Genomic DNA, 125,488 nt, shown 5'->3' on the forward strand with positions numbered 1-125,488 from the left:
GAAATTTCAAGCCTGCTTAACCCCTAAATATTAAGAAGGTAGACGTATGCAGAATTATATCAGGACCTTTTCTGAATGGTAATCAAACCTAGAATACGCCTGTAAGCATGGACAAACTAACAATTCAGCCGTTTTAGGCTTATAGAAGGACTTTATTGAGCCTGCAATATATACAGCCTGAGTAGAAAATTTCGCCAGAATTGGATAGTGATAGCCCTAATAAAAGTGTGGTACGTATGTGACTCACTGGATAGGTCGTGCAACGCATTGATACATCGGGATCGGTTCCATTAAAACTAATCTAATTTTAATAGAAATGATGAGTTTAACACTAATTAGGTCTTTATCAGAAAAATCAGATAAAATTTTTTTTTTCAACAGTCTTTGCATATTTTAGCCTCTTAACAGCTATGACTAACTACTACATCAAATACTAATTATTATTGATGTGAAAAAGCGACCTGTAAATATTTTTATTTTCTGCGACAGTGGGACTTGAACCTGGGACGTCGCGAACAACAGCCTATGCCTTTGCTTACTCTACAAATCTGCAATTCTTATAATCTTGGTTCCTTATAAGGCCCCTTTAGACTTCAAGGAATTTAGTACAAAGGACTATGAAGACGTCAAAGAGGTATAAAGATCTTTGTAGGTCTACGGGAGGACAGAAGATGTTTTAAGACGTAAAATAGGCTTTCGGAACAGAATAGGGCTTAACAGGTCTAGTATCACTTTTCTAGCTTTTAAGCAGACTTGAAATTTCGACTTGGGACGTTGTAGCCTTGAGTGTTCGAATACATTATTATATATTCAAGTATAAAATGTATACTTTGATTTTGCAGCATAATTTTTGTGCCCATTGCACGATAACTGGAAAAGAACAAGGTCACGGATGCTGAAGTGTAAAAATATGCGTTTTTGTTGATTCAGATAGTTATAAACTATATACAAATATTTATTTATAGATAAATTGACGTTGTTTCCTGTAAATGTAAATTACTTAAAGATTTTAAAACCTTACAGATATTAAAACATACCGAGTGGTAACAAATATTTTCCTTTTGGATACATAGTGTCTCTAGAGACTTACAAATTATTATCGCCTGCATTTTAAGTTTAGCAGCTTCCAAAATGTTTATTACATCATAAGATGCTTGCATAGTCTGATAAATTTCTATGCATTTTTTCACATTAGCTGCTTCCGGATTTGAAGTCATTAACATACTTATCAATTTGTTGAAGCTGTTCATCTCCTTTCGCTGATTTATTGAAAAGAAAAAAGTAAATTAATATTTTCTTAAATTGAAATAATCGACTTATACAAGATATACGTCAGCTATGTAGTTACAGAGGAATTTGTACGTAAGAATTCATTTATCTCAAAATTTAAAAGAAATATCAACTTTTTATAGTTACGATCCCTCAAAATACAAATAGCAAAAAGATTACAAAATATTTGCAGCAAAAAAATAATATCTCTTATAGTTTTAAAAATAAATGCATTTTTATGCTCACACTCCAATGCATCTTAGCAGAAACTTTACATACTATAGGTATAATATAATTAAAACTTACAATCCTTTTAAAATACACGTCATATAATCCTTTTATTTCACAATTCCCAACTTTTCTTCCGTTTATAGGACAGTTGGTTTCTTTCAAGAATTCACCTCCATGTATAAAATCCAAATAAACGTTTTCAGATTTTGAATCGTTGTCGCAGCATTCTTTCAATATGATAAAAATACGATCATCATAAAAAGCACATGCACAGCGGAGCCCCAATCTTCTTCCAGTTCTTTCCAACAACATACTGAATTTTAAGTTTCCTATATACAATACTTCTTCGTCATCATCAATTTTAGAGATAACCTCTGATTCCATTAGCATTGTAACACGCAATGCTTCTGCGATTTTTCTACCGTCGATGTAATTCCATTGGTTATCCTCAATGTCCTTCTCACGCCAAAAGTCTAATTTTTTTTGAGACACAAAAAATATCGGATGTTCGGGATACGTTTTATGCAAATTTATCATCGTATTCTTTACTAAACAGTCGATTATTGTTTTTGAAAAATTTATTGGAAAAAAAAATGTGAAACTGTTTGGCCATAGCCATTGGAGCGCCAGGATACTAAATTTGTCTAGATTTTGCATTTCTGAAGGAAGATCTAAGAGTTTCATCCATCTATTTGTCGTATAAATTTCGTCCATATGCTTTAAAATATACAATGTGTATCCCAAGTCCTTACGATAGAAAAGATTTCCATCTCCTCTAGGATTTTTCTGCCTGTGAACAACATATTTCAATATTTAAAAGAAAACTTTTAAGTTATATGGATTATTTACAAAAATGTGCAAACTTTGAAATAACATGCATTATCGTACAACCTAACACGTCACAGAAAACATAATTTTAAACATTTGGAATTTTCAACTCGATACATATACTAAAATACTTAGAATTTAGTTTTTAAACGAGTATGTATTAAAAGAAATATTCATTTTACAGCATACACAGTTCTCGACAATTCGTCGGCCAGTAAAATATCGCGATAGCGATGAAATTACAAAAAATTGTTTCGAACAAAATTTGTAAGATTTAAAATATTCTATTTATTGATTTTATCAGTTTTTCTATGAGAGGGGCATGCTGAATACTACATAAAGGTAACTTTAGTTTTTGAAATGCAGCCCCAGAATAATTGAGTACATATCTTATAATTTATCTCAAGCATTTTTTGAAACCTTTCATATTTTTTATTTAATAAATAATTTTCGAGATATTTTACCATTCTAAGAATTTTTTGGAACCTTTTTGTATATGGTTCATTTATTGCTCTTTACTGTAATATGTTAATCTTGTAGTCTTTTAATGAATCAAGAGACACAGTAGTGTCTCGACCGCAAGTACATTTAAAAGCAGAATAAGATCAACATATCTATACCGCCGTCGAAGCACTACTCTCTTATACAGCAAGGTTTTCAAACGAGTCTAATTAACTGATATATTTAGAATTAATTTAATACAGAATTTATCTTACCTTGCTCGACGAAGCAAAATATTAAGCATTCTCGTTCTAATGAGCTCGAAGATTAAAGGTGATACACCGTTATCAGTGACAATTAAATTGGTTAATTTATTATAAAAGTCATAGGTGAAAGGTGATAGATTCTCTTTAAAGCGAATCCCTTTATTACTAATTATTTCATTATAATAATTATCAATGAAATCTTCTAATTTCTTGAGAGATGTTAAGCTTTTCTTACACAACATTTCCCAACAAATAATTGTACCATCGCTGTCCACGTAATTCTCGTAAACTTCTTGCATCCAGGTCCACCTTTAAAAAAATATATACATTAAAATTATTCATAAGATTATTCATATTAAGAAATGTAGTTCAACAAATACATAAAATTTATTAAAATATTCTGGACTAAGTGTGATTGTGAGTTTTAACACGTTAACTGCCACGTATATTTCCAATAAAATCTCCTTCGAACCGCGATTTTCTTAACTAACTATTTTCGTTTCACATTTATAACAATTCACTAGTTTTATTACATCCTATAAAATAGCTTTTCAAATACTTACAAGGATTTTTCGCAAATAGTCAAATAAGCGTTACCCGAATATGGATGACGCGACAGAGTTAACGCATTAAACTAATATATTTACCGTTTCTTAAAAATTTACTTATTTAATCCCATTTCGCGACTGGGTAACTATACTTAAAATATTGTAAAATTTTGAAACTTACCTCTGGAAGAACTTTCGTCTCCAAACATTTTCCATGTTATTTATGTAGTACATTTTCTTGCACGTGACTGACAAATTAAATACATCAACAATCGAAATATCTTCATATTCTAATATTAAACCAATTATTTCACTGGGTAAGTCTGTTATGGACACGTTCTTTGACATTTTCAATAATTCGTTTAAATCTTTATCCTTATTCCATACAGTTCGAGGACGCGCACAATTGCTTATGAGACTGAAGAATAAAGCACAAACCTCTGGCTTACATGTAGCAGTGAAGTCAGTTTGGGACTTGGGGGCAGTTTCACTAAACGGAACTTAACCTTAGTACGGTCTTGAATGGAACCAATTGTTTTACTTTAACCTTCAATACAATTCTTAGCTGGGTCTTTGTCTTAAGTATTTTCAAAGCTAAAATTCGATCTTTGTTTGGTTTATTGAAACTAGCTTAGGTCTAAAAATCCCCCCCCCCCTCTCCCTTTGTCCGTCAAAGCTCATATAACTGTATAGTAGGGTGGCCATAAAAAAAGAAAATTTTTTCCGGTGCTTCTATTTTATTAAGAATTATGAAAAAATAGGAATCGAATTTTTTTAGATTTTTTTGAAACCGTTAAATGGTGCCGATATCGTTTTTAAAGTTAAAAATCCGATGTTCTTCCACTTTTTCGAGGTTAGATGTAAACCAAAATTCCAATAAGCTTTTAATTTGTCAAAAATTATGAAAAAAAGAGATCCTCGAATTTTTAGAATTTTTTGAAGCCGTTAAATTGTGCTAATATCGATTTTAAAATTAAAAATTTAGATTTATTGAAAACGATTTAACGAAATTATAAATTAATATTGTGCTTTGAAAAGTCCTTTAGTTAAATTACAAGAAAATGTAATAAAAAAAAACATTAATCCAGCATAATATTAATTTATAATTTTGTTAAATCGTTTTCAATAAATCTAAATTTTTAATTTTAAAAACGATATCGGCACCATTTAACGGCTTCAAAAAAATCTAAAAAAATTTGATTCCTATTTTTTTATTATTCTTAACAAAATAAAAGCACCGGAAAAAAATTTCTTTTTTTATGGCCACCCTACTGTACAGACTTGCAAGTCAAGGGTGGGGACAATTTAGAGCTTAGACCCAGACTAGTTTTACTGACTACACTCACCCTAATATGAATTCATCTAGTTATTTTAGTGACCTTGCATCTTGTATCTAATCATATAAACTGGTTAATGGAAAACTGACCTGATACTGATTTGGCGCTGACCCTCCCCCCCCCCCCCCCCCCCACCTTCTCCTATATCTGTAAATGATTTTATATAATATTTTCATTTAAAAATTTAGAAGACAAAATTGATTTGACATTAAGTGTAAATGTACATAATTTAATTCATTCAAATGCTACGGGTTGCAGTGAATCCATCATATTACATATGCTAACGAATTTCAAATGGAATGCGAAAGAGATGACCAGCGAGTAATAGACAATGAAACAAACCCCTGCGATCAATGCAAATATTGGTCATTAATTTTAGTTTATGGTTATATTTGAAAACAATTGAACAAGTAATCAAAATCCTAAACTTTATAAGGATTATATTATTTTTACAGATTATTTATTAATTATAATATTAATTGAAATATATGACTTAAAAGAAAACAAAATTTTACAGATTTTATGGTGCAAAAACATACAAAAGTAGACAGTCCCAGTTTGTCGGAAAAAGAAGGATTTAAAACAGTAGCAATTGCACTAGTAATTGTAAGGATTGGGATAGTTTCAGAAATAAAAGGGTAACATTCACATTAAATGATACTGGTAATATATCAGATGTATTGTAATATTTTTAAAGCTTATTGTATTGGTGTAGTCTGTTCAATGTGATAATAAATTTTAAATATATTATGTTTTCATTTAATGTATGTTTCAAAAATTCTCTTAATAAATTTATTATTTTGTAAGCTATAGGGTAGACTAGTGTAAGACAATGCAAAGGTGAAGAGCAAGTACTGCACTTAATAAAGATTGATCTTATAATTCAGTTAAAACAATTTTATTAATATTTTGAACTTTTATTGACAGAGTGACAGTCATAGTACAAAATATAAAAGACATTATTTTAATTGAATAAGCTTACTTTTTGCTAAGTGCAGTACTTGCTCTTATCATTTGCATTATCTTATGTTACAATAGTCTGCTCTATACCTTTAAAAAGAATGAATTTGTTAAGAACATTTTTGAGTACTTACATAACCACACTAAAATATAATTTGAGAATTATAAGGGGAAACTTATCAACGCCTCACTGCTCAATTAAACAGTATCTGGTCAACCTAAGCGTTACAAACCCGACAATTCTTGTGTTAAAATGACCGATTCATTCTTATTAATTCCTATAAATTCTTGTAGATGTTTATTAAGAACCTATCAGCCCTATCGGGTCCTATCGGACACTGAACTTTCTTGTTATATTGTTATATTCTGTGACCCTGTACTATTTTAAGATAGTACATGTTCTCTAAAAAGACATGTATGTTTTCCTCTAGAACGATGATACATATTATGGTCATATTATCAAGGCCATAATACCGCGTCATGTACGATTGGCCTACCTATCATCTGAAATACTGTATAAAGTTCGGTGATTGATGGGTCATAAAAGTAGAGTAACGATCCTGGCCCATAAGTCGTATGTTAAATAGGCCTAACCAACTTTGGCTTTCCGCGACTTCCGAATATTCAAGTTGAATTTTCGGAAGAAGTCGGATCATGAGTCTGATTGGTGGTACCAATAACCTAATCGGTTCTACCAATTAGATCGAGAGTTGTGATAAGTTGGGGGTAAAAGACCAACAGTTCGTTGCTTGCACCTTCCGAATTTTGCGACACCCGTACTCTAGTCCTGGAAGAAATCAGACGTGAATTGAAGACTCGTATCGTAGTAATAGACAAGTGTGGAAGCGACTCAGCTCTGCTCTACTCGGCTCTGTTCAACTCTGTTCTGCCCGACTCTGCTCTGCTCTGCTGTGTTCTGCCCTGCTCAACCCTGCTCCGCTTGGCTCTGCTCTATTCAGCTCTGCTCTGCTTTGCTCGGCTCGGCTCGGCTCGGCTCGGCTCGGCTCAACTCTGCTCGGCTCAGCTCTGCTCTGCTCTGCTTTGCTCTACCTCCGTCGAGGGATCAAGCCGCCTCCTTCAACTTCAGCGGAAAAGGTTAGCGGAAGTCCCAGCTCCTAGAAATCCTTTATAATACGAGTAAAATTCGGAAAAACGCGCTTAATCGCCTGGAGATTGTCAAAAATCACGAGTTACGAGTTAAACCTGCTCCCAAAATGCGTGAATTGGGAATTAGAGCCATAAATTGATAGTTGGAATCATAATCTATCGTCGAGGAAACTCTGAGATTCGCAATTAATTCGATGACCAAGTCACCTATGGATTTTCGGATATGGAATGTATATAGTTTTATATGTAACTTACGTTAAGTTCTTTTATCGATTACCGTGTATTCAATGCAGTACTAAATTCTTGTCGTTTCCGAAACTTTGGATATGCGCTTAGATTATAGTCGAGGGATCGAATTCGGTTGTAAAGAGTGATCGGGATATTCATTCAGGTTCGAATTTCAGTTCCGTTTAGTATAGTTCGTCGCGTTTAACCAGGGGTGCATCCCGAGGTCGAATTCTCCCCGAAAGGAGCTACCTCGTTCGATCACCTCGTGGGAGTACAGTTTTCTCGTTGGAAGGAACCCCGGAAGTGAATTCTCCCCGAAAGGAGCTACTCCGTTCGGTTCTCTTCGAGAAGGTATCGTTTCGTTTTGATGAAAGGTCGCAGGAGAAACACCTGCCTTGGGAAGGCCTTTCTTTGATTAGTTAGTAGTTTTAGTAGAGAAATTCGTTGGATTGATCCCGAGCGCTCCGAAACCCGTCTTCCATGCCATTCATCATTATAGTTTTACAGTATACGAATAACGATCTGTGTGCTATGAGATCTGGCATATATAGCGTTGTCTTTATGGAAATATAGAGAATCTATTATCGAATATAGTATGTAGTGATTTGACCCGAACTGCCAAATCCTTCCGCATTTTACGTTTCAGGGACTCACCCACTCTCCGCTTACGCAATCCTAACCCTATACTCACTGAGCTAGTTGGCATTATAGGTTGACGATTACCATATTTTGCGATCACTACAGTACAGTGGTTCTTTAGGGAACCTGACGCCCAACTTATGTTTTAGATTTTGGTCGAGTTATAGTTTACGAAGATCGAAGGGTCAGCCAACATTTTTGTAGTGTAGCAATTCTTATAAATAGAAATAATTGGAATGAATAGGCAACAGAATATTTTAGTAAATCTTATTGGATGTTATAAGGATTGAATGGAATATATTTATTAGTTTGTATAAGAATTTATAAGAGATTATAAATTCTTATAAAAAGAGTAGAATTTTCGTTACAAAAACCCCATTAAATCCAATAAGTTTTTGTATAAGTTTCTATTATTACTGTGCAAATGAAACTGTTCATGGTATTGAGTTTGATTTTGTGCCTGAGACAAATGTGCCTTTAATAGCTGATATGTCCTCAAATATTCTAACAAAACCATTGGATGTTTCAAAGATTGGTTTAATATTTGCTGGGGCACAGAAAAATATCGGTCCAGCTGGTATTACTTTAGTGATCGTGCGTAAAAACTTGTTAGGAAATCCAATGCCCATTTGTCCAACTGTTTTAGATTTTACTGTTTTGGCGAAGGATAATTCTTTGCACAATACTCCACCAACATTTCAAATATACGTCGCTGGGCTAATTTTTAAGTGGATTAAAGAAAATGGTGGCGTTGAAGAAATGGAAAAGCGTGCTATAGATAAGAGTCGAATGATCTATGACGTAATCGATCAGTCAGATGGATTTTATATATGCCCAGTTGAGGTGAAATCCCGAAGCAAAATGAATATACCGTTCCGGATAGAAAACAATGATAAAGTGTTGGAAAGAGAATTTCTCCTTAGTGCTACAAAACGTGGAATGCTGCAACTTAAGGGTCATAGATCCGTTGGCGGAATCCGTGCATCGTTATATAATGCCATTTTAAAAGAAGACGTAAAGGAATTAGCAAATTATATGAAATTATTTTTAAGTCTGCACATTAAAAATAAATAGAAACAATGGATAAAAATTTTTGAACATTTTTAATATTTATTTATTTTTTTATTAAAACTTGCGATATTCACCTGCTGTTAATTGTTTACCAAAATTAAATATTTGGCTTTATATGTAATTTATTACAAAATTGTTAATTGAGTATTTTATGATTAAACATATAAACTAGAAATCAGTGGTCAATACATTTTTTTTTATTTAACCTGGTATTATTCTAAATAATCCATGCACCCTTTTGCCTTTTGTATTTGTCATAGCCGGAAGTATGGAAAGTACTACGCAATGTCGAACAAAATGTAATCGAAATTACAGCTACGAAAACTTCTTAATTAATATTATTTAAAATGAAAAAAATAAAATTATAATTACGTACCATTTTTATGTAATTGTATTAAATTACATATAATTTAATTATGATCGCAATTTTATTCTCGCATTGTCAAATTATAATAATTAATAGGTATTGTAATAATTGAAATAGTAAATTACAATTTTTTCATTACTAATATTGCAGTATCAAAAGAAACCGAAGTATCTCGATGGTAGAAATATAAAAATTATAAAATACAGTCAAGACTACCAGTCTTGACCTATCTAGGCTGTCTAACATACTGGTACAGCAATTTTGAGTGCCATAACCTCGAAAAAATCTTTAATATATTTTATCTAATTATAAATTGTTATGATTTAACAGTAATTTAATTATTTGAATAAATTTTATTTCTGCTTTCTAATCGATCGTGAATATTAAAATCGGTTCACATATTCTTGTGGTTCACTTATATCATGCCCTCCTACCAAACACAAATGCCGGCTTATAAAGGACATATATTGGCCCAGCAATTCTAATATTGAGCCAATATTGCCCAATATTCGTTCTTTATGAATTCAAAAATTTATGTTTGCTGGGCTGTTTAACAATTTTCTCCAGTTCTCCACTGTTATCGTATTATCAATCTCTAGAATTCTCTAGAAATGGAATGGAAATTTCTCGTAGAGCCGTCTCCCCAATCTCTTTACTTTCAGTGCCGCCAATCTTATATAACAAATTTACTGCTAACAGGTGGTGAACTGCGGTGAACTGTCATCCCAATTTAAAGTGAGAGAACATATTTTTCTTTATTCAACTAATTACACCATGTACTGCGAAAAAGAACAAACCCTTTGTACAGTAATGACAGTCATGACAGTAGATACTGAAGTTGTGTTTTGTCATTTTCCGAGAAAAGCATTGGTCATCTTCCTGAATCATGTCAACATGTAAATTCCAGAGAAAGCAGTTTGCTTTTCTGTTATCTCAACAAATAGTGTCGCAAATAACCTGACAAAAAAAATGTGTCCGAATTTTTACATGCTCAAAAATATTGCACTTAAAGAGGTTTGTTAGGTTATAGGAAGAGCCATATCTGTCAAAATTTCATTGAAAAAAATGGAAAAGCATATGTATATGTGGAAAGGCTTAGATAAATTATCCTTTACTTTTGGAGACCAGCCAAATGGAATCATCTGTAAAATGACTACAGTGAAGGACCATATTTTTATAGTTACAACATCTAAAAATTTGTATCACGGGGAAGTGATCCTTCAGGAAAACATTTCCCCAATGGTTACTTTTAAGAGGGTTCAATTCGATGTGATTGATATGGCTTCAAATTCTGATTATCTATTTATTGTAAATACTCAAGGACATGTTTTGAAAGTAAATCCTCAGAATTTAAGCATTGTCGATACAATAATTCTTAAGGAAGAAGCTAGATGCTGCAGCCATGGATATTGGCAGGAAAATGATTTAGTTAAAGTAAAATCCATTGCAGTTAATGATATTTCTACATTGTTTGTAACTGATAATGGACAATTATGGGCCTGTGGAAATCAACCTCAAATTGAAATAAATAACACAGAACCTAAGAGAGTTCATTTTTTTGAAGGGAGGATAGTTTCTGAGATAGCATGTGGATCTAATTTTAATGTAGCAATAGTAAGAAAAATGGTTAAAGTTTTAAAGGATGATACAGATAGTGACAATGAATTAGAAGAAGAAGTTTTTGTTAATTCGTGTCCACAATGTCTGAACAATATCACCTTATGCTCTACCAATTCCATTAGTGCATCTTCTACAGCCAGCAAAGAGCATGACATTCCATCTCCTATAGAGAATAGTAAGATATTACAAACTTCAGACATCATAGAAAATTGTGACGAATCTTTGGACACTATTTTAGACTCTGAGAAAACAGAAAAAAAGAATGGTATTTTTATAAATACAGAAGCTGCAAAACAATTTTTAACTAGACAATTATCTTGGGTCTCTTCTTATGGCAATGTGAAAGAGGATATTCCGTTAGAAAATGTGGACAGGCCTGCTACTCTTATAAAACAAAATGTTTCTAATATGGCTAATTTGGTGTATGAAGGGGTGAAAAATGTTGGGGGCAAAGTAGTTACCCTATCTCGGCATATGAGTGGAAGCTCAGATATTAATGAAAATAAAGATAATAGCAATGGCCCAGTTATAGAGCAAGAAAGTGAAACTAAATTGACTAACACAAGTCTGGCATTAAGTTTAAGATATGAAGAATTTCCATGGTCTTCCAGTACAGAGTCTTCTGAGCACGAATTATCCCAGCAAGGATTAAGTGAAAGAATAAAAATCTTAACAAGAACTGGTTCCAACATACTATCAACTGAGCTTTGGACATGGGGGGACATACAATTTGGGCAATTGGGAACTGGAGATAAGATAAAAAGGAAAAAGCCATTTTTAGTAACAAAGCTAAACAATACTGGGATATGTAAAATTGCTTGTGGAATGTCTCACGCACTTGTCTTGACTCTAGATGGTAGGGTTTTTGCTTGGGGAAAAAATGATCAAAAGCAAGTAACATTAAATTCGGAAGAGGATCAAAGCTCACCAAAACTGTTTACTACAGAACTAACTATAAAAGAGAGAGCAAGAGATTTAGCAGCAGGCTCCGCTCATAGTTTAATAATGATGCACCATGGATTATATTTTTTAGGAAAATCTAAGTAAGTTAAAAAAATAGAGAGAAATAAAGTTATAATTTTAAATCAAGAAAGTTTTGAACAAAACATTAGTAAAAATATATCTCAGATTTCCATCTTCTTTTCAAGTATTTTTATTTTAATTTCAGTAAAGTTGGAGACATGTTTCAATTGGATATACAAACCAATGAAGACTGCAGCCCCAGACGAATTCTCAGTTCAGGAGAATATAGCTGCTGTCCCTTGATTAATCAGCCTGAAATAAATTTATCAGAAGATTTAATAAACAATCAAATGTTTTTAGAAGAAATGCTAGTCATATATCAAAACCTAATCAAGTCACTACAGAAGAAAACTGGAGATACTGAGGAATCAAATATTTATGATTCTTTATGCAAATATTTTACAGAGTTACTAAGCTTCACTGTGTTGAGTGTTCAGAGTTTATGGGATTATTTCAATCATATTGGCGAAGCATATGAAGTGATAATAGTTGCCAATGTTGAAGAATTCATAACAATCTACAAACACTATTTAAATGCAATATGTGATATTAAATCTTTGGGGGGCTTTACGTACATAGCAAAAATTATTGAAGTCCCACCAGTAGTAGTAAATTTATTTGTAAATATATTGAAAGCCAATGAATCAAAGAAAGTTAGCAATAATGAAATAATTATTAATGTCGCTCTACATCATCCCCTTATTAAATTAAGTACATACAAAAGTACCATACAAAATTTATTAAAAAATAATGGTAATAGAATGGGAATAGAAAGATTAAGAGAAGCTTTAAAAAAATGGGGTCAGATGTCTGACGAGCATGAAAAAAGACAAAAAGAGGCAGAAGTAACAAAAGCTTTTTGGGAGAGTGCTGGAAAATTAATTGAACCATTGAGATCTCCTGAAAGAAGATTAATTAGAGAATCTCGGACAAATCCACTATCAGTCTTGAATTCCGGAATATTTTATTCCCATTGGTTCATTCTGCTAACAGATGTTTTCATCCATGTTACAGGAGCCTCATATACAGTTCATCCTCTTCAAACATTATGGGTTGAACCGTTGTCAGATCCAGAAACTGTACAGAATGGGATTTCCATCATTGCACCTGAGGAAAATTTTATATTACATACTCCGACGCCAACAGAGAGAAATGAGTGGCTACATTCTTTACAGAATGCAATAAACAGCAGCTTGCAAAGGGTGAATGGTCACGTATCAAAGCTCATCCGCACTAGCTCATACACTTTCATCAAACACAGCGTTTTTAAGGATGCAAAGTACACTGGTCGATGGTCTCTTGGGAAACCTGAAGGATTTGGTAAACTGGAGTGGTCAGATGGACGAGTCTATCATGGACAATTCCGCAAAGGTGTCATTTGTGGAACGGGAAAAATGGATATGCCTGGACAAGGAGTTTACGAAGGTCAATGGAAGGACGGTCAGCAAAACGGATATGGAACTATGAAATATGCCAATGGAGACTTCTATGAAGGATCCTTTAAGGATGGATTACCACATGGACATGGTATAAAGAAAGAAGGCCGCTTTACAGCATCCGTTGCTTCTGTTTATATTGGAGAATGGTCAGCAGGAATGAAACAAGGCTATGGAATTATGGATGATATTATGACTGGTGAAAAATATCTTGGTTCCTGGAGCAATGGTATGAAACATGGATGTGGATTAATTGTTACCTTAGATGGTATTTATTATGAAGGAGTGTTTGTGCAAGATGTTCTTATGGTAAATTATTATTCCTTATCTTCAATTATTAATTTATATTCTTTATAATATACATGATTTCTCTATTTTAAACGTCAAATATCTGGATTACCTAGAGACTACAAAATAAGTTAGAGAAAAAGATCTTTACAAAATTTCTATTCTTTACCTTAGAGATAAACGCGCGCGTATAATGTAGTGAAATATATTCTTTTATTCACATGTGTGGAAGAACTTTTTTTAAAATGTTATCATATAGAACAATGGAAATACTAGTTCATGCATTAAAGACAATAATCTCAGTTAGAAATTGTTATACTAACACTGATAACTGCATCATATTTATAATTCAATTGTTAAATATTTTTCTTCAAATATCGGTTAAGGGGATGCATTGCGCGTCGAGAAAATACTTCCAAAAAATCTTCTACAATTTTAAAAATTTGAATATATTCATAGGGACCAAATAGGCTCGTATTAATCTGCTTAATTAAGGTAAAAGCTTATTTTTTGGATTAAAAAAAAAATTTTTTTTAAATCGGATATTAATAATAATATTTTATTTCCCATCAATAATTTCGAAAAGGGGAGCCTTTACGACGCTGCGTCAAATTTCAACAAGTAATTTAAGACCAACAAGAAGCAAATATTCCCATAAATGTAGAAGATTTTTTGGAAATACTATTGTAGCGCAACAAGGAAAAATTGGCAAATTTGCCATTTTTGCGCTACAATAGTATTTCCAAAAAATCTTCTACATTTATGAGAATATTTGCTTCTTCTTGGTCTCAAATTACTCGTTGAAATTTGACGCAGCGTCATAAAGGCTCCCATTTTCGAAATTATTGATAGTAAATAAAATATAATTATTAATATCCGATTTTTTTTTGTAATCCAAAAAATAAGCCTTTAGTCAATTAAGCAGATCAATACGAGCCAATTTGGTTCCTATGAAAATATTCAATTTTTTTAAATTATGGAAGATAATGTGGAAGTACTTTTTTGCTGATCCGTGCATCCCCTTAATCTTATGAAAAACTCGAATGGTCGGTACGCGACGTCTAAAAAAATCGTACAAGTTCTACGTTGCGAGAAAATCATTTTAAAGATAAAAGTAAAAAGTTAGACTAATGGGATGTAAAATAAAAAAAATGAAACGGCTTATTATACATATTTTTATGTAATAATTTAATTTAGTCTTGAATTCATATAGTAAGTAACAGTGGAAAACAGCTAATTTAAAAATATTTAAAAAATCTTAATATGACAATATCAGTTATAAGTTTAATGATAAAAACTGTTTAAAATAATTACACATTTTGTGAACTCATACAATCTGTTCTAGAAAGTACGCATTATTCTCTTTAGATATAATTAGAGAAATCACATTTTGTTTCTTTTTTGCGGTTATCTTCAAAATAGAACGAAAATCAACAAATTTCTAAACGACTTTTTGTCGTAGCTTCTCAATCTCATGAACGTTCCAAATGATTTAACTTTTAAAATTGGAGTACAATCGATACGAATATATGTAACTTTTGTGGTTTTTGTTTTTTGTTAAATTTTAGGGTCATGGAATAATGATTTTCGAGGATGGTACACATTATGAGGGTGAATTCAAATCTGCTGGAACCTTTAACGGTAAAGGTATTCTTACGTTTAGAAGTGGAGACAGACTAGAAGGAAATATGAATGGCAGTTGGAACGAGGGAGTGAAAGTAATAGCGACATTGCATATAAATAAGGTTAGCGGTACACAAGGAACCTCTAAACCAATATCTTTTGGAAAACTTTGTGTTGCCCCTGATCAAAAATGGAAAGCTATTTTTAGACAGTGCTATCAACAGCTTGGAGTTTCTGAATCATTTGCAAAAGGTGGAAATGGAAAATCTTGTGACACTCAAAAAGCTTGGCAAAATGTAGCTACAATATTAACGAAATCTCATCAGAGATCATTACAACGAAAAAAGTTATCTTTAAACGCCTCAAACAGTAAGAATAAAGATGAAAATATTGATCAACTGGATAAGATTCCTTGTATAGGAAAAGAAAAGCTTACCGTAAGTTCTTATGGTGTAATTAGTAAGTATCTAGTTAAAGCTTTTGAGAGCTCTTGTCATCCTCTTGGAGCTCTCTTGACTGAAGTTACTACAGTGTATACAGCAACTTATGGTGGAGTGAGAGTACATCCTTTATTGTTAAGTCACGCCGTCTTAGAATTGCACAGCATTACAACGAGAATCTATGAAATTATTACAATATTTTTCCCAGTATTACCTCCAGCAGGCAAAGAACATATTTTAGAATCTAACGGTGACGAGGAAGGGTTCGTATTTGATTAATATTATTTACAATTAAATATTGCAATTCTTTATGTGTAGTGTGTCTGATACTCTGACTCCTATAATAGAAAATTATATCGGTTAATGAATAAATTATTTTTAGGCAAGTTGTAAATGCTGAAGCAATTCTTTATCCAATTTTACTGCCCAGAGTCCATTCAGCTCTTTTTGTACTTTATGCTTTGCATAATAAAAAAGAGGATGATGCCTATTGGGAAAGGCTGATTAAATGGAATAAACAACCTGATATAACATTGATGGCTTTCTTAGAAGTTGATCAGTGAGTTTAATAGTTAAGTTTATCTCCCTATTAACGGGAATCCGTATATCGTCATTACAGAGCAAAAACTATTTCGCATGCAGTATCCTCATTTGTTGATGAATTTGCATTTTTTTGGACTTTTTAGAAGTGTAAGAACATTGTCTAGAGAAGTATGTTGGGCGATTTTCAATTTATTTGTTGTTTCAATAATATTAATATATTTATTTAAATAATTTTTTCTTTTTTCATTTTTTGTTAATTTTCCCACTGTACTTCAGTAGATAATCTTCTGGCATTTCAAAAAACATGAAATAGCATTACAATCCGTCAACAAATGAGGACGCTGCATTTCGAAATGGTTTTTGACTTATAATGTCGGTATACGGATTACCGTTAAGAAACAACAATTTCATATTTATAGCATTTTTGTTATTAGGAAGTTTTGGAGGAATACCAACATAATAGAGCTTTCAGAAAATTCATTATCATATCAAAATGAATCACATTTTAGTGAAGCAATAGAGACGTTACAACAACTGAAAACTACATTTTCACCTTTAGAAAAATTACAAGTTGTCAAAAATACATTTGAAAAAATGACTCAAGTAAATATATTTATGAAAAAGCTTCATATTTTTAATTATTATTTTGCTATAGAAATTTTTTTGTAGGCAGTACAAAAACAACTAGGTCCTAATTATTTGTGGACAATGGATGAATTATTTCCAGTGTTTAGTTTTATAGTAGTCAGGGCAAGTGTGCTTCAGTTAGGAAGTGAAATTCATTTCATTGAAGATTTCATGAAGTCTAATCTCCAGAATGGAGAATTGGGAATTATGTTTACTACTCTTAAGGTAAAGTATAATAACAAAAATTAACAAATGTTCAAGAAGGTATCGTTAAGAAAATGTAAACAATATTTGCAGGCATGCTACTACCAAATTCTACAGGAAAAAATGAACATGGGCGATTGAAGAGCTATTTAAAATTTTATAGGTATTTAGATATTTAAATGAATATAATTAAAAGCATACTTGATGAATATATAAAAAATTGTCTTGTTAAAAGTCAGTCGCGGAATTTAAATTTAAAAACATTCAATACTCAATATTTTTTAAACTAGTGAAAAATAGGTAAAAAGTTTACTTTATTGTAAATTGGAAAATAATTGTAATATACTATAGCTAATTTAAGCATATCAATTAAACAAAATATTTTTCATGTCTATACATACACAAATGTCGTGGTCAGGCTGGAAACTCTTGACTGAAATGTCGTTTCTGAATAAAAAGTTTTTTTTTTGAATGGAGAAAATTCTACCAGGACATTCGGGGATGACTAATTACGCCCTCCAAGCCAGTTCTAAGTCACAGACCTACGAGCTAACTCAACAAATACTCCACTTTTCGAATATTGTTGGACTTACTGCATTGCTTGGCAATGACATAAATCGAGCCGAGACTCGTCAGTTTAAGCCAATAAAAGGAGATCCCGTCGATATCTTTCTTAACGCTGATGCATTGCCTAAATGTAATAACCAATCTTCATCATGGCGATTATCAGCCAGAAAACTATTCACGGTCTTTCAAGCAGTGCCTTACCTTCTATAAACATCATTGTCATTTTACCGATATCTCATATTCCAATTTAGACAAAGCAGGGAAAATTAGTGCCATGCTTCTCAGTCACTATGACCGGGGTAAAGTAACGTGCGAACGAAGGAAAAGAGCTGGTCAAACAACACTGGATTTATACATATAACAATGTGACGCGTCAAAAGTTGTTGTGTTAATATATATCGGTATGGTACAATACCCCATATTCGTATATATACAAGAATAAAATAACGACTTTTGACGTGTTGCGTCACGTTGCATCGTTATGTGTATATCTATCTAGCCGCCTGTAAACGTCCATACACTACTGGTAAATAATGAAAAGTTAAATCTGAGTGGAGAGACGGATAATATAAGATGGAAAGGTGCTGCCGATATCTAACTTTATATAGGACACTCATGATACAAGGTTAGGCAGAATTCCCTACGCCGTATAAAGGTCCAAATTTTCAGGTCACTGCACGTAGGGTCACAGGGGGACAGTAAGTTTTAATTGCTACTGAAGAGTGTTTTGAAGAACGTATGTTTGTCCCCGGTATGTCCAACTAATAATCCTGTTCAGCATGAGTGTCCGCTCTTTTGTGTAATACGTTGATCACAAGAATCACCAAGCTATTCAACAGATCATGACCACTGTTGAGTAGAATACCCTTTTAATTTTTGTTCTTATAATCTTTATTTAAAAATTATTATTGGTAGACATTTCTGAAATCCTAGTCTTCTTATTGGCAAAATTCAGTAGGGTTGTTCGGTGGGTGGGATGAATCGGGCCATTCTAAACAAAACATGCAAACCCCGATTTTCCTTTTATTAAAGTCTTGTATTGATTGATATTTATTATCAAGCTCATCAGATTTCTAAAACCCTCCTAACAACAGACATGACTACAAATATCCAGTTTTGTAGCAAACGTTTTATAAAAGTTAATTTAAAGTCAACAATTGACTATAAAGTGGAACATTTATAGTCCTGTGTCTTGTTAGGGAAGTCCATAGGAATAAAATCGAGGTTTATTCATTTTGTTTGGCACAGCTAAGCCGATTCATTAGTCACGTAATCGAAAAAATTAATCCTACATATCAAACTACTCTACTGCACTCTGCCAATAAGAAGATAGGGGTTTCACAAACTTCGACCACTAATAGTTTTTTAGTAAAATATATAGGAATAGTATACTTATTGTATTAACATGGAAGGAAGTTGACAATTGCTTACATATGTGAAACTGAATAGCCCAAACCAAGCGAGGGATACGTTTCATACGAATGCAATTATCAACTATTTTATCCTATGTAATACATAATACTTTTTACTACATATATACAATACAGAAAGTGGCTTCCACCACAATTAATTATCAAAGCAAAAAGTGTTTTTTAGTCAGTCTTGTAGTTGCACATGCGTGTCTAGTTTTCTTTAATCTCTTCCCAAGGAAGCAGGAGATTTTTCTTCCAAGAAAGGAAAGTGAAGCAAAATTCGAGTGCATATATGCAACTGAAACGACATAAAGGCAGCCATTAATTTCTGTCCTGGTAAAGAAAACTGGAAAGAGTGACTTTCCGCGCACGTGTGATAAGAATAATTTTTGTATTAGTTTTTACTCAGAATTGACCTTTCTGTCAAGGATTTCCGGCTTGACCGTGGCTTTTGATATACCCCGTATAAAATTATTGCTATTGTTAATATTTATAAATGTATATAACTTTAAATAGAAACTTTATTTGTTTATATCTGCAGTGTTTAATCAGTGTAATATATATGTAAAAGAATATTTACAAAGTGCACATTTAAAACAATATTATCAATGTTAAAGAAAGTGTACCTGATGGAACTTTTTCATTTAAATATTGCAATAAGCTGAAATGTGCAATAAGAATTGTAAGTAAAGGAAAAGGTTTAAAATAATAAACGAAGTTTATTTCCTTTTGTTTAACGTAATTTATTATCCCACAAAAAACAATCTTCGCTTATAAAAAAAATGACGTCGAGTACATAAATCGTTTAGCGTAATTAACATGGTAAAATAAAATATTCCCATTAAAAAAAAAAAGTGAAATCCAAATGTTAGGCAAGTATTTATTTTCTGTGGCAAAAGTTAAAACTTCGAGACAAAAAATAGTAACACAAATAAGTTATTTCCGGGGGCCCGTAATGTTTATACGTAAGTTGCTACTCAATACAAGAATTAATTCTCCTAATTCCAAAATGTGTGGCTATTTAATGCCTTTGCATAGAATGGGCCCCCGGCAAGTAACTTGTTTCTGTTGCTATTTTTTTCCTGGAAGTTTTAAATTTTGCCACAGAAAATAAATACTTGCCTAATATTTGGATTTCACTTTTTTTTAATGGGAATACTTTATTTTATTATATTAATTACGCTAAACGATTTATGTACTTGCCGACTTTTTTTATAGGTGAAGCTTGTTTTTTGTGGGATAATATATTTCATAGAGTCATGCAAGCTCTCACACAGCACAATAATTCTAAAGGTATTCGTAGGGTACGCGGGAATACTCTTCTACGAATTTTAAGAAAAGTGTATTTATAAAATAATCGACGAATATTTATTTTCGAATATTCTTTTTCAAATGTTCGGTTATTTTCTATAAATATCTTTTTTCTAATATTCGTAAAAAAACGTTTTTAGCATATTCAGTAATGAATATTTAGTTGATATATATGTTGTTGTTGGATTTTTAAATATTCAAGAACACACTTTTTTGGATTATCACGATAGAACCCTGTTACGATATTTGTTAAAGACTATTCAATACATAAACGTTAAAATAGACTATTAGAATATTGAAGAGTGAGCTTTTCCGAACATTCACGAAATAACATATTATATTAGATGAATATATGAATTAGGTCTTCTAATTTAATTTTGTCGCCTTCAATTATTTCGAATACAATTAGACTTTTGAAACTATGTGTCAAATAAATTTTTTTTAGATTTCAAGGGGGAAAAATGATTATTATTCATTAAATGCTTATTAATGCGAGGAAAATATTTCAAGCAGGCTTATTTATACAAAAAAGTAAAATTATATAGTAAGCCTATTCACATTTAATTGAAATAAAATACTTATTTTTGTTAAAAGAAAGTTGCATGTCTGGACGAGTGGGTTAAAGGAGCAACTGTTAAACGACGGATACTGATTATCACCCGTTTGAACCCCACCAAGAATAGAAATTTAACGCGAGAATTAGTTTTTCACTTACAATTAGATTAGAATTGCTGAGTACTTATTGAGAAAAAAGTAATTGAAGAAATTTAATTCTACATGTCCCAGTCAACAATCAATGTACATGTGTTTTTTTAATTTTTTCTATTAAAATTTTTTTATGTAGAATATTCATAGAGTACCGCTGGACATTTAGAGAATATCCATAGATATCTGTAAAGTATCCAAAGAATGTTCCAAATAATATTCATAGAATATAAAAACCTGTGTACTTTTGAGTATGAGAAAATATTCAATAGAGTATTGAATATGTGCTTAAGCAAATTCCGTTGAATATTCGTGTAGTACTATCTGGGAAAATATCGAGGTGTTTTGTAATTCCATGTTTGGCATCTAGGTTTTTATTCTGCTAGTCCACTATAGCCTTCCCTTGATTATTGGTCAGTAGCAAAGCTGCCCACTTCTGCCTACTAATAAGTTTCAATTAAAAACTAAGAAAGCCAGGAAAAATTTTCATTAAAACTTTCTTCTGTAAGGGTGAGTCCGACCAAAAACGGTAAGGTAAAATTTTACCATGTAGGATTGCCAATTTGCTGTGAATTAGCCAATCAGCATACGTATTTTCGAAAAGTTGGCAGTGCTGCATGATATAATTTTTTTATCTTACAGGTTTCGGCGCGCGGACTCAACCCTTACTATAGGTCTGTTCTTTTTCGCTGTTTGCTGCACTAGTGCAATAAGTTAGAGTGGAGAAAACATATGTTTGTCTTATTTCAACTAATTGCATTAGTTCGATAGTGCAGCGAAAAGGAACAAACGGTATATTGGTAATAATAGACCAAGCTGAAAAGTGTTCGAAAGTTTGGAGCTGATGAACGAAAGGAACAGTGGATTAAATTAAAGGAAATGTGATGACTAAACACTAGTGAGTTGTTTTTGCGTTAATTTAAATGGTGGGCAGAATATATTTTTAACGGCCAGTTTTTCTACCTATTGGTAAAATTTGTTTGCTTGATACAAATTACCTACTGTAGTAAATTCTATTCAATTTCAAGCTTTACCAAACAGATAAATTTACCAAAATGTTTGCCAATGGATGAAAAATCTGGCTCTTATTGATAAATATTTTGATAAACTTATCCGTTTGGTAAAGCTTGAAATTGAATAGAATTTACTATAGTTGGTAATTTATATTAAGCAAACAAATTTTATCAATAGGTAGAAAAACTGTTCGTTAAAAATATATACTACATACTATTTAAATCAACGCAAAAAGAATTCGCTAGTGTCTAGTCATCATCAGTCATCACATTTCTTTAATTTATGTTTCTTTCGCCAATCACCAGCTCCAAACTTTCGAACACTTTCCGGATTGGTCAATCATTGCCAACAGTAAAAAAAATAAGTTAAACTAGCATTACTGAAAATTTTTGAATTGATTTAGAAATCTAGGGAATTTTTATCTTTCCACTGTCCGTCAGTTGGATCACTACAGCTTGGTCAATCCAAATCCAAATCGGACTACTGATTGCAAACTGATGTAAACGCTCTGTAAATGGAAAACCCCTCTTAAAACGTCGTAAGCTGAATTTAATTTATGAATTCTGGCCTAATTGGAGAAAAAGTATACCTACATATAGGGTTTATTCGTTTTCGCTACATTTAGCACGTTTTCTCATTCCAACTTATTGCTCTTGTATATAGTAGGGCAGCGCTAAAAAAATAGACCTATGAACAGTTTTCCTGAAAAGTATAGAAAGTTATAAACAACAACAATGTTTATTATCTTCGTTTTTCCCAAAATTATCTAAAAAATTTTAGTACCGGTTGACGATCATAGAGGCGCCATTTGTAAAACTAACTGGGAGCTGGGCTGGGACTTGGGGTTGGGAGCCACATTTAGGCCGCCGTCAGCAATCTCTCCTTTCATCTCTGTTATGAATTTTTAATTACAGAAGAATCTTCGATTATTCTTTAAAATTTAACTAGCTAGATTACCATGTCGGAGATTCGTCTATACGACTCGACGATCTGTCGATTATGCGCCGAGGACAATGGGAACGGTGAATTATTGTATAGTGGTGAGAGCGAAGATCCTGATTTAGGCTCCATGATCAATCGTTACTTACCATTGAAGGTACACAATTAAATTTGTAAAAAATTTGTTCTACTCTCTCTTGTACATATCCAGCTATAACTTGTTTTCCTACACTCCGCATTACGGGAGCTCTACTGATTATTGTTGTTTCACTATTTACTACACAAATCAAATTCTTAGCTTAATTGTCTCTTTTTAAATATTTTTCCAAAATTGTCTTTTTTATTTTGTTAATTTTAGTATTTTACTAAAAACAAATTAAGTGCTACAATTTTCTTAAATATTGGTGAATTTCTTTAATTTGTAATTTAATGTTCCATTAGGTACGTGATGATGGAAAATTACCAAGAACTATTTGTCCTGGGTGTAATATCCAGTTGGAAGCTACTGTTCAGTTCTTTGAACTACTTGTTGATGGCCAAAAGAAAATTCGGGAAATGTGGAAGCAGCAGATGGAACAACAGCGTAAAAGTTTTAAAGAACAAATGAGAGCTGAAAAAGGAAGTTCTGAATTTATGACTGAAACTAGAGAACTAGATAATCTAGTTCATAACAGTGAAGATGATCAAATTGAACAGCAAATCATTATTAGAAGTAAAAGAACAATGCTTTTAACAAATTATTTATTAATGATTAATATTAATTAACTCTGTATTTTAGTAATGCCTGATGGCTCCATGTATGCAGCTGAGCATGAGATGAGTTTGCAAATGGAAGGATTGGAGAAGCCTAGGAGAAAACGGGGAAGACCACCTAAAGTCCATTCGGAAACAGATTCAAAAGTAATTAAAACTTGATTACGAACATACTACAAAAGCAGAAAATATTAAGTCAGTTTTATTATAGATAATAGGAAAGGAAGATAGTAATGAAACTGTGAGTCAAGGAGAAGACGACAAGCAAGATGATGATGAAGAACTGGATGGAGATGGCAGACGACGTAGGAAAAGAAAGGTGCCAAAAAGGTAAAGTATTACTTGAGTGTATCAGAGAAAACTAAGATCACAGGATCGCAATTTCTTTTTTAGATTTATGGAAGCAGTACAGGGTAAAGAATTAGAAAGGATTTTTAAAGAAGAGGGAGTAATAGATGAAGAGGATGACGAATTAAATAATACAGAAGATACAGAAGAACATATTAATGTTTCTACTCCAGATGGTCAAGAAGGTAATGGTATGATAAAAAGAATGCTTCAAATCGTAAAATAATTATTTTAAATGATGTGTAGAAGTAATTGGCCATTTGGAAACAGAGGAAGGAAAGGATTTAGGTGAGCTTGTAATAGTAAATAAAGGAAGAGGACGAGGCAGGCCAAAGCTGCGTCGTCGAAAAACCAAGTTTACTTGTCAGTTATGTGGAAGAGGATTTCTTCAACGAAATCGATACATCATTCACAAGTAAGTATTATCATTAAATTTAGATAAACTATTTAATGAATAAATTTTACTTAACAGGAGTTTTCATAAAGGAGTGAAATATGAATGTACAGAGTGCAAGAAGCTTTTCTCGAACAAAGAGAATTTTGCACTGCACCAGAAAACGACTCAACACACAGGTACCAGCATAGTAGAAATTACTGAAAAGTTAAAAGAGAATGAAAATATTCAAGAAACATTGAACGAAATAAATGGAACTATTCCTAAAATTGATGAAAACCTTGAGGAAATTTTAATCGTTTCATCAATGTCAGAAGAGATCCAGGATAATCCACAGAGTAATGTTATAAACAATGAGAATTCTGACATAACAACTGATGTAAATAAAACCTTTACATGCGACTTATGCGCTAAACAGTTCCCGGCAAAAGAAATCTTAGATCTTCACATAAAGAATGTTCATGAAGCAGAAAAGCCTTTTACTTGTAATATCTGTAACCGAAGCTTTGCCCTTGAAACTAATTTAAAGGGCCACTTATTGAAACACGAGGTAAAAAGTAATTAGTAATATTTATATAATTTCAGAAATTTAATTTTAATATTTTATTTAATGTTCAGGGTATAAAGTCTGAAAAGGGATTTCCATGTGATATTTGTGGGAAAGTCTTAAATCATCCAAGCTCTGTTGTATATCATAAAGAAGCTGATCATAATAATGGGAGAAGGTTTGTTTGCAATAAATGTGGAAAAAGTTTTAAACATAAACAACTTCTTCAACGCCATCAATTGGTTCATTCTGATGATAGGCCATATGTGTGCAAATCTTGCAATGCAAGTTTCAAGACTAAAGCTAATTTGATTAATCATCAGTCTACTCATACTGGGGAAAAAAAATACTTTTGTGAAATCTGTGGTCAACAATTTGCTCATAAAACAAGTCTTACGCTCCACTACAGGTGATTATTGTTAATTGTTTTGTTTTGATTAATTTTAATTCAATAAACTAATTTTTATTTTGTTACTTATACTAGGTGGCATACAGGGCATAAACCATATACATGTGATGTCTGCCACAAGAGCTTCTCTCAAAATGGAAATCTTCAGGAACACATGAGAATTCATACAGGGGAGAAGCCATACTCTTGTGATTATTGTGGTAGAAAATTCACAACTTCATCACAATTCAAGTTACATGTAAAACGCCATACTGGGGAACGTCCTTGGAAATGTGAATTTTGTGCAAAATGTTTTTTACATAAAGACACCTGGAAATGTCATGTTCGTAGACACAAAGGTGAAAGGCCATTCCAATGTGCCCACTGTAATCGTGGATTTACAGAGCAGTGGGCATTAAAAAAACACCTTAGATTACATACTGGTAATAATTAGCTTCTGGTTCTAGCCTAATGGTAAATGGAGCCTGATTATTAATTTACTTTGTTTTTAACAGGTGAGAAGCCATATTCTTGTGATGTATGTGGTAAAGCATTTGCTGATTGTTCAAACCTTACAAAGCACAAAAAAGTACATAGGGAAAACAAAGTTTTGTCTGTGGGCGATGCATCAGATAACTCAGTTATCGGAGAAGTTTGGCAAATATTGCCAGGGTCTCAGGATGCTGATGAAAATTCTCTGGGAGATCAGATGACTCATATGATTACTACTGATGAAACCTCTGGTGATGGAATTCAACAAATTATATATGTTTCTTATCAAGACCCGGATGATCCTAATCAATCCAGAACTTTACATTTTGGTATAATTTTGCTAATTATAATTAATTATATTACTTTTATTAAGGTTTAATTATTTAATTTACAAATTTAGTCGACGCAAGTATGATGAGACAAAAAGCAGATATCCCAACTACCAGATCATCTTTGACAGAATTAAACGTGGAGTCGGGTACGATTATTTCAGATCAAGTGGAAAATGAAACTCATGAAAATTCTGAAGGACGGATGAATGTAGAATTAGCGGAATCAGACCTGCAGCTTCAGGTTTACGTGAATCATTATTTTCCTCTAAAATGCTTCATTTAACATTAATCTCTTGACTTTATGCGGTAAATAATCGTATTAATTTATATAGATTACTGATGAGGATGGTAATCCAATTCCACTCTCGATTCAAGATGCTCGACAGTTATTATCGGATGGGCAATTTGTCAGTCAATTAAATGAAGGACAGGCGATTAGAGTTCATTCCGGCGTTTTGAGCCATCAGTTGGCCGAATCATTGAATGTTCACGTGGAAAATGTTGCCAAAGCTGAGTCTCAAGAAGATGGCAAAGATAATGGAAACATATCAAATGTACAGACTGATGCAGAAGCTATCGTTAAAGCATTGGAGGTAATTAAAATTTACTATTTAATTATTTAACAGTTCCTAAATAAACCTTTGAATTTTATACAAAATGAATAATAATTAATGCTTAAGGATGAAGAAACTGATGCGACCACAGTAGCAACAATCAATCAAATTGAAGGTCAACCTGAAATGGTCGATAGTGAGCAAACAATTGAATTTACCACTCAAGATGGACAGAAAGTTCGACTCGTCACTTCCTATCATGTAGACCCTTTGCACCTTACTTCCGAGTACCTGACTATTGTTTGAAAAGTAAAAACAAACTTAAACATCAATGTCCTCAAGAATACTAGATTAAAATAAGTAGTGTATATAATGTTTAATATTATTCTGTAAAGCAAAGAATATATATACAGCACATTTCCTATTATTTAAGCGCAATAACATAAGATCAATTATTTATTCAGCAGCAGAACATTTGTATCATTGTTATATAATCGATTTATCCATTATTCTCACACTTAAGTATTTTATAAATAAAATATTGCATATGAAATTTAGTGCAAGCTATAAAAGTCTTTTCATCGTTTGGCACTTAAACAAAAAAGAATCTGTTCATAATACTTATTGTATAATGTTGAAAAGAGGTACACATAAAATTGTTTATACTGTATAATTAACATATATAATGAAGTAACAATAAGTTTACGTAAGGATATTTAATTAAGCTTTCATAATATCATTTTTACTGTTTGGCTGCATTGACCAATCTTAATGTAGGAAGCTTTGAACTTCCTTTTATAATTAAACCTCTTTCACTGTACATACCAGTCCAGTAATATAGTTCATATATACTAATTAATGTCAAACAGTATAATGATAACACTATTTCTTGTGAATAGAAAAATTATTTGTAAATAAAGAATGTCTTAAATATAATATAAAACGATTCTCTTATATATATTTTTCTTAGATAGCAGAAGAGTACATTTAGCAAAACACTGCAAAAATTAAGTTTAGTTTACATTGAAAAGATAGAACAAATGAATTGTCATTTGAAAAAACAGCAAAATGTGTCAGGTGCCTTCTGCTTACAATCAAATAAATATTGATTCACATAGCATTTTTGAAAAACTTTTATGTCCGGCACACTTTACTAGATGCTGATAACATAAAATTCTGTGTATAATCATACTCAATAGTTGGAATTACAGATTGCACAAATTTTAAAAAGATAATTAAATACATATGTACTCCTAATTCCCGTCCATCTTCCATTACAGTTTCTATGATTTTTTTCATTACCTCTGCATGCCTAAATATCATAAACATTTGATGATATAAACAATAGAAGAATACATTTCAATTCATAAAAACAAGAATATGTTTATGTACCTGCATGGATGCACCGATGCCATGGGGGGCCCAGGAATATGGGGATGAAGCTCCATGGTTACAGTTTTTTTTGCATGATCCTGACTTACATCCTCATACATCTCTTCAACTGTAAGTGGTTTCTGATTCTAAAAATGTAATAAAAAAAAAAATCATTTAAGGCCATTTTTCATTACTGTTGAATAAAAAATATTAAAATACCTCATCATATCCAGAAAGCCATAATCTTGGCGTTTGATAATACTTATCATATGTAATATATAAATCATATGTGCGAGTTCTAATTATCTCCCCTTCAGAAAAAGCTTCATTTTTCTCTCTTTGTGATTTTTTAGTAGGTTCAGCAGTGTACTTTAAATTTTTAATTAATACATTTTCAACTTTACTTAGATAAAATAAGTTTAATTACCTTATCTTGTTCATCTAACATTCCACTAACTTCAAAAGCTTCCATATCTGCAGCTTCTTCATCATCCTCATCATTATCATCTATATCACCTAAAGATTGAGAAGGAATTGTTTCATCCAAAGTCATTTCTGATACTCTATCGTCTATTCCTCCAAAACTAGTATCATAGTGATGAGTATCTACCCAGCCACCCTCAGAATCATCTTCTTCTATTATACATTCTTGCTCTTTACTATATTCAATCTAAACAAAACAAATTAATTCAGTTCCAAACAGAAGATTAATCAAACAACATTAAGAATCATAAAATTTGTATCTTCTCACTGCACTGCTATGCTAGTGTACACTAGTTGAATAAGTCAGAATGAGAAAAAATTAATTGAAAAAATATTTGTTCTATTTTAACAAATTGCACCAGTTAAGCAACACAGCAAGGAAAAACTGACTTTTATTTACCTGTTTACATCTACGTGTGCAAGGAACATTACGTGTCAGTAAAAACTGTTTATTCTTAGGTAAGTAAGGTTTTGCTCTGTCTTCGTCTCCTGTGGCCCATTGCCAAGTAGGACAGTGATGAACCAGATGATCACCAGCAGCTACAAACTCCTCAGGAGTTAGTACTCCAGTTTCCTTAAATTTACTCTCCTTTTATAGTAAACAAAATTGGTATAGTTAATTATTCTAACAATTAAATTTTTTAAATTGTTTTCATAAATATTAATGAGCTTACTTTGAGAACTGGGGTTAGGTATTCGGCGACACCAAGTGCTGTGCCTTTTACGGAATTAATAACACTTTGCATTCTAAAGCAGTTTACTCGAGTAAAAAATAACAGCACCTGGTAAATTTTTAACGTTTCAAATTAATTTGATGCTCATAACGTTTTAACCGAAGAAAAATTGCTTTGATACATTGCAATTAGGAGAATAAAATTTATTTTCAGTATTTCTAATTTCCCACTATCGATCTGCACCAATTCGAAAGGTTAGCTTTTTATTCTTTCAGCTTGATTAGGTTTATACGGTTCAAGACAGACAGCCAAAATCAGGAGGTGGACAAGACACTGGACACCACTGGACCAGTCAGTCACTGAACACTGCTGAACACTGGACAGAAGTGACAGAACCAGACAGAACTGACAGAAGTAATAAACCAGGGAGTTGGTTGGATAGGTGGACTTGCCGTGTTTCTTTTTTGCGGATTGGATCGGATTGGATTGGCATCTAGTCACAGTCACGCAACTTACAAAAAAAATAACTAGATTCCCTATAATCCAGTATGTCTTCATCTCTGGTCTAGGGTTGTGTGAAGAATTTTTTTCCGTAAGTTGCAAATCTGCGACAAGCCACAAGACTAATCTGCCTATGATCCGGATCGGATCTATCTCTGAGGTCCGAATTTACTCCGTATGTATGACTCCGTATTGCTCCGTATTGTCCGTACATACATATCTTACCATTGCATTAGTGTTCGAGGAAAAGATAAGCTTTCGAAAATAATGAAAGATGTTTAACTGTGTTGTAAAACATTGCCAAATTAATATGTCTCAGTTATCTATGAGCCATCTGATTTAAGAAATTAGAAATATGTTAGATAATATAAATGGAATTAAAATGTGATTTTATTATTTGTCAAAATGAATATAGTTCATATTAATTGGAAAAATGTAATATTTATTGTTTTAACTCTACTACTAAATACTGTTCCAGAAGCTTATATGAATTATGGTTAGTAAGATTTGTTGAGTTCTTGTTATTCCTTATTTGTATTACTTTTTTATCAAATAACATTAATATTTTATTTCAGACACAATGGCTAGCTATGCTTTAAAGGAATTAAATGCCAATTTTACACCTACTTATAGCAGTAAGAAAGTAAGTTTTTGTAACAAAACTACATTGTATAATTCCATTGGAATTTTTTTCTTTTTATTTTTATTTTTAGGAAGAAGCTACAGGAGTATGTAAAAGTGGAGGACTTTGTACTGAGTTAAGTGGAGAATGTCTTAAATGCAATTTAAATACTAATTGTGTGTATGGAGCTGTATATATGGCAAATTGTTCAGTTGTGGATTACGTCAGTTGCATAGTGAGTTAATCTGCTGGAATGATGATTTTAGTATAACAAAAGCAGTTAAATTTCTGAATTTTTTGTTAGGGTGAACAAAATTTTCAAAAAAAGTATATATGCAGATACTGTTATCAAACAGAGCCCTGGGAGCATCAGTGTTACCAAAAAAACTCATGTAGTTCAGTGGCTTCGCCTCAGCAATATTACAGAACGAATTGTACTGTTAGTAGCAATATTTTATGCCTTGGGAGAAGAAAATTTATGAAAAATTTACGCTGTAATTGGACAATAGGTTATCGCTGGTCAACTGCCCTTATCTTGAGTATTACTCTCGGAGGTTTTGGAGCTGACAGGTAAAATTTTAAAATTACAATTATAAATATAATAGCATATATTAATATTTCTCATAATGTAATATATCTGTTATAGATTTTATTTGGGCCACTGGCAGGAAGGAATTGGGAAACTTTTTAGTTTTGGAGGTCTTGGAGTTTGGACCTTGATAGATGTCATTTTAATATCTATGAGATATTTAGGTCCAGCAGATGGCTCGTTATATATTTAATTAATATAGGTCTTTAGATTCAAGATGATAATTTCCTAGTGTTCTAAGAAGTGATAACTTGACTATATATATATATATATATATATATTTTTATTAGTTAATAAATCTTATGAGAACTATACATCATTAGTGTGACTAGTATAATTATTTTTTATTAACTAAGATTTCAACCTCTGCAGCAAATTTGGTACAAATGGCATCATTATAACCAGAAATCTAGACATATTTATGTCATTTGGACCAATTTTGCTAACAGGGTAATATTAATATGCATCTAAAGCAAGATTTATTTATTTTTAATATCAGCAATATTTTCCAATTAAAGAAGCTTATATGTTTGTAAATATTTATTTACAAATCAATAGAGAAAAATGTAACATACTTTATCAATGAATACTTACAACTACTTACAAGTTCTATAAAATCCATGAGTTCACCAGCTACTGCTTAATAGATAAGACTGAATAAATTGTCAAACTAAACTAACAACAAATGGTACTTACATTAATAAAATAATATAGCTGAAATCAAAATAGGGAGCAAAACCTTTAGATTATTGATTAAAAAGATCTTTTCAAAGTTGAAATCAGATATTAGAATTCCTAAGGTAAAAATTTCTTACAATAATTTTCACAGACGTTTTTAAATAGAAATTATTTAAAATATTGTGGTCGAAATTAAAATTTTAAAAACCAAGTTTGAATTTAACGAGTCAGTATTTTCAATTCATAATAGTATTTAAGTAATAACGTATAATGAGAATCTACAGTTGTGAGTTGGGTGCAGTTTATGTCAGACGATTGGAAGTAGGAATCAGAGGGGTGCAGGGGTATCTAGGGAATTTGTCCGTAGCTGTCAAATAATTTGACAGCTACGGACAAACTCCCTAGATATCCCTTCACCCCTCTGATTCCTAATTGCAATCGCCTGACGCATGATTATATTAGGCGAAATAAGCGAACTATTAAAGTACCGAGTACTTTCAAATCTATACCGAAGTGGACGATATTTTCATTACAAGTATATATATATATATATATATATCAATTAATATAATGGTATTCGACTATTTAATTGAATTTGCAATCCTCATCCGGTTAAACTCAAGTTGCAAGTTGCCAGTGTTGCCACCGTAAGTTGCCGCACGGCGCACGCGTAATTTTTAAATCTTTGCAGTTTGCGTAGTTCGTGCCTCATGATACTCCCCAACCAATCATTCGACAGTAATATTCACCAATCACTACATATATTTTCAGGGGGTTGGGTCACTAGTCACTACTGGTACTGATCACTACTCACTTGGGTTCATTTTTTTTTTTGGCTGCACTGTGACTGGTGTAGTAAGTTAGTGAGAATAGGAATACATAGATGAATATGCCTGTCTTATTTTAACTAATACCAGACCAGCTCGGTAGCGCAGTGCAGTGCAGTGGAGCGAGAAAAGGAAAGAATCAAACCCTGCGATTTAACACTACTTTACCTTTTGATAAGAGTGGTTTTGTAATTTGTTTGTATAGTTTTAGTTTATAGCACAGCATAAAAATCAGAATGTCAAGCTCAACATTTCGAAAAATAGATGTAGATCAATATAGTGAAAACAACTTTAAAGAAGAAGATGTCGATAGCGGAGTAAGCGGAACTACCGGTCCAGATGAAAATGAAGTCTTGTCCCTACTTAGCCAATATCCTTAACTATTAATTTTCTCTTTTGCCAGCAAACTTTATGCTTCTTGTAGATTAATTTCAAAATAATCATTTCCTTAACAATATTATAAGGGCAAAAGTTATGAAGCTTTAATAAATGTCCTTCGAGCAGCACCCCTTGGCTGTAAGAATCAAATAATCAAGGTATATTTTTTTAATGTCTTATGTGTACATATGTTATCTTTATTAAAAGATTATAAATAAAATTGATTTTACAGGACAATGCAAGAAATCTAACTCAAAAAGTACTATTGAGTATAAAATCAAATCAAATGGATGACTGTTTAACACAGTTATCTAATGAACAGAGGGACTTGTTAGATGTTTTAATGAAGTATATATACAGAGGATTTGAAATACCCACGGAAGGAAGTAGTAGCCATTTACTGCTATGGCATGAAAAAGTTTATAATATTGGAGGTGCTGGGTGTATAGTACGTGCATTTTCAGATAGTAAACGTGCCTGATCACCTCTCATCAATAATCATCTTTTAATATTAATTTATACCAGTATAAATGCTAACACAATTTTTGTCCTCTTAATAAAATAAATATATTGCTAACAGATAATTATTTAAATATAAGTAATCATTCTCAACAGTTTAATTTAAAAACACATTTAACTCTATTATATGGCAAGGTATAAACTGTCAGCATGAATTAAAGTCAAATATTTTATTAAAAGTTATATGAAATATGAGATAGTAAATTAAATAACATAATTTATATAATGTATTTTCTAATAGGTGTAACAGTTAGCTGTCAAATTTGCAGAAAAAAATAGTACAATTCTTTATAAAATTGCATATATATATTTCTTAAATAATATTAAGAACAAAGTTCATGATTATTGCTAATAATTTACTCGCATTTATCTTTCACTGTTAGCATTATCATGTTTGTTTGATGAATCAAATACAACGCACTTATAAATACTGAATTGGCCCTGAAACAAAATTTTCAGTTTTTCAGTACACACATTCTTAAATACATATACCTAAGTGAAATTGTTATTCATAGAATATAAATAGTACTCACTGTCCTTCTTTGAAATATTCTTTCAAAGTATTACTGAATCTCTTGCTATATTTGACAAATTCTCTTTTTCGCTGATCCAAAGTTTGTTTCCCCAAAGGGCCCGGTATAAATGTGGTAACTTCATTCACAGCATCCAATAACTTTTTTATTGCACTTGCTATCTCCCTATGTAGTAAAACAAAAATATTAGAACATTTTCAAGGTTGCAAGGGATAATCAAATTTTGACTATTAGTTTACTTGATTGTTTCTAAGAAAGTTTTACGATCTGTGATTTCATCTGGAATTCTGCTCAAAATTCTTTTTAAGCAAATGGATTTACGATTTAACTCCTGAAAAGCATCCTCTGAACGTGCTGAGCGATACTCAATAACTATAAAATCAAAACAAAAAATAAATATACTTTTTCAGTCACATAATTTATCAGGTTTTACCATCATAGTCTGATGCAGCTCCTTGTAAACGTAATACACTTTCATTCATATCAATATTAAGTTCTGCCCGTCGTATAATACCTAGAATGAAATCATGTGTAATGCCTGGACATGTATTTTCTGCCTTCGACAATGCTGCTCTTAAAGCTTGTGCTGCCATAACATTTTGCCTTTCCAGCTGTATACAATACAAAAATAAATGATTTAAAATGATTTGATTATTACACCCTATTATCTCCAATTATCTAATGAGCTTGTACTTTTGTGAAAATTGGCCTTAATATGACTGGAAATACCAGCGATGTAACTGGAGTCTCATCACCCATTGTCATCCTTAAAAGCCTTATATATGCCTTATTATATGTATGTATATATATATATATATATATATAGAGAAAGAAAAAGATATACACAGATATTTTATAAATGAAAGCTATAAGAAATTGAGAAACCAGCTAGATCCTACTTTTTTCTTCAACGTGATCTACTTTGATGTATTATGTAGCACGCAAATTAATCCAAATTGATTCCTTTACAACTTGATAAGCATGCACGAGTTGATTTTTCTTTTTAACGCTCTTAGCGTTATTGATATTGATAAGTGCACAACGTATTTAATACAATCCATCGACGACTCGGATGGTAACACTAAATTTTCTCAAATACGTTTAAACCGTAAGTCCTCTAAACAACTCTAAGCTACACTTGAGAAACACGACTCATATTAGAATTTTACAAAAAGGGAGAGCTGCAAATCCGCAAAAGTGGATATTATTTCTAAATAAGGTAAGTTAGAGAGGGGAAAGGGATACTGTTGGCAAGTTCACCATTTTGAATCATACCAAGGCTGCATTCCTATTTGATATTTTCAATCCAACTAAAGCAAAGAAGAGGAATGTTCCTGGCGTGTTCACAAACGGCTCTTTCCAATTCTTGATTAAAATCGATTTTTTTTTTCCTAATTGCATCACTGTGACTGGATGGAAGGTGGACTGACTGGTGGAGTGGAACCAGTGGAACTGAGTGGAACCGGTAAGCACGTGGTAAGCAAGCACCCGTTAGCATTTAGGCCCGGTTCACAGGTCTCACTAGACTCGGATCCATCTAGAGTTTTTTCGAAAGTTGCAGCTCTGAAACTGGGTCTAACTCTAACCCGCATCAGATCACTGAACGTAAGCATCCTCAATTAAATTAATTATGCTATATTATATTTAACATAAAATATATCATACGAAATACTCTACATGTATACATATGTCACAGTGGGAAATTGAATCGTGTGTGCTTTTAACTATATAGTGTAGTATATCATTTTCCATGTTAAATTACAGAGTGAAACTAGCCGAACCACACACGATTCAATTTCCCACTGATTCCGGCCACGGTCTCTATGGTCTCTATAGACGGAAGTCAGAATCGCTCTTTTCGTTACTGCAAGCGACAACTATCGGTAGTTAGGGCCGGTGTAACAATCCAATTCAGGCAAGTCTCATGTACACTGACATTCATCGAATCTGCTCGTGAAGAATGGCCTACTAGATTTGTAACTAGCTGGACAGCTTCAGGTCTCTAGTTCTCACCAAAGCGTAAAACGTCACGGTGACGTCAGATGACGTCACGATGACGTATAGGAGTCGTGGTGGGGAGAATAAGGAGAATCTGGTAAATTGCATATACTCGAGTGTAGCGGTTGATCGTCTTACTTTTGTCAAAAGTATATCATCTCGGGATAAAATGGTATAGTAAGAATTTTCTTCTTTCTCTGTCTAATAGCATAAGAGTGAGAGAGAAAGACATATGATACCCCATGTGCCCATTGATTCTGCTCGAGCACGTTTTTGGTATAGTGATAGGAATTTTGGTATACTGATAGAAGCGGTAATAATATAGTAATCAAACGACAGATCAATAAAAAGAAGAGGGCATATTCCAATGAGTGAAGTGTCAAAATGTGCAACTTAACCTCTGTAATTTGTATTAATTTATTAAAATAACTTGTAAGTGATGAACTTTTAATAAAATCATATTAAGTGTTATAAATTTGTATAAAAAATATGTATTTTAGTTTTAACCTATTATTGTGTAACATATGGTGTATAAAAATAACTGAAAATATATATTTTAAATTAAATTTATGTTGTTGATATTTTGTCAAGAATAACACATCATTAACTTTTATATTAATAATAAGGAGCTATATTCTTGAGTCGTAAAGTCCATTGGAGCTTGCAAGTCAACTATGGATCCCAAGCTTACAGCAATAAGATTCTACGAATAAAGAAGATGCAATTCATTATTAAAATAGATAATCGTTAACTCAGATTTTTTTGCAGAAACCTAATATCAATAGTGACAAGCTTTCGTATCTATTTCCAATTGATGATGCTGGAAGAGAACCTCTGAGAGCTCCTGACAGCTCAACTGCCACAGGTCCAAGAAACAGCTATTTACGTAAATCTGTCCAGTGTCATGCAATACATTATCCAGAAGCCATTCTGCTATTATCCAGCTAATGTTTCTACGCAATATAATTAATTTCTTATTAATTTTCAAATATACTAAATATGTAAAGAAGAAAAAGCCAATATATTAAAATCCATTTACTTACACTACATCTCATTACGTAACCATGAGTGAATATTGTTGAATGGTGACAGAACAGTTTATAGTTGCAGAATCAGAATACATTCCTGTTGTGGGTAATGTTGCTGGGTCCTTTTGTTCTTTCGCAGTATCCAAAAGCAGCAAATTTGCAATGATTTTACAATTATAGCCTATATTCGAAGAAAACTTTAATACTTAAACTTAAATTGAAGAATATTCAAATGATTAATAGTAACTCCTTACGGATTAAGATATCTTGCATTATTTTCAATTTCTGCTACCAGTGCATATAGGCAAATTCAGTGGTAAATTGTTATTCTCATCACTTAGAGCTTGTTAATCCTGTAAGTTACGTAGCACTTTAAAGTGGGCAAACAAATCCTTACGCTGCATTATATTAGTCTTCTCTTCCTTCGCTAACTTTTGAAAATTCATATATTACTGTTATCCACGAGTATATTTACCCAGTGGCTGAAAAATATTAGAAAGAGTATGAAAATTCATTCTTAAAAGTAAGCATAAATTATTTCCATATTCATAAAGTTATACATACCTATTCTATTATTTAGCTGGATGTTAGCTGCCACGAAGACATCCATATGCAATGTGCCTGCCCTCCTTCCTTTTTATTCCAGTGTATTATCCTAATAGTTTGCTGCAGGACAGTCTTAAGTCAGAAATAGATTGAAGTGTGATAATTCGGTTCTACTTTCTCTTTACCCTGGCCTACCATGAGGAGATACTCTTTTTTATCTTGATTTTTCATAACGTAAATGATAAATAATTATTCCTGAAATAAAAACGTGCACACACACATATATATATATATATATATTATTGTCTTTTCAGATTATATACTGTATTTTTTATCTTATATAATTTATTTTTTTTTTCTTTTTTTCAGTACTCCGAAAATTGATTTACGTTAAATAATATTGGTGGCCCTGAAAAGGGCCGATTTTTGGATCCAACACGTGGCAGAGCACATTCCTTTTTTATACCATGCAATCCGATCCATCTAAAAAAATACCCATTCGAAACCAACAACAGTAAAGCTCATTCAATAATCCGTCCAGTAGCCATTCCGCTCGATCACTTGATTAAGTCGATTAGGTATCGAGTTAGTCAAGTTAGCTAAGAACTCTGGGTCAGACCTAAGGCCTTCCCAGATATTCTTCGCTTGATCGAGAATCGCTGCCCTCGTCCTCGCGCCTGGCTCTATCCATCGTCTGGACATCAATGCCCAGACGTTCTCAATTAAATTGAGATCCGGTGATCGAGCGGGCCAATCCACCACTTCCAACTCCGGGTGTCGCGCAAACCACGCTCGCGTTTCGCGTGAGGTATGGATCGCTGAATTGTCCTGCACAAATCGGATCACCGGTACTTCATCCGCGGGATATACATTACGCACGCTTGGGAGAAAAATTTCTTCCAAGATGCGAATGTATTCCCGGGAATTCATACGTGGAGAAATCTCCACAAGATCACCGATATGTTCACCGGAAATCCAGCCCCATACGCCACACGATACGCGTCCAGACCGATGAGTCTGGAAGACGTGGTTTGGCTGCAACCGGGTATCGTTCGGGCGCCACACGTGCAAGGCCTGAGCCTGAGAGGGCAACGATATGAAAACCTTTTCATCGGTCCATATCGTAGCCTTCCAATCTGCACGGCTCCGCGAAAGATTCGCGAGGGCATAGCCAACTCTCTGCTCACGGTGAGCAGGAGTTAATGGGATTTTACGCGCTGGACGACGGCAGTGAATACCTGCAGAGTGTAAACGCCGCAGGCCGGTGGTCACTGAAGCTGGATAATCTATCTCCTCCACTATGTCGCTGACACTAGCGAAGGGATCTTCTTCGATCCTGCTCAGCAGCTGCTGGTCATCGATCTCCGAAGTCCTTTTCTGCCCTCTGTTCTCCGCTCTCCGGTCACGCAGTGCGTGGTCTCCGCCTTCGCGGTACCGACGTATCCAGCGCCTGACGGTGGTCTCGTGTGCCCCGCAGAGTACAGCGATCTCACTCGCGCTTTTCCCGCACTCAAAATAGCCAATGGCTCTTCCTCTGGTAGCCTCACTATGCTGTGACATCGTCGACGTATCCAATAGATATGAATGTTATAACAAATTAACGTTATTATCGATACTTCTAATTCAATAATCGAGGCATTATTCACTTTTATCTATAATAACGTTAATTTGTTATAACATTCATATCTATTGGATACGTCGACGATGTCACAGCATAGTGAGGCTACCAGAGGAAGAGCCATTGGCTATTTTGAGTGCGGGAAAAGCGCGAGTGAGATCGCTGTACTCTGCGGGGCACACGAAACCACCGTCAGGCGCTGGATACGTCGGTACCGCGAAGGCGGAGACCACGCACTGCGTGACCGGAGAGCGGAGAACAGAGGGCAGAAAAGGACTTCGGAGATCGATGACCAGCAGCTGCTGAGCAGGATCGAAGAAGATCCCTTCGCTAGTGTCAGCGACATAGTGGAGGAGATAGATTATCCAGCTTCAGTGACCACCGGCCTGCGGCGTTTACACTCTGCAGGTATTCACTGCCGTCGTCCAGCGCGTAAAATCCCATTAACTCCTGCTCACCGTGAGCAGAGAGTTGGCTATGCCCTCGCGAATCTTTCGCGGAGCCGTGCAGATTGGAAGGCTACGATATGGACCGATGAAAAGGTTTTCATATCGTTGCCCTCTCAGGCTCAGGCCTTGCACGTGTGGCGCCCGAACGATACCCGGTTGCAGCCAAACCACGTCTTCCAGACTCATCGGTCTGGACGCGTATCGTGTGGCGTATGGGGCTGGATTTCCGGTGAACATATCGGTGATCTTGTGGAGATTTCTCCACGTATGAATTCCCGGGAATACATTCGCATCTTGGAAGAAATTTTTCTCCCAAGCGTGCGTAATGTATATCCCGCGGATGAAGTACCGGTGATCCGATTTGTGCAGGACAATTCAGCGATCCATACCTCACGCGAAACGCGAGCGTGGTTTGCGCGACACCCGGAGTTGGAAGTGGTGGATTGGCCCGCTCGATCACCGGATCTCAATTTAATTGAGAACGTCTGGGCATTGATGTCCAGACGATGGATAGAGCCAGGCGCGAGGACGAGGGCAGCGATTCTCGATCAAGCGAAGAATATCTGGGAAGGCCTTAGGTCTGACCCAGAGTTCTTAGCTAACTTGACTAACTCGATACCTAATCGACTTAATCAAGTGATCGAGCGGAATGGCTACTGGACGGATTATTGAATGAGCTTTACTGTTGTTGGTTTCGAATGGGTATTTTTTTAGATGGATCGGATTGCATGGTATAAAAAAGGAATGTGCTCTGCCACGTGTTGGATCCAAAAATCGGCCCTTTTCAGGGCCACCAATATTATTTAACGTAAATCAATTTTCGGAGTACTGAAAAAAAGAAAAAAAAAATAAATTATATAAGATAAAAAATACAGTATATAATCTGAAAAGACAATAATATATATATATATATATATGTGTGTGTGCACGTTTTTATTTCAGGAATAATTATTTATCATTTACGTTATGAAAAATCAAGATAAAAAAGAGTATCTCCTCATGGTAGGCCAGGGTAAAGAGAAAGTAGAACCGAATTATCACACTTCAATCTATTTCTGACTTAAGACTGTCCTGCAGCAAACTATTAGGATAATACACTGGAATAAAAAGGAAGGAGGGCAGGCACATTGCATATGGATGTCTTCGTGGCAGCTAACATCCAGCTAAATAATAGAATAGGTATGTATAACTTTATGAATATGGAAATAATTTATGCTTACTTTTAAGAATGAATTTTCATACTCTTTCTAATATTTTTCAGCCACTGGGTAAATATACTCGTGGATAACAGTAATATATGAATTTTCAAAAGTTAGCGAAGGAAGAGAAGACTAATATAATGCAGCGTAAGGATTTGTTTGCCCACTTTAAAGTGCTACGTAACTTACAGGATTAACAAGCTCTAAGTGATGAGAATAACAATTTACCACTGAATTTGCCTATATGCACTGGTAGCAGAAATTGAAAATAATGCAAGATATCTTAATCCGTAAGGAGTTACTATTAATCATTTGAATATTCTTCAATTTAAGTTTAAGTATTAAAGTTTTCTTCGAATATAGGCTATAATTGTAAAATCATTGCAAATTTGCTGCTTTTGGATACTGCGAAAGAACAAAAGGACCCAGCAACATTACCCACAACAGGAATGTATTCTGATTCTGCAACTATAAACTGTTCTGTCACCATTCAACAATATTCACTCATGGTTACGTAATGAGATGTAGTGTAAGTAAATGGATTTTAATATATTGGCTTTTTCTTCTTTACATATTTAGTATATTTGAAAATTAATAAGAAATTAATTATATTGCGTAGAAACATTAGCTGGATAATAGCAGAATGGCTTCTGGATAATGTATTGCATGACACTGGACAGATTTACGTAAATAGCTGTTTCTTGGACCTGTGGCAGTTGAGCTGTCAGGAGCTCTCAGAGGTTCTCTTCCAGCATCATCAATTGGAAATAGATACGAAAGCTTGTCACTATTGATATTAGGTTTCTGCAAAAAAATCTGAGTTAACGATTATCTATTTTAATAATGAATTGCATCTTCTTTATTCGTAGAATCTTATTGCTGTAAGCTTGGGATCCATAGTTGACTTGCAAGCTCCAATGGACTTTACGACTCAAGAATATAGCTCCTTATTATTAATATAAAAGTTAATGATGTGTTATTCTTGACAAAATATCAACAACATAAATTTAATTTAAAATATATATTTTCAGTTATTTTTATACACCATATGTTACACAATAATAGGTTAAAACTAAAATACATATTTTTTATACAAATTTATAACACTTAATATGATTTTATTAAAAGTTCATCACTTACAAGTTATTTTAATAAATTAATACAAATTACAGAGGTTAAGTTGCACATTTTGACACTTCACTCATTGGAATATGCCCTCTTCTTTTTATTGATCTGTCGTTTGATTACTATATTATTACCGCTTCTATCAGTATACCAAAATTCCTATCACTATACCAAAAACGTGCTCGAGCAGAATCAATGGGCACATGGGGTATCATATGTCTTTCTCTCTCACTCTTATGCTATTAGACAGAGAAAGAAGAAAATTCTTACTATACCATTTTATCCCGAGATGATATACTTTTGACAAAAGTAAGACGATCAACCGCTACACTCGAGTATATGCAATTTACCAGATTCTCCTTATTCTCCCCACCACGACTCCTATACGTCATCGTGACGTCATCTGACGTCACCGTGACGTTTTACGCTTTGGTGAGAACTAGAGACCTGAAGCTGTCCAGCTAGTTACAAATCTAGTAGGCCATTCTTCACGAGCAGATTCGATGAATGTCAGTGTACAACCAAGCGAACAAAAATCTGAGCACGTCAATTTGGGTTGGCAGCAGTGATTATAAGGTCTAATGACGTCATTTTTCATAGAATCAGATTTTTGTAAAATGGATAGTACATGAAAATTTTGACAAGTCTAATTACCCACATATTTATGTTATAAATATTAGTGTAAATGAAAGAATGTGTTAATGTGTTATTATGATTCAATGTGTATTTCTGAATCGCTACTAAACGTATTGTAACTAATTGATAAAGAAATGTATTATTTAAATTAAATAAACTGTAAAGCTATACATATATATATATATATATATATATATATATTAATTAAAATAAAAATATTAACAGTATTTGATTGGACAAATGTTTTTTATTCAGTTTTTATTCAAATAAAAAGGTACTGATAATCTTACAAATAACAACGATAAATATTGAAATAATTTCATTTTTTTTTCACGCCGTAACTCTAAACTCTGAAAAGAATACAGCTTGCTTTATTAAATGATTTTTGTTTAAACTTTTATCCTAAGATTTGAATTAATTATACCTCATTTCCTTCAATTGCTTTAGTTTTTCCTCTGCTATTTCTATTTTTTTATTATAATATATAATTTTTTTTTGTTCTAACTCAATTTTCTTATCGATTAGCAATTTATACTGCGATCCAATATTTTTATCAGTAGTATTGTCGCTCTCTCTCTCTTCAGCTAATGCAGCTGCACTGTTCTGCATCACAGCTTGTAATGATGGATTTATATTATTTTTTAAAATTTTCGTGCCCTGGTTGTGGGTCCAAGTGGCAATTTCATCTGTTTCTAACAGGGCCTATAATTTAAGAGAGGTATAGATTCCTATTAATGCAATTTTGCTATTACGTAAAGGTATAAATAAAAAGAACCTACATCGAAAATTGGTTGAGGATCGTCTATGTTCTCCTCATCTTCCGTTATAATTTCTTCTACCGTCTTAGCTATTCTCCCGTCTAGCACTACTGTAGATGAGATTGAGGGAAAAGAGTCACAGTCTCTACTGTGGATAATGCCTTCTGCAGTTTTTCCTAGTAAAGCGCATACTTTTTCCAAAAAACTGTCTTCGACAGGGGCTTTAGATTTTCCACCTCCTAAACGTTATTAATTAAGTTTAATCTTTCGTTTTTTTTTTTTATTAAAACCTGGTGTTTACTTAAATATATATATTTATAGTATATTACCTGTTTTATAAAGTTCACTTCTTCTAGCCCCTTTGTATTTCTTAGCCCTCGCTTTTATATTTTTCCACGTATTTTTATGTACCAAGTTATCCCATTTTCCACCAATTTTTTCAGCAACCTCAATTTTAATTTTTCTCCATGCTTTTTCTTTATCCAAGAGTGATACGCCATTGGTCTTTTTATTTTCGATAATATTGAAATATTTTTCAATTATTGATAAAAAGATATCCCTATTTTCAATATCTTTGTCCATGGTTAATCGTGCAATACAGCGAAGGCAGAAGAGGTTGTCTTTTGAACTTGACAAATGATACAAGAATTCTTTTGCACATTTAGCATGCCTAACTTCGCATTCCTTTGAGATAATTATCCATAATCATCAGAGAAGTTGATAAATAGAAATTATATATGGCCGAGGAGCAACATATTCAACGTAGACCAAGGCGAAAACGTGTTAATATACGAAATAATGGTCTATTATATTTTAATGATGAAGAATTTCGTATACGTTTTCGGTTGAATAAAGTACAGTTTAAAGAAGTGTTGTTGCAAATCGAGGCAAAAATAATCCAAAGAGACAGGTGCTTCAGATGAGTTTTTATAATTAAATATTATTCATACATAAAAATAGGTAGTCGATTTATAGATTAATATAATATTAAGTATATCTATATTTATTATATATTTTCAGAAATAACGCTGTCCCACCCGTAATACAACTGCTAGCTGCGATGCGATATTACGCGACAGGTTCTTTTTTAATTATGATTGCTGATTTCTCCGGAATTAGCAAAAAAATGGCACAAATTATTATTCATCGTGTATCATCAGAGATAGCAAATTTATTTCAGAGATACATAAGACTACCCCGAACCGAATTTGGAATGCTGAAAACTGTCAAAAATAATTTTTTAGTTTCTGGAATGATTCGGGTAATCGGAGCAATTGATTGCGTGCATGTACGCATAAAATCAAATGGTAAATTATTTCTGCCATATTTAATTTTTAAACCGAATAAATTATTTCAGATTTGCTTCACAAAGCTTTCTTATAAATAATAATCATTTAATTAAAAATTATTTCAGATTTATTTATTCAATTTATTTTTAGGAGGAGAGGATGCTGAAATATGGCGTAATAGAAAATGATTTTTTAGCATTAATGTACAATGTTTAGTGAACAGTGACTTACAGATAATGGATATCGTTGCCAGGTGGCCGGGGTCAACCCACGATTCTACTATTTTTGATCATAGTCGATTGAAGCAACGCTTCGATGACATGGAGTTAAATAATGGAATTATCTTGGCCGACCGCGGCTACCGTAATCACCGGTATTTGTTAACTCCACTGGCTAACCCGACAACACCGGCAGAAATACTATATAATGAGGCACACATTAGAACACGTTGTATGGTAAGTATTAACTAATAAATGTAACAAAAATTTTATTTTTCCGTTTGAAAATGGTATGCGTTTTAGGTAGAGAGGTGCTTTGGAGTATGGGGTCGCTTGTTTCCAGTGCTTACCATCGGTTCGCGCTTTAGAAAGCCTCAAAGCACCATAAATGTTATAATTGCGACTGCCGTTTTATACAATATTATTCGTCGTGATAGCAAACCGGCTGATAAAGGTAACATGCAAAATTACCTAAATATCGATCAGATTTATGCGGATCCAACTGAAAATGACCGTCAATACTTAATTGACAATTATTTTTCTAGGTAAAGTATACATTATTATAAATTATAGTCAATCTTACAAGTTTAATAATGTATCTCATTATTACAAATTAATATAAGACATTCAAATGTGTTTCATGTAAATATTGTAAATAGAATTTAAATTTTGCCGTCGACAGCCAACTACAAATTAAGAACTGGCAACGCGGGCATAAAGGCTGCGTTCAACAACTAGTCCAGCGGGTCCAATGGCTTAGTACTTCTTTACTTTTTGTTAATGTCATTGGAAACCCATATTCACCAGCATTGTAAAGAATAGTGCAAGAAAGGTAAATCTTTAAAAGGATTAACTGATTCCAAACATTGCTGTTGGAATTGGCGGTAAGACAAATAAATTAAAAATTCTATAATTTCTGAATGATTAAGGTCTAAACTTTTTCAGGTATATGATAAGTGATAGAAGGTATCCATGCACAAAAGCTAAAATCAAACAGAGATAGGCTGATTGAAGCTCTTACCCATAGGCAAAATATCAATGCTGAGCTGGAGAATGTTTTTAATGAGAATATTAAAGTGACCTGGTATCAGAAGAATTGTCTGTCTTTTAGTGTTCTCTGTGAAAGGGCAGTTATTAAAATCTGAAGCGACTTATATTAAAATCGATTTTTGGTTTCTAAATGCCAAACTTTTATAAATGAAATTATGTTTTGAATGATGCAATATTTATTGCTATTATTGTAAGATTATCAGTACCTTTTTATTTCACTAAAAATTGAATAAAAAAATTTGTCCAATCAAATACTGTTAATATTTTTATTTTAATTAATATATATATATATATGTATAGCTTTACAGTTTATTTAATTTAAATAATACATTTCTTTATCAATTAGTTCCAATACGTTTAGTAGCGATTCAGAAATACACATTGAATCATAATAACACATTAACACATTCTTTCATTTACACTAATATTTATAACATAAATATGTGGATAATTAGACTTGTCAAAATTTTCATGTACAATCCATTTTACAAAAATCTGATTCTATGAAAAATGACGTCATTAGACCTTATAATCACTGCTGCCAACCCAAATTGACGTGCTCAGATTTTTGTTCGCTTGGTTGTACATGAGACTTGCCTGAATTGGATTGTTACACCGGCCCTTAGCGATACCGACAATCATCGCTGGGAAGTGGGAAGTGGGAAGTTACAGAATGCCAGCATGATCCCAGCATTCCCAGCACTGAGACACTGTAGTTCATATAACTACACACTACACAGCCAGACTAAAATTTTGATATTTCACATAAATAAGTTGCTAAAGCTAGTCTATCACCCAAAAGGTTATCGTACTGGATATCCAAAATAATCTAAATACTCTTTAACACCTCATTAGCACTCTATTTCATAACACATTAAACCTAATTGGAAGATCATTCAAAGAGGCTAAAGGTGAAATCTATTCTAGGGATATAGAAAGAAAAGAAATTGTTGTTTATCTCTCTTACTTCTGTAGTGATAATTATTGTACACATATGAAATTAAATTAATTGATTGTCGACAATATATTTAATTGTTTTTACGTTTAATAATGACTAGGTTTGGAGAGAAAGGAACGGTGAGAAATTTTGAATTATCTGTTTTTTCTTTATAAAAACTATGAAGATTTTAGTTCTTTTATAATGTTTCATTCAGTGTTGATTGTTTTATTTTTTATTTATTTAAGCTCTATTTTTGTTACCTATACTTTCTGTAGTTTTCATAATAATTAAAAAAGTGTAGGTAGTGAAAACTGAATTTTAATATAATTTAATATTGATTAACCCAGGATATCCTATTAATTAGATGTTTGGAGCAGAAGCTTTCTCTCTCTCTCTCATCTTCTAGTAATTAATTCCTCTATATCGATATTAACAAAAAATGCAGTGTAAGATGGATGATTTACCTGATGAGCTATTGGAGTATATTTTAAGTTTAATACCACCATACAAGGCTCTTGAAGATTGTAAGCTTGTGTCCAAAAGATGGTGTAGAGCTACAAGAAGTATGTATATAGTCGTAATTATTAATATAAGCTGGTTTACTTTTTCTTAACTTAAGGATTCTTTTAGCTGTACTTTTCATCATTTTTATGGTATCACCTATTGTAAAAAATAAGGATTAATTTACAGAAATTAACAGAAAGTGTAGCTAAAAGAAATATAGTTTTAATCATCAACATTTATTAGTCTTTGTTTTTAATTTTTGTAATTAATAACAGATGTTATTGAGCACAATCAGGCTCATTTCCAAAAGTCAATTGCATTTGGTACACTGTTTTGGAATTCATGTTCACATACTGACTGGGTACCAACAATCAGTAAAAGACATTCACATTCTGCTTGTACTTATAAAAATTCAATGTATGTATTTGGTGGATGTACAGCTACATGTACAACTTTCAATGATTTATGGAGACTAGATTTGGATAGTAGAACATGGGTTAGATTAATTACAATGGGAAGTTATCCATCTCCAAAAGCATGTGCAACTATGTTAAGATATAAAAAAAAACTTATATTATTTGGCGGCTGGTCTCATCCTTCTCCATATCCATTACATCAAGTAATGCAATTTTCCTAAGATATATCTAACTTTTTTGAGTCTATCAGATAAAATAACCCAGATTATAGTTATAGCTTTATTTATCTTCATAACCATACAAAATATTAATTTTTTATATAAGACTTCTTTGAAGTATATGATTTTCAATTTATATTCAAGAAGGATGTACAGAAAATATTGATATTTCTTCTAGGGTACAAAAATAAACAACTTTACATCTATGGTCTGGATGGTTTTATCTGGCAGACCCTGTATATTATATATATTAAATTCTATTTCAATTTTCAGCAATGGAAATTATTTAATGAAGTTCACGTCTATTCTATTGAGACTAGTAAATGGACATCTATCAATACTTTAGAGACGCCACCACCTATCTCTGCACATTCAGCATCTGTTCATGGAAATATTATGGTAGTATTTGGAGGTATCTGCAACGGCTATAGGTAACAAGAAATACTATATAATTGCAATTTATTAATTATATTAGCATAGAAAAATATTTCTAACCAGAGAATGCAAATACACATTTGTTATATATTTTTGTTCATTGAGCATAAATTTGGTCTCAAAATTAACACCATCCCTTATAATATTTTAGGAAATCGCAGAAAGTAAAATCTGTAAATCAACAAATATATACTGAATTTTTGTTTACTTTTCTAACCTGTTTTTTCTTTGAAAGACTTGCGAAGCTGGTTTCTAACTCTTTCAAAACTAATTTGAGTAATTACAGAAAAAAGCAAGGTAACAGTTTCACTATAATGTAAGAGAAATAGAAAAATATACCAAAGTAGGTGGGATGTTAATATGAAGACAGACCTTTTGTAGAAGTATTGAAATGTTTAAAAATTCGTTTTGCTCATCTTTCAAAGAAAAAAAATGTTTCAAATATCAAAACAAGTTTAGTATATTTTTGTTGATTTATAAAATTGTTTTTTATGGTTTCCACAAAGGTTTAAGGTGACTTCACTAATCTAGCACTAGATTTGTGTTCAACAGATCAAAATACAAAAAAATGTGAATTTGTATTTCCAGCAACTTTTTTTTTATGTCCTGGTGTTATCCTTCACACAATGAAAATTGTATGTTATAAATTAGTTTTGAAGTGGTCAACGACGTCTGGTGCTTAAATTTAAGCACATATTGCTGGCACAAACAAGCTACTTCAAACGTTAAGCCCCACCCGCGCTATGGCCAGTCTCAAATACCACTCGGAGATAAATATTTATTAATCTTAGGTAAGCTCTACTTTTATTGAAAGATAGACGAATCGAAAGCGATTTTCAAAAATATATTTTAATTAGGAGGCTGGACCGGACCGAATGTTCCCATGAATGATGCGTGGCTTTTAAATATGGAAGGTCCCATTTGGATTTGGAAAGAAGTAAATATGAAACGTACAGAAAGCGCACCAACGCGTGTTTGGGGCAATCAAGCCTGCAAAGTATATATAAACAAATATATTTTTTTCTTCATTAAAATACTATTACCAAAATTTTAATGATTATTTTTAAAAACATTTAATTTATAAAATGTAACAAATCTTTAGGTAGGAAATTATATTATTGTATTAAGCAAAAATAAAAGACAAGCAAAATCAAATGATATGAGCATATCTCTGTCAAAAGTTATCTGTCAAAGAACTTCATCATCTCTCAGGAATAATTCTAGAGAAAGGTATTTATCCTTCATTTAGAAAGAAAGAGATGGATAAAACAAAAGGTGTTATTAATGGATTCATTTTCACAGGCATAAATACGTTGAAACTGAAAAAGATGAAAATGTGAATGGTAGGCATGGGACTTTACCAAGGTTACCGCCAAAAGAAAAAGATATGCTTTCACAGAATGGCCTGTCTGCAATGAAGACTATTCCATTGGCAAATGATAATAATTTCTCGATGGCTGCTTTTCGAGAAGAGCGAACTCAGACTAGCGGAGCAACCGCCAATAGACAGCGACAGTTGGAGTCCCTTCGTAAAATGGAAGAGAAGATTCAAAAGCGGAAGCATTTATCGAGAACAGTGAAACAATCTGAAAATACTCTGTCCATATTTGTGCTAGACATTAGTAAAATGCTGTACGAAGAATGTAGCGCCACTTGGATTCCCCTCAAATGTAATAAACAAACAGGACCCGACGAAAGAGTATTGTACTCACTCGTTGTCGGTAGAGGGGAATTGATAGTTTTCGGTGGCATTCGAAAGGAACAAGCTACAATTCAGGGTCAGCCCGATATTGATGACTCAGAAGTGTACAATGATCTACATTTTATTACTCCACCACGATATGTTATTTAGATTAAAAACTAAACGAGTTTGCTTTTACAATGCGTATATCAATTACTGTAAATGCAATGACTAAGGAGAAAAGATGTTATTATTATAGTTCTGTTGACGTAAAATTATTAAGTGATCCATAATATATAATTGCGTGTCATTTTTAGATTATACAATTATATAATAAGAATTAATCTCATAATTATACAGTTATGAAGATAGTTCTTTAATTAGATATCTGTTGTACTAATTTTAGTCATGTTTTAGATACAAAAAAAACAAATAATCCTGATATTTCAAATAATAGTTCAAACACAATAATGTAAAGAAGAAATAGTTCACTTTTTTATTTGCTTTGAACGTCATTTTATTGCCTGTATTTTTTTAATTTCTTTTTCAACTTAATGTTTCTTTTAAAAAAATTGTATTTATTATTCTATTTTATTTTTTATAAACCATTTTGACCATTAAATTATATTCAACAAATTCATCAATTCGATTTTAAAAAATAGTGATTAACGTGCTTCCAAATCTGATTTCAGAAAAAGATGATTTATTATATAAAGAAAAGTAATGTTATTTTTGCTTCTGTAGATAATTAAAAAATCAATTAGAAAAATTTGTAGAATATATTTTAACGGTTAAGAAGTTTCTGACAAAAAAAAATGAATGAAAATGAAAAAATTTTTGAAAAAAATTAAGCTACAAATATGAAAGTGAAATATATTTTTTATATTGTTTAAACTATTATTTGGTACTTTAGCTTTATTTATTCAATTATGAAGTAGAATTTTGTTGATTTCATATTTAAAATATTTTTGACTGTAGTACAGAAGGTATCTAGTTGGAAAACTACCAAGTCTGTTAAAATTAACTATTGCTTCAATTGGAATCATTGTTTCAGTGATTGCTGAAATTAAGAATAAAAACTCTTGTCAATGTAAATGATTTTTATTTGATAATTTAAAATATATTTATATACAAATTTAATTAAAAAATGTTAATTATTTGTAATATTACTCATCATCGTCCTCGTTGTCTTTCTTTAAACTTCCGAATACTTGAAGAGGAATACTCTGTTTGACGATGGGAATATCTAAAAAGCAAAAAAGAATTTTATGAAAGGAAAGGTAAATTTAATGGATAAACAGGAAAAGAATAAATGATTTTAGAGTGAAATTGCTGACCTTCCTCCATCTCCACCTCGTTCTCTTCATCATTATCATCCTCATTCATGTCTATATCAATTTCATCTGGGTTATTAACACGGGACTCAGCTTTGCCGTCTTTCTCTGTTGTACCACGTACAAATACAGTCTCCCGTTCCCTCAAGTCAGAAGTACGTAAATTATTTGCCGATGTTGCTCTGCTTTCTAATAAGCGCATTGCATCGATTGGTACGTCGTCTGACTGCTGGCTTGATGAGGCATTGTTTAACATTTGTGCCGACATCATATTAACCTGAGTATTATACATTGCTTGAACGCTGCGCTTAATCCTTAACATTTCACGCATCGTGTCTTCATTTCCATGTCTGACTTCAAACTCTTTCCATACTTGCCAAAAAGTAGATGTAACCTAGCAGAATAAAAACTTGATAAATTTGTTTATATTTTATTTATTAATGAATAAGAGGGTGGTGGGAGAGGGATATAAATTTTATGTATGCTTACCCTGGGGTCACATATTTGACTACAGTGTGCATAAATAAGCCTTGCTCTATCAATCTCGCCTAGTTTAGTTTCCATTTCAGCAAATCTCAGACACATCTCTCTAGTATTTTCATCGTTAAGTACTTCGATTGCTTTCTCATAGATTTGCCTGGTTTTTGGCACTCCGTAAATATCCGCTGCTTTCTTTATATATATGTTGAACATGTCAAATTTTTCTTCAGGAAGAATAGCGTTTATCGCACGCTCGTAAACTGACATAGCGTGTCTCGCTAAGCCATGCTCCTCCTCCAATTTTGCGTATAACAAATATAGCGGCTTTGCAAATTTTTGAGGACAGTGCTCTAAACATTGCTCAAATAAATCTCGCGTACGCTCTAGCTTAGTACCTCCATATCTTTTTAAAAATTTTGTGAGATACGTATTCCAGATATCATAGACGTTTGGCCATTTGAACAATGCTATTCCCTTCTCGTAAGCCCTAAATGCCTCTTCAAAATAATTGTTCTCTTCAAGGAATAGACCATAATTAATTATAATCTGCGGTGTGGCTATCTTCAGATCGATGATTTTATCATAGACTGCTTTGCAGGTCTTGAACGTTCCAAAACTTTCCTCGAGGTCGGCATACATCGACCACACTTTCAATGATTTATATAAACGCATCTGTACAGTTTCTGACTCGTCATGGTATGCAACTTTACGCAAAGGCATTGCAGACGCTCTATGCATCAACTTTAAAGCCTCTTTACAATTACCGTGTCGAATTTCCATCTCAGCCCATTCGCACCAGACTGAAGCCAAATCATCAACTTTCGTGTACGGAACATGGGTGGCTTTTTCAAATACAACTCGCGCATCAGCAATTTGACCGTTCTCTTCGTAAAATTTACCAAATGCTACCCAGAGGGTGTGCAATTTTCCAACTGCAAGTTGTGGCTGCACAGTTTGAACTGCTTCTGTATAAGTATTGATAATCTCATGAGGTCTACCTTCATACAGCATAACCCTTTTGTGCCATTCTTGAACATTATGTGGATTTTGCCGAAGTAAAACTGAGTTCAATAATAATAGTCTCCTTTCCATAAGGTTCTCAAAACGAGCCAATCTGAGCTCCAGATCTATATCATCATCTTCCGTTGGATTGATTGAAGCTTCTTCCATCCGTTTGCTTAAACTTAGCTCTTCAAATTGTGCATAAGCATCAAATACCTGAGTAAAATCACGGACAGTAGTCACTGTCTGAATTGCTTCCTCATATATATCCCGTGCTCGTTCAAAGAGACCACTACGAACATAATAATCTGCTAAGGAATTCCATAATGGGCCCAACTGATCAGTATATCTCCTTAAGCCACCCCTGATTATTGCATCAACGTTCAATGATTTAATTTTTGAAGGATTCTTTGAAATTAGGTCACACAATTCATTCCACAATTGATGGTTGGATTTGCCATGTTTTGAAACAAAGTCATCTTGATTAACTATTTGTGCCAGTTTAAGAGCAGCTTCATCAAGTCTTTCTATGGATATCAGATATTCTAAATATTCTTCTGTATCCTCAGGTGCTAATTTTAGATATCTTCTAAAAACTCTTATGGCAGTTTCATAAACATTGTGTTTTTTCAAAAATTCTATGTAAAGTGGCCAAAGCCTATGATGTTGCGTTATAGGCAAAGCTCTAAGGGATCTATCAAATACTTGACGAGTTCTTGTAATATAACATTGTTTTGTCATTAAACTACAATAATCCATCCAAATTCTTGGCATTTTATGCATAAATACTAGTGCTCGCTCAAAAGCATTATTCACATCTTCGTAAAGAGGATCATCGATACGTCTCATTTTTAACTGGCTCACACGCTGAAGTAAATAATTGTACCACAACTTGTAACTATAAAAATTCATACATTAGTTTTTATAAAACTTAATCTTATATGATAGAAATATCTTACCTGCCAGGTAATTCCTTTAAAGCTCGCTCATAAACGATATTTAAATTATTGCTATTTACATTTTTCAAATGATCAATGTATCGTTGCCAGTGCTTGACAGAATATTGATTTCTTAATATTTCCTCCTCATAAGGAAGATCCTCTTCATTTAGGGTTGTCATCTGTCTTCTTTTCCCCGGACACTAACCTCTTTTATTAACCTTACGGAAACGTCCGGGGGGATTTTTAAATTTATCTAGGATTTTCAAATCGTTCGAAAAAGTTATTTTTTTCTAATTGGTTATTACCTGTAAAAGAGTGATCAATAAATATTATTGGAAATCGAAGATATGTCGTGGTGGCAGTCCGTGACTGGTTTTATGCACGACTCTCGCAAAAATGTAATGCAATGTAATGACTGACTAGGGTGCGTTCCGTTTCATGCATGATGCGCAAAGCCAACAAATAGAGCATTCCATTATTCTTCATGCGCACATGCTGCACGCATGGACTAACCTCCGTTCACGGTGACAGGCTGTGAATATAATATATATAATTTTTGATATATTACGTTCTGCATTTAAGATGGCTACTGACGTATTTCCGCTGGCAGTATACTACTTTGTGCTGTCTGCATTCCTTTAGGGTGAGTCCGACCAAAACCTGTAAGGTAAAATTTTACCATGTAGGATTGCCAATTTTTCGAAAATACGTATGCTGATTGGCTAATTCACAGCAAATTGGCAATCCTACATTGTAAAATTTTACCTTACAGGATTTGGTCGGACTCACCCTATTCACTTACTATAGAGCGTAGTATACTATTCAAGATGGCGGACTTGGCAACCTTCTCGAACAGCGAACTTGTCTCGAAAAGAGTTTTATGGATATAATTTGAAATTAACTCAACAGAGGGCAGTAGTAGTGAGATATTGGTGGAGTTGCGTTACTAGTTATGTACATACATATGTATATTATATTTACGGCCTGTCACCGTGAACGACGTGAACGAAGACAAATGTTAGTATACTGAAAAATAAAGTATAATAAAGAAATAAGGAGTAAGTGACAGCTGAGGTACTTATGGTATAAGTGAATAAATAAAATCAAAACCATTTTCCTAAATTGGGTATTAATTTTTATAAAATGCTGAAATGTAGCCATTAATTAATTAGATTTGGTAATAAATACAAAAAATTCGTTCTGATTATAACAAATGAGTTGAGGTAAATAAAGTCAATGTTTTTATATTAATCTATTAAAAAATGCATTTTTTTTATTTATTATTGAGTCCAATAAGTTAATCGTTATTAATAAAAACAATTCCTTGTAATGACAAAAAAATAAAAAAATGTTAAACTTCACCAAGACTCGTAGCCGAGCCCACCGCATACCAAACGAAAACTTTACCGCCTGCGCTACAGCGCTCGCTTGCTACACCAAGAGCAAAACAGCCTTTTAAAGACTGACTACAATTCTTTCATGAACTCGTCATAAACGATCAAGAATTAGCTGTCATAATAAATACATTTATCTACACAGCATTATTGCACTCAATTTATTATGTTTTTAATTTGAAGCATACATTTTGCATGAAGATATGATAATTTAAGGATAACCATTCAGTACTCTAAATACATTAAGCTATACATATGCTCAACTATCATAAATTATTCCATTACACGCGTAACAAATATTATAATATTACTTAATTAATTTATATGACAATGGAGCATATGAATAGCTTAATGTATTTAGAGTACTGAATGGTTATCCTTAAACTATCGTATCTGCATGCAAAATGTATGCTTCAAATTAAAAACATAATAAATTTAGTGCAATAATGCTGTGTAGATAAATGTATTTATTGTTACAGCTAATTCTTTATCATTTATGACGAGTTAATGAAAGAATTGTAGTCAGTCTTTAAAAGCCTGTTTTTCTCTTGGTACAGCAAGTGAGCGCTGTAGCGCAGGCGGTAAGGTTGCCGTTTCTCATGCGGTGAGCTCGGGTTCGAGTCTTGGTGAGGTTTAAAATTTTTTCAATTTTTTTTTAATAACCATTAACTTATAAGACTCAATAATAAATAAAAGATGCATTTGTTAACAGATTAAAATAAATACATTGAGTTTATTATAACTAAACTCATTATTTGTTATAATAAGAACGCATTTTTTGTATTTATTACCAAATCTAATTATAATTAATAGCTGCATATGAGCATTTTATAAAAATTAAAAACTAATTTAGGAAAAGTATTTTTATTTGCTTTGAGTTTTTGGGTAAACGCAGCTTCACTTCACACGGATGACACGTAGAAATGTCATGGTTAGCGGTAGTCGCTCTTCTTCAAAAGCCAAAGTTGCCTGAAGTCCAAATCACACCTATGCTGACTTGGCACAGCTGTTTGTATCGCTTCCCTTCAACTTTTCTATATTGCTGCGGGCTAGCGCTTATCTTCATTTTTGTTGCTAAAAGCTTGATTCTGGCATCACTGCCATGTGGAACTATTAGTTTGCTAATAAAAGCAAAGGCTTAATTTTAATAGATTGCAACATGTAGTAATTAATATAGACACAATTGTAAAAAGAAAAAAAATTTATTTTACATTTATTAATTTTAAATAAAATCCCACAAAGTACTGTAAAATATCTTACATGTTATATTATATATCTAATCTGTCGGCTTCTTTATTTATTATTGTATTTACCCAATCTGTTGACATTTTTATTTTAACATTCATCTCAATTAACACAGTTTGATCCACAAGGATGACACTGTAACCACATTATGGTGAATCTATTCCTTTTATTTTAATGTTCAATCCACGTAGCTCCGTCCTCAGCAGTGATACAGTAAACATACATTACTACAATCTAATCTGAAACAAAATCCCACAAAGTACTATAAAACATCTTACATGTTATGTTATATATCTAATCTGTCAGTTTCTTTATTTATTATTATATTTACCCAATTTGTTGACTCGTTTATTTTAATATTCATCTCAATTAACACAGATTGATCCTCAGCGATGACACAGTAACCACATTATGTTTAGTTTATTCCTTAATTTTAATTTTGAAAATCCGCACTGCTCCATCCTAAGCACAGTGACATGGTAAACACATTACTGTAATTTAATCTGAAATAAAATCCCACAAAGTACAACAAAATATATTGTCGGAGACAGCGCAGAATGTCGGCCCAGAACCTGTGGATTAAGACTGGCAGGTTTGTCCAATAATAAGACTGTCAATTGCTAGTTAGCAAAGAGAAAAATTTATTCAATAAATAAATAAATTACAATATTTACAAAGTTAAGTAACCGTACGAACTATACTTAAACTTATCGGAATCCTAGGGAATTTGTTCCTATCAAAATTCTAGGGAATTTCTTCCCAAGAAGTTTCCTCAGAACCCAAGACAAGAAAAATCCCTAGGATGGAGCGCGGACTATTCAAACTCCCGGACTGGACAATTTCCCTGGGATATTCCCCAGTAAAATCCCCAGCCACGGGAGAAAGCAGAGGTGGAGAAGTGGTTTTTAGGAAGGGGAAGTACCCTTACCCCTCAGCCTCCTTCTCCACCAGCTAATGGCTCCGAGCCACCCCAGCCCCTAGGATGAGTTTACCCCGTCCCACTACCCGACTCTTGCGAGAGCCCTGGATTTGAGGGTAGGAACACTGGGTCTGAGTGAGCCCTCGGAGGCAATGTGGCAAGGGAAGGAGAGGGTGGATTTCTCCCGGGCAGTCCCCGGAGAAATCTCCCTTAAGGGTGAGAAGACTGCCGCAGAGGGGAAGTCCCCTCTAGGAAGGCGGTGGGTGGTGGGTGATACATACCAAGTAGTCGATCCAAAGAGTTCGCCGGTGAGGGCGCTCGTGCTTGGCCTGTGGAGGCGCTGGTGCCGTGGAGGCGTCAAAATGTTGCCAGAAGGCGGTTGATTGCCCGATTAAGGCAACAAAAGTAGAGGCGAGCGGTGCTTGGCTGCTGCTGTTGCTGCTGCGAAGCGGGATTTGGCTGCGAGGCAGTACTGGTAACTCGTGGGAAATCCCTCTCCCCACCACGTCGACCAAGCTGGTACGCACACATGCATCCGTCATGCGTGAGAGATCTTTGCACCCCTAGCGGAGAAAACCGAACTATTAGGTGTCCATTTGCACTCCTAGCGGAGAAAAGCGAACTACTGGCTACCCACACTACCATTTGGCATATCTGTGTTTCGGCTATCTTCGCTGGACGTCGATTCACTTCGGGTGTAAGCGAGAGCGGTATAGTTTCATCGCTCCTCTCTTTCTAATTCTTACATCTCGGCTACTCGGAATCTCTCTCAACTTTCGTTTAAAATCCTTTTCGCTCATCTGTTCCGCTAGAGTAGGATAGCGCGAGTTTTGCTCTCTCTCTTTCTCTCTCTCTCTCTTATCTCTCCCAATGCGTTGCGTATCTGTCAGCTGATTAAAATTCTCTCAATATAAACATAAGGTTTTAATATAACATTGTACTACATTTATTATTATGATAGTATGCAAGACATATGTTCCTCTCGAAAGGAGAAGGAGTATTTGTCGAGAAATCAATATTGTAATTTACTTGCAGTAAAAAGCAAGTGAATAACTTTCACAAATTTTTATGAAAATTAATGTATTCTTTGCAATAACCTAATTATCGTTTTAGCAATATGTATTATAGTATTTCTCATAAATTATGTATAATTTAAGATTTCATGAGACTTCGAGCAAAATAAACAACCTGCTGTCATTTACAACACATATATATTATTTCAATTTGTAATTATTTTCTCGTTTTAATACTAAAGAGCTATATATTGTTGGAATGATCGATTATTACAACAAAATTTCAAGCACTCTGAAACATGTAAAACACTTTGTAATTCCAAATTACCATCTACATGCTTAATTTAAATAAATATGTTTTTCAGCATTATCCATGTTTCATGTATCAATAATCCTTGTGTCCTCCTGTCAATATATCCTTCATTTGCGTTCACCTATTTGAAAATAATTTAATCTTATATTACTTACATTGGCATTAGATGATTTATTTGTTTTACCTATTGATTTTAAGGGTAAACGACTTTAAGACAACGATAAAGATAGATTATTATTAATTTCTACGGAAATTGCATGGCACACATCTACTCAAATCTACTGCAATCTTAATACATTTGAATAAACTACATTAAGCTATTCTGAATGGGCCATTCCACGTCAAAACAGACAGATTTCGGAGTACAACACCGATTTTTTTCTTAAAAATATGTGTTAATATATAAGAAAATACAAGACTTTTGGCGCTAGTTTGAGTCAAAAATCTTTTTTCGTTTCGGAGATACGAGCTGTCAAAGTTTGCAGTTTTACCGTTTTTGGTAAAAACACGTAATCTTTGAAAATTTATATCTCCTAAACGAATAAAGATAGAAGACTCTGGCTGGAACGAGTGTACTCAGAAAGAATCATACTTTATTAGAAAAATATAAAAAAAGACAGTTTGTTTTAATTGGTTAAAACTATTAACAATTAAAATAAACATTTGAATTAACAAATGTGTTGTCATGCTCTGACAATTATAAAAAATATCAGGAATGTTCCTTGGAATGTCCTCTACAAAGAAAAAAATTAAAACGCGTATACTCTCTTGGTGTTCATAGTAAAAAAAAATATTTTATCACGACGCGCACGGCCAGAAGCGTCGTTCGAGCGGCGTAAACCGGTGAAGCGCATGCGTAACTGAGCGCGACTAGTCTCTACATGTCGGAATCCATCAATCTATGAATAATGCGAGTTAATAACATGTTTTAATTGTTTGTTTATGTTTTTATAACTATTATAAATTAACAATATATTTATTATTATTCTGCTTTATAAGCAGTCGTTATTTATTTACAAAATAATTAGCAATAAGACATTTGAACATGACATTGAATATACAAATTATATAATAATTTATATTTACATATTTTATTAAATTATGGCAGAAGAAAATATTATTAATATGAAATTTCTGTACTGAAAATATTTAACAAACTTTAACAATTGTATAATTATCTGATTGAGGAAAAGCTTTAGTTTGTAATTGTGTCTTTGAATCTATCGTTAAAAATGCACGATAATTTCTAGTTCCTTTAACTATTTTTACTTTTCAAAAAAATCTCGTTTAAATTATTTTAATGCTTATTAAAACACTTCGTACGAGATTTTTTTGAAAAGTGAAAATAGTTAAAGGAACTTGAAATTATCGTGCATTTTTAACGATAGATTCAAAGACACAATTACAAACTAAAGCTTTTCCTCAATCAGATAATTATACAATTGTTAAAGTTTGTTAAATATTTTCAGTACAGAAATTTCATATTAATAATATTTTCTTCTGCCATAATTTAATAAAATATGTAAATATAAATTATTATATAATTTGTATATTCAATGTCATGTTCAAATGTCTTATTGCTAATTATTTTGTAAATAAATAACGACTGCTTATAAAGCAGAATAATAATAAATATATTGTTAATTTATAATCGTTATAAAAACATAAACAAACAATTAAAACATGTTATTAACTCGCATTATTCATAGATTCAGAATAGCTTAATGTAGTTTATTCAAATGTAATAAGATTGCAGTAGATTTGAGTAGATGTGTGCCATGCAATTTCCGTAGAAATTAATAATAATCTATCTTTATCGTTGTCTTAAAGTCGTTTACCCTTAAAATCAATAGGTAAAACAAATAAATCATCTAATGCCAATGTAAGTAATATAAGATTAAATTATTTTCAAATAGGTGAACGCAAATGAAGGATATATTGACAGGAGGACACAAGGATTATTGATACATGAAACATGGATAATGCTGAAAAACATATTTATTTAAATTAAGCATATAGATGGTAATTTGGAATTACAAGATTTTTTACATGTTTCAGTGTTCGAAATTTTGTTGTAATAATCGATCATTCCAACAATGTATAGCTGTTTAATATTAAAAAGAGAAAATAATTACAAATTGAAATAATATAAATGTGTTGTAAATGACAGCAGGTTGTTTATTTTGCTCGAAGTCTCATGAAATCTTAAATTATACATAATTTATGAGAAATACTATAATACATATTGCTAAAACGATAAGTAGGTTATTGCAAAGCATACATTAATTTTCATAAAAATTTATGAAAGATATTCACCTGCTTTTTACTGCAAGTAAATTACAATATTGATTTCTCGACAAATACTCCTTCTCCTTTCGAGAGGAACATATGTCTTGCATACTGTCGATAATAATAAATGTAGTATAATGTTATTAAAACCGTATGTTTATATTGACAAAATTTTAATCCGCTGACAGATACGCAACGCATTGGGATTTGGGAGAAATAGGAGAGAGAGAGAAAGAGAGCGAGACTAATACTCCCTATCATTGTCTAGCGGAATAGATGAGTGAAATGGATTTTAAACGAGTGTCGAGAGAGACATTTGCATTTGGCTCACTTCGGGAGCGAAAAGGAGCGCGACGTTGATTCTCGGACCTCTCAGTCTATATAAAATGTTGCGTTTACCCAACTATTCGAAGCAAATGGAAATCCTTTTCCTAAATAACTTCTTAATTGTTATAAAATGTTTATATGTAGCCATTAAATTATTAGATTTGGTAATAAATACAAAAATGCGTTCTTCTAATAACAAATAATGAGTTGAGGTAAAATAAACTCAATGTTTTTGTATTAATCTGGTAACAAATGCATATTTATATTTATCACTGAGTCTAATTAGTTAATGGTTATTAAAAAAAAATTCGTTGTAAAGAAAAAAAATGAAAAAATATTACCCTCTGCCAAGAGTCGAACCCGAGCCCGCCGCATGACAAATGGCAACCTTACCGTCTGCGCTACAGAGCTCATTTGTTGGACCAAAAGCAAAACAGCCTTTTAAAGAGTGACTACAATTCTTTCTTTAACTCGCCATAAACAATCAAGAATTAGCTGCAATAATTAATACATTTATTTACACACTATCATTGCACTAAATTTATTATGTTTTTAATTTGAAGCATACATTTTGCATGAAAATACGATAGCTTAAGGGTAGATATGCAGTACTTTAAATAGAAACCTCTATTCGTATGCTCCACTGTCATATATTATTCGATTATACGAAACATATTTTATTATATTACTTAATTAATTTATAATAATGGGGCATATGAATATTTTTCTATTTAAAGCACTGCTTGGATACCTTTAAACTATCGTATCTTCATGCAAAATGTATGTTTCAAATTAAAAACATAATAAATTTAGTGCAATGATAGTGTGTAAATAAATGTATTAATTATTGCAGCTAATTCTTGATTGTTTATGGCGAGTTAAAGAAAGAATTGTAGTCACTCTTTAAAAGGCTGTTTTGCTTTTGGTCCAACAAATGAGCTCTGTAGCGCAGACGGTAAGGTTGCCGTTTGTCACGCGGCGGGCTCGGGTTCGACTCTTGGCAGAGGGTAATATTTTTTCATTTTTTTTCTTTACAACGCGTTTTTTTTTTTAATAACCATTAACTAATTAGACTCACTAATAAATATAAAAATGCATTTGTTACCAGATTAATACAAAAACATTGAGTTTATTTTACCTCAACTCATTATTTGTTATTAGAAGAACGCATTTTTGTATTTATTACCAAATCTAATAATTTAATGGCTACATATAAACATTTTATAACAATTAAGAAGTTATTTAGGAAAAGGATTTCCATTTGCTTCGAATTATTGGGTAAACGCAGCATTTTATATAGACTGAGAGGTCCGAGAATCAACGTCGCGCTCCTTTTCGCTCCCGAATCCTACCGAAACTTGTCGAAAGAAGCCGATAGCCTTACGGTCAGTCGAAAGAGAATCCGAGTAGCCAAGAAGTATGAAATAAGAATTAGAAAGAGAGGAGCGATGAAACTATACCGTTCTCGCTTGCACCCGAAGTGAATCGACGTCCAGCGAAGGTAGCCGAAACACAGATATGCCAAATGGCAGTGTGGGTAGCCAGTAGTTCGCTTTTCTCCGCTAGGGGTGCAAAGATCTCTCTCAGGCATGACGGATGCATGTGTGCGTGTCAGCTTGATCGACGTGGTGGGGAGAGGGATTTCCCACGAGTTACCAGCACTGCTTCGAGGGTCTTTACCAAGGACCCATCTAAGTAATTACGCGGCACTAAACTTGCCAGCGAGAGAGCTGCTGAAGGCGCTGGCCATCTAGCGGCCAAGCGCGCAAGTAGTGCCGCTGCCGCGACGTGCCAGGGTCAGTAGACGCGCAAGCGCGCCGCGGCGAAAGAGTGAAAGAGACAGAGTGAACAGCCTAGACGGTGGCTGTCTATCTGTCGACTCTGCGTGCAAAAGAGATAGAGAATAAAACAGAAGTCAATTTATTCTTCTGCTTTCCCTGATCTCGAACAAACTCCCTCCGTTGACGCAGTGGCGTCAAGGAAAGGAAAATAAGCGTAATTCCATTTAACAGTTTATTTACAGAAGTAGAAAAAATATAATACAGATAGGGACGAGACAACTATTTACAAAGTTTTATGTGGAGCTTCGCCGAATGAAGCTCCAACGACGGAGACCACCGCAGGGTGATCTTGCCTTGTGGGGCCCAGGCCTTCCAGCGGCGGTTCTTAAGGGCCGACTGAAGGGGCACTGCGATCTCTTGCCCGAATGCACGGACCGTTATTTGTTGCGCATTGCGCTCGAGCTCCCTTGCCCTGGAATCGTCCAGGATTTTCCCATCCCAGTTCACCGAGGCAATGCACTTCTGGGAGGCTATGACGGGCCTCCACTGCCGGGAATTAGCCCGTGGTTTTGGTAGTGGCGGTGGTGGTTCTTGGGCCGTCTCATCCTTCTTTTCCTCCTGGGGGGCTTGGCAGAGGCTAAGCAACCCCCGTAAATCCATCTCCTCTAGGGGAGCATGGAGCTCGAGGACATCGTCCTCTTCGTCCTCGTAGCCGACCCCAAGTAAGTGGGCCCACGGATTGTCCGCCATGATTACGGGTGCTGCAACAAAGAGCAGATGATGAGTGCAAAGACTCAGTAAGTAACTTTGGAGTGGTTTAAGACATGGCGGAAATCAGAAGTGTTCCAAAAGATTATAACAGGAAACAGGGCGACCTGAAGAGTCCCAGGACGCCTAAGAAAGGAGGTGGTAACCTGAAGAGCCCCAGGAAACCAGGTTTGAAGACTGGTGGGTGCAGTAGATTGAGATGGATTGTGCTAAGGCGACGGATTAGATTGTTTCTCAAAATGCAAAAGCGTATGATGTGCCTTGGAACATTTTTTACACCGAGAATTACTTCGGCAAGGCGATATCGAATGTCCAGGTCTCAAGCAATTGATACAAAGTGAGTTGTTCTGAGCTGCTTTATACCTGGCTTGAGGGTTCAAAGCAATAAAACTATTGCATTGATAGAAAGGATGATCCGCGTCACAATAAAAGCATTTTGTTTTGTCAACAGTTGCGTTGTGTGACTTCAACGACTTAGGACAAGAAGTTTTATCAGTGTTTTGTTTACCACCTTTGTATTTGATACTAATAGATTCGAGCATATTAATCTGCTCGGTGATAAAATCTAAAAACTGAGTGAAAGTAGGGTAATTCAATAAACGTCTTATTTCCTTCTCCCACTCCACACTAATAACTTGATCTAGCTTGTTTGTGAGTATGTGGACCAGTATGGCACTCCAACCATCAACTGGATATCCTAATTTCCTCAACGAGTCAAGCGCAACAATAGTTGTATCGCGCAGTGTTTCCATGGACATGAGATTGTCGGAATAAACTTTCGGAATGAGCGTTAGTTTGCCAAGAAGGTTGGACGTAATAATTCGTTCATTTGTGTACCTAACTATCAACGCATTCCATGCTGTTAAGTAACTATCGTTAGTGGCGGCTAAGGATCGAATTACTGAGCTAGCTTCTCCTTAAAGACATGTCTTTAAATAATGAAATTTTTGGACACCTGGTAATGTCGAATTATCGTGAATCATTGATTTGAAGGAGTCATAGAATGTTGACCACTCAGAATAATCACCACTAAACTTGGGTAAATCTAACTTAGAAAGTTTCAATGAGGGAGCATGGGTCTGCCTAGCAGTGGTAGGAGCGACTTGCCCACCGCTTAAAAGCTCGATTTGTTCTAAAATGTATTCTTCTGCAGTCAAATACGCCGTTATGGTTCGCTCATAAGTATTCTGCGTCGTATAGTTAAGCTGTTGCAAATCTTTCTCCGACAAATAATTGGTAATCATTACATGATTCGAATGTATTTTCGTGAGAGTTTCCATCGCACTAGCCAGACGACCATTTAAATAAGAAACGGTAAAATTACCTACACCACGCTTTTTGGTATTGACTAGTAGCCGATCTAATTCTGTACGATAAAGGTCAACGTGACCCGCGCACATGAGTATTTCCTTCTGCGTTACCATTTTGCCACCAGAGACACCCTCCCAGCTACTTCGAAGAATCACCAATCAAAAATCAACTCAATCGAATATGTACCGGTTATATCCGGCTCGAAGGACCAGAAATTTGTTGGAAAGTTGATCGGATGATATCTTCTAATAATTATAGGATAAGAGAACTCTAGGAGACAAAATAACGCTGATAATAACTGGTAGAAAAGCTGTTTATTTTACTCTGATCAATACAGAATATGAATATGTACATGTGATAAAGATCGCTCACTGAGTATAGAGCAAGAACCACCCACAATGACACCTAAAAGCTAGGCAATCCCAACCTTGGCCAAAACCCCAGGTCCCAGGATAGGATAATTCGCACCTGAGATTCCCAGGCAACGAAGTTAGAGCAGGAAAGAATGGCGTTCTCCTGGAGACCAAGATGACGACAATGGAGGAGGAGTGCGAGCTAGGAGTTCTAGTGGTGTCGCAGAGAAGGAAGGAATGGCTAAGCTGCTAATTTTCCAAAGAATTTTCAGAGTCTAGAGTCTAGACCGATTTAAACGAGCCGCGCTTATCACGAAACTCTTGGGCATTTATATGTACAATGACCGGCAGAAATGGCGTCCCTTGATGCGTTTAGGAACCGCGTTTTAGGATCCATCACTGTATACTCTATTCTGCTAGGCGGAGATAAAGGAATGGAATGCAATAACTATAGTAGTTCGTCTATCTCGCTCTAAATGCGTGAGTGCGAGAGAGAGAGAGAGAGAGAGAGAGAGAGCTTTATACGGCACAGCAGGGCAAGTCAGGCGTCCCAAGGCTTATTTCTATCTGTGCCATTGCCTATGGCTATCTCTCTCGTCCGGTAAGAATCATTCGTCCGTCCTTGTTTAGGTCAGTTCTACGCCAATGGATACTCTCTAAAGAAGATTTTCTCAGGCGACACCATTGAAAACTGCGATTACAGCGGGGATTTTAAAATAATGTGCACCTGTCACTGTTAAACGTCAGTATGAAAAATTATTGTCGCTTACAGCGTTTGGTGCAATTAACATTATAAGTCTGGATTATTATGTGATATTCTGTAATGCACATATACATATGTTAATTTACTTTTAATTTTTTAAACCAATAAGTTATTGTCATTATAGAAGAAACTCATTTTTAAATATAAGAATATAATGGTTTCCACTTATGTAACTTTTCTTGTAAATATAACATAATTTAATTTAATAAAATTCACTCATTTATTAATCAGACTAAGAAGAGTTATTTCTTTTAAATTTTGACATGTATAGAATAATATCCTAAACTCACACTTAACTAATTATTATTATGGAAATATTTTTATAATCGTTACACATTGATAATAATATATCAGAATATCCTTCAATTTAAAATATCATTTACATTGAAGAAATCTTGATCAATGGTCATCAAGAGTTCGTGGCTCAGTGGCTAGGTCGCTTGCCTCGAAGATTAGTTCAAGCGCTTTTGTCGGTGATTCGAGTCCCGCGAGAGATATTTTTTTTTTCGTTTTAAAAGCATTACTACCTTTCCTTTTTGTTAATTCTTTGGAAGCATTGCTACTGATTCCAAATATATTTTTGCAAACCTTAAAATATACAATTTTATACTTATGCTTTTTTTGTAATCTAATCCATATGAGCAGGAGACTCCCACATTTGGTCGATTTGGCTAACCAAGAAATTGTTTGACACAAATTCGTTTATTTAACCTAAACTATACGATATATTTGTCTATTGTTTCTGTATACGCGAAAATAGTCTTCAATCGAAATTGAAGTGTAGCTGAATGGGCTAAATGTCGGACAGCTGTACGTGAGAGTGAGATCAATTCCAGGTTCGAGTCCTACCGCGGACAAAATTTTTCATGCACTAAAATTTATTAATAAATGTAAGTGGATGATTATAATGGGTAATATATGAAAATAAATAAACAAATTATTGTTCTTTTGCATTTTAAAATAATAGTAGCGCAAAATAGGCTCGCGAAGTATTGAGTTTTAATAAATACCCGATGATACTGTCTGCAAGATATCGCGAAGGTTTCGCAAAACTGATTGCGGCCCTCAAAATTTTGATGCGGGTAGTACGGTCTGAATCCATTGCAAAAACTACTTTAAGTTTTTCTAATAATTGATTACTATTCTTGCTGCTTTTTATTTATCGAGCATTTCATGTTTCATTGTACATGCTTCCTATATAAAATATGAACATTAACATATTTACTGTATATCCATATAGCACTGAAAATTATGTACAAAATGTGTCTATTTGAGCGTTAGGGTTTAATCTAACAAGGTCTCTGTAGGCAAATTGTATACTTTCTGCCAGCTTGATTCCATAGGCAGGTCTTGTGATTCGTTGCTTAAGCCGGCTTTGTTAGCTGGGATGTAGAAGTCTCGAAATTTCTAAATTTGTGATAAAATCGATATGGCGGCAAATATGGCCAAACTTTTTCTTTATTTTCATAATCGTGAACTACAAATAAAAATTCTACTAGTTTTTGTGAATTTTGGAAATCAAGATTTTATTTTAAATATGTAGATGTATATAATGAATGCATAAAAAAAATTATACCTGTAACAACCTAGATAATAATATACTTACTTTGATATTAAACAAAATTAAATAATACGGATAAAAAAGATAATTTTAATTAATTTTTAAATAAAATAATTTACAAGATGTCCTGTTTTTAACAACAATTTCAAATATTTGTTTAAATTACGTATTATAAGAAATTATTGAAATAATAACTGTTGAATTTTAAAGGAAAACCAAGTTTCTACCATTAGCCTGATCTGGAAAGGTCATTTGAGGACTATGTGTTAAGAGGTAGTATTGAGCTCTTTAAATGTTAACTCTTATATTTCAATGCATATTCTTATATCTTATCTCGAAAGCTTTTAAAATGACCATATAAATTTATTATTTTATATAAACATTAACGAGATATTTAAATTTAATATTAGAAGTACGTAAGTAAATACGCGCGATAATGTGTATAGTGGTCGCGCGAGCAGCACTTCGACATAGCACACACAAATATATATGCAATTTCTGATCAAAATATATAGCGAATGTCTGACGAATGATAAATTTACATTTGTCAAGCTATTGAGATAAATTGTAAGAATTATAAGGATATGTAATAAAATATAGGGATCTCATCACTTTTAAAACTCTAGATGTCGTTCATATACACTTTAAAGGACTTTTCAAGGTTAGACCGATGCTAGAATCTTATATTCCCTTTTCAATTAAGCACAGATTTTTTAAACATATTATTTTTATGAAACATAATTTCTAGAAAATGTTTCAAATTATCACTTATAGCAGGATACCCTATAGAATTAAATCAATTAGAAGACAAAAAATGGAAAAACTGCTGATTATTATCTCAGTTATAATTCTATGTACAAAAATGTATTCACGGAGCTTACATATTTCTTGAATGCTTTTGAATATATTTTATTATTTAATGTTTAAAATCATTTAAAAATGATTGAATAAAAATTTTACCTCATGAAGAATAATTATTGTAAAACTTGTATATGTCTGATTATCTTCTTAAGATTTTCTATACAGTTTTTTATTTAATTCATGTTTACTGACCTTGCAGAACATCGAATACCATAAGTCATGAAAATTGGTAGAATTTAATATTTATATAGTTAATGTTTTTGAAAAAATCGGAAAAACTTTGTTATATTTGCTTTTAAATGATTCCGTCACACTTAAAAAAAAATCGGGACGTTTATGCTATTTTTAACTATTATCTCTAGTTACTCGATTTGTGCCTTTTTTGGATTTACTTAGATTAGTATTCTACACGAAAACTTCGTTTTGAAAAAAAAATAAAAGAACAAGATTTCAAAATTGATCAAATTGTTATTTATATCTTTGTAAAGAATTTTTTGTCATAATACTAATTAATACCATTGAAAAATGCATTTTTCTAACTAAGAGTCGGTAGTTTAAAAAATTGTATCACATTTCTACTCGATAAGCGTAAGCATCAAACCTATAGGTTTCGAATACTCTGATTTGACAATTAATGCGTTAATGCTGGTTAGTCTAGACAGCCTTTGAAAACGTTCGAAATACCTAGCAAAAGTTTGGCTCTAAGAATTGTATAAAATGTTTGTCATTTCTAAAAAATTACTACAATAATCTTCAAAAAATTTAAGAATTTGTATAGTAACAAATAATGAATAAATTATAATATTAACTTAGTTACTGTTTAATAGTATTCAAAAATCTTCTGATTCATAAAAAAATTTTATTCACACCTTTCATTGTTCAAGAATGAATAAAATTACAATTTTTATCGTAGACTCTTTTTACGAAGAATATGTAAATTTGTATATATTACATTCATGTTCTTTTATGAACAATGTTATCAAAAATTACAAAAAAATAGCAGATTCATTTACTAGAAAAAAATAGTCAATTGAATTTTCAACAATTTATAATTGTCTCTCAATGTCCTAGCATGTCTTCAAGTACCATGACCTATATATATAAAAATTTGTAATCAAAGTTTCGTATTGTACATTCAATTTAATTTCAATCTTATCAAATTATAAAAGATAAAAGGAAAAGAATCATTGTTCACGAATTAATCAAATTACAATTTTTATCATAGACTATTTTTACGAAGAATGTGTAAATATCGTATACATTACATTCACATTTTTTTATGAACAGTGTCATAAAAAATTACAAAAAAAATAGCAGTTTATTTCATAGAAAAAGATAGCCAGTTGAGTTTTCAATCATTTGTGATCGTTTTTGAATGTGTTAGCATGTCCTAAAGTGCCATGACCTATATAGAAAAACCCGTAATCAAAGTTTCGTATTGTACATTCGATTTAATTTCAATCTCCTCAAATTATGAAGGAATAAAGGAGAAGAAACGACGAAAAAGCTAGCTACGCGGAGAACGCGGAAGAGAAGCCGTGTTCGGAGGAGTGGTTAACGTAGAGAAATATCAAGTTATATGGCTTAGTGTGAGGTGGGGAGAATCAATGTGAGAATCTTGAAGAAGGAGGACGACTCTGAAGGAGAACGAAAGAGGTGGAGGTATTTGGTATAAAAAGGTCGCCCCATCGGGCTTTGACTGTTTTACACTCTCGCTGAGCATTTTGGTGGATCTAGGTGAATTGATACGCACGTTCTTGAACAGTTAGCGTTGATTAAATTTCCCTCCAACTCAGTTTTCTCTTCTGCTGTGTTATTTACCACCGTATATAAAGGTGTGTGACCTAGACTTATAAAGCAAGAATTTTGTTTTATCAGGTGAGCGTTCAAAGTTTGTGTTGATAATTAAGTTTAATATTAAATAATAATCAACTATTCATTATTTAATTACATCATCCTTGATTCAAATAATTTAACAGTTTTATTAGTTTAAAATCCAAATTGGATAATTAGTATATTTTTGGTAGAAGAATAATTATCTCTCCATGTAGCGTTTTCAAAATTAAATGAAGCTTAATAAAATAAATTTAAAAAATTAAATAATAAAGATTTTAAATTCTTATACAGTTATAACATTACAATAATTTATCAAATACTTAAGAAAATATATATTTATTATTCTTACTTGTTATTTTAAAAGTTTGAATAATTTAAAGTTTATTTAATCAAACCTATGGCATCTGTATGTAAAGTGCACATACTTTTAGCAACAAAAAATAAGAAAATTTGTCGCGTTTTTAACACCTTGTTGACCGGCATTTGTACAACGTATATGCTTGAAAAGACGAGTTAACTCGTAATCGGTCAGCAAAATATATTATTAGATATTTATCAGTCTTTTTACATTGGTTATACCATAATGTATCTTTTACAAGAAATTTTATTCTATATTTAGCTTCACAATCGCACATCACCGAGTGCTTGCGACAATATCTATTCACACTTCTATAGCTTGAAATATTATTATACCCTTCAACGATAAAACGACACACATTAATTAAATTATTACCGAAGACAATTTTTTCCTACTATCTTAATTTATTAATTACTAAACTTTATAGTAAAACAATTATATAAAAATTAGTTAAATCAATACTTATACCGGGCTGATTGGTATGCAATGTATACTACGTGGACCGTTGTAAATAACAGATATAGTTATTTTACCGTTATACTTTCTACCGCGTCTTGTTAATAAGATGCTATATGGGTTCTTTTACTTCCTATACAATGTATCACAGTAACACTGAGACAAATGATAATGGGAGCAATTTTAAGATACTTTTAATGATAAACGTGTGGTTGGAAATGTTAAACCAAAAAGTAAATAGTTTTGTAATAGTTGTTAAATTTAATCAGATTTAATTTCAATATACAGGGTGTTCTATTTTAATGTTTTATTTTGCATAACTTATTTGTTGTTTGTTATAGAAATAAACATATCGAATATTAGTTATTTGACCTTTGGGGAGAAATAAAATTGTATCACAGGTTTGACCTTAAAGAGTCATTTAAAGACTGTATGAAGGTCAACCTGAGATTTTTTTAAATGGTACAGCCTATTTATTTTAACATTTTCTTATAGTTTATTCCAAGACCCTTTCTGGAAAACAATATTGATTTATTTTTTCACCTAGTCGTTCGCCAGATATTTCGATTGGGAGTTGCATATAGGTATAGGTTTGACTGAAGTAGCGTGTGTGACCGTTACGCACATATACGTATACAATCTTTATGCACGTATACCTTCAAGTCGAAATATCTCGTGGACAACTGTGTGAAAAGATAATTTAATGTAATATTTTGGAAAGCTCTTAAAAGATCAGCTACAGGAATATATAATTTTATTATAAAGATTCACATTTGATAGCTCAAGTTGACCTTGATATACAGGATCCGCCAGATAAAGTGGATCAGGGCAAAAAGCGTCTAAAATCGCGATGGTGACAATTGGCATATGTTTGGTTGATAATAAATAGGGAGGCGAATAATGATTCGCTGCTTCCCTCTGTCACTCTCGGAATTCTATTTTATTTGCTGAATTCATTTACCCTCAATGAAATTGTGAACTGGAAGTGAGAGAGAAACAGGATATATTTCTTTCCCTCTTTCTCTTTACACACAAGAATGTAAAGACACGTTCAATCATTAACTGATATTTTAGTCGATATAAGTAAAGATGAACCTGTATGTGTATGTGTGTATGGGAGAGAAAGAGATAAATGCGCTGCTTCTTTCTCACTCTGATTTCACCAACTCTTCGATTGAGAATTGAATTTAGCTTATTCAAAAGAGTAATAGGAGTGATAGAGAGAAGCAACGAGTCACTTGTTTATCTCTCTGTCTATGGTCAATCAATTATACGCCAATTATCCGCCATCGTAATGTTAGACGCATTTTGCTTTGATCTATTTTATCAGATAGTCCCTGTATATATAGCCCTCGAGTGACTCTTCGTGATTAAACCAACGATACCACGTTATGTCTCTCTCGAAGTCAAAAAAATATTGCTGGATATCTTTCCTTCTACAGTAAATAATACAACAATTATTTTCGGCTGGATATGAAAATAGAATACTTTGTATATGTCAAGTTTGTTTTTTGTGTCATTTCAAATAATATCAAACCAATTAATAAAAGAAATAAATGCAACATTTAAAATTTTGCCATATAAAAAATTCCATCTGTTTTAATTTGTTTAAAATTCAAATTTAAAATGTTTGACCTTGTATTTTTTTATAAGAATTGTTCACAATTATGTCTTATATAGTTTGTCTTAGTGTCTCTCTGAGGTCACTGTACGTACAGGGTATATATTCTAACTTGGAGACACTAAAATATCACCAAATCTGATGGTATTTGACAAAAATGTTTCAGACCTAACTTATTCGACTGGGAGGGGAATATAAGATTGTATCGTTGATTTGACCTTGAGGGTACTGTCGTCTAGTGGGAATAGTTTCGTTGAGTAAACGGTGCCGTAAATTAATATTAGGTCCTTTTAACGGTAAAAATCGTAGAAATGTCCTACTTTCGTATGTAAGTATTTATCAACCAAATTTTACACTTTCATTAAACCATTCAAATTAAGATACGCGAGGTATCTATACGATAAATATATACGTATATAAAGACACATGAACATTCGATACATTTCTTTCTTTTTTATAACAACTTTCGTCATCCTAATTTCAAAATAAGTTTTAACAAATTTATTCTTAATTATCCTTTAACCAGCACTTTTATGTAAAGGTTTCTGTTGAATATTAACATAACTTTTTTAATCAGAAGTTTAACTATTTGTCAGACCATTTACAAGTAATAAATCAACATTGCTCAAGATGTAGTAATGATTTTATGTATAATGGGTGCACACATTAATTTTCTATTGCATAATTTGATTATAAATGTTGATATATAAAATAAAGATGTGAGTAATTTATATTTCAAGATAATTTATTTTATCTATTGCGGATCATTAATACTAAAGATACCATGTGGCGATCAAATGACGCTTTTTAAATGTAAACACTTTTATAAAAAATCCTTGATTAGTATACTTATTTTATGATAAATATGCACATATGATTGGGACAGTGAAAGGATTAATTAATTAACTCTAACAATTTATAAACGTTTCTGTAGAAAATAATGTCTTTATTTTAAAATTATATTTAAATAATAAACAAAACTTGAAATAACTCATAAATGACTGGATGGAATTGCAAGTTTAAATGTGTTTTTTGAAAAACTCTTAGGAGAAGCTATAAGAATATGCTATTAGAAATAGAAGATAGTATTATAAAAAATATTTTGACCTTCGTATTTCCTTTTTATGATTTTTCAAGATCAAGTAAATACTATCATAGTATATAGTATAGGAAAATAAAGAAAGAAACTATTTATTTGATCGAAAAAGCTTCGTTTATGAAATAATTTAAAAGATGAATAGGATTTTATAAACATTCTTATATTAATTTTCAAACCGTAAATAATATATAATAAAAAAAATTGTTCTAAAATTTTCTTATATAGATCATTGCTTTTTATTTGTATAAGATTACAAATAAAGACAATCTGAAGTTATCCTAAACCATTTGTTATATAACTCTTTTTGTTTAACCCATTAACGCCCAAAACGGCAAGAATCAAAGGTTTACTTTGCGATCAGATTTAAAGTGCTAAATCTTGTTGCACATATCGCAAAATACCTTTACTTATGTTTTCGAGGTCGCTCTATAAGATGGTATAATTTAAATTATGATTTGGTTGCGTGAAAAAAAGATATAGTGACTTTTTCCTCAAAAAGTGCTAAAAATTTTGCGACAAAAATTTTTAAAGTTAAATTTTCTACTAAAATTTGATGTTCCTCTTCATTAAAAATGGGCACAAGTTGGCACAAACATTCCAACGTTTCAAAATATCGTCCGTAGGAAATGAAAAATTCTTGATGGTCGAAGCAAAATGACGGCAAACACGATTTTTTTTTACAAAATTTCACAAGCTTTTTTCTCATCAATTACGAACTTTATTGAAAATTTCCCAAGGATAAAAATGTCTTAGAATTAACTGAAGAATATTCTAAAATTTTTTCAAATTTTTTATAAACAATTTTTTAAATTTCAGTCTCGTAATATTAGGAAAACTAAAAAATTGTTTATAAAAAATTTGAAAAAAATTTAGAATATTCTTCAGTTAATTCTAAGACATTTCTATTCTTGGGAAATTTTCAATAAAGTTCGTAATTGATGAGAAAAAAGCTTGTGAAATTTTGTAACAAAAAATCGTGTTTGCCGCCATTTTGCTTCGACCATCAATAATTTTTCATTTCCTACGGACGATATTTTGAAACTTTGGAATGTTTGTGCCAACTTGTGCCCATTTTTAATGAAGAGGAACATCAAATTTTAGTAGAAAATTTAACTTTTAAAATTTTTGTCGCAAAATTTTTCGCACTTTTTGAGGAAAAAGTCACTATATCTTTTTTTCACGCAACCAAATCATAATTTAAATTATACCATCTTATAGAGCGACCTCGAAAACATAAGTAAAGGTATTTTGCGATATGTGCAACAAGATTTAGCACTTTAAATCTGATCGCAAAGTAAACCTTTGATTCTTGCCGTTTTGGGCGTTAATGGGTTAATGAAGTACATTTACGTCTATTCAACTGTATATGGTTGATTTTACTCAATCCTATAATAAAAGTTGTTGTAATTTAATTAAATTATTATATTAATCCAGGAATATTAAATAATACAATTAGAAACTACATTTTTTCAACGTCGCTTATTGTATTATATACATTTTCTGCTATACATATTTATCGACTTTATTCAAGGCTAATCCATTTTCTTACAATTCCTTTGCTTAGTGGGGTTAATGTTATTTCGTTATTATTAATTATTAAACATTAAGCACTTTAGAATGTTTGTAGAAGGATCAAGTAATAACAAATTCTTTTTTTTATTCAAATACCATTTTCTGTATAAATATACTTCAATTATTCGAAAATCTACTTTTTTGCTCATTTAATTGTTAAAGGAATACATTAATCTTTAGCCTGTCATTACTTTTTCCATGTATATTTTAAATTATAATCTACGACTACATTTTAATTATTAACAATACATTTATGATGAAAAGTTGTAACCAACGTCTCATACCACTTAAGTGGCGCCCAGCAGTCAGAAGGTTAACACTAAACGTACCGAGGATTTTTTATACTTGCGCGTTTACATTTAAAAAGGATTATTTGACCACCAAATGCTAGCTTTAGTGTTAAACTACACAAATTTTAACTGTAAATTATCTTCTACGATGTTAGGAATATCAACTTTATTCTGGACTGAATTTACGGCTTATTAACTGTTCTTAAAGATGCTAAAGGACTCCATTTTTTTAATTAATAACAATTATATAGTACATTGTGTAAAATATTAAGAAATTTAAAAAAAGGGCCTTTTTGCAGCTACAGGACTATTAAATTCAACTGGTAATTTCACACAAAAACAGAGATAATATTCCTAAAATTTGAGAAGCTTATTGGTAAAGACTAATTCAGTTAGAGGAGTACAACTGTCTTCGTCGCATGGAAGTTTGTCATGTGTTAGTCAAAACAGAGGTATTAGTTCTCTCACTAAAGTAGGGGCATCCACTATCTCTTTGCTGCTCCAGACTATCAGCACACTAACATACAGTAATCTGGGCTACTCTGACATCCTCATTCATGTGGGGCAGTCAACTGCAATTCTTATAAATGAAAGAATAGTTGTTTTTTCGACGCTCTGACATTTTATCACAATATAACAGGAATCGTGTTTAAGTGACATTTAATTGTTTTATTAGGATCTTACATATAGAGGATAAGAAACATTAAGACAATTTTACACATGTACAAAATCATTGCTTATGATAAAGTACAAGTGTGTCATGGATAAGCTTGGTTGCTAATATTCCTGCATGTAGTATAATCCAGTAAAAATTTACTTCTAATTCAAACATGCAAAATTTAATATGCTTCAATAAAAAATTTTTGCAAGTTTCTGTTGGAAATTGGTTTTTAATGAAAATGGTGTAAACTTTGAGAAAATGTTGATTAAAACCTGTTGATGAAAAATTACCACTGGAATGATTTTACAAAATATAGTTTGTTTCGGAAGCATAAACACAAGGTCAGAAAACCCCTCTAAAATCAACATCAAATATTGAATATTCATTTATTTTTAACCGCTAAATCCAGGTGGACGATTAATTTATATAAAAAATTTAAATGGAAAAGTAGTAAGCTCGTAGAATTTCATTTCCAACTAAAAAAATTTAGATTGACAATTTTTTAAAAATTATGCTGATTTAAATCATTTTCTATATAGTAAAACATGTATCTACCATATTTTGGTTAATTTTTTAAATTAAATTTTATAGCCATATCTAAAATATCAATTATAAAGTGAAAAATTCACAATTGAAAGACTTTTACCAGCTCTTATTGAGCCGCTGTGCCACGTGTTACAATAATTATGTTATTACGTTTACAATAGTTAATTGAAACATTAGAAAAAAATGCAGGGGTCAGATTTTATATAATTGATTAAATTAAATATTATGTCGATGGAAGGATTGGTTTAGTTTTTATAAATCCTAAAAAAAAATGGTCTTTGCGAAGGGGACCGCCTTTGAAAATTGTTTATTTTGTGATTTGTAAGTATATATATATATATAGAGACATTGGTAATTGATATGTCATTTACCAACAAAAGTCTATGAAGTTTAGTAAGCAAAATGAGTAGAGTTTGGATAATATAACTTTTCCTAACTTTTTTATTCATTTCAAAATATAAATGGCCCAAGATAACCATATGCATCCCCTAGCTGTAAGATATCCCTGGGGATCGTGCACATTTATTTTCGAAAAATCGTGAAAGCTTAACTAATTCCTTGATTTAAATAATTTTTTTTTTCAATTTATTCTATTGGAATAAACAAAACTGCTATATTTTCCCCCAATTTTCACATTGAGTATTATGGTAATATCAATATAGAATTAGAGTAATATGATATATTTGCTAGCAACATGTTTTTACGTGTATTGTCTACACACTGTAAAAGTACACATATGTAGCTCTATGAATATATATAGGCAAGAACAGTTAGAAGACGTACAATTATATTTGCAGACATTGCACGAAAATTGTACTTTTGTGAAAAAGACAATCCTTCTATAAAATTCTTTAATCAGTGGATATTTCATTAGTCTGTTTAAATATTGTATATTTTTTGTTTTACTTTTAATAAACCAATTCTAAATTTAGTTTTGCGATAATTTTGTAACAATATGGATTTTTGGGTATGATATTTGACATGCAACAACTTAGTATATTTTTGGTATAAAATATTACTGTTTTTTGCAAACATAATTCTTTTTGACATGTTTTTGTTAAAGTGCTGGATAAAATATGATAACAAATTTGTTTTATCGTATTCAATGGTATTTTTGAAACCCAAAAGTGCCAATTTCAATCATAAAATCATAGAATGTTATAAGAATACACAGTCTATTTGATCTTGAGAAGTGAATGTTGGATCCTCATTTAAAATAATAGGATTTCTATCAGATTCATTTAAAATATTTCAGTCTTTGTCAACAATTATAACAAGGGTGACTGATTTAAATCTATTTTACTCACAGTATGAGAGGCGAAAACTGAAACTGTATCAGTAATAAAAAATCATTAAAATTTGTAAATGGTCTTTGGAAATCGAAAATAACATTTTGTAACTAAAAATATTATTAGTAAACTGACATTCTTGTGTAAAAATGAAATAGCGTTTAATTCCTCCTAAAAATCTCAGAGTTTGTACGTGGCAATTAAAACGTTTGTTATCGTTGCCTATACCTTTTCATATTCATTATATCTTCATCCCTTGCATTAGTTGGAGCTGTAAAAAGTACATAAAGTGTAAAAAGTGTAGATAAAAAGAACACTAATAATTACTATGTATATTTACACGTCATTTTAACAATCATACCCTGCTTTTTTCAAACAATTATTTCTGTACAGTTGGAAAATCTTTTACTGAATACGTGTGTAAAATACTTCAAAAGCTAAATTTTTTTATAGCAATTGAACACTATTATATCTTTATAAGTTTAAGTTTTTTTTGTACCACGAACTACGAAAAAAACTATAAAATTGAAGTGGAATTCATACATACGTCATGAGATTCTGCTTTTAGTCTTTACTTTTTTTTCGTAGTTCGTGGTGCCAACAAAAAACTTTTAACTATTTAATAGTATTTAAATTACTGTAAAAATAATTTAACTTCCGAAGCCTTTTGCACACATTTACAGTACAAGACTTTCCAATCGTAAGAAGGTAAGCTGCTTGAAAAAAGTGGGTTATCAGTGTCAAAGTGACGTGAAAGTAGTGACTATAAAACCACCTAAGAATTCAGAGATCTTTAGGAGGAACTAAAATACTGCTTCGCTTCTCATATAAGAGTGTTACTCCCCTGTAGTAAAGTTTTAGCCAACATTATTGATGTACGTGATAATGTCAGTTACTAATTTGAGACGTTAGCACGCTATATACATAATGAAAATGATAATGTTACTGTTAGTGGTATGAAAAGACGTGAATTGTACTCGACTCAAGCATAGCTTTGTTCAAGTTGACTCGAATCACTTTAGCTTCACTTGAGTTGAGTAGCTGGACTTACTTCAAATTCCAGTCGAATCAGAATCGGGTAAACGTCGGGCTACTCGAAGCTTGCAAATGTCGAAATACGATGGCTAAAGGAAGTGAATTTTAATTTTTTCTCTTTTTTCTAGTCTCAGGACGCGTGTTCTTCTTTACTCATTATATTCGTCGCACGATTTGTTCTGATTTTAACCATCGTCTTAAAACCGGTATTCGCAAGTTTCGATTCTTCCCATACTCACTCCAGCTGAGTTTGACTCAAACCTCGTTCGAACTCCAAGTAAAGAGATTTCAGTTTCTCGAGTCACGTCGCTGAGTACCTCTTGATGTATAATTATAAATTTCAATAACAGTACTGTGAAAAGGGATAATGTTTAACTAATCAATGTTACGTTGAAACATTATATGAAGAAATAATAATGTTATTTTGAAGTGTAACGTTATATTTTTCAATACTCGTAGCATAAGTATAATGAAGGTATATATATATAAATCAATATAATTCTCACACACATGGTCAGATAATAAAAGCAAATTATAATATTTTTATGAATAATAATGCTATAATTTCCGAAAATCTTTGTATATTTTGAATATAGAGTAAAGATGAAAAAGTAGAAAAGCTTTGTACTAAATTTATAAAAACTGATCCAGGTGTTCAAATATTTTGAATTATTTAAAAAACTTGAGATATTTTTAATACCTACATTGACACTGAAAAGTTTAGTGTTCAGCATCTTAGCTTTTCCTTTATTTTACCATGTCAGTTGGTGAAAATTTTGTAGAAGCTACCAACAACAATAGTAACATAACGTGTGTATAAAACAGAACATTCGTACTATACTTGTATTAGCATGCAAATGAACCACTGAATCTGTGCATAGAATTTTGTCACTCAACTATAGCGTTAGATTTACGATTCAAAAATATTTACAATTTAGATTAAAGAATAAAGTGTCCTTCCTCTATAATTTTCTTATTACCGAAACTACTCGGCAAACCACACCTTCTGTTTGCATCTTGCTCATTACCGATATTCACCTATATAGTTCATCCCCTTAACCACCAAAAGTAAACACTTCCCTTTCCACAGAATCAAGAGACGCGATTAGGTCTGGACGGCAAGTACATATACACTGCCGCTCAAAAGTCTGAATAAACTACAGTGAAAATCGACCCATCTTTCAACTTTTATAACCTTCTTCCAAAAAATGGTATAGAAGTTTACCATGTTTCAATCAAAAGGATATTTAAAGGTCTTTCGATTGGTGTATGATAAAATTAATTTAAGGCTTTGTTTACATATTAAATCAGTAATAACTTGAAGATAAACAATTTAAATATTTGTCCATTTTGCAATTGCGCTCAGTATAGAAGGGAAAAATCATATTAATATTTAATGTACAAGATTTTGAAGATTTTTTCAATGGCTTTCGAATGAATCTAGGAAGAAATTGATATCTTTATTATTAAAAAAGTTATGGCGGTTTTAATAAACATTTGTCAATTTCCACTACTTTCATATAACTTAGAAATCAATAATTTTACACAAAAACTCCTAAAGGAAAAATTTGATATTTGGGCGAGAAATTATTATTACTCACTTTGATTATAAAATTTTTTGGAATAAAGATGAAAAACTTGAAAAATGGGCCGGTTAACACTTTACTGTATTTAAACTTTTGAACATTAGTGTATATTAAAAGCATCATAATTTTTTTAATAATAATGATATCCATTTCTTCCTAGATTCATTCGAAAGCTATTGAAAAAATCTTCAAAACCCTTGTATATTAAATATTAATATGATTTTTCCCTTCTATTTTGAGGACAATTGCAAAATGGACAAATATTTGAATTGTTTATCTTTAAGTTATTACTGATTTAATATGTAAACAAAGCCTTAAATTAATTTTATCATACACCAATCGAAAGACCTTTAAATATCCTTTTAATTGAAACATGGTAAACTTCTATACCATTTTTTGGAAGAAAGTTATAAAAGTTGAAAGATGGTTCGATTTTCACTGTAGTGTATTCAAAACTTTTGAGCAGCAGTGTATATGTATATACATACCATTGAGACGCCACTTTCTCTTTTACATTAAATTCGACCGCCTTAACCTCAAAATAAATTTCGATTCATTTTATTTAAAGAATTATAGATTGGCATGATTTTGATAGATATTTCAATAATAATTTTATTTTTCTCGTAACAGTAATATACTTTGTAACAAGTGCAGAAGATGGGATCTCTTATACGTGGTAATTTATAAGGCTCGAGTAACCGGCGATGCCGGTACAGAGCATTCCATTAATTCGTTTGGATTTAGACGAAGCTACTGATTTTGTTAGATGTATGACGTATTGTAAGCTAGATTGGTGTTTAGCTTGACCTGACTTTAATCTATGGTAACAATAAGAAGTGGAATCATATTATTATCAATGTATGTTACACCAAATTACTGATGTTCAGACTTCTTACATCTTCATTAGGCACAACCTAACCCTATAAACTATAGATTTAAAAGGCATATAGGAGAGGGGTAAACGTTAACAATCCCACACAACACAAAGTGATTTCAACTTACCTTTTACTCGTCCTTTAGTCAATTCGATGACTAAAAGATTTCTATAAAATGACTTTTAGTCAAGTGTACTGTATGGATACCGATATTACAACTTCAAGAAAGTGTTATTACTTTGTATCACACCAATCATCAGTCTATCCTACTATACGTAATGCACCTATCGAAATCAGTAGTCTGCCTAAATCGGAATTAATTAATCAGCAGCTCTGTACGAATGCTTTATATTATCAAGCGAGTGTAAGAATTCTCGACACGACTAACAAACAGCAGTTTTCTTCATTGATATTTATGCAGAAAACTATAATTTTTCATATACTATTACAAAAAATGATATTGTATTATATTCCAAATATTATATACAGCCTAAGGTCGTATTTATTTATGTCTTTCGAAGTTAAGCAAGTCTCAAAATAGATAGTATATATCACGTAAACTATATAGATTTCTTGGGTTTCTTAATTCCAAGAGGTGTTTATAAAAACGGCCATTTATAGGCAAACATAAGTTAGTTGTTCTCTGTATAAGTCAGAAAATAGAAATAGCGTCAAGGATTTTCATTCAAAATTCTTTAAGATAGACCTAGTCATTCAAAATATTAGCTATACTTATTACTGAAATTAGTCAGGTGTACTCTTGACCCTCTCCTCTTTCTTCATTTATTCATATTCACACTGATAACTTTACGGGAAAGGGGAATCACACAAAAAACAAGCTACGCCTGTAAAAAAAAGCGGCAAGTACATACAATCATTATAAAAATAGTATCATAGTGAAAAATTGTTTATTATATTATTTCTCTACTAAAATATGTAATTAATATTAAGCCTTTATATGCAAACTTGGGTCTTTTGTTGTTAAAGTAAAACGAGCAAATTACTACTATTCTACTCAGTTATTACATTTGTTTTATGAAAACTATATGGCAAACTAAATTATTAAATAATTTTATGATTGATATACATTGAAGAAGTTTTGAAATAATAGCATGAAACTTTTCTGATTGTTTTTATTTTATTAACAGGCTGAAAAATGGAAGTGCATGAATGACTCAGATTTACAGACGAAGGGTTAAAATAATTCTTCTACGGAACATATACTAGAATTACGAAATTTCTTAATTAAAGAACGAAGGCATATGAATATTATAGGATAATATTTTTCATCTTAACAAAAAATATTAATGCATTAATTCAAAACAAATAAAATCAGAATAGAGTAGGAATTTACCTTCGATTCTTAACGGGATCCCTCACGCCTACTTTATCGACAGTCCAAGTCAATAAACAATTAGTTTAATAAAATTCACATGCGAAGCAAATTGAACAATCGTGCGTTTGTAGGACAATGTGTCAGTCCTAACGAGTCAAACGAACTTAAAATCACTCAAATTAGTTGAAAAATAACGCGGTACCATTGTGCCGCGTTCTTGAAGAGAGGTTACTTTTGGCTATTTCCCCTTCAAGAACGCGGGACAGTGGTACAGCGTTATTCTTCATTCGATTTGAATTTTTTTAAGCTCGATTGACTCGTTAGAATTGACACCTTGTCATAAAGAAGCCCGTTTTTGCAATTTGCCTCGCATTTGACTTTTATTAAACAAATTGTTTATTCACTCGTACTGTCGGTAAACAATTAGTTTAATAAAATTCAAATGCGAGGCAAATTGAACAATCGTGCCCTTGTAGGACAATGTGCCAGTCCTAACGAGTCAAACGAACTTAAAATCACTCAAATTAGTTGAAAAATAACGCGGTACCATTGTGCCGCGTTCTTGAAGAGAGGTTACTTTTGGTCATTTCCACTTCAAAAACGCGGGACAATGATACAGCGTTATTCTTCATCCGATTTGAGTGTTTTTAAGTTCGTTTGACTCGTTAGGACTGGCACATTGTCCTACAAACGCACGATTGTTCAATTTGCTTCGCATTTGAATTTTATTAAACTAATTGTTTGTTGACTTGTACTGTCGGTAAAGCACGCGCGAGGGATCCCGTTAAACTCAAAGAGGTTCTCACAAAATTGAAATTATTGAAATAAACATCTGAAAACAAAAAGTGTAGAATTATTTATAAATACATATTATTTAAATCATAATATATAACATTTATTTTTAAAAATAGAAAGAAAAAGTTAATTTTATCTCCAAAAACGAAACTTTGAATCAAAAACTACTTATCCAGACTTTGCATTTTACAAAAATATTATATCACTACGATATTTAATAAAATTGCCATACGTCGTTAATTATAAAATTCTTAGTTGCTTGCAATTTCATGAAGTATAGGCCCGAGAAGTGGCTGTTTGATTCAAAATATCGTTTTTAAGGATAAAATTGACATTATCTTTCTATTTGTAAAAATAAATGTTTGTGAATATAATTTAAATAATATATTTTTATAAAGATATTACACTTTTGTTTATAAATGTTTATTCAAATTATTTCAATTTTGTGAGTTTCTCTTTGAGTTTAAGAATTATAGGTAATAAATGCCTACTCTATTCTAATTTTATATATGTTTTGAGCTAATGCATTAATATCTTCTGCTAGGATGAAAAATATTTGTCTAAAATACTGATAATCCCTTCGTTTTTTAATTAGAAAATTTTGTGACTCTAGTACATGTTTCATAGAAGAATCACTTTAATGGTAATCGCATATATTAGTAGAGAAATAATCAAATAAATTATCTTTCACTAGGATATTATTTTTACAATGATTTTTATTAACTTGCTGCCTATTTTTACAGGCGAAGCTTATTTTTTGTAAAATAATTTCTACAGTAAAATAGTAGTTTACTGATAAATAGCATTACTACTAAGGAAAGACAAGTACTTTCTCTTCTCGTTACCAGCAAATTTTTCGGGAGCAACTTGTACAGATAATAATTATAATATTATTTCGATCGGCGGATTCCTATAGTAATCATAATCCACCTCTTATTAGCTGCTTCCTAGATCCCTGTAGCTAACGTAAATAGTAGATAGGGCAAAGAAAAAATGTAAACACTGGCTATGAAGTTTCTCCAGACAATGTTTAAAATTTAGATTTAACTGAATTTCTAGCTTAACTCTGTTTACAAGTTCTATTGTGATTGTACAAGGACAAGAATCACTTACTCCTTTACAATCCAATCGCAGCCAATTTCTAATAGATTATTTAAAACTAGAAATTAATATCTAGCAAATAATTAAATAATCCAATTCCAGGAAAAAGGTTGCTAATACCTTACAAACAGAGAACATTCTGAATATATTTACAAAACAAGAAATAGAATTTATAAGGGAGGGAAAAAAAGAATGAAAAAATCAATTTTAATTCAAATTCTAAAAAGACAAAAATTCCGCTTATAGGTCCGACTGGCATTAAACAATAATAGAAGCTTCTTACTCCTCAAAAATCTACTCTTCGCTAACCTTATCAATTCCGGAAATCACTTTAAAAAAATTGAATAATGAAACATTTTTCGAAGGCGATTAACACCTCGCCAAAATGGCCGCAAAGTGACTCGCCAATCGAAAAAAAAAAAGAAAGTAGTAGCACTATATTACATCCCGCTGAAAAACGACAAGCATTGATAAATATTTTCTGCGTACGCAAAGTTAACCCGAATTCTCTATAGTGGCTCCCGAAATTCTACCGGAAATTGGGGAAAATAAGACAATCGTGTGCTTCCCCACAAGCCGGGGTTCTCACGTTACCTTGAGTCTATCGTTGAAAGTCGAAGTTGCTATGGCTCAGGAATCAAAGGATGCATCCACTGGCTCACTGGAGATCGAACACCACACGAAAAAGGGGCAAACCACTACTGATAAGGGGGACCAGGTCGCGATGATAGGTATCTTATACCTATACAATATACGGTGACTTTTCTCGCAGTTGATCCGCACACTTCCACAGTCCCTGGCAAAAGAAAGATTCTCGCGAAAAATTTCGGCACACGCGTTCCGGAATCGATTAGCGCGCAATCAATTAGCGCACAATCGATCTAGGATCGCCTAGCACGTGCTGCTGCGAGCGACCTAATCACTTAATTAGACCAGTAGGTCACCCGACAGTAACCTAATTACCGACCGTGTATCTACTATGCCTTTTAAAAATCTTGTGTGGCAGCTGATAGATAATCCTGTCATAATATATGTTTCATTGTCATATATTTGAACTCACATTTTTAAAAGTTTAATGATTTTAGATTTTTATTCAAAAAACGAATAAACTTTACGAGGAACAATAAAATCGTTTAATGAGTAGAATTAGTGGTTATTATGAAACAAAGCAAATAACACTAAGTCTAGAATTAGCGTTTAAAGAGTGGAGCAGGAAATTATAGACAAATTTTCAATGGAAAAATTAGTAGGTATAACTCTACTCTGAAGATTTAGCGGGCTCTGCTGGACCATTTAATTTCTTCAATAATTTCTTAATACCACAAAAAATAAGCTGCGACTATACAAAGAAGTGGCAAATACATAAGTCGTCTAGCGTAAATAATATAGTAAAATAAAATATTCTAATTAAAAAAATAGTGAAATCCAAATGTTAGACAAATATATATTTTGACCGTGGCAAAAGTTAAAATATCGAGAAAAAATAATAGTAGCACAAAATAGTTATATGCCCAGCCTGTTGTGTGCAATGTTATTAAAAAACCAAATTTTTAAATTACGAGAAGCAAGTTTGTATTGTAAGATAATAACTTAGGTATGAACATTATGGGTCCGGCAAGTAACTTTTTTGTGCTACTATTTTTTGTTTTCGATATTTTAACCTTTACCCCCCCCCCCCCCCCCCCCCATGGTCAAAATATATGCTTGTCTGATATTTGGATTTCACTACTTTTTCTAATTGGAATATTTTATTTTACTATATTATTTATACGCTAGACGATTTATGCACTTGTCGCCTCTATTTACAGGCGAAGCTTGTTTTTTGTTGGATTTCATAACGTTTTGTAAGAATATAATACTTAAAAAAAAAAGTATTATTGTTTTAATTACTGTGGAATATAAGAGAGTTTTCCAAACTTCCTATCAATTCAAAGAGCAATACTTATCTAATCAAACTACTGATTTAATAATTTGGCTTCTTAATATGCATTTAGAAATATATTTAGTATTATTCTGTGTATATGAAAAATTAATGAAATTCGCAAAGCCTCATTTTTAAAATTTTAAGTGTTACTATTATAAATGTTTTAATATATTGTATAATAATTAATTATGTAAACGTATAATCAACAAACAGGGCTCGTATTTATTTCTGACCAAACGTAAATGAAAAAAGAGATATTTGTAATATAATACTAATATAGAGATAACAGGATGTGTGTGTGTGTGTGTGAGATCTCTGGATTGCATAAACCGTTTTCGACGTTCATGGTCTCAAATGAAAGTTTTTTCAAAACCATTTTAAGAAAAGATATGACAATAGATTATTCATGAAGATAAATCGGTTTATAAAGTTGAACAACCAAATACTGTATATGTTACACGGTAACGCTCGGCGGTATATGTACTTGGAACCGATACACACGTCCTACCGTGTTTGTTGATAAACGTCTCTGTATGAATCTGTAGTGGTGGGATTATCACACACACACACACACAGACACATATATATTTATATATTATTTTATCTCCTTTTACACATTTATTATGTGAACTTGTCATTCAGTGAATGAGATTATTATAGAACTATTTCAAACTTGCAATATGCTTTTACAACTCATTTTTATGAATATAGCTTAATTATTTTTAACGTAATAATGCGTAAGTGTTCACGAAAGGTTTATTTTGTTGCAAAAACTATTTTAAAACAACTACCCCGTATTATTTCCTTATGAAATCGAAATTAATGATACAATTTAAATGCTTTAAATAGACGATTTAAAAAACAAATAAGTGGGAAGAAAATAAGATATTGAACGATAAAAAAAATAAATACCTAACAATTAAAAAAAATCCTAGATAACCAAAAAACTAAATTTTTCTTTAATTAAGTTTTCATCCATTTTTCAATTTATAGGGCTGAAACTACACATGCGAAAGCAGTCATATAATGATATTTATATGTATGTAAAACTGCGATGTTTCTCGACTTTCACTTTTTGCATAATTGTAACATAAATTTATCATTGTGTTTTTCTTCAGCGGGTCTATAAGTCTGGAGGGGAAACCATAAGTTTAAATTTTAATTTTAAAGAAAAATCTGAGTAATCAATGTCGCACAATACCATAAGTGTATTCACATTTTCCAAACAAATGTTAAAATTTATTTTGATGAATGCACTTGTTAATATCGCTGAAAATTGTGGATGTTTATATACACATTCCAGTGTTAGAGGACGAGAAAATAGCTGAGGTGTAAGAACTATCGTTCTCTTCTAATTTATGTGGATTTTTCACATAGTTTAAAATATTTTATCGAAAAATTGGAATATTCGTTATGTAGCATACAACGTCAATCACCCAAATCTGTTTTTAACATTAAAATCGGACGTATCGTTACGTATAAAAGCTAGCCACAAAAAAGCTCAGCAAGCAACATAAATTACGTTTTTGACCAAACTAATAGCCGAACAATGTTAAGTTTTATCGCACTGTGCGCACATAAAATGCTCCTGAATTACTACTTGTTCACGAAATTGCAGCTATTTAAGTTAATGGTATAGCTATCCGCGACTAGATTCCTATTATAGTAGTTAAACATGTTTTAGATATCAATAGAAAATATCCTGCTTTATAATTGAATAAACAATTTTGAAAAACTAAATAATAGTTCAAAGATAATATAACAAAAAAATATTATTTTTGTATTTGTTTTAGATGCTATTTTTTTATCTGTACTTTTCATTTAGTTTTATGTTTCAAGAAATTATGTTGATTGTTAGAATATACACGACAAATTTACCAATTTGATTTTTTAAAATAGTGATTAATATGATTTCATCTTTCTTGTATTTAAATAAAGATGGTGAATTTTATGGGAATAATGATTTTATTTTTGTTTCTATAGATAAATTAGAAAATTGATTCTATGAAGTTATGAAGTATATTTTTAAAGTTAAAATAACTTATCAAAAAAGGAAATTGAATGGAACAAAAAATATTAAGAATAATTAAAGGTGAAAATGTGAGTAGAAAAATGTAGGTAATAAAATGCATCTAAAGAAAATATGAAAAAAAAAATCTTTTTTGACACTGCTTTTCAATTATTGTTTTCTATTTCAACATTGTTTATTCAGTTAGAAAACAAGATTTTCTTTTATTTACATTTGAAATATATTTGACTAATGCAGTAGATAAATGGAGAACTATACTTAAAAGCGGCTATATATATATATATATTATGTAATATAAAACCAAAATATACTGAGTATTCAGGTTTTCCACGATTTTCTCCATATTATTTATCCAATCAAATTTTTCAACGCCTTATTTTCTATATATATTTATTATTTACAAATCACTATGTAGAGTAATTAAATTTCTTCTTTACTTTAAATGTTATAAATAAACAACTATGAAAAACGCATTTTTTTTCTATACAAAATATTAATAATTAATCAATAGACAATATTTCCGAGTGAAAAACAATACATTTCATGTACGTGTTTTCCTTTGTATGATTGTACAGCCGGTTTGCTGACAGATAGTATTTACGTCACGGTGAAATACTCTGTTGCTTAACCTAAATGATTATATGCAACTACCATTAGAAGGTTGACACGATCAATCACAGGAGAAGTCTGCTTGGTTATTTATATAGTTATGGTTCAGTTGGACCTTCCTATTTAGTTAAACATATGGGATATATTTTAAAAGTAAACAAGCAGCTGAGTATCTTGAAAACTATGTGTTTTATGAGAAAAAAAGACACTAATATTCGTTTTTAGTACTTTAAAAAAACTATCGAATAGCTGTATTAGTTTGAGTTTGAAAAATATACTGAAGGACATCTACTGAATCTTTCAAATAGAGCCCTATATTTTGTGTAGTCCACACACAGCACAGTTGGAGCTATCTTGCTTGCCAACGTCCCTTTTTGCGTACACTCATAACATATCTTCAAAAATTTGAATTATTTATTCGATGAAAAAATAGATTTTTCATCGAATAAATCCGAGGCTTTAACGAGCTTTGCAAAAAACTCAAGAAACCCTTCATATTCTTTTTATCGTAATTCCCTACGAACAAATCGATATTATCTGGAAAAGCTTAACGCATAAAACACTAAATCGATATCGAAATTTATAAAATTCAGTATTTTTTACTTGTTATATATTTTTTAGAAAAAATATCTACTCAATTCGGTTATAACTATTCCAACTAAAAATCGTGTCAAGTTCATATGTTGATTATCACACTGTATGTGACGTGTGATAAAATGAAAGCAAGTGTATTGTGGAATATAATAAATTGTATGTGATAGTGCAACAATTTGGCCAGTTTATCCTAAGAAGAGGAGCAACATAAAATAGGATTGCAAAGTGCATAAAAACTATAGTGTATTGTTTATATCGAAGGTTCTCTACTATACAGATTGATGTAAAATGATTCTCCATATATTATAAGTAGCATTTAAATATCCATAAAATTTGTGTTCTTTTATGGAGACTGTTAAAAGAAGGTAATATGTTTCACAAGTAACTATTTAATTAATAGCAGTTTTATTTGCAATAAAAAATTTAAATTATGTTACGTAGAAAGAGAGCTTTTCCACATGTATAATATAATTTAAATTTAATATTATGTACAAGCTGTAACTGTTTTTTTATGGTTATCTAAAACACGCTACAAAATATTAATACATTTTATGTTAATTTAATTAATTGGATTTTGTATAGAAATACATAATAAAGATATGTCCTTATTTTATATTTAGAATATCCCTATGTTTACTTCTCTGTTTTCTGCTAAAGAAAAAAAAATGTATGGTAATTTGAATCATTTATTTCTTGCATCTTTTTTCACATAGTACCGTTATTATGATTCTCTAAAATTCTTAATAGATACGTTAAGATTTAAATATTTCGCAATAAAGATTTCCTTTTCTTTCGTAAGATATCTTCATTGTATATTCATATTCTCAAATATATATACATCTATATACGGTTTCTCACAGTATACTAGTTGGTGAGTAGTCCTACAATAGAAATACATCATTCTCAATCATTAAGTTGTTAATTATATGATAATAAGCAGTACATGATAATTTGGTATAAAAGGTAACATAACCGTTAACGTCATAATTATTGAACCGGTCCCACCTTATAATTATATCAAAAAGTAATAAGCATCATTTTAAACAGAGTTGATGCTTTTACTTTTTGCAGTGAAAAATCAATCTGCATATGCATTTGTCAGTACTGATGACGATTATTGCACGTGTCATATTTTTATGTCTCAATGTGCAGCTTAAGACTTCTAACATTTTACATATTTGTGTTTTTCTCTTAAAATATAAACTTTATTGCAACCTGCTATGTTAATTTTAGTTCCAGTCTCCCTTACATAACATATATTTGTTATTTTTTAGAAGATAAATTATACAAATTCTTTACAAATATATATAAATGCACACAAAACGTTTTTGCTCAGTCGTATTGTGAGTTGTCAACTTGCTACTCTTAAGGCTAGTTTTCCTATTTATTACAAAAGTTTTATGTTAAGTAAAAATTTTAAACTATAGTAAATTCTATTGCATTTATTCACGCTCTAATATTACTGTTATAATATTTTTTTGGTTATGATGTAGACGGAGAATAAGTATTAGTTTTGTGAGTGCACTGTGCTAGCTGGGAAAATATTTATAGTGAGTATTGTGACGAAATATAGGTCTGAAAATGTTCAAATTAACAGATAAATTATGATACATAAAAAGAAAAAATACGTAGGGCAAAGTAAGTTAAACAGAGAAAAAAAATAAAAACCAGAAAAATTAATAATTTTTTATGAAGGATTAGTCATGGGTGCATATCAAATTAACAAAATTATTATTTAGTTCGATGTAGTAATTACAAGAGATTATTTATTGCCCATATCTGTCGATCATATTAGGCTTAATACTAATAGTTTTCCTAGTCCATCTAAATAAATTTGAAAGAAAACCTTGATACTAATCATACATATTTGTTGAAATGTGTGAAACGATGCTCCACATTTTCCGTACATATATCCTGTTACGTAACACACAGTTCTATTTAAATCTTTATTTATATTTAAAATTATTTGCTTTAGATAAAATTGAAAAATAAATGTTTAATCTGGATGATCTCAGGAATTTTACCTTCCAGGGAACTGCGAGGTTAACTATACATTTTGTAGTTCTTTGTTTGAAAAAAAACTTACAGCTTAATTTATTACTAGGCGTGCTACTATACTTGATCACCCAAAATATAACATTTATAACGTATTTAAAAAGTGTGACCATTACACCTCTTTACAAAAATATATTTAATTTGTTTACATCTTTTTTTTTCTAAAAAACTATTAAAATTTTAATTTTTTTTTAAGGAAATATATTTAGATAATTATTTTTTAAATAATACTATTTTTTATTCATTTTCTTTAATTTTATGTTATCCACAAATTCTACTCTTTTACATAAGCTTTTTTTGACAATATATTCAGACACTACATAAAAATATTTGACGTATATTGAGTGTTAACAAGCTTAATATATACTGTAACTACTTTCCCATTAGAGTATTATTAAATAAGATAACATCTATAAGTATCAATATATTTATAAAGAATAATTTGATAACTTTACTTTTTTTTCTTTTTATATTTTTTCAGAAACATGAAAGTGATAATAGCGTTAATGCTTTTTAGCGCTTTAGTTGTCGGATCATTGAGTGTTCCGGTATCTAACCAAATTACCGATAAGGATGCTAGCAACACAATCGTAAAATCATCCGCGAGACAAGCCCCTAACGCTCCTGCGGTACCTGTAAGCTCCAGTGACGATGATGATGACGACGATGACGATGATTTAGACATCGATATCGCGGGGGATGAAGATGAAGACGATGATGAAGAAGAAGATGATGATGAAGATGATTACTTTGAACGTTTCATTGAAGACATTTTAGGAGGTAAGTTTATTTGAGTCTATATCTAGAGGCTATGAAACTTTCTTTTTTAAATACTGTCTTAGGAATTAATTAGAGAATTATGAACTGCTGTTTCTTTGAAATGTAAAAATTGAACATGGCAATATGACGTGAAAAAAAAGATTTTTTAATTTATTTTTTACTGTTATTAAACTTATTGAATATCCATATACATATAATTAGATGAAACTACAATAACAATGAAAGAATGCAATCCGTTGAAATGGTAAAACTGTCAAGTTGCTTCAATTCAATAATTTCTAAAATGCAAAAGTTTAAAATTAGGATTTTATTAACATACATCTTTGGTAGAAGCAAGGCCATGTCTATAAAATTCTAGAAATACTATAATGAAGGTTAGATCAGTTATGACCATCACTCTCACAGGGTTTGTTTTCATTCAATAGTGCATAAAAATTAGAATACTGAAACCGTATTTTTATATGATGCATCTTTGGAATATTAGCATTTGTGGAAACCTGAGGTAATAAACTGAATAAGCCAGAGAAAAAACGATTTTTTAGCAATTGAAATATAATATATACTAGAAAAAGTAGTTTACAACTGGTTAATAAGTCGTAACAAAATTAATAACAGCAGTTACTAGTAGGGATTTACAAGGAATAACTTATTTACAGAAACTTAGAGAAAACAAAGTCTGCTACACCCTTAGTCTCCCAAATATTTACAGTTTCATAAGGAATAAATTTTAGTGCTCAAAACGATATCACCTTTATCACAATTTGGTCACACTTTATCAAATGATTCCATAAAGTATACAATGCTGTAATTCATTCAGACATATTTTTATTATTCCATTTACTGTACTGAATAGTTTGGATTTAATTAACTTAAATGTATTACAAACCACATTCGTTCATAACAGCAAAGTACATAGATCCTAACTGAAAAATAGGAAATTTAATATTAATTCCTCTAGAACTGGACAGCCAATCTTTTAGCCAGTAGAGAAAATCTTATTAACAGATATTTATTGGGTCAACATAAATAACATCTTTACTTACATTAGACAAATCAAGGGGTGAAACAAAACAATAGCTCTAGGTGCTTTACCTGCAAATAATATGGTAGCGTCACGATAACGTGATTAAAAAGATAACTGCTCAACAGTAACTATTTTTATGTCACAATTTATGTAACTCTGATAAAAAAAAACTTTTCCAAACTAATGTTTTTCAGTTCTTCAATTAAATAGAATTTAGTTTAATAATATATCAAGCTTAGAATTAAGCTTACAAATGTAATGTAGAATAAAATCAGTTTACACAATCCTAAGATATAGGATTTTGTATTTTTAAATAATTTTTTTCTCGGTATTGTAATGTAATTTTATATTATTACTTTTCCCCCAACAGAAAAGGATATATAATTTCAATTTATTGTTATTACTAAAATAAATATTAATTTATTATAACTAAATAAGAGAAATTATCTGTTTATATATATCTGATTTTATTTCAATTTTTTTTATTTAAATATTATATATTTTACTTTGACTAAAAATTTGTTTATTACAACAATGCATTATATTTGGATTTTTGCAGTAAAATCAAATTACTTGCTTCCTATTGTTTTGCATAAATTTTTTACGACCAATCGCATTAAGATAATCATCATGCGTCACCTAAAATCTAGATACAGGCCCAACAAATCGATGTTTATCATTTAGCCGGATTTACTTAAACGTACTATGAACATATCTGTCTTTAAGAAAGCTAACCACTGCAGGTTAGCAGGTTAGCTGCCGCCTGCGGGAGAAAAAGTTGTTCCACTTTTTCGTTGGAATGTGCTTTGTGTCTGTGCATAAATGCAGTCCGTAATACGCTTAAATAAGTGAATTAAAGCAGAATTTAATCAGTAAACAAGACTCTGCTAATAGAGTATTTTTTTAATACTTTCATACTTTTTAATAATAATTTTGATATACATTCCTCATTGATTCGAGTAGCAACAGAGCAGATGAAATAAGGTGCATATATCTTTTAAGTGTATAATACAAAAAATGTATTAAGACGATACAGTTTATATGAAAAATATAAAAGATATCTATATGGATGGTCTAGGAATAATCATACAACAGTTAAAAGTTACGAAAAATGTTTAAAGAAGAATTATATTCTGCTTTTGACAGAGAATAAAAGGTCCTTAAAAGTAATTTAACAAAATATCTTTCCAAATTATCAAGCAGGTCATCATGTTTTTTTTTTAATTACTAGCCCCGACCCCCTTTTTTGTTACATATTTTTTAACTGATCTTGAAAACATTCAGAAATCCTCTTTTCTTATTTTCGTTTTAGGCAGACATTTAGGTTTTTTAATTTGAAATTGAAGGTTTAATTAAAGTGTAGTGTGCGTTTTTGCGTTGGTTACGATTATTACACACACATAGTCTTTTACCAATGTAAACTTTCAAAGACAATTATTTATATTAAACATTTGGATGACACCAAAAATATTAAAATATGATTATTGAAATATTTGGATATAAATTGCAAAAAGATGTGTTACAAAACTTAAAATGCAATTTAACAAAAATTATGTTGACCTTGATAACTCTGACTGATAATAATTTTTCAAATTATATTTAAATACCTATACAGTATATTCTCTAATGTTTTATAGAAATATAACGTTTATATTATTATTATTATTAACAACTTTTTCAAATAAAACTTGGCCAATTCCACAAAGAGGAATATGGTTTCATTAATTTGACTTTGAAATGTCATTTGAAGGTTATATTGAGGCAAATTTTACTTTTTTAATGGAATATCTTATATATTTTTACACAATTTTCCAGTTGACCCAAAGAGATTTTCAAAATTTTCTTTAATTTTTCATTTTATCCAATCGTTTACTAGAAATTTCAATATGAAGTAGTTGTAGGTGATAGACTATTCAAGTGTACGTGTAGCTGTCAAGTACACTAATTTAGTCATAGCAAAAAATACTTGCAATTTAAAACTGAAACATCTCTTAAATGACTGAATAAAACGAATACATAAAACAACAGAAATTTTGACAGCTCTCGAAATCAGTTACAAGAATATACAATAAAAAAATCTAGTATTTTATTTAACACCTGGTCTGCCGTGTTAAATTCCTTACAATGTAATCCATGTGAACTTGTATATGTGTGTGTACGTACCGGTCACTGGTGACCTCCATGAAAGTCAACCTGTTAAGACACTCAAAGTGACATTTATATAACCTCCAAATGACGATTCAAGGTCAAACAAATAATATACTTTTATGTTCTTCCCGAAGCCAAACATGTTTTATCCGAAAGAATTTTTATTGTTGATAGTAGTTGAACGTTATTTCAGTAACAGTTAGCTTCAACATCTACTTTATAGGATCCGCTAGATAAAATAACCTAGGTTATGAATATAAAATTCCGTTTTATAACCATAACTTATATTAATCTTTATATAAGACCTTTTTGAAGCATATTTTAATTTTCTCTCGGAAAAGGTGTTATAGAAAAAGATGGTATTTGTTGTAGTTATGAAGTTAAACAGAATTTGTTATCCATGGTCTATTTCATCTTGTCTCGTGGGCCCGAGAGAGACTCTATTAATTAAACCATTTTGATTATCAATTTTTCGAAGCAAAATCAATGCAAGCTAATGTGTATAAGAATTGTGTGCCCTTAAATATTTTGAAAATTAAACGATTAAAAAAAATATTTTAAACAAAAATTTTAGGGTACACATTGGTTTGTCTACTGGCCTAATAAATTTGACCTTGAAAGGTCAATTGAAGGTTATATGAAATTTATGAATGGAATATACTTTATATGATTATACATTCAGCATATAACTTGTTTTGAGTTTTCCAAATTCACTTTTCACAGTTTCATTTCATCCAGTCGTTTACTAAAGGACTCGTTTTGAAATTGTACTTAGATATTACTTTTGTTGAATTACTGTACGTAACCGCTGCACTGACCCATCCCTATAATCTCAGCTATACATATATATTTTCAAAATGATATATCTTGTTAAGAACCGAATGGAATGAAAAAATTAAAAAGTAAATTATATAAACGCTCTTGAGAGAATTGAGATCAGCTACAATAATATAAAATTATATGCAAAGTATTCCATGAATTCCATTGAATAAAATCACATTAACCTTCCTGTAATTTTCAATTGATTTTTCAAGGTCATATTTTTTAGGTCGATAGCTGACTTATTTAAACCTTACAATTTGTGCCTGATATAGTTATTTTTAAAACGCTTATTTACCAAAAAAAAGGGGGGTCCCCTCTTTTTCATAAGCTTTATATATAAGATTTGTTTAACAGATGAATAATGTAGTGGAATTTTTTAACTAGTGCTTTTTCATAGAATATTTCATAATACTTTAAAAATAATTTTTCACTATTTTAATTCGACTTGTTTTCTCAATATAATACATTCAAGGAAATTATTTAACGATGCACAAATCATTATTAATTATCGATATGTATAGAATATCCATGTCTAATCGCCTCCGGAAATTACATGGAAAAGTTAACAAAATACAAGAAAAATATTATAAATAAAAGTTTTTTGACTTTAAAGGAAGGTATGAAAAGGTATTATTTGTTTGACCTTGAAACGCACTACAAAGAAATATTAATATCACTTTGATTTCTTTTTAATGGAACTACTTATTTTCTATTGTATTATTCTGTAGCGTATGTCAAAAAATTTGAAAAAACTTGTTATTATATTTCATTTCATTCAATCGGTTACAAAATATTTTGATTTGATATTATAGGTTTGATGAAAGTAGTGTGTGTGATCATAATACATGCAAACATATAGTAGTACAGCTACGTATAGAGTTTCAAATCGAAGTAATTCGTATACGATTGGATGAAGGGAAAGAAAAGATAAGAAAGCTTCGAAAACTTTTCAGATAAACTATAAGAATTTGCAGTAACAAAAATAGAGGGTTCCATCTAATAATTTTAGAGTTTTTTAATTTCAATTTTTTTATTTTTTAATGTTTTACAAAATTAAATCAATAATATTATTTTGTGTTTCCCTTGAAGTTAAATAATTTTTGTCTGAAATATTTTTTGTATTTTGTTTACACTTGAAATAATTTTCTATTGTGGTTAACACGTTGACTATAACAGAGGTCAGAAGAGACTAGCAAGTTCATATATACATCACGTTGTAAGAAATTCAGCGTGGTAACTAATGTGTTAAACTGTAACACAAAATATATCAAGTATTCTTTCGTAACATACTATAAAAACTTCTAGAATAAAATATAAAAATACTAAGTATTTAGTAGAAATCCCAATTTTAGCTATGACTGCAACTAGACTACGCGAGAAATAAGTTAGGATTTCCTACAGGTCATATAGTAGCCTTTATTTCTTCAATTACAATGGCTAAATCATTAAAATTTTTCGGTTTTTCGAATTAATATGGCCTTTATCACATCGTGATATTTCAATATGATTTAAATTAGGTAGATAAAGGTCAGTCTAAAACTCAAGTTTTTCTTTAGGCTAAAAATGCCTTAGGTCTATTGATTTTACGTTTAAGATCATTATCACTTTAGGGTATAGACTTTAACATTTCAATTTCTGTCATATGGAAGAAAAACTGTGCTAAGCATGTCAACGTAAATATATGCTGGTCCATCATATCCTGTATTCCATGAATTGGACCTGTTCCTGACCGGTTATTGCCCCATCCCTTACACCAAACCATCACCAAGCTGCCTCCTTTTTTAATTATCGGTTTAGTATACCGTTGTGTAAATTCGTCAGCAAAACATTTTTGAACATATATTGTCATCTAAAAGTATTTGCTATCCTTGAACTAAAATATAATAATATTAAAAGTTTCATATCTTACTCAGAAAGATTCGTAGTTTACAGTTTAAAAAAGGATATTAAAAATTATTTTATAAAGTTTCATTTAAAAATTTGAAGGACTCAAAATGAAAGATTAAGTGTTTCATGGCTAAAAATCAAAAAGATAATTTTTTTATTTTTGCCTTATTTCATTGTCTGACAAATTCACAATAGATTTTTATGATAAAAGAAAATGAGATATATATTAAAAATAATACCCTTTCTTTAAAAAAAATCCTGGTAAATATTAATATATTTTTTATAAAAATTGTGAAAACAAGAAAATTCTGTTTCATTTTCGATTATTTTGAATAAACAGAGATATTGATAAAAAATGCTTATAAGCACAAAAGGTGTGTTTGGGTATTAAAAGTAAAAAATACAAGTTAAAATAAAAAAAAAACAAGTCATATTTTACTTTTGTAATTTAGTTTATTTACAGTAAAAATATTTATTTCTCAATATATCCACTCTTATTTTATATTATTGTTTCGCTTAATTTAGGGATCCTTTGTAATAGTTTTCCAAGTATATAATAATTTGCATTAAATTACTTAAAAAATGAAAGATTGCCCTAAGACACTGCTTTTTCCTGTCTTAATGATCTCATTATAACTTTATAGAATTTAAAACAGGAGAGATTGAGAAGGTCGTGTCGCGATCTTCAATCATCCTCCGTTTTCTTTGCCCTAAAAAACTCCGGGTGCAATTTAAAAGTGTGTTTCGGGACGCTGCACAGTGGAAAAAAGTACTTTATTTTGCTAAACAATCAATAAGTCAATTATTTGTTGATCTAACATAATACAAATTTCAAGAAATATTTTATCATATCGGTACTTTGAAACAACAAAATAAAAAATTAATAATGTTAATATAGATTTATTTGTTAATTTGCCAATTTTGTAACGATTTATTTATAAACTATTCATTATAGAGTTTTAAGAATATTCATTAGTATTTCTTTTGATTTTCGATATTTAAAATTGCTGAATACCATAAAAATAATATCCTCAATTATCAATAATAATTCATGAAATTATGTCCGGTTATATTATCAACAAAAAATAAAGAATTTGTGTACTAAGGGGAACTTATAACATATACAGTTTCGTATAACATTAAATTCTACTATCTTACATTGATTATCATGATTATTTAGTTATGTTTTTATGGAATAAAAAATTACTTTTTGTGAGAGTATTTTATTATAAAAGTTTCCTTTATATTTTTGAAAATAATGAATTATCAAATAAATTTATTATGTCTTGATTAGCATCAATTGTTTCTGATATATACAAATTTCAAATGCTAGAAATGTAAGGAGCTGATGTTTACAATAGAGTATATATGAAATATGTCATCATTTGCGGATATTTTAAATATTTTGTTGCTTGATATAAAATATAAGTTTTATAACTTTTGTTTCCTTATTCTTGAGTATTATCGTATAAATATATCTAATTGGTAAATAGTTAAGATTATATTCAATGACATTTTCACCCTAGGATTTTGTGAATCAATGAAGACATGGCACCATGTGTTTTTAGTTTGCAACATATAATATATGCTACATCTGAAATATACATATATTATCCTAACATTGTGCAGTATTCATTTTTCGATAGTTTAAACTAAAATTTCAAAAAAACCTGACGTCCTGGAGTAATTTCAAAACCATATTCGTTTTTAGCACATAAAAATCTATCAGAATCACCCTCGACCTTTCTTGAACTGACAAAAGTGAAATTTCGCAGACCTGTGTTATTATTTGTTATTTTTAATATTTAATTATCTATTGAATACCTATTACTTAGTTTATTTATGATGACATTGCAATGAGTTGCCAACACGTTGACTGACAGTCTACGAAATAACTCATAACAAACTATGTGTTGTCTCGTAGACTGGCAGCCACTCTCAACCTGTTAACATTATTCTTCAAGCGTACCGTAAAACACATCATTTAACGTCGTGCATTCAAAAATTACTCGTTTCGGTTCAAAGGGTCACAGAAACTGCAGTAATAGAATAGGTTAAGAAGGGTTCGTATGACGTAAACGAGTGAATATTACGTACTGTATAGAATATAAAATTAGCTTTACCATTTTTTTTACCTATACAACTATACAGGGTGTTTCACTTTTTTTGACCCAGCCAGAGGGATTTATATTTCGTTTATTATAGTAAATATAAGAGGTTTATTTTTTTTCATGCAATATCTCTGATACTACTTTTTATTTTGATTCAAAAAGTATTTACTTGCATATTTTTAAGGTCATACAAAGCTGAAAACTTATATTATTTTTTATTACTCTTTAAAAAAAATATATTCTGTACTGAGAACGATGAGTTTCATCTAATGAATAATAATTTACACAACAATGAAAAAAATTCGTTCATATGATAAATAAATTTATTGATATAACGAAAAGTTTATTATACACTGTATACTATTCATTATATGAACTAATTTTGTTTGTTGTTTTAAAAAATTGTTCATTAGCTGAAACATTTATTTCAGTATGAGTTATATAAAAATATGTTTACACTTAAAGTCTGCATAAAATTGTATACAACTTGGTATGCATTAATAATATTAAAAGGATTTATAAGAGTTTTTTGTTGATATGATAAAAGTGATAAAAAAGTTTAATAACTTTTGTTCATATTGTTAATAATTTTCACGTTATATTAAAATCTACTTAGTCCCAATTTTTTGAGGTTGATAACGTACAGAAAATATTATGTAAATCATTAAACATTAACGGGATCCCTCACGCGTGCTTTACCGACAGTACAAGTCAATAAACAATTCGTTTAATAAAAGTCAAATGCGAAGCAAATTGCAAAAACGGGCTTCTTTATGACAAGGTGCCAATTCTAACGAGTCAATCGAGCTTAAAAAACTCAAATCGGATGAAGAATAACGCTGTACCACTGTCCCGCGTTCTTGAAGTGGAAATAACCAAAAGTAACCTCTCTTCAAGAATGCGGCACAATGGTACAGCGTTATTTTTCAACTAATTTGAGTGTTTTTAAGTTCGTTTGACTCGTTAGGACTGGCACATTGTCCAACAAACGCCCGATTGTTCAATTTGCTTCGCATTTGAATTTTATTAAACTAATTATTTATTGACTTTAACTGTCGATAAAGTAGGCGTGAAAATAGAGTAGAATCATTTTATATTGTTATAGAAGTAAGTAATAAAAATTAATTCCTTTTTCTCGCCTTATTAATATTGATCGAGATATATAGAACTATATTCATATTCTAAGCACATCGTTATATATTTTATTTTAAAAAAGTCCATATAACACTCCGAAATATGTTTGTTTTGACTTGTAATGGCCTCAGTACAAGTTCACCTGACATTTGAAGAATAAATAACTTCTGATATGTGTAGGTAGGTTATAATTTTTCGAATAATCAATCTTTATTATATATTAATCATATTTAATTATTAAATAATGGTCATTCTATACCAATCTGTTAATCATAATAAGATTCGTTAGTTTACAATTACAGTCATTCTAGAACTAAACTGATTAGTCTTATTTTGTTAATTACTGTAAATATAATTTATAGTTCCTTAGTGTTTAATCATTGTTTGTTCTTATTACAATTTGCCCAACTGTGCTGTATACCACTTTAAAAACTACATGCTTTCTTTCTTAACAATTTAAAAAAATGTTTAAGATTACCGTTGGTCTGTGACTACCTACCTTTTCCCTTATAAATATCCAAATTAATCTACCAAAATTATTATAACTTATTAATCCATTTTTATATAAATAAAATATATTTCAATAACGGTCAACAGTTATAAAACTATTTTTGTACTTTTTGAAATATAAATTTTGTCAATTGCATTTCAATTATATTACTTATATATATATATATGAGACAGAACAAAAAAAAATTAAAATTTTAAAAATCTTATATCTTGAAATTCGATATGTTTAGGTGAAGAAGACGACGATGATGATGATGACACAGTTAATGCAGTGGTAGAACCAGTAGCACCAGCAGCACCAGCGTCACCTTCTTCCCCATCCAATGCACAATCGATCATTGCATCACCACCAATTCCAGCTGCTGTTCAATCGGACCTTAACCAATTCAATAATGAGGAGTTGGTTACCGACGGATCATCCGTAAATGAACAAACGGCAACGGACACTGATGGCTACGAGGATGAAGAAGAAGCTGTGGACACTATACCTGAAGGTCAAGCGGCATCCAACATCCAAGAAACACACGTAGATGGTGGGGAATCCTTGGCCAATCCGGTGTTACAGGCAGTAAACACTCAACAAGTGTCAGCTGCGCAAACTCCTTTGCAGTCTAGTCAAGCTAGTGATGACGATGATGATGATGAAGATGATGATGACGAAGAAGATGATGTAGACTTAGATATTACCGAAGATGACGATGATGACGAAGAGGAGGACGATGATGAGGACGAGGACGATGATGATGATGATGCTGAAGACGCTATCGAGGACATTGCAGGCGCCAGGCATGCACGTGAATTCAAGGGCAAGAGCAAGAAACATATCAAAGGTCGACATTTAGCACGAAAATCGCGTAGTAAATCGGTATCGTTACATAGAAAAAAGAGCATAAAATCGTAATTAATGCCTTCAGCAAGTACCATAACTGTGAATAAAACTAAAACTCGCATTATATTTATTGATAATCTATTGGTGAATAAGACAGAGAAAGAGGAATAGGAATCAACAGTCTTGTAAATGCCACAAACTTGTTTTTTTTTTCTGAATTGTTATTCTTTTAGTTCGTTATAGAGGTTCTAATATAATAATTATCTTAGTTCGCATCATTACTATAAAGCTATCGAGTTCGATAGCGTGCTGAAGTTAACATGGCAAAGTTTGTGCAATTTGTATGTACGCCATGATCGTATACTACTAAGATCAATTAAAAATTATCTTTGTCTCAGGCTACTCAAGAACTTCTACCATTTTCTCGTTCAAAAGTTTTTCGTGTTATATTGATTTATATGTTAAAAGAAACAGACAGAGACCCTAAATGAGAAACATGATTCTAAACGATTCAAATTTGGTCTAAAACTAAATGAAAACAAAAACCAAATTTACAGCACTCGTTTATCGTAAGGTGTTGAAGTAATTTTTTATCAGAATTCTTTTTATTATATGTTGAGCTAGATTCGAATAGAAATCCGAATATGAAACAGTTTCCTAGTATAAAAACCATTTCCTACTAGGTACACTTGAGGAAATTGAGTCATCTGAAAACCAAAACAAATATTTAAACAAGACATCAATTTCGCAGACTAGGAAAATTTTGCTCACCGAGAGGCTTACACAGCACTAATACTGGAATACTAGTAATAAACCAATCACAATAAGCAGAGTGATGACAAAGAAATCTTATCTACCTGTTACTCGAATCGAAACTCAAAGATTTAATTTTATTATTATTATTCAAATAATTTTTTAAATTATTAATAATGCATTTTTAAGATAAAAATGAACCCAAACACGATTTTATTTGTACAATTATTTTTTTATTAGTTATTTGCTAACATTTGAAATAATAATTATTCAAGTGAAGCTATTGTTGGCTTTATTTCCTTCGTAACTATGCAAACAATTTGTTAACATATTATCGACCACGTGTATTATAGTTATGCATACCAGAGTTATCAGTAATGGATCATTTTTCCCCCAAATTGTCTCATATTCACAATGCAACACAGGAAATAAGAGTTATAGCAAGGGGAAGAAATTATATTTTATGAAAATTCTGTTATACATTTTTCTTCTTCACTGGCTGGGTAGCTCCATTTGACCATGATAAATGTTCATATTTTAAATTACGTGTATCTAGCAAGAGCTAAACTACAGTGTATTTAAATATGACTGCAGTAAATGACCCCTTGGAAATACACAAATTTTCTTTGGTGCAATTATAAAAAATTTTATTTATACAAAATATGTATACATTTCGAGTATTCCACCATTAAATTAAAATCTGCACATATAAGGTTTATTAATGACACAACAACAATAATTTTAAAATTGTTGGATTATAAAAATTATAACTTTGCAATTCCGATTAGAGCAACAGGTATAAGATATTTTTTTGATTTCGCTCAATTTATTATCAATGGTTTATTCAGTTTATTTGTAGTAGTTCGATGCTAGTCCAGTTTTAATAAACTTTAATCTTCTTGATGGGTGAATTCTTCCCTGCCAGCAAATTTGAGTTCATTTGAAAGATTTGTTTTCGTTTTGGACAGAAAAAATCTTCCCAAGCATGCTGGTAAGTACTAAGATTACAACCTAACACTACTGTTACTACTTCTACTACCATTACTACTATTAATATCGTTTATAATATTGCTCATATTGCTACTAATATTTTTGATACCAGTCGTACTAATACTATTATTACCATTATCATCATCATTAGCATCAATGTTTATTTAATTATTTATAAAATGTGTAACAATACATTATTTAGTTTATTTATTCACTCTTGTAACCTCGAATGAAACATAAGCATGTAAAAGAAAAGATTACAAAATGAAGTTAGAATTTATGAGAATCAATAACAGCAGCAGTTCTAAATGTATTACTGCAATTTAAAAATACACTGTTAATTTCTATATACAAATGCAGTTATAATAGCAGTTAAATGTATAGTCAGCTAGTGTAGTGAAGTTACAATTAAAATTAGAAATTGATTTACCCTTAGGAAATATTAATTATGGTGAATTTAAACTAATTACTGTGATTAAAGTAACCCTAAAGAATTTAACACTTTACAAAATCAATTCATTTATCCTCATTCAAAATGATTCTTATTTATTATTAATTTGTAGCAGAAAATGTGAAATATGTCTCCCTGAAAGAAAATTTTGCTTAAAACAAATCTGTATAACGCGTAGTGCTTATAGTAAAATGATTTGTACAAAAAATTGTATAATTTGGTTTGAAAATACACTTAATTTATTATATATACGAGACCTTTAATATTTATTTATTTATACCAGATTTAATATCTCACATCCAAACACACTGTAGTGTAAGACATTACGAAATTTACAAGATACATTTTTTTTCTCTCGGTAACATTCGTTCTTTTCATACACACACACACACACACGCAAATTGAAAAATTATAATATATTTATATAATGCTTTAGTTTATTTATTCTTACCGTTTTACATTATATCCATTACATCAATAAAATTATTACAAAAATTGTATTGTATAAACCTATAAAATGTGTCAATTCTAAGTAATCCCATCAACAATATTCAGTATTTCTTTATTAAAATTTTGATAATTTTTTCCACCTGGTCTATAAAATTTTTATAATTTATATATCAAGTCGAATACCATTAAGGTCATTTCTGAACAGCAAATACACATGAATTTAGTTGTAAAAAACTCGATATAGCATTCAACGGTTCAAGAGAAAACTGATTTATGAAATGTCCCTATTGAAAATAAAATCAACATATTTTTATCAATTTCTATCAATTTTTCATAAGAACTAAAATATTAAAGGTAGTATGTTTTCAAATTAATGTCCTGTATATCTATTTTGCTATTATTTCGAATCACTCTAAGGGTACTTAACTTTTAAGATTTAATGACTATTTTTAAACTTCGTTCCTTAATAGTTCTTTACTATAATATATCATTATATTTAATACTTTAATTTGTACTTTTAGTTAACTTTTTTTCTTAGTTTAAATTTTACGTTCACAGAGAACTTAAAAACCAATTAAATTTCGCTGGACAGAAATCTACTAAACACTTAAGCTTAAGAGGGTCCACTATTTTAAATCCCTAAAAATAAGATGATTTTCGAGAATTTTTTAAAAAGAAATTAATGTATTTAAATGTTTTAAATTTCGAAGTACAATAGTATTCCAATATTCTCACGCTCTAATAAAATAATGAACTCTTGAATCTATTTTACAATTAACTATATTATTTTCAAGCACTTTTTTTCCAAAGGGTAATTTTATATATGAGCAATTCCACCAATTCGGGAACTGGTTTACCGACGCACATCCCAGATTTTTGTGATATTCTCAGATCTTTTACTCTTGATCGAAAAATGATTCTCTAATTTTTTTCAGAATTTTTTATCCATTATTTACGACGTGGTTATATTGGAAAGTTTTTGATTTTAAGTACGTCCTATCTTTTAATTTATTTTCTATACTTTTTCAAATAACTTAATAAATTTTTTTCACACATGATCTCCATGTAAAAAAATCTCACCTTTCTAGTGAAATAATTGTTCTTCTAGTGACATCACTTTATGCCGAAGAAATTAGCGTTTAAAGTATACAAATCAATTTTTCAGGAAATGCGTATTGTTTTCGTAAAGTTGAGAAAATTTCACATGGAACCTGTAACTTTCAAAATAGGATTTCTATTAAAACTCCTCGAATCGATAATAATAAAAAAAAAAAAATAATAAATAGTTTACCGCAAGTATTATGAACTATCTCGATTCTTATGGACTTTTTTTCCAAGTACGACACTAGAGCCTGTAATATTTATTCGAAATGACTTAATTTTATTACTGTAAGTGCCGGTGTCTTTGCGTAAAAATAGGGATTACGTAGGAGTACCAGGTTAAATTTTTTTAATTACAGTAATAACTCCCCCAATGTTTTATTTCTACTCTGTATATCATTTTTTATTTTTAAATCTACTTCAAACCTACAAATTTTAAACTTTAATCTTTCAAAACAAGAGTATATTTAGGGTTGAGAAACAAAAAATTTAGGTTGGTACTCCTACGTAATCTCGACTTTTACGCAAAGACACCGCCACTTACAGTAATAAAATTAAGTCATTTCGAAAAAATATTACAGGCTCTAGTGTCATACTTGGAAAAAACGTCCCTAAGAATCGAGATAGTTCATAATACTTGCGGTAAACTATTTATTATTTCTTTTTTTTTTTTATTATTATCGATTCGACGAGTTTTAATAGAAATCCCATTTTGAAAGTTACAGGTTCCATGAGAAATTTTCTCAACTTTACGAAAACAATACGCATTTCCTGAAAAATTGATTTTTATACTTTAAACGCTAATTTCTTCGGCATAAAGTGATGTTACTAGAAGAATAATTATTCCACTGGAAAGGTGAGACTTTTTTACATGGAGATCATGTGTGAAAAAAATTTATTAAGTTATTTGAAATAGTATAGAAAATAAATTAAAAGATAGGACGTACTTAAAATCAAAAACTTTCCAATATAACCACGTCGTAAATAATGGATAAAAAATTCTGAAAAAAATTAGAGAATCATTTTTCGATCAAGAATACAAGATCTGAGAATATCAAAAAAATCTGGGATGTGCGTCGGTAAACCAGTTACCGAATTGGTGGAATTACTCATATATATGTATTGAAGACATGTAGATGTTCCCAAGTACATGACGTAAAATGACGCGTTTAAGTCACGCTCGACAGAGGATGTCGAACATGCAGTGACGTCGTAATCTGGAGAAAATGACAGGCACTCACAGCGAGTAATTTTACTTTAAAATCATCAAATAAGCTTGCAGTTTTAATGATGTTCATCTTCCTTGCTTATCTGATACTTTCTTAGAGAGCAGAATTTAGTTTTAATACTTTTTTAGTAGCATTCACAGGAACCCTACTCACTAGTGACACCATACATTTTTATTCAGTTCACATTTTGTTACTACAGACTTTCTCAAATTTTTTAATATAAAGAAAATTTTATTAATATAATTAATACCCTAATGAGTGCCTGAAATTAGATACAAGATTATTTATGAACACAAATATACGGTAGACATTCATTTAATTACTAATAATTATAATTTTTAGTGTCTGTGTTCAAGGTATAATTATTTGAACGAATATTAATTAACAGAACCTTCAAACTCCTTCCTCAGTTGCAAGACAATAAAAAAAGAAGAATGGGAAATAAAAAATGTTGTGTTTCGTTTATATTTCTAAGTGAAATCTTTAATTATTTTTAATAAATTGTTCTTTCATGATACAGATATCTCCTGAGGCATATAATATATATAATAACACTGGCAATCAAATATGATAAATACAAAGTTATTATAATATAAAATAAAAAATATGATTAGTGTTTTAGAAAGTATAAGTTTAAATAAGCAATTCTAAGACATATAAAGTTGAGCTAATATTGAAGAAGTACTTCATTAGAACTACTTGAAATTTAAAAAAGAATAATTAAATGCAGCATTCCTGAAATTTCTTAAACTCTTCTGTGACATAGATTTCTCCATGTATTCCAAATTAACTTTTGTTTTTTCTCCTTCATTTAACAGTTTGATTTTAATAATAACTATATATGTGTATTTATTTCGTATATACTATATTTTTAAGATTTCACGTTTTTTCTTTTTTTTTTATTACTTCTATGAAGTTAAGTAAGAATCACAGATTGAAAATCACTTGTCTTATGTAAAATTATATCAACTTTACAAAAAAAATACTTTCAAATTTTTTGAAAATTATACGCATTGCTTCAAAAATTAATTATCTTTTTTTTAATTTAAATGAAAATTTTATTGATACCGGGAAGTCGTAGCACAAAAACAATAATTCCACAAAAAGGCTGCTTCTTACATAAAAATCATACTTGACAAATATCTTTTTGTTTATCAAAGTAAGCACAAAAAATGCAACAATTTCCCACGTGAGATCGCACACACAATAATGAATAAAATATTATAAAAAAAATTGAGCTCTTAATTTATATAAGAAACATAAATTCTGTAAGTTACAAGCATTATTTGAATGGTGAGTTAAAATTCTATCTTCTGTTTTATGTGTGAAATGGCTCATATATATGAAAACCAATATAAATTCTTAAATAGAAAAATGTTTTAATTTTGTAATGGAAAATATAAATTCTCTGAATCAAAAAATTTTTGTTGGGAACGTTCTTCATAAAATTGCATAAAAAATAGTGGAATTTTCTATTTATAAAAAAAAATAGACTATCAAAGTTTACTTTGGTTCAAAATTAATATATATATTGAAGAGGTAATTTTAAGTGTATATTTTTTATGGTGTTATTTCTTATGTGGTTCTGTTTACTGAACAAGATTTTATAAATTTTTGTAGAGGTACCTTTAAATGATTATTTTTTATTATATTATTGTGCTTATAATAATTATAGAAATAAATTTTAGAAAGGGATAAGGATTTCACATGCAATTTTTATTTCTTCTCTCGCCCTATAAAATGTGTAATAAATCAAATCTTAGTTTATAATTTTATGTTGCTTAACTATATCATTTTAGCTATTAATTAGTTACAACTAAACACTATTGTAATTTTGATATTATTTTGAAAATTGAGAACATACTATTTGAGTTTGGGGTATTGACCTTGAACTTAACGGTATTTAAGGTGGGGCCGTTAGTATCATAAGACATAATGTTAGTGGTCAAACTGGTTTTAAATGTAGGTTATAACCTCTTTCTTAAACGCCTAGAATTTCATTTTCCACCAGTTAACAAATCTTAATTATAATTCAAATATCGCTTTACATTAGTGATAAAATCGAAAAAAGTTTAATTGATTTGATTTAATATTTATTTATAGCATACACACAAGATGAACCATTTTAATCTATAGGATGTATACTACTTAAAATGATCAAGATGAAAAACGTTTTTTTTTATATTTCCAATTATGTAAGAAATAACAATTTTTTATGTAAAAAGTTTTAAAAGTGTGTTTTGAATTACACTCGAAACGTACGACTTATTTAAAAGATTTATATACTCCTTATAATTACGAAAATAAATACAGTTTTACGTCGATAGTCTGAGTCATTTTAAGTGATACATTCTACATTAGGTTTGTTTTCCATTGCTGAACTGAAACTGCATTGGTTCCAAAAGTAAACACGGAAGTGTTTACTATTGCAAAATTGCACAAAACTGATGTCAGGAATAATGTTCGTTATTGCATTATAAACAAAATTCTGTATAACAGTTCTATGAACTGTGCTAGGGTAAAGGTTGGTGCAAGCAGTGCAGTGCAAAGCTGTTTATGGTCAGGAAAAAATTTAACGGGAAAGTTAAGAAATAAAGAATGTATGAAAAGTATGATAGTCATATTATGTCTAAATTAATCTCCCTTTCATATTTTTACAAGTATAATAATATAATATATCTTATTATTAAATATTCAACATTTTTATAATAAATTCATTTATATATTATTCTAATCAAAATTTTAAAAAATATTAATTAAAATAATAATGTGAAGTTTTTTTTAATTTTATACTGATAAAATATATTTATATATATGTTAAGCATTCTAAAAGCGTATTTTATAAATATATTTGGACAAAATATTTGTAAATATATATATATATATATATATATTTAAAAAATATAATATATATCCCATTTCAGTGTGTACATCTAAGAAATGATACACTAAATAAAAAGCTCATCGTCTTATGACAGATGGTGCTCTAACAATGTCCCAATTTATAATCAACTGTTGACTTTAAGTCAACTTATAGATGATTGATAGTTAAAAATTGACTATATTAGTCAATCTTTTAAAAAAGTTAATTTAAAATCAACAGTTGACTATAAAGTGGAACATTTGTTGTCACGTGTGTTGCTAGGGTGGGGGAGGGGGGTGGCCCATTATTAGCAACAGATGACGATACAATTGAAAAAATTTTGATGCTGTTACAGCACATTATATTGTAGAACTATTTCATTCGTTCGATAATATTGCACTATCTGAAAGAGAGATCGTAAGGTAATTAAGTTTTATCTGAGAATAACTGATAAGTTTAGAGTTTTTTAATTAGAATATATAATCTTTGAATTAATTATTATTGTAGATAATATTCCGCCAGACAAGAATTTTGCTGGTATATATCGGGAGCATAATAATGATGATATTTCTGTCAATTTTCGAGGATCAAATATTCATTTTAATAAGACTTGAGATTTTGGAAGAAATCATAAAAGTGCCCATAATTTTATGCTTAAATGAACGAGCATTTCAGATTTGAACTTTATAAACTAAAAAGTCCATTAACGATAATCTAACTTTAATCACTCTATCTTTTGCAATTTTATATAACTATATTTATCATTTATATTATATAAATAATTTTTATCTCTTTTATCATATATATACATTAGGGTGTCCATAAAATTGAAAGTTCCCAAGCTCAGCGTAAAAATGATTCCGAATGGTTAAAAAATAAGAGGTATGGGGATTATTTCGATTTTAAATAGGTTTGTGCTGTGATGCAAATCGAAAAAATACGTTTATTGAGACATTTTTGCTTATAACTCTTAAATCCTGCATTTTTTGGAAAACTTTCATAAGGACGAATGAAAGCTTATAAAATTCTTTACAATTTATGTTTTATGCATTTTTAGCGTAAATCTAATACTTATTGAGTTAAAACGCTGTAAATATGGAAATTTTAAGCAAATCTATAACAAAGTTGAATTTCTTCTCGTAAATTTTTATTTTTTTATCTTTCATATACAGGATATTTTAAGTAAGACGTCCCAGTGCATGGATATATACGTGACGTATATCGCTTTAAAAATAAGAAATATTCAATGGTTTCATATGACCTTTTTGAAAGCAAATAACAAAAGGTTTCGAAAATGTCCTATGTAAAAATTGAATATTTCTTATAGTTAAAGAGATACACGTCATTTTATATCCATGCTCTAGGGCGTCTTGCGTGAAACACCCTATATATTGGAGATAAAAAAATAAAAATTTACGAAAAAAAATTCAACTTTGTTAGAGGTTTGCTTAAAATTTCCTTATTTACAGCGTTTTAACTCAATAACTATTCGATTTACGCTAAAAATGCATAAAACATAAATTGTAAAGAATTTTATAAGCTTTCGTTCGTCCTTATGAAAGTTTTCCAAAAAATGCAGGATTTAAGAGTTATAAGCAAAAATGTCTCAATAAACGTAGTTTTTTGCTTTGCGGTACAGCACAAACCTATTTAAAATCGAAATAAACCCCATATCTCTTATTTTTTAACCATTCGGAATCATTTTTACGCTGAGCTTGGGAACTTTCAATTTTATGGACACCCTAATATACATATGTATATACATATATAGTTATAGATCAAAGTTATATTCAATAATAATTATTATTGTCACATCTATCACGTCAGTATCCCTTCGTTGCTGAAACATCAGTAATAATCGCAGTAGTCAACTCCCTGTAGTAGCCTAATCCTTCTGTTCGATCTGATCACCAAAAGCCTACGATCTATCTAGATATGTTTTTTCACCGCTGCATCACTGAGGCTAGTTTGATCTGTAATTTGAATATCTGAATCAGATCCCGAAGAATTCTGTAATTTTAACGAAAATTTTCAGTATGGGTACGAATTGAAAGTGACGTATATATAGGTACCCGAAGAATTCTGTAATTTTAACGAAAATTTCTAGTATGGGTACGAATTGAAAGTGACGTATATGTAGGTATACATTTATCATTGCACAAACATACCGACATTTATCGTTAACTTTGGTCTAACGATGTTGAAATTTTTCGATAAGAGCAGTAAGAGCTACAGAATACAGATCAGCAAACGTAAACATTCACTAGGCTAATTGGAAAGCTCCCACAATTGCTCTATTAGGCCCAAGTGCCCCAAGTCCATCCTCTGATTGTCTCCGGATTATCTGTAAGGCAATTCTGTAACTCTTACAGGCAAATTTCGGTATCGTTAGGCAGAAGTTAACGATAAATATCGGTACGTGTAATGATAAATGTACATATATATATATATATCATTTTCAGTCCGTACCGATACCAAAAATTGTCGTTAAAATTACATTGGGATTACCTAATTTTGATCTAGTAATTTTTTCGCTATCGATTAATCGATTGCATCCTTGCTAACACAAACTGAATTATAATTCAGCTTCTTTGTAGAAGCGTCCAACTTGCATTGTTGTATGTTACGTTGTATAGACTATAGATTTCGTAAAATACAAATTATAGTTTATGTGCAAGTGTTCAGTGAGACTAGAATTACGAGTACTTTTTCATGATATTTGCGAAAGAAAATATATTATTTTTTACTGGAGATTTGTTGTGTTATTTTTATATTGTGATTAACCTGAAAAAATTGACGAACAGTATTTTTCTAAAAAGTGCTCAAAATAATGCAAACCTTATCTCAAACTAGTCGATTTCAATCTCGTACATAATTTTAGAATATTTAGAAAAAATCCGATCCTTGCAGAAACAACTCTAATCATTTTAAGTTGCATCAATTACTACAGGACAATCGTATTTATATCGTAAGTGTAATACATTTTCGATGGTCGTAAATATTGTTGCTAAAGAGAATGTTTTCCATAAGTAGAAAGTTTGTGTATGCTGGTATTAAAAACACGGGCTAACAACACAGTGGTAAAAGTGTAAAATGGCACTAACGAGACGAGCAACACACGCTGGTAGCTGGTATTCGGATTCTGGTAAGTATATTATTTATTTTGAATTTAAAGCACTATTATAGAAAATATTTAAGTTCTTCTTTTAATTTAGCATCTGAGTTAAGTAAACAGCTCGAAGACTGGTTGACAGCTGCTGATTTGTCCCATGGACCTGCCAGAGCAATAATAGCTCCGTTAGTAATTGCTCATTATATGTATCTTTTTAGTCCTATTTTTTATTTCATTACTAACAAATAACTTTTACAGTCATGCAGGATATAGTTACTGTGGTGGATGCGCTGGCTTTGCTTATCGTCAAATTAGCCCAGTACTTGTGTAAGTCTTAATATATCACAAAATTTATTTCCTTACTAATTTTTACCATTTAAATTTTAAGAAATTATATTATGAAAGCTTTTAAACTCGCTTTATTGCCATATTTTGAGTTAAACTATTAAGTACTTTTTAACTAAAATTATTTCTTTTAATTATATAAGGTTTAGTAACAATAAATAAGTGAATCAGACAAGAAAATGTGCTGCTATGCAGCCGTAGAATATTTATTCTAGGACCTTCTCATTATGTGAGATTAGCAGGGTGTGCCCTCTCTCCAGCTGCTATTTATCGAACACCTCTTTATGATTTACAAATTGATCAAAAAGGTGATAAATAAATTGAAATATTATTCTTTTACAGCTAAACTTTGTTTAAAGTTATTTATTTTTCACAGTGTATCAAGAATTAGAACAATCTGGCCATTTCGAATGGATGAATATGAGTACGGATGAAGAAGAGCATAGTGTTGAAATGCAGCTGCCTTTTATTGCCAAAGTTATGGAAGAGTATGAAATTTTATTAAAATCATATAAATATTGCTGAGTAATTATATAATTATGTATATATACTCTATTTTAGATTTAAAGACTCTTTTACCATTGTACCCATTTTTGTTGGTTCACTAAGTCCTGAAAGAGAAGCATTTTATGGAAGATTGCTAGCCCCATACATGGCAGACCCTCAAACCCTTTTTATTATATCCTCTGATTTTTGTCACTGGGGACAACGCTTTCGCTATACTTATCATGATAGATCAAATGGACCTATCCACAGATCTATACAGAATTTGGATAAAATGGTATGTATCCTTAGATGTATTCATGTTAGCTGTACTTTTTGCACTTTGAAACTGATTATATTTGATTATATTTGACAGGGTATGGATATAATAGAATCCTTGAATCCTGCATCTTTCACAGATTATCTTAAGAAATATGGAAACACTATATGTGGAAGACATCCTATTGGAGTTTTGTTGCAGGTAAATTATTAATTAACTGTAAATATCTTTTGAAATAAATAATATTTAATTGCAATATTTTGTAGGCGATTAATAGTTTCAAAGGAAAAACTAATGGTCAAAGAATGAATTTGAAATTTTTGAAATATGCTCAAAGTAGTCAGTGTATCAATATGCATGATAGCTCAGTTAGCTATGCAAGTGCTTCCTTAGTTCTTGAGTGATGGAATAATAATTTAATAAACACTGAAACTTTTATATTAAAATTCAATACACAGCAACTGGCACTACATTTATAATACCTTATATAAAAAATTAATATCTCGGAGCCAGGTGTAATGAAAATAGAATCAACAGAATTATAGTATCCATATGATCAGGGATTTACTTGCATAAATTGGAGATAGATTTTCATTTTTAATGGCAATGACATTTGTAAGCATATTTGTTCTAATTACTTATTAAACATAATTAGTACTTCCATATTACTAATGGAGGAACTTAAGAATTTCTTTGCTTTGCTTAATGTATAAGAAAGCTTTAAATTAATAAAATTAATTGTTAATACTAGGTGCAGCTCAATATTGTGAGTTTGCAGTTATTATTAACACTAGAGCTACTGAAACAGTTAAAATGATTGACATTGGGTTTTTGTTTTATAATTTATGGTTTATGAATTTTTTGTAAGGGTGCTGTGAACAAAATTATATATTTTAATTAAGATGTTATTTATTTTGTTTTAAATAAAAATTTAGTTGGATAAAGAATTAAAAATTCATTGGAGGTGGCTCTAGTGTTAAATTTTTGAAATGAACATTATTGGTACTGTTTATTGTAAATTAATTGCGAGTACATTTGTATTAGCGCATATTTTTTTGAAACAAAGCAATGGAATGATCTCATATCCTTCCTATCTTACAATTTATTGTATAATTAGGTGTAGCCAATTATTGTAACGAGAAAAATGCCTTAGCTTTATCTACACTGTAACGATAAAATGATAGAGAACATAAAATAATAAATTAACGAAAAACAATCTAAAGAATGTTTTATTAAAATGAAATATTTTTAGAATTTCATTCGCATCGAAAATTTCGAAAGTTACAAAAAACAAGAAAAAAGGAATTGTATCACTTGATTAATAACAAAAATACAAACAAGGCAGTTTTCTTTAAATATCTCAAATGTTATATCTTTAAAATAATAAGATGTGCATAAGAGGAAAAGTAGACTTGTGTTTGTTCCCTCTAATTTCTACACTATTCACAAAAATTGTATTATATATCATGAAGTATGTACTTTTAATGAAAAGTTTAGAAAACAAAGGTAACAAAAACAGACCCAATGAATAATTGCTAGGTTACATGCATATTTACACAACTTGTAATATATAGTCTTGAATTGTCATTATTGCGTGTTTATTTTTTATACTACTACAAGTTGTTTTATATTGACATAAAAAATTTCTTGCTATTAAATATTGAAACTTAGAACGTATATTATTTCTCTAGACACTTTCCTTATTAAAGAATAAACAAGGACTATTTGGATTTTTGTTTGTTTAGGGTAAGTATAATGCGTGGCTAATAAAAATAATATTTTTATTTTTTTTTAATAAACTATATTTACATTTTAATATAGTGTTAAAGTTACCTTAAATTTCTTAGAGAAACAAAACTGTACAAAACAAAATTATCAAACAAGCATTTAAAAAATTAAATTTTAAGCCATAAATATATTGTTTTGTTAAGATATAACATTTAGATGAATATCGTACTGTTGATCAAAACCCATGTAGCAATCAGATATCAAAAAGAATGTTAATTTTATTGGTCCTGTAAAGTAAGTTTAAAGTCAAATGGGTAAAGTTTTTATACAAGTATTATTTAACTAATTTATATTTACCTAGATTAAAAGGAGTTGTAAATTGCAAATGAAAATATCTTTGACGTCCATGTATACCATTTGCTCTTTTTAATGCCCACACATCATTATCAAAGTTGGATCCAATTATTAAGAACCATCCTTCATCTTTCCCCTTATGATACATGGGACTATAAGCTTTGAGTGTGCTGGAATAATTCTTTCGTCTCATTCCAATGATTAATGTATATTCTTGATTTGAATGAACATTGATGTTCTCAGCATCAGGTTTAAGCAAAACGTGTTTCTTCTCTGTGCCATCTTCCCACCATCCTTGGAGTGTCAAATCCACATTTAAAATAGGCAGTTCCTTAATTACTTGATAAATCTGAATGGAATACATTAAAAAATAAGTTAGTTCATATCATCATAGATGAATTAAAAGAAACAGAAGTTAGTCAATTCAATCGAATACCTGTTTTATTTGCTCTTCACGTAACTCAGTCTCAAACAGGTTTAATAATTTTTCAAAATTATTGAATGTAACAGCATGTAGAAGTGGAAGAGCTGGTGCAAAATCAGTAAAAAGACGTACATGCTCTCTGTTTACAAATGGCAAAGTAGTGATAGCAGGTTCATCAATCCATCTTGCCTGAATTATCATTTGTAATAATTGAGTTATTCTTATTGTGCTTGACAGCCATCCATGTTCGGCAACAGTATCTATCATTGCCTGAAGTAATAATAATAGTTAAGTAGGTTTAAAACCCCTAGAAAATTTAGTGGAGGTTTATAGAACAAAATTTTAAAACTATACTGTTTACCTGAATAATTCTGATTGCCTGATCGAGAACTGATTTTAAATCTGTAATATAATCAGTAGAAGGAAGCTCAAGCCTGGAAAAATGTGCTTGTAAGAGAAGAAATGCTTTTGTATTAGGTGAGTCATATGTAAGATTATCGACTGAATAACGGCAAGATTTTGCTAGTTCTCTGTAAAAGAAAAGAAATAGTAAGTTTTTTGATAAATTTTATGAGAAAAATTGCTTCAAATTTTCTCTTACTCGTTTAACAATTCCTCATTATGCCTGACGGGTAGTTCGTTGTATTCATACGAGTTACACAAAATTTTTAAGCATTGCTCTAATGTTAAATTTTGGTGTAAAAATTGCTCAAACATCGCCATCGTATTATGCGAAAGATAATAAAATGAAGCTATTTTTCCATATGAAAGAGCGACAAATGAATTATTTTCCTAAAATAAAGTCGCTTTGTAAATAGAAATGAAAATCATTTTCAATGATCTCAAGAAAACAAAGAGTTACCTCATCATAATCAATACAATGGGATTCGATTAAAACTTTTGAAGTATTTTCCACCAATTCAGATAAATAATGATTAATTTTATGTGGCTCCAAAGCTTCCAAATCATAGTATATTGGATTTTTCATTAGTCTTCTGAAGAAGTAAGTCCATGTTAAATAATCCAAGAACTCTTGTTTATTATTAATTGTGCCAGCAACAATTTCAGCGTTTATATGATCAGGTAGTACTGCCAATAAACTAGATTCCACTGGGAATGGTTCATGTAAGAATTTTTTATAGAAACTTTTTTTTAAGTCATGTACGAGAACAACAGCTACCCCAGAGTTGTCAAATTGAGGTCGACCAGCTCTGCCAATCATTTGAAGAACATCCGTTATCGGCATATCTACGTAACGCTTTGTTTTTCCATCATAATATTCTGTACCTTTTACAACAACAAGATGAGCTGGGAAATTTACTCCCCAAGCTAAAGTAGCCGTTGTTATTAATACCTATAAAAGATAATTCATTGTAAAAATTAAATGTTGAATATAAAGTAGAAAGAAGCAAATAAAATATATTTCACCTGAATCTTATTGTTGACAAATAATTCTTCAACGACTCTTCTATCTTTCTCTTGTAGTCCTGCATGATGAAGTCCAATACCAAAAGCTAATGTTAACTTTAGATTTGAATCTTTGATACTTTCTAAAATGCTATCCATCTCTTCTTCAGGCATGTTTAGCCATTGCTTAGGATTATCCTCGGCCGCAAGGTAAGCAATCAAGTCTAGGGCAGTGAGCCTTGTTTGTCTTCGCGAAGAAACAAAAATTAGAGCTGGACTACATGGTGAATGCTGTCTAATTGCTTGGAAGGTTGGTCTATTCATAGTAGCCATCCTCGGACAATAATGCTTGCCAGGAAATCCACTAATGTGAATATTTAGAGGAACCGGTCTTACGGAATGTCGGAAATTGTAAAGACCCATTTCGTTAATTCCAAGCCAATTTGCTAGATCACTGGCGTTCGCCAAAGCAGTCGAGAGTCCAATCACTCGCAGTTTTCTGGAGGTGTGTGAAGAAATAAAATTGGTTCTGGAAATAATTACTTCCAGAACAGGTCCTCTATCTTCTCCAAGCAAATGAATTTCATCTATGATTATCAGTGCTACGTTCTGTACATAAGTCCTAGTTTGCCAGCTTCTGCTGATACCGTCCCATTTCTCTGGTGTCGTTACAATTACATTTGAATCAGCTATAACTTTAATATCTGGTGTAACGTCACCAGTTAGCTCGACTACCAGTTTACCTAGTTGTTTCTCCAATCTATTCTTCCAATCGTTGATTCTTTCTCGAACCAGTGCCTTTAACGGTGCAATATAAACTATTTTTTTATCAGGGAATTCCTTAAATACTCTGAACATTGCTATTTCTGCAGCTATAGTTTTTCCTGAGCCGGTTGGGGCGCCCAAGAGAACATTATTGTCGGTATGATATAAGCAATGAAATATTTGTGTTTGAATGGGATTAAAGTGAGAGAATTTGTATAGCCTTTCGAAAGATGGTTCCTTCAGAGCAGCTACGGATAGAGGTCGTAATTCCAAGAGATCCGTATGTGGAGGCTGGGTTTCTGGAAGGATCAAATTTCTAAATGTCAAAGGAAGCATTGTTTCCGATCCCAACCAATGATCGCTGGTTACTTTTACCAAATATTGTGTAGGCAATGGTTCTATCAGTGGTATAGTCATTACTAATTCTTGCTCAAGACATTTAATAACCATTCTTTTCGTCACTATAAAATATTCGTGATGGTAAATGAAATTATTATCAGGATCTTCGATCCAAATCCAAAAAGCTTCCGACGTTTTACCATGAACCTTATCGTTCCATTTAAAATTTGGAATTATTTTTAGATGTATTCTTAAAACTGTACGCGTTATTGGTTGAAGACTTGATTTAAGTTCTAAAACAGGAAATTCCTCGCAACATTTTTTTATCAAAGCACCAACTCTTTGGTTACGCAAGAAGTTTCCAATTTCTTGAACATCCATGTCCTTTAATCTGTCTATAGTCAGTTGGCTATTTTCTATTTTCGTTAAAATATCGTTGGATAGGCACATAAACTGTCGAAGGGGACTCATGTGAGACCATAGCTGTGCTTCAAACATTTTGGCCACTTCCAACAATCTGCCAGCCATTATTGCATTGTTCTGTCTTAGCAAAATTTCAAACAGAGCTCGACATATCCTTGTAGAATTTTGTGTAACGTAGGCTAAATCGGAGATTAGAGAGAACCCATTGACACGTCCTCTAGATAAATAAGTTTGAAGCAATATATTAACTTTTCCATGTACATTTTCAGGTCCACCATAAGCATTTACTTCGCAATAATTATTTAATAGTTCCTGTAGCTCGTTAACTTCATCATCACGAACTTTTAACTGTTGAAACTCTTGTGACAATGATATCATTCCTAAAATATCGGCTTCCGTCATAATAGGTTTCGTTCGCTCATTAAAAATTTCAACTGTGTCATATTTTAAATAATAGTGGCTAGCAGTTCGTCCTAGGTTTGTGGCAGATAAATCACGTGTGCGAATATTATATCGAATCATTTTTGCTTTATCTAAGGCTTTTGCTGCAGTATCAATCAGCTGTCTTCTTTTCGATTCAAGATTGAGATCTTCTATAATTTCTTGAGCAGTGATCCCATAAGCCAAATGGTTTAAGCGCATACGAACGAACAAGTAAGTATAGCTTAGCCATTCGATAGCTTCATCGATATTAGAGATTGTTCCAAGTGCTATTTCTGCATTCAGGTTGTCTGCCAAATAATTAATAAAGCTGCTTTCTATTGGTATTTGATTAGTTAACAGAGATAAATAATGTGATAGCTTATTATGAGATGTTATGATGACTGCATGTCCAGAAGTATCAAATTGTGGTCTACCAGCTCTGCCAAAAATTTGCAATACATCAAGAATACCTAAATCTACGAATGAACCGTGTTTCGAGTCATAAATTTCCGTTCCTTTAATAATGACTGCGTGGGCAGGCAAGTTTACACCCCAAGCCAGTGTCGAAGTGCAGACTAAGACTTTTATCAATCCTTCGGCAAACAACTTTTCTACTAGGTTTCTATCTGATCTTAGCATTCCTGCATGGTGAACGGATAATCCATTCATAAATAGTTCTAGTAAATGCTTATTCGTAGACTTGGCGAATGCTTTACCTGCTAAATTTGCTGTTCCATCAGGCATAAATAATTTAAGGCAATTGTCTTTCATAGCCTTTTCTTTCAATACATTTGCCAATCTAACAGTGGCATTACGTGCGTGCACAAAGACCATCACTTGATGGCCTTTGCGTACCATTTCAACGACATTGTTATAGCAAACTTCGTCCATGTCAGCTGCTTGTGAAAGTGGCTTTAAGGCCTTAACGCCGATAAATGTTTGACTTAATGGAACTGGTCGAAAACGATGATCAAAGTAAAAAAGTCCTTTGTACGGGTTTACTCTTAAAAACCTTGCGACGTCTAGATAATTTGGTAGTGTTGCAGAAAGTCCAACAATTCTTATCATACTTTGCGAGGACTCCACTTGTCTCAAGGTTCTTGCTACCAATGCTTCTACGACTGGACCCCGATCCCCGTGCAACAAATGTACCTCGTCAATGATCAATAATTTAACTATGCTTGTTAAAGATATATCTCCAGTGCCTTTCCGAGTAATAATGTCCCATTTTTCCGGTGTAGTTACAATCATTTGAGTTTGCTGAATTTCCTGTTTACTTAACTGGGTATCTCCAGTGAGCTCCCGAACAGTAACACCCAGACAAGTCAACCTTTTGTTAAAATTTCTTGTCATTTCTGCTGCAAGAGCTTTCATTGGAGCAACATAAATAATTTTAAACTGATCTTTCATAAGCAAATCATTCTGTATATGCTGTTTTAATTGGTGAATTACTGTTAGCATAGCTACATTCGTTTTACCAGCTCCTGTAGGAGCACAAATCAGTAAATTCTCGTTGGTATGATAAGCAGCATCAAATACTATTGTCTGTATCCTATTGAGAGATTTTATGCCATTAAAAGCCATTTGGCCTATGTCATCTAAAGTAGATATTAAAACTGGTTCTTTGCCTATTTCTAGATATTCATTTTCTGGAATTGGTATGTGAACTTCTTCAGCTATGGCATTATCTATTCGTTTAACACCTTCTGCTAACATAACTTTTTTACCTGCTACAAAGCCAGTATTATCTCTACTAGATATTTTAGAATCAAATACATATGGAAACTGCTCTCTTACTTTAGTTATTGTTGAAGTTTTTTTAAATAGTGGAGCAGTTGCAGCTGCCAATGCTTCTGTTCTCTTCATACGTAGCTGTATAGGATCAAATATTTTTTCTTCAGATTCCAGATTACCTTCTAATTTACTTGCCAATTTATTAATTTTTTTTTCATGTTTTCTCAATTGCTTCATCTTTAATTTTTCTTCTTCAGACTGAACAGTAACTTGATTGATGATAGGCCCTGACTTATACAATGATGTCTTAGTTAAATGTTTATGCATTGATAGTGCTAGGATACTTTCACGATGTTCAATTAAATATTCTATAAATTCTATGTGTTCATAACCTAGTAAATTAAATAGCTCATCTTGTACATTATCAGAACTAAGAAGTTTTTCCACAATAATTCCTGAAAATTGTTCATAGGTCATCATGGAAGAAACTTTTGCATAACAAGCTTTTAAGTCTTCAATAAATTTGCTCTTTTTAAACTGCAATGATAGAAAAAAGTAATTATTACTACAACATATATTTCTTGCAAGAAATAATTAAAGCGAACCTTAGATTTTGATGAAGCATTCTGATTTCCATTGGAATATGTCATAGTGAATTTGTTAATATTTTCAATATTAAAGCCATTAGTCATACCACGTAAGGCTGTAGTATCAGGCCAGATTACTTTTGATGGATTATATACTATTTTTGTTCCAAATCTATTTTCAAAATTAGTAGAATTGTTATTTCCTTCTCCTCTTATCAAATTTAAATGTTCTTCCTGTAGTTCATCTCGAATTTGCAATACTATCTATTTATACAGATAAGAGACTTAGCACCAAATTTAATTTTAGAATAATTGTGTAAAACAAAGTTAGATATCTATATTACCACTAATAATAAGGTAGCAGTATCTCTGCTGAAAAACCCTGCTACTTCATGCATTAGCTCATAATTTTTATTTGTTACAAGTGTTTCATCAATTAAGAGACGTAAAATAAATACTGCAAACTCGTCAATAACATCAGCTTGTTGACCCTCTATAAGCAAGAATTAGTTACAAAGATTATAATAATAATAATTGTGCAATGTGTGTATTTGCATGTGTAATATTAATATTTATATTAATAGAAACCAACCAAAAATTACTTCTGCCATCTGATGCAATTTTTGAAGACTTGGTTGTACAGTTTCTGGTAAATTTTTACATAATGTTTTCCAACTCAGTCCTCTGAAAAAGTATTACTTTATCTTTCTTTTATGCAGTGACAAAATATTATTATGTAGTTCAATGTCCAAAATATAAAGTTTTAATTTTTTACAACAATTAAAAACTTCTTAAAATATACTAACCTTTTTAAAGAATTCACTTTCTCTATCCTTTTCTTATTTAAATCATTGCTTTCTGGGTTCAATAATCCTTTTGATCGACCCAAACTAGAATAAATTCGTAATGATCTTGTGATACGCGGTAATTCCGTCATTTTTGTTTATAATTACCAACAGGGTCTACAATTAAAAACTTCATTAGTTACAGTTCGGCAATGCAAGTATTTTGAACTCTAACAAAACAAAACACGTATGTATGTCGTCCATGGAGGTATGAATACCTGGGGAGACGGAAGAACAGCCGAGACTGGCCGACTGTGGCCGACTCGACAGCCGAGAGAAGAGCAGAGGACAGGAGCATATGTTTCCGGTTTTACGACAGAACTGACGTCTGACAGAAGTGTGTGAGGGATAGGAAGGAAGGACGAAGGTGGATGGCGTGATTTATCAGTTTTTCACCTTCGAGTAGAGAGTAGAGAGTAGAGACTAGAGAGTAGAGACACGCAATAAGAGGCTGGACACGAGCGAAATCATTTCTGATTGGTCCGCCATTTTTGTTCAATTCCCACCGTTATTTAAATTTGTAATGATATGGATCTGATATCTAATACCAGACAAATTTAGCTTTTTAATTATATTTTGGCAAACATTAATAGTAAATTATATTTGTTTAAATTTTACATTTCTTTATTAAATACTAAACCTAATAGCACACTTCACAAAAATTCTAAAAGCAATGTAATCATTTAGTTTGCTCCTA

The 125,488-nt window shown here is 31.3% G+C and overlaps 13 protein-coding genes, 3 long non-coding RNA genes and 1 pseudogene across 24 annotated transcripts; 10 read left to right on the top strand and 7 right to left on the bottom strand.

The window, feature by feature from the left end:
* Window positions 1–5,442: 5,442 nt before the first annotated feature.
* On the top strand, window positions 5,443–9,923 carry LOC136779513 (phosphoserine aminotransferase pseudogene; annotated as a pseudogene).
* A 125-nt stretch (window positions 9,924–10,048) lies between these two features.
* Window positions 10,049–19,876, top strand: Als2 (Amyotrophic lateral sclerosis 2). Its single transcript, XM_066737471.1, has 7 exons — window positions 10,049–11,955; window positions 12,081–13,680; window positions 15,228–15,985; window positions 16,105–16,281; window positions 16,700–16,868; window positions 16,935–17,117; window positions 17,190–19,876. Exons 1-7 carry the CDS (start codon window positions 10,358–10,360, stop codon window positions 17,235–17,237), a joined length of 4,533 nt encoding a protein of 1,510 aa, XP_066593568.1. The 5' UTR covers window positions 10,049–10,357; the 3' UTR covers window positions 17,238–19,876.
* A 111-nt stretch (window positions 19,877–19,987) lies between these two features.
* Window positions 19,988–23,201, bottom strand: LOC136779728 (uncharacterized). 3 transcript variants are annotated; one of them, XR_010823672.1, is made up of 5 exons: window positions 23,063–23,201; window positions 22,889–22,996; window positions 22,699–22,807; window positions 22,486–22,613; window positions 19,988–21,531 (listed from the first exon to the last, which is right to left on the bottom strand). It is a non-coding gene; the product is annotated as an uncharacterized lncRNA (long non-coding RNA). The 3 variants fall into 3 exon arrangements; XR_010823670.1 differs by having other exon boundaries at window positions 19,988–21,534; XR_010823669.1 differs by having other exon boundaries at window positions 19,988–22,613.
* Window positions 22,935–27,279, top strand: LOC136779726 (zinc finger protein 62 homolog). Of its 2 annotated transcripts, XM_066737473.1 has the most exons (14): window positions 22,935–23,201; window positions 23,486–23,756; window positions 23,823–23,944; window positions 24,009–24,127; window positions 24,191–24,330; window positions 24,392–24,560; window positions 24,618–25,089; window positions 25,158–25,264; window positions 25,346–25,495; window positions 25,571–25,917; window positions 25,990–26,295; window positions 26,367–26,539; window positions 26,631–26,891; window positions 26,979–27,279. In XM_066737473.1, exons 1-14 carry the CDS (start codon window positions 23,064–23,066, stop codon window positions 27,156–27,158), a joined length of 2,955 nt encoding a protein of 984 aa, XP_066593570.1. In that variant the 5' UTR covers window positions 22,935–23,063; the 3' UTR covers window positions 27,159–27,279. The 2 variants fall into 2 exon arrangements, with proteins under 2 accessions (XP_066593570.1, XP_066593569.1); XM_066737472.1 differs by having other exon boundaries at window positions 22,936–23,201; window positions 25,158–25,495.
* Window positions 27,280–27,783: 504 nt separating this feature from the next.
* On the bottom strand, window positions 27,784–29,768 carry Atg3 (Autophagy-related protein 3). 2 transcript variants are annotated; one of them, XM_066737475.1, is made up of 7 exons: window positions 29,565–29,768; window positions 29,384–29,491; window positions 29,110–29,298; window positions 28,654–28,896; window positions 28,446–28,595; window positions 28,245–28,372; window positions 27,784–28,164 (listed from the first exon to the last, which is right to left on the bottom strand). In XM_066737475.1, exons 2-7 carry the CDS (start codon window positions 29,453–29,455, stop codon window positions 27,987–27,989), a joined length of 960 nt encoding a protein of 319 aa, XP_066593572.1. In that variant the 5' UTR covers window positions 29,456–29,491; window positions 29,565–29,768; the 3' UTR covers window positions 27,784–27,986. The 2 variants fall into 2 exon arrangements, with proteins under 2 accessions (XP_066593572.1, XP_066593571.1); XM_066737474.1 differs by having other exon boundaries at window positions 29,384–29,768.
* A 266-nt stretch (window positions 29,769–30,034) lies between these two features.
* On the top strand, window positions 30,035–31,409 carry amx (almondex). The gene is made up of 5 exons (XM_066737207.1): window positions 30,035–30,380; window positions 30,460–30,527; window positions 30,598–30,741; window positions 30,811–31,076; window positions 31,153–31,409. Exons 1-5 carry the CDS (start codon window positions 30,290–30,292, stop codon window positions 31,286–31,288), a joined length of 705 nt encoding a protein of 234 aa, XP_066593304.1. The 5' UTR covers window positions 30,035–30,289; the 3' UTR covers window positions 31,289–31,409.
* A 1,149-nt stretch (window positions 31,410–32,558) lies between these two features.
* On the top strand, window positions 32,559–33,562 carry Arpc5 (Actin-related protein 2/3 complex, subunit 5). Its single transcript, XM_066737024.1, has 3 exons — window positions 32,559–32,969; window positions 33,063–33,136; window positions 33,211–33,562. Exons 1-3 carry the CDS (start codon window positions 32,837–32,839, stop codon window positions 33,457–33,459), a joined length of 456 nt encoding a protein of 151 aa, XP_066593121.1. The 5' UTR covers window positions 32,559–32,836; the 3' UTR covers window positions 33,460–33,562.
* A 90-nt stretch (window positions 33,563–33,652) lies between these two features.
* Ccm3 (programmed cell death protein 10 Ccm3) lies at window positions 33,653–35,381 on the bottom strand. The gene is made up of 5 exons (XM_066737023.1): window positions 34,724–35,381; window positions 34,464–34,641; window positions 34,270–34,402; window positions 34,031–34,195; window positions 33,653–33,938 (listed from the first exon to the last, which is right to left on the bottom strand). The coding sequence occupies exons 1-5, from the start codon at window positions 34,793–34,795 to the stop codon at window positions 33,854–33,856; spliced, it is 633 nt and encodes a 210-aa protein (XP_066593120.1). The 5' UTR covers window positions 34,796–35,381; the 3' UTR covers window positions 33,653–33,853.
* A 1,234-nt stretch (window positions 35,382–36,615) lies between these two features.
* Window positions 36,616–37,325, bottom strand: LOC136779658 (uncharacterized). Its single transcript, XR_010823631.1, has 3 exons — window positions 37,072–37,325; window positions 36,801–36,981; window positions 36,616–36,731 (listed from the first exon to the last, which is right to left on the bottom strand). It is a non-coding gene; the product is annotated as an uncharacterized lncRNA (long non-coding RNA).
* Window positions 37,326–41,143: 3,818 nt separating this feature from the next.
* On the top strand, window positions 41,144–41,853 carry LOC136779659 (uncharacterized). Its single transcript, XR_010823632.1, has 3 exons — window positions 41,144–41,397; window positions 41,488–41,668; window positions 41,738–41,853. It is a non-coding gene; the product is annotated as an uncharacterized lncRNA (long non-coding RNA).
* Window positions 41,854–44,124: 2,271 nt separating this feature from the next.
* LOC136779514 (putative nuclease HARBI1) lies at window positions 44,125–45,897 on the top strand. Its single transcript, XM_066737136.1, has 6 exons — window positions 44,125–44,297; window positions 44,408–44,694; window positions 44,827–44,850; window positions 44,893–45,131; window positions 45,198–45,439; window positions 45,840–45,897. The coding sequence occupies exons 1-6, from the start codon at window positions 44,125–44,127 to the stop codon at window positions 45,895–45,897; spliced, it is 1,023 nt and encodes a 340-aa protein (XP_066593233.1).
* Window positions 45,898–46,575: 678 nt separating this feature from the next.
* On the top strand, window positions 46,576–50,637 carry Fbxo42 (F-box protein 42). 2 transcript variants are annotated; one of them, XM_066737235.1, is made up of 8 exons: window positions 46,576–47,021; window positions 47,232–47,447; window positions 47,664–48,007; window positions 48,296–48,453; window positions 49,109–49,248; window positions 49,315–49,454; window positions 49,560–49,687; window positions 49,760–50,637. In XM_066737235.1, exons 2-8 carry the CDS (start codon window positions 47,324–47,326, stop codon window positions 50,307–50,309), a joined length of 1,584 nt encoding a protein of 527 aa, XP_066593332.1. In that variant the 5' UTR covers window positions 46,576–47,021; window positions 47,232–47,323; the 3' UTR covers window positions 50,310–50,637. The 2 variants fall into 2 exon arrangements, with proteins under 2 accessions (XP_066593332.1, XP_066593334.1); XM_066737237.1 differs by having other exon boundaries at window positions 47,249–47,447.
* A 583-nt stretch (window positions 50,638–51,220) lies between these two features.
* On the bottom strand, window positions 51,221–86,034 carry fand (Pre-mRNA-splicing factor SYF1 fand). 2 transcript variants are annotated; one of them, XM_066737233.1, is made up of 5 exons: window positions 85,844–86,034; window positions 53,914–54,200; window positions 51,962–53,852; window positions 51,476–51,866; window positions 51,221–51,384 (listed from the first exon to the last, which is right to left on the bottom strand). In XM_066737233.1, the coding sequence occupies exons 2-5, from the start codon at window positions 54,072–54,074 to the stop codon at window positions 51,305–51,307; spliced, it is 2,523 nt and encodes an 840-aa protein (XP_066593330.1). In that variant the 5' UTR covers window positions 54,075–54,200; window positions 85,844–86,034; the 3' UTR covers window positions 51,221–51,304. The 2 variants fall into 2 exon arrangements, with proteins under 2 accessions (XP_066593330.1, XP_066593331.1); XM_066737234.1 differs by lacking the exon at window positions 85,844–86,034 and adding an exon at window positions 54,316–54,404.
* Window positions 64,862–65,368, bottom strand: LOC136779515 (uncharacterized). Its single transcript, XM_066737137.1, has one exon. The coding sequence runs from the start codon at window positions 65,366–65,368 to the stop codon at window positions 64,862–64,864; it is 507 nt and encodes a 168-aa protein (XP_066593234.1).
* LOC136779586 (nucleolin-like) lies at window positions 70,226–106,039 on the top strand. 2 transcript variants are annotated; one of them, XM_066737238.1, is made up of 3 exons: window positions 70,226–70,671; window positions 92,942–93,240; window positions 103,107–106,039. In XM_066737238.1, the coding sequence occupies exons 2-3, from the start codon at window positions 92,946–92,948 to the stop codon at window positions 103,775–103,777; spliced, it is 966 nt and encodes a 321-aa protein (XP_066593335.1). In that variant the 5' UTR covers window positions 70,226–70,671; window positions 92,942–92,945; the 3' UTR covers window positions 103,778–106,039. The 2 variants fall into 2 exon arrangements, with proteins under 2 accessions (XP_066593335.1, XP_066593336.1); XM_066737239.1 differs by having other exon boundaries at window positions 70,226–70,628.
* An 8,036-nt stretch (window positions 106,040–114,075) lies between these two features.
* LOC136779553 (protein MEMO1) lies at window positions 114,076–117,256 on the top strand. The gene is made up of 9 exons (XM_066737182.1): window positions 114,076–114,510; window positions 114,576–114,687; window positions 114,758–114,839; window positions 114,913–114,981; window positions 115,195–115,307; window positions 115,376–115,487; window positions 115,561–115,780; window positions 115,859–115,963; window positions 116,029–117,256. Exons 2-9 carry the CDS (start codon window positions 114,636–114,638, stop codon window positions 116,164–116,166), a joined length of 891 nt encoding a protein of 296 aa, XP_066593279.1. The 5' UTR covers window positions 114,076–114,510; window positions 114,576–114,635; the 3' UTR covers window positions 116,167–117,256.
* A 154-nt stretch (window positions 117,257–117,410) lies between these two features.
* Window positions 117,411–125,163, bottom strand: obe (obelus). 2 transcript variants are annotated; one of them, XM_066737180.1, is made up of 12 exons: window positions 125,010–125,163; window positions 124,753–124,908; window positions 124,539–124,630; window positions 124,291–124,439; window positions 123,965–124,210; window positions 119,697–123,896; window positions 119,131–119,622; window positions 118,870–119,060; window positions 118,630–118,798; window positions 118,281–118,538; window positions 117,848–118,193; window positions 117,411–117,777 (listed from the first exon to the last, which is right to left on the bottom strand). In XM_066737180.1, exons 2-12 carry the CDS (start codon window positions 124,881–124,883, stop codon window positions 117,689–117,691), a joined length of 6,363 nt encoding a protein of 2,120 aa, XP_066593277.1. In that variant the 5' UTR covers window positions 124,884–124,908; window positions 125,010–125,163; the 3' UTR covers window positions 117,411–117,688. The 2 variants fall into 2 exon arrangements, with proteins under 2 accessions (XP_066593277.1, XP_066593278.1); XM_066737181.1 differs by lacking the exons at window positions 123,965–124,210; window positions 124,291–124,439; window positions 124,539–124,630; window positions 124,753–124,908; window positions 125,010–125,163 and having other exon boundaries at window positions 119,697–123,355; window positions 123,423–123,520.
* Between the last annotated feature and the right edge of the window lie 325 nt (window positions 125,164–125,488).

Source organism: Prorops nasuta, unplaced genomic scaffold, assembly GCF_024137725.1.
Source record: "Prorops nasuta isolate Cenicafe-Biocafe unplaced genomic scaffold, Cenicafe_Pnas_1.2 PNAS00017, whole genome shotgun sequence".
Classification (NCBI taxonomy): Eukaryota; Metazoa; Arthropoda; class Insecta; order Hymenoptera; family Bethylidae; genus Prorops; species Prorops nasuta.

What these genes read in the sequence shown, in the direction of transcription:
- LOC136779514 (XM_066737136.1), top strand. Translation starts at nt 44,125, where the DNA reads ATGGCCGAGGAGCAACATATTCAACGTAGACCAAGGCGAAAACGTGTT. An exon ending in AGAGGATGCTGAAATATGGC is followed by an intron (nt 44,851 to 44,892) that starts GTAATAGAAAAT and finishes TACAATGTTTAG; the next exon opens with TGAACAGTGACTTACAGATA. An exon ending in ATTGACAATTATTTTTCTAG is followed by an intron (nt 45,440 to 45,839) that starts GTAAAGTATACA and finishes AAACTTTTTCAG; the next exon opens with GTATATGATAAGTGATAGAA.
- Arpc5 (XM_066737024.1), top strand. Translation starts at nt 32,837, where the DNA reads ATGTCAAGCTCAACATTTCGAAAAATAGATGTAGATCAATATAGTGAA. An exon ending in AGTCTTGTCCCTACTTAGCC is followed by an intron (nt 32,970 to 33,062) that starts AATATCCTTAAC and finishes AACAATATTATA; the next exon opens with AGGGCAAAAGTTATGAAGCT. An exon ending in GTAAGAATCAAATAATCAAG is followed by an intron (nt 33,137 to 33,210) that starts GTATATTTTTTT and finishes TTGATTTTACAG; the next exon opens with GACAATGCAAGAAATCTAAC.
- fand (XM_066737233.1), bottom strand. Translation starts at nt 54,074, where the DNA reads ATGACAACCCTAAATGAAGAGGATCTTCCTTATGAGGAGGAAATATTA. An exon ending in TTAAAGGAATTACCTGGCAG is followed by an intron (nt 53,853 to 53,913) that starts GTAAGATATTTC and finishes GAATTTTTATAG; the next exon opens with TTACAAGTTGTGGTACAATT. An exon ending in CGAGGTGGAGATGGAGGAAG is followed by an intron (nt 51,385 to 51,475) that starts GTCAGCAATTTC and finishes TTTGCTTTTTAG; the next exon opens with ATATTCCCATCGTCAAACAG.
- LOC136779586 (XM_066737238.1), top strand. Translation starts at nt 92,946, where the DNA reads ATGAAAGTGATAATAGCGTTAATGCTTTTTAGCGCTTTAGTTGTCGGA. An exon ending in CATTGAAGACATTTTAGGAG is followed by an intron (nt 93,241 to 103,106) that starts GTAAGTTTATTT and finishes CGATATGTTTAG; the next exon opens with GTGAAGAAGACGACGATGAT.
- Atg3 (XM_066737475.1), bottom strand. Translation starts at nt 29,455, where the DNA reads ATGCAAAGTGTTATTAATTCCGTAAAAGGCACAGCACTTGGTGTCGCC. An exon ending in GCACACGTAGATGTAAACAG is followed by an intron (nt 28,897 to 29,109) that starts GTAAATAAAAGT and finishes TGTTTTGTTTAG; the next exon opens with ATTGAATATAGTAAAGAGCA. An exon ending in GGCTTTCTGGATATGATGAG is followed by an intron (nt 28,373 to 28,445) that starts GTATTTTAATAT and finishes TTACATTTTTAG; the next exon opens with AATCAGAAACCACTTACAGT.
- LOC136779553 (XM_066737182.1), top strand. Translation starts at nt 114,636, where the DNA reads ATGGCACTAACGAGACGAGCAACACACGCTGGTAGCTGGTATTCGGAT. An exon ending in CAAATTAGCCCAGTACTTGT is followed by an intron (nt 114,982 to 115,194) that starts GTAAGTCTTAAT and finishes GCTGCTATGCAG; the next exon opens with CCGTAGAATATTTATTCTAG. An exon ending in CTATTGGAGTTTTGTTGCAG is followed by an intron (nt 115,964 to 116,028) that starts GTAAATTATTAA and finishes AATATTTTGTAG; the next exon opens with GCGATTAATAGTTTCAAAGG.
- LOC136779515 (XM_066737137.1), bottom strand. Translation starts at nt 65,368, where the DNA reads ATGGTAACGCAGAAGGAAATACTCATGTGCGCGGGTCACGTTGACCTT.
- Als2 (XM_066737471.1), top strand. Translation starts at nt 10,358, where the DNA reads ATGGAAAAGCATATGTATATGTGGAAAGGCTTAGATAAATTATCCTTT. An exon ending in GCTTTCTTAGAAGTTGATCA is followed by an intron (nt 16,282 to 16,699) that starts GTGAGTTTAATA and finishes TTTTGTTATTAG; the next exon opens with GAAGTTTTGGAGGAATACCA. An exon ending in CATTTGAAAAAATGACTCAA is followed by an intron (nt 16,869 to 16,934) that starts GTAAATATATTT and finishes ATTTTTTTGTAG; the next exon opens with GCAGTACAAAAACAACTAGG.
- Fbxo42 (XM_066737235.1), top strand. Translation starts at nt 47,324, where the DNA reads ATGCAGTGTAAGATGGATGATTTACCTGATGAGCTATTGGAGTATATT. An exon ending in TAAATATTTATTAATCTTAG is followed by an intron (nt 49,249 to 49,314) that starts GTAAGCTCTACT and finishes TATTTTAATTAG; the next exon opens with GAGGCTGGACCGGACCGAAT. An exon ending in GGGGCAATCAAGCCTGCAAA is followed by an intron (nt 49,455 to 49,559) that starts GTATATATAAAC and finishes ACAAATCTTTAG; the next exon opens with GTAGGAAATTATATTATTGT.
- obe (XM_066737180.1), bottom strand. Translation starts at nt 124,883, where the DNA reads ATGACGGAATTACCGCGTATCACAAGATCATTACGAATTTATTCTAGT. An exon ending in ATGCTTCATCAAAATCTAAG is followed by an intron (nt 123,897 to 123,964) that starts GTTCGCTTTAAT and finishes CTATCATTGCAG; the next exon opens with TTTAAAAAGAGCAAATTTAT. An exon ending in ATTGTATTGATTATGATGAG is followed by an intron (nt 119,061 to 119,130) that starts GTAACTCTTTGT and finishes ACTTTATTTTAG; the next exon opens with GAAAATAATTCATTTGTCGC.
- Ccm3 (XM_066737023.1), bottom strand. Translation starts at nt 34,795, where the DNA reads ATGACAATGGGTGATGAGACTCCAGTTACATCGCTGGTATTTCCAGTC. An exon ending in TAAGGCCAATTTTCACAAAA is followed by an intron (nt 34,642 to 34,723) that starts GTACAAGCTCAT and finishes TATTGTATACAG; the next exon opens with CTGGAAAGGCAAAATGTTAT. An exon ending in AGCTGCATCAGACTATGATG is followed by an intron (nt 34,403 to 34,463) that starts GTAAAACCTGAT and finishes TTGATTTTATAG; the next exon opens with TTATTGAGTATCGCTCAGCA.
- amx (XM_066737207.1), top strand. Translation starts at nt 30,290, where the DNA reads ATGAATATAGTTCATATTAATTGGAAAAATGTAATATTTATTGTTTTA. An exon ending in AGAAGCTTATATGAATTATG is followed by an intron (nt 30,381 to 30,459) that starts GTTAGTAAGATT and finishes ATTTTATTTCAG; the next exon opens with ACACAATGGCTAGCTATGCT. An exon ending in TGGATTACGTCAGTTGCATA is followed by an intron (nt 30,742 to 30,810) that starts GTGAGTTAATCT and finishes ATTTTTTGTTAG; the next exon opens with GGTGAACAAAATTTTCAAAA.
- LOC136779726 (XM_066737472.1), top strand. Translation starts at nt 23,064, where the DNA reads ATGTCGGAGATTCGTCTATACGACTCGACGATCTGTCGATTATGCGCC. An exon ending in AAAAGAAAGGTGCCAAAAAG is followed by an intron (nt 24,128 to 24,190) that starts GTAAAGTATTAC and finishes TTTCTTTTTTAG; the next exon opens with ATTTATGGAAGCAGTACAGG. An exon ending in AATCAGACCTGCAGCTTCAG is followed by an intron (nt 26,540 to 26,630) that starts GTTTACGTGAAT and finishes TAATTTATATAG; the next exon opens with ATTACTGATGAGGATGGTAA.